Source organism: Oreochromis niloticus, linkage group LG20, assembly GCF_001858045.2.
Source record: "Oreochromis niloticus isolate F11D_XX linkage group LG20, O_niloticus_UMD_NMBU, whole genome shotgun sequence".
In the NCBI taxonomy this organism is placed as follows: Eukaryota; Metazoa; Chordata; class Actinopteri; order Cichliformes; family Cichlidae; genus Oreochromis; species Oreochromis niloticus.
Window position 1 is genome coordinate 23006075 of NC_031984.2, and position 118273 is coordinate 23124347.

General features: G+C 40.2%; 2 protein-coding genes and 1 long non-coding RNA gene across 5 annotated transcripts; 1 reads left to right on the plus strand and 2 right to left on the minus strand.

The window, feature by feature from the left end:
• Positions 1–5582: 5582 nt before the first annotated feature.
• LOC112843291 (uncharacterized) lies at positions 5583–26409 on the minus strand. The gene is made up of 2 exons (XR_003215537.1): positions 26017–26409; positions 5583–5770 (listed from the first exon to the last, which is right to left on the minus strand). It is a non-coding gene; the product is annotated as an uncharacterized LOC112843291 (long non-coding RNA).
• On the plus strand, positions 24339–105420 carry LOC100697510 (TOX high mobility group box family member 2). 3 transcript variants are annotated; one of them, XM_005478254.4, is made up of 9 exons: positions 24339–25014; positions 54224–54316; positions 64997–65056; positions 81662–81925; positions 97696–97926; positions 100180–100260; positions 102068–102466; positions 103166–103305; positions 104218–105420. In XM_005478254.4, exons 1-9 carry the CDS (start codon positions 24910–24912, stop codon positions 104261–104263), a joined length of 1419 nt encoding a protein of 472 aa, XP_005478311.1. In that variant the 5' UTR covers positions 24339–24909; the 3' UTR covers positions 104264–105420. The 3 variants fall into 3 exon arrangements, with proteins under 3 accessions (XP_005478311.1, XP_003444844.2, XP_005478312.1); XM_003444796.5 differs by having other exon boundaries at positions 24341–25014; positions 104221–105420; XM_005478255.4 differs by lacking the exon at positions 54224–54316 and having other exon boundaries at positions 24343–25014.
• Positions 105421–108420: 3000 nt separating this feature from the next.
• Positions 108421–117691, minus strand: LOC100699653 (large neutral amino acids transporter small subunit 1). Its single transcript, XM_013271170.3, has 11 exons — positions 117320–117691; positions 116297–116830; positions 116050–116175; positions 114510–114615; positions 114380–114424; positions 113849–113972; positions 113635–113738; positions 113420–113516; positions 112080–112229; positions 110830–111004; positions 108421–110586 (listed from the first exon to the last, which is right to left on the minus strand). Exons 1-11 carry the CDS (start codon positions 117381–117383, stop codon positions 110510–110512), a joined length of 1602 nt encoding a protein of 533 aa, XP_013126624.1. The 5' UTR covers positions 117384–117691; the 3' UTR covers positions 108421–110509.
• Positions 117692–118273: the final 582 nt, after the last annotated feature.

Genomic DNA, 118273 nt, shown 5'->3' on the forward strand with positions numbered 1-118273 from the left:
TATGATTGCATTGTGACAAACAATGGAAACAGCTTAGTCCACAATAACAAGTAAATAACAAGTTAGTGTATCGCCCTTTTCCTGCAACACCATGCTCTGAAAACAAAAGTAAGCGTAAGTAAGAGCGTTTTAAAGGGTGTGAGTTATTTGATGAATTTTAAAGAGAATACATGGGGGTTTTTTTTAGGTAGACCCAAAAATAATAGTTATAAATATTAGTTATATAACCACCTTTTCCCCCCATGTTTTTCCTTTTATTTCTTGGAAAATGTGACCAGTTTTCACATTAAATATACAGTATAGCCTGTTTAATCACAGCTAAATGCATTAGTCACTGTGCTGGCCCGAGGCATTTGGGGTGCATTCACAGCGCATCATTTGCTGTGATATCAAAAGCTACAATATCCCTTTAAGCTAGTTTAACTGTCTGTTCTTCTTGTTGCTGTTAAATGCATATTTAACAGACTTTCTAGTTTCTTCTGCACAGTTATTCATATCAAGCTTTTCCAGAGATAAGCGAGTCTTACAGACACACACACACACACACCACCCAACACAGCCATCCCCCAGACAAGAGTTAAAAAGTAGAACAAAAGGAAGAAGCTCCAATCTTGTCAAAACTATACCCATCCTGTATATTGCAAACCTTGGTGTGACTTCAGCTCACCACATGAGTCATCTGGGATTGTGAGTCATATTTTACCTGAGTACAAGAAGAGCCTTACCGCACTCCTACAGACAGGAAAACTTTTCACAGTTACCACTGCAGCATGCCTGTGACTGTTGACGCACTAAAACTGGGGCAATAGCTTCTTTTTTTTAATGTGGTGCAGCCTAAAATTTCAACAGAAGTGATTAGATCCGGTTTAAACTGATGTTGGAAGGTAAACATCCCCCTCAGCTGTGAAAACAACCATGACTGACGTGTAGCAGTTGACCTTTCAAAATGTATTTCAAAATGTTTTCATTGTTTTTGAAATCCCAGATGTGCATAATCCCAAAAGTTGATAGGCTTTTTAGATCATTACAGGCATATATAGAAACAGCGTCAATGACCTACATTAAATTATTGTTGCATACAAATTCATAAAACCAAAATAGTTGCATGTGAAATCTCAAACAGTCAAATGTAAACATGCAGGAACAAAAAGCCCTCCACTCGCGCTTCATCAGCCAAACTTCATCTGAAGTTGCAACCTCTCTTTGAAATGGATGCATCTGTGCCATTATATGGATATAATTGTGGCCACTTTCATCCTGAGCGCAATTAGTATCTCTTCTGTGAAGTTATCAGTCAGATAAAGCACAAGAGCAGACAGAACCTTTATCACTTTAATCATTCCTCTGTTTTTTTTCCCCCAGCGCTGGAGTGGACTGAGTTTCCTGCAGCTGAATGTCAACAACTCAACATGTCCTTCAGTCCTATTTTACATCATTAGTGCTCTTCTTTCAGATGATGCTGTGACACCATCAACCTGTGCCGTATATTAGTGTATTTAGAAAGAGTGTGCACTGTGTCTGTTGTATTTCTGGAAACAGCGGCCACGTTGTCTGAGCACCATGAAAACACACAGTATATGAAGCAAACTAAGTTAATCTCAGCACAGTTACCAGAATCAGACTTAGTGATGCAGGGAATTATAGGATAATATACCACACTGTGCAAAAGTCTTGAGCAAAGGAAAACTGGAAATAGGTGCAGCAATTTTTTGAAACATGTGCAAACATAAATGGAATTACATAAATAAATAAATACATGGAAACATTTTAATAAGCTTAGAAGTCAGTATGTGGCAAAACCACCTTCATTCTTCAACACAGCCTGAACTGTCTTAGGTAAACTTTCTTGTAATTTCTTCAGGAATAGTTCTTCAGGCTTCCTGAAAGACATTCAAAGCTCTTCTTTGGATATTTACTGCCTTTTGTTCTGTTCTCTGTCAAGATGATTTCTGTCATGAGTCCAATCTATGACTGATAGAGACAGTCTACCATTATGTTTGGGGGTTTCTTTTTTTTCAATCCAGATATATGGTAGTGTGTTTGGGAACAGTGACATGCTGAAAAATTAAGCCATTGTCAATCAGATGCGTTCCAGGTGGTACTGCATGGTGGATCAAAATCTAACTTTACTTTTCTGCATTTGCAATCTCTTTATTTTTGACAAGATCCTCAACACCACTGGCTGAAATGCAACTACAAACCATGACAGAGCTTCTGCCATGTTTTACAATGATGATGGTTGTAGACACTCACTGTTGTATTTCTCTCCTGACCTCCTCCATATACATACTAATTTGGATTTATCACCGTAAGACCTGTTGCTACTGATTGTCTTGCATAATTTATCATCCAGTACCACAACCGTTTCTCATTGTTTCCTTCCTTAAGAATGGCTTCTTGACAGCCTGCAACATGTTCTATTGTCTTCCATTTGTCCAGTTTCCTCGTATTTTTTAAGGATACACTTGCTGAGATATGCCAGGTTTTCATCTAAGTTCTCTTTGGGATTCATCCTGTTGTTCCAAAAATACTATTGATGCTTGTCAAACGGTGTAATCTTTGGCACTTTCTGTGGGGGAACAAATAATGTGTTTTACAAATGGCTGGTAGTAACAGCCTAAAAAAGTTCAAGTTGATTTTATGCTAATTTGTCTATTATGTGTTGACACAACACAGGTTTATCCCTTAAGTTAGGTGCTTTTTCATACTTGAGTGATTCATTCAAAAAACATTCCTCTTGATATGGTCACGTTAAGGACTGGACAGAAAAAGAGTGAAAAAGCATGTCCAAAGGAACACTTTAACAAATATCAAGAAAGGCGTATTTATTGATTTATTGATTAACTAATAGAAAAGATGTGCAGATAATACTGTCATGCTTAAGTAAAAATCACAGATAATCGTATTCCTGCCTCTTAAGTATTCACTCTCTCATTTTGCAATCTTTGCCCTCCTACAATCACACATAAAGAAACTTTTTGCTTATGCTGGAGCTACACTGAAGCTGAGTGAATTAAAGCTACAGTTTGACTCCCCACCCCCGTATACCTCCTAATAAAACTGATTTGCTTTGGCATGTATAGTTTTGAAAAATAAATCAGTCGACTCGTTCCACTTCATGCGCTCGCGACATCATTTGTTTCCCCTCTTAACTCAATTATTGTCACTTAGTTCATCTGTGGGCCAACAATGACCTGTAGCTACATCATGCAAGGCCCTTCCCACTCTCTGCAGCACGACACAAACGAGTAGGTAACAGTTAATGCCTTGAGCCTGTAAGTTTGTCAGAGTTAAATGCAGCTGGGAGTATTACTCGCCTTATTTTTCTGTCACCCAATCCTCTTTTGCCCGCCTTGAAAATAAGCTTTAAGGTAATTGTGTCATTGTGTCATAAAGCACGGGAAAAATGGTAATCCATTAAATTGTATTCTGTGTTCTTTGCTCCTGTTGTAGTGCAGAGCGACACCACCGGATTTTGGAAAGGTGAATTATGAATAATTACCTTTGATCTGCAAAGCCTGACGAGTAATAACGTTTAATACTATAGCCGATCAATGAAACTAAGTCTTTGGCCTTTTCTTCTTTTTGTCGCAAAGATCAGTTTTGCAGAAGGTGCCAGTATGTTTATTATCACATTTACAAAGTGAAGTTGTATTTTACATCAGCTGTACTGCCAGGGTCTTTACTTTGGTTTACTTCAGTTTAACCTTTTAACCTTTGCTGCCTGACACTTACATCAGTAGCTGAAATGTTGAGTTGTTACTAGTTTGGATGCCAAACACTGAATGCTATGGCTGGTAAATAATTTAGCCTTAAACATGAGAAGGACCAGATGTTACTGAACGCACACATTTGAAAAGGTCTTTGTTGTGTCAATTAGTTGATTAAGTATCATCTACTCCCCTGCAGTAGGGTAACTTGATCTGTTTTTAAACGGATTCATATTACAGGGGCAGCAGAGAGCAAGAGAACGGCAGCATTTTCAATTACATGTCACCTTATTTGACTGACGGTGAGCCACCATTTGATCAGGCTTTTACTTTAATTGCTTGCATTTCGTTGAGCAGAAGCATTTACGGTAGAATTTAATCAGCGAGGATTCAGCTACATGCTCAGAGAAAAGTTGAAAATGGCACGCAGCTAAGATCGGGCCCTTTTACCTTTTGTGCTAGGGTGCAACACAGCTAGAAGCAGGCAGGGTGGGTGGGGGGGTAATTACGGTCATGTAGATGTCTTCAGGCTTGGGCTTTTATCAATGTTACACAGAGGTGTAATATGTTTGCCTACTAAGTCAGCTGATCGAATGAGCGAATCAAGGCAATGTCCCTGCTCGGCCAAGATTCAATTGTGGCTGGGTCCTTTGAGGCATGTCATCCACAGTCTCTCACCGGCTTTGCCTGTTTCTCCCCGCTCTGTATCTGTCCATGGATGATCTGATATCGTCGTGTTGGTGTTTGTCCCAGATCATCATGAAAATGTTGTTCCAGGTTCAACATTGCAAGTGACCAATCACATTGTTGTGACGTTATTCTTTGGCGCGCCAAGCCATTCGTGCATTTATGAAACCCCCAGTGGCCCACCCTGGCAAGACTGTCTCATGCTGGTAATAATTTTAATAAACATGAATGAAACAGAAGACACCCTGCAATTAGTTCAAGCATTAACTTATTATTTATAAAAGATAATTATAAATTCAAAATGTTATTTGTTTTTCATATGTACTCATTTTCAGTGATGTCAACTTTAATAGCAGGAAATTAACTAGGCATATAATTCTTTTCTTTCTCTCATTTTTGCCATATTTTTAAGTAACCTATATTTGACAAAAGCATCATAAACCTGGAAATTCTGTTTTTGATGTGCCACCCCAATATTTTCAGGGGTGGCCCCCATATGGCCACCCCTATGAAAAAATTCTGGAGGCGCCCCTGTTTTGTGCATGTAGCAGAAACATAGTGCAAGGAATCATTTTTTGAAATTAGAAGGAGAAAGTAATTAGTCATTTTGCCATACTTTTGTAAGAGACAGAAAACATGCGAAATGTCATGACTTTTGATGGTGGATACGTAAAAATATTATTCATTTTTTGAAACAACAGTAATCATACAACAGGGCCTGTGAAATTTTAGATCTCCTCATTGTTAGTTTTTGGTTTATTTTATTAATTTAACATAAAAAAAATTCGGTTTACATGCCAAAGACATCCATCGGCGATAAAGTGTGTGAAATCAATATTCTTCAGCACCAAAATACTGAATTGCCTTTGTTAATATTATTTAATGACAACAAAAATTTAACTGCTGGAAATGATCAACATGGTTCATACCAATCGTGTTTAAAGCATTCAAAGAAAACTCAAAGTCCTCTCAGAGAACTGAAACCCTTTTTTTGTTTGTTTTTTAAATGTTTCTTCCCACACAAAATCCAGACTTCCCACACAAAATCTCTTGGATGCCGACAGTAGATGTGATCATATGCGGAAAAGAAGACAACGCTGGTAGAGAACAAGGACACACGAGTGAGCTGTATGCAGAGTGTGAGTGAGAAACAGCGATGGAAAAGAAGGCCTGATCCAAGCCTTATGATGACTGCTTACGCCCAGCAGGAAGTCTTTATCCTCCTAAATATTTAGTAAGCACCTGATTCTCAGCTGACAGTCCAGACCTAGCCATATTAGGTCAGGGGCATCACAAGACTTGATCCTCCACCAGCTGCCAGAAGGACACACTTCAACAGCTCCTCTCTTTTTCTGTCAGCTACTCAGGTACACCTGCAGGGAGGAGATTTTATTTTTTATTAAACTTTTTTTTTTCTGCACAGAACCAGATTATCTCTGAAATTGATGGAAGATATGTCACCTGTAGATTTGCAACAAAAAAAAAAAAAAGAAAAAAGAAAGAAATCCTTGGTTTGCTGATCAAACAAATTTTAATCCAAAGCACTACAGATAATAACTCTGCCTAAGTTCTATCAGTAAAGCAGGAAAAAGACATTTCAGCCTAACAGTGGACACACGGTGGTTAAAAAGGGACGCGTTATACCGCAGATGTTAATTGGATTTTTAAAGGTCAGGTCTCCAAAGTTGCATTAAAAACACTTACTTCAAGTGGTAATCAGGTTTTGAGATTTATGACTGAGATTCAAGCAACATGTGGTGCAGTTTTGATCTGAGCCTCTTTCTTCCAAAGAAGTAGTCCCTGCTGAGAGCACTCAGTGAATTATTCAGTGTTGCTGGGACAGGTCCTTTACTGTTGAATTTTTACAATGCAGTGTTTTAAAGACACCACAAACATCAATTCAATTAGTTCACGCCTACACTGGAAACTGGCACTCTTTCCTGAATGTAGCCGATCAGGCTGAGCAACTGCAGATGTGCGCTGTGACAGAGCGGCGTCTCTTCCCAAGAGTGGGAAATCAGAGGACCAAAAAACAACAGAGACAGAGAGAGAAAGAAGTAAACTAATGGAAAACAAAAAGGTGACCATACAAACATTGTTTAACGATGGAGTGAGCTAGGCAGTCAGCCAGAAATCCTGCATGATAGCTAGATTCATTATATCTGGCAACACAGCAAAGCTTAACATCATGAAACACTGGGCCCTGAGTTTCAGCCATCAAGAATGTTACCAAGCATGCAGTCAAAGTGAGCTCATGAAATGGCAACTAAAGGTTATTAACAAACTGCCTGAGGTGCCGCCGACCTTGTGGTAGAAACTATTCAGCTTTGGAGCACACTTCTCACTTTTTATCACTTTTACCAGCAGGGTAGCCAGTTTGGTATGAATTGAGTGATTTTATTTGTGATCTAATAAGGCACAACCACACATAACTTTCTACCATTTACTGGGGTTAGAGTCTTGTGTCTGAAAATGTTATATTATATTACAGACACTGTAATAAAACTGCTTAGGTTTAGGCAAGGATCGGTTAAAATGAAGTATTTTACAACATTAAATGCATGTTAAGAATCTCTATTTTCTAGGAGTGAAAATCACATTTTACATACAGTCATTCACACAACCACTATAGGCCATTTAATTTTGAAATATCATCCTTTATTTACCCAGGTAAAAAAAAGTCTGATTGATATTAAAAATCTCCTTTTCAAGAGAGATCAGGTGAAAAAAAAAAAAGGGCAGCAGAAATTATTAATACAACAATAGGTTTTAATAAGCTGCTTGGTCAAGCGACCTGTGGGATTTTTTTTCTACTTCTTTTGAGGACCTTCATTTTCAAAGGGCTCAAAGTAGGGCAGATGAGTCGAGAACTGAGGAGGAGAGCAATTCCAATTTTAACCCAATTCAAATGGAACATTTTTATTTTTTTATATATAATATTTATTTTTGGCAGAAATATTTTTGAACTATTCAAACAGGATAATTGTATTTAAAAGAAACAGACTGCAAACAAAACATAGGGAAGTCTGGTTAAGTGGTCTTCCATTAAATACTATAAGCAGTTTTCCAGTGCAGGTGTTACCAAACTAAAGGGGAACTTATTTTTAACATTATTTCATATCTAGGGAATAATATTTAGTCAAATAAAAATGAAAACTGAATTAAACTGAGCTGAATTGACTTGGCTAATGACAATAATAATAATAATGATACACTCGCACTGACACCATAATGCAGTAAATGAATGCCTTTTTAGTTGTTTTTCTTCTTCACTTTCACATATTTCATGATGTAACTACATTTAAAGTACTACAGAATAGCAGAATCACTATACAGTGATGCCATTGTTAAGGTGTCCTGGGTATAGTAAGAGTACTGTGTGATTCCCACCGCTACAAACAGAATCACACTATAATTGTAGACTACTGGTGAGACTGCACTGACATCACAGGGTGTTGTTGTTTATGTGGTGTGACCTTGGTAAGCGCTATAGCTTTGCTCAGTTATTTTTAATATTGCTTCAAAAATGCGTGAGAGCTATTGATTATAATAGGAAAGGTGCCCACAGAGACTAGTTATAAATATGGCCCAGAATGTTGTGCTACACCCCTGCTCAGCCTCACCGAGCCATTGATGCACTGTTTAGACCAGTGACAGCCCTCTCATTTATTAGGCACCTGTGTTGTCATGTTGTTGCGTTCCAGCTCTACTAAAACATACTAAGATCTTACCAGTGTGGTGTAATTCCATCAACCAGTCAAATACATGCAAGCACAAAATTCTGGTAGATTACTTTTCAATTTCAAAACAATCTTTCTGCTGTGTTTTGCAGTCACTGTAACATGATACTCACCAGTGGCAAATTTCAGGAGCTGTAAAATACCATCTACAAACCTTTGTCTTATATAGAAATGTTTCGGTCCTCATACTGGTGAACATATTTATGATATCTCTCACCTGGCTTGGATTCATCAGCACAGAAATCTGCTGCAAATGGTTGATTTCACTGTCAGGATCATGTTGTAAACTTATTACAGTTATTCAATCTTGGACACTAGACCCTCAAATCTATCCAGTTATCACCAAAAATGAACAGGAATTGATGGTAAAACTGCAGGAGACCAGTAAAGACAAACCCTTCCTTCTGCCTACCTTCACTCACATTGTCTCTAAGGAAGAAACTGGTGGGGGGGGGCAATGCATGGTTTCATTCATCCTATATGCATAATGCCTTGCGTGGGTGTTCACCTAACAGATGGACACCCTGATCTAAATTATAATCAGGTTATCCAGTGAGAAGATGAACTGCTCATCACTGATGGACATGCAATTTGCATAAAAGTGCACACTACCTTAAACACCCCCATCGCCTTTGACATACGCCTTCACCTCGTGTTTCTTAGGAAAGCGTATCGCCAAAATCACACAAGACAAGACAACAGGCAGGTGAAAAAGAGAGAGACGCAGAGAGAGGAAGAGAGAGAAAATAATTCACAAGTGTTGTAAGGAAGCAGTTCGCTTCTCTTGTGCCATTTGCTTTTTCATAAATACCACAGCTCTGAGTGCTGTTAATGCTTTGTGAATCACTTTGTTCTTGTTTGCCAGACAGTGTTCAGAAACAGCCTCTGGGGCTTGTCTACAGTCAAACAGGCTTTTCTTTCGCTTTCTCTGTTTTCTGTCATTTTTAAGTGATTGTAGACAAGGGTGAGGAATGTCAGCAACAAGCACCCGCACAGAAGTGTGTGTGTGTGTGTGTGTGTCATGTGTTGATGCTGGTCTGTTCTGGCACATGTAAGAGCTGTCACTTTCCTTTTCAATCACAACATCTTAAAAGTTTCCAAACTTGCAGGAAGAGGTAAAAAAAAATCTCATCTCTGACCAGAGTTTTCAGAAATCTTTGCAAAATGTTACTTCAAATCTGAACAAAAAGAAATTACAAAGTTGATGCTGGAATCTGTTAATATTCATTAAAAACATGCATCACAAAATAAAAAATGACAAAGAAAAAAAAGCTTTTTTTTTGTTTTATTTTCTTAGTTTCCTGTGCTTGCTCTTTTGTATCATAATGGCTGCATTTTCACAATGTTCCCCACCATCTGTGGGAATGTGATACCTTTCTATAGCTGAGTGAAAGAAGGGTGGGGGGAGGAAGTGGTGTTCTCTAATCCCAGAATCCCTCACATCGAATCATGCAAATTTGGTGCACTTTGAAGCGAATCCAGCTCCTACCATATGCAGAGTGAAAACAACAATCTATTATGCATGCATTGCACCAAGCTTATGGTAATGTTATTTCACTGCTATTCCTATAAAGTCAAATTTGCAGATGCACCACATATCTAAAGTTTCTTTTAAAATAATATTTGTCTCATTGCGGTGTGTATTTGTGAATAACAAGTGTTTGGAGGTAGCTGCTGAGATCTGCTCGCATCTTGCTATAGAAGTGATGCTTGGAAATTCGATGGGTGATATTTTCTTCTCCTAGTCTGTGTTTGAGAGGTTGTGTGTGTATGTGTGGGGGATTTTTTTTCCCCTCTGTTCACACAGGAGTACATTCTAGATTCAAGTTATGCTCTTCAGATACAATAGCACAATTAAAAACTTCTTGCAACACAATGCCATTTGTTTTTCAAGGTTGCTGTCTCTTCTGAGCTCCAAGGAGCTTAGCATTCATTACATCCTTGTCATGTGATCATCAGACCAAGTTATCCAATCAGACAAAAAATGAAGTTAGAAATCTGCATCGACCACATATACAATTTTAATGACAAGGTATGTATTTAAGCTCCCAGGCTGTTCATCGCAACATGCTACTCTCGGCAGTCTTACATTTTTATTCCGCAAGCCAAAAAACTGTCAGAGTGCTTTGTTGCTCTCTGTCTACGGTTGGATTGAGAACACAACATCAGTGATATTTCCATTTGTTCAATGGATAATTAGGGCCCACGACATGCCAAGAATCATTTTCCATCTTGGCTCATCCTAATTTGGGGGAGGAATCATGCAAAGTGTAATTGGCAAGACGAGATGTGACTGGTGTCTCCCATGCGGATCCATGCTTTGTTACAACATGCAGTTCCTAATGAAGAGACCAGCAACTTTCTTAATTATGTTGTGTTGAAGGAAATCATATGCATGAGCTTTCATGTGGAACTAAAACTTGTGTTGTTACCTGGCAATCAATTTATATAGATAGATAGATAGATAGATAGATAGATAGATAGATAGATAGATAGATAGATAGATAGATAGACCCATCTATCTGGTTTTAGGTCACATTTCATCTTTTTTTCTCTCTCTCTGAGCTTATCTAACTTTACTAAAAGCAACATCAGCAGGTTTGAGACTGCCTGGGTCAGTGTGGGTGGTTGCTTAAGAAAGGATTGCATACCACTGAAAGGACACACACACATATAGGCAGACAAGCACACTTTGCGGTGTACCTGTGGCAGTACTGTTATGAAAAATGACAGGGTGTCAAACAGTTTCTTGTTGATTATGAAACCTTTTCACAAACTGAAACAATGGCATCCTGCAGTTCTGCATGTGCCCAAACTTTGTACATACACAGTGAGTGCTGAATGTCAGTGAATGTCTCTACACAAGCACTGCATATTGATTTGGTTTGAAATGTTTTCATTTTTCTTCCAGTGTTGGGGTTACTTTAAAAAAAAATCAGTTTTTTTCTGACTGAAAAATATCTTCATATTTCAAACTGTCTGACAGTTCTAGTGTGATTCAGCTCTTTATTCAAGTTTAGAATAAAAGATATTGTTAAACCACTAAATCTTAAAAGTTTCTTTTATGTCTCCATCATTTATGCAAATCAGCCTGACTTATTTGGCATGCTAATTAAAATTTGTTGGCATAAACAGTATCGTAATTTGGTGTTACGGTACTTTTTTATCTTTATAATTTTTTTTTTTTTCAAGCTCTCTGGCTTTGAGCAAAGTATAGCTGCACAGCACTGGTTTGAAATGACTAGGCCACCAACGGGTCAAAGTGATTTACATGTTAGAGGTTACATAGAGCTCTGGTGTGTAGAAAGCATATAAGAAAACACTAGAAAACAACAGCCACACTCGCACATCCATTATGCACTCAAAGCCCTATGGCGTAAGTGTACACCTTATAAATCCACAGGATTTGGGGAATAAAATTGTTAACCTACTGTTGAGAGTGAGTGTAGCTCTGCAGGGGCAGCTGCATATCATGCAGGATGAGAGGAGGGACGTGGGGTGGCTTTATCACTCAAACTGGCCTCATGGAGCCCGGTACTCTCTGCCAGCCAGACTCCAAGTTATTCTATGCCAGTGGAGCATTGATTTTCCACACTGTTAGCTCACATTATTCCCCCTTTCCTCAGAGGAAAATTGCTGGGAAGAAAAAAAAAAGGACTCCCTGTGATCGATTGGTCCACTGCGCTACTGTATTCAGGTTACAAACTGAGGGAGATGAGGGAGGGGGGAGAGCAGGGTGGAAGGGATGAAGGGAGGATGAAGATGGTGTAAGGAGGGCAGTTTGCATATTAGTCTTACTGATGTAAATATGGGCTATAAAACTAGGACTGGGGAAAACCTGAAATACTGCAGTGTATAAGATTTATAAGAAGGCATTTATTATTTTGTATTTTTATAAATAATATTATATATTATTACTGAATAAAAACCATAAATTCTGCACATTTGTATGTAAAAATCAATGCGTTATTAAGTCTTTTGCCAGAAACCTTACAATGGCCGTTTTAATACACACAGTCAGTTTCAACCTTGGAGCCTCCTTTTACTGGTTCCTTTTAAATGGCCTTAAATTAAAAAAAGAAAAGAAAAAAGTTTCAGCTTGAATTTATCTAATAAATTGATGTAGCTCTTGATACTCAGAGATCTTAAAATATCTGTTGCTGTAATCTTCAATGAAAAGACTTCATTTTTGGCCACAGACATGTTACATGAATTATCCAAAAATACCAGATATCCAACAAGCAACGGAACTGAAGAAAAACATGGCAACAAAGCCCATCGGCTATACAGGGATGGTATTAAAATAGCTCATGCCATCAACAGCCAGTCACTCAGGCATTTATTAATAATAAATAATGCTCTGTCTTCCACTTAGCCATTGCCTCCACTGGTTTTAAATGGTATACATTTTCATTAATGTCAGTGGGTTCTTCTTTATTGTGCCATCTTGCATGTTAGGTGAGCCATTCTCCCAGCCTTTTAAGAACATTATGTTAGCAGCAATGCACATGAACTCATTTTCTCATGATGGATGGGAAGGATGAGGAGAGGTAGAATGGCCCATACAGCAGCTCAGGCTTGAGCGTCACAACAGGAGCTTCGTGTGGTTTTTAGCATTAAACATAGTGTTGTGTTTGACAGTCAGCCAAACACAACACTTTGGTTGAGACTGAATCTCAGTGAAAATTATTTAGTTGTTTATTTATTGGACTGATGTGAGGGATGCAGTCTAATTTGCAGAGGTCTCAGCTTAAAAATATCAAACTTTCCAAAGCAGTGCACTACAGTGTGAGTAGATTCAAATATGCATATTAATCTATTAATAATTATTCCACAATGTTACCGCTGTGTTGGCAAGAGTCTCAGACATAGATATCTCATAAACAAATTAAAACTAAATAAACTATTTTTTTGTTTAGACAGCATTATAGGTAAATTAGAGAGTACAGAAAATGACTGTAAATGAATGTTATTACAAAGATAGGCACAATGTCCACATGGGGTCATGAGTAGGCTAGCTTTGCTACCACAAGGGAAACTATATGTGAAGTGTGCATTTTAATACTACAGAAAATGTATTTTATCTTATTTTTAAAAAAAAAAAAAATTCTAGCTTTGCGAGAGTGTGTGGTTTTGACCACATAAAATCAGGCCACAGTGTTGTACTCAAGGTCTTGCTTGGATTACAACCATGCAAAATCAAGAACTGAATAACAAATCCAAAAAGAAGTGCAAAAAACTGCAGTTCCTTCAGTGGCCACTTGAGGCAAACTGCACAGACAGAATAAAAGATGGACTTCTGTGACGTTGCCCACTGGTTTCTGAAGTCCCGCTTGAAGCCTTTGGATGAGCATTTCCACGGTTGATGTCTTGGTTGCAAAAAACAGATGTGACGAGCTGTGCTGGGTTGAACACAAGTATCTTGCCAGGTCTCTCTTGGAAATGAGATTTTAAATCTCAATGAGATTTTTACCTGAATAAATAAAGGACTAATAAAAAAAAAAAAAATCTCATTACTGTAATCACATTACATTTTTGAGTAATACACTAAACCAAATTCAGTAATAACATTCCAGTTACAAATTCCCGTTACTTGCATTACAAACGTTCTTCAGTTGTCTGTACGCTAGGCACACAGAAAGAAAAACCTTATAACTGTTTTTTGAGTAACAACTGTAACAATTGATTAAACCATCGCAAAACCAAATTTTACAAAATAGACTTAATTTACTAGTTAATACGAATATAATATTTGAGCCCAAATACTCATCACAAAACTGTTTGCAGTTTATAGTTTTCTGGGGAGCAAAACTCTTTGTGCAGCAAAAGCTATCGCCATCTGGTGGCCTTCAGAGATGATGCAGATTTTAGGCAGTAATGCTCAGCTTTACTTTAAAGTATTTTAGTTTTATGTTACTTTAATCACTAAAGAGCAGGTATCTCTGTATGTGTGCAGTGCATCCATACGTTCTATGTATATGCTTGCTAATCTTATCTTATCAACCTTAGCTAACAGCTTAGCGGTCCCCACTCCAAATGTCCAAATGTGGTCACTACTGCTGCCATTGACCATAAAGCTAAACTTGAAATCTCAAAAAGAGACTCAAACTAACAGGGAGGTCATTGTGTCTACATCTATCTTTTACATTCAGCCTATGGTTAAGACTTACATAAACATTTGATGTTGTTTGATTGAGATTTCCTGTTGCAATGAATAAATCAAGTCACACATTTTCTGTCAGTGATGAGGTAGCACCTTAATACTTGACTGAGCAGCATGTCATAAAGATTACACTTTAAATCTTAAACATTGCTTTTATCGAGGCAGAAAGTACACATAGTTTTCTAAAAGCCAAGGAAATTTGTAAAATTGTGTCCAAGAGTATTGCTGAAGATCACCAGAAGATATTAATATTTTAGTTTTGAATGTTAAAGTCAATCAACGTGACAGGAGTAACTCTAAAATATGTAATGTACCTTTAAGCTATAAGATTGTTACGCACATAAAGTTAAATAAAACTTTATAGAAACATTTTTCTCATGAATAGTTAATTTAAATAAGTTATCTTTAGGGTTCCTCGAAACATTGCCAGCTTTATCTCTGTAAGTAACCTCGTTAAGACCAAGATTGTCAGTGTATGCAAATAATTCATTAAAGTTCACGCTGTTCCAGTTATTATCTCCAGACACAACAAAAGCTAAATTTAATCTCAACTTGATCTAAAAGGCCAATAATCATTGTTTTCATATTTATCTAAATGGGGTAGTCCCTTCTTTTGGGGGCCAGGATGGGTGATAAGCATTGTCACTTTAATTACATCAAAGTAAATATTTCATATTGGCCAAATCAGATCTTGTGGCTGAAACATTCTTGTAAATGGAATTTTATCTGTAGCTCGGGACCATTAGTGGCACTGAGTTCTGAGGCAGCCTAGAGGATGGTAATTAAGTCCACTCAGCCGTGACTAAACATTTTTGACATTTTTCCTAGTCTGGAATGAACTGTCAGTGTGCAGAGAGAGTAACCATCTTGTCACTTTGTGTTTGTATAAGAATAGCAGAAAGCTGGGTGCTGCGCTGCGAGTCCAGAGTTTCATATCCGACATTTTTCATTATCTGAAAAAAAGAGGGAATGAAATGCAGAAAAAGGGGGAAAAAAAACTGCAGTGCCTTAAACATGGGTTTTTCTGTCTTTTTCCCTCTGTGTGTGCGTGTATGTGCACGCGTGCACGTGTGTATACGTGCGTGCGTGTGTCTGTGTGCGAGACCGAGATAGAGCGAGAAGAAGAGACAGACTGTAACCCATTTCTAATTCTAACTTGCTTCATTTCAAAACAGTGCTGAGGGAGGAGCAGCCTAAAATACTGTATGTGTAAAAATTCTGAAAAATGTTTTGAGCTCAGTCAATGCAAAGAAAAGTAGGGCACATTTGACTTTGCTTTGCATCATGGTTTGCTGATGGATCAAAGCTGTCAGTATAGCCCAGTTTCTCATGGGTGCTTTTGTTAGATTTCTTCTGTATTCATTTGGACCTTCAAGGTGTGAGTTAGCCTGTGTGCATGTGTCCGTGTGTGTGTTTATGCGTGAGTACGTTCATTAACTGAAACTAAGGTCGATTTCAACAAAGTTACTGCATATTGTGGCACATTTTGCATCTCATTTCAGAAAGGTACCAGGGTACTAATATGTTTCTCCTCTTGTGCTTGCAGATATAATGAGTTACAGTGGTATCGAAGACAAAATCCAGAGATAACAAGGTGACTTTGAACTTGCCTCTGAAGATATTCCACTGGCATCCTTAAGAAGAAGAAGAAAACAAGCAATGCCTTAATAGCCAATACAAGCATTCCATCAACTTTGGTATGCTTGAGTAAATTGAATACCCCTGCTTTGCCTTTTGTTCTAGAAAATGCATCAAATTGATTGAAAGAAGCAATTACGGTTCCAGGGAGCAGTATTGATTTTATGAAAGTGTGCAATTACTTTAATTGGAATAACCGTGTCTCGATTAGATGTTTGTAGTAGACTATGTTCAAAAAAATGTCTGCATTGCATATAGTTATTTTGATTTTGAGCAAATTCCATTTCCAGTGCAATCCAGCCTTTGTGCCTGATTAGCCTGGTTATTTTGACATATAAGCATTTTTCTTGGGATTCAAAAGATATTCAGTCAACATGAGTTCAGTGGTAATGAAAGTCGGTGGGAACATAAGTGAAAATTCTTATCATTGTCATATAAGTACAATACTGGATATGATTTTTGCATCACAGCAGAAGCACACTGTGCTGTGAAAGTCTCGTATGAGCAAATGAGAGCTGTGTTTTATCCCTCGGTGTGTTGGTTGCCAGGTACGATTGCAATGCATCTTCTCTTCCAGCAATGCTAAGTTAGAAGCAGTAAAAAAGGGGGGAAATGAACAGTGAAGTCAAGCCTTAAATCTGGCTGCATACCATGTGACCTGACATGGAGCAACCAAATGAAAGAGAGAGACTGAGAGAAAGAGGGAAAAAAAAGTGAAAGAGAGAGAGAGAGAGAGAGGAGGGAGAGAGCAGAACCCCCATAAAACCATCACTGCTTTCAGTTCAAATAGGTCCTATCATCTCCATGACAACAGTCGTAATGGTAACATGGAAATATATTAATGTAAAACCATGGCAACGTTCTCCAATTGAATTAAGCAGCACCTGTGCACATTACAGAAGAAGATAAAAGACAAAAGGAGCCAGTTCCTGCTTGCCAAGCAGCTGTGGCTTTCAGACCTTAAAAACCCATCTACATTTCCTGAACACATTTGTTTTCCAATGTTTCTCTGCAGCAAATTACCGTAGCGTTGAGCAGTTTTTAAGGCTTTTCTGCCCTATTTGTGCAAACAGATGAGAAACTGGATAATTGTGTTTCTTTTTTTTTTCCTTTTTTTAAACCATAGAGAATAAGCCCAGCTCCTCTGCCAGAGTGCTGTAGCAGGATTAAGAGTATATGTTGTTTTGTTTTTTGTGGGGGGGTTTTCACCATTAAATCACATAATGGTGGGGCAATCATTCGGATAGGTATAAGGGCACGGTGTTTGTGCACAAAGAGACATGTTAGACGCACAAACTCGGTACACTGTGCTCCCTTTCATTCAAAACACAGAGTGTGAGAGAGTGAAAGTGCTTGTGTTCTGCCTTCTTTTCTGTGAGCTGAGCTAAAAAGAAAAAACATTATCTACATCACCATGCCATCAAATCTGATGGATTTTATCCCATCCCACCCCTCCACCCTGCTCCCCCTCCCTCTTTCTTCTCCCTCCTCCTAGCCTCTCTGTTCACTGGTAATGGCAATGTAGCATTCTCTCACCCTTGAAAATATGAGTCTCTGTGTTTGTTTGTGTCTGTAAAAAAAAAGGGGGGGAATAAAGAAGGGGTGAGGCTGGTGAGGATACACAGCCTAAGTGAAATTACTCTTAAAAGGATATTGTTGTTCCCTGAGTGTTGAACAGTGTGTTCAACGGCCATATTTTATTCATGCGAGCAGTCAAGTCCAACAGAGAGACCCATACAGTACACGTACTTTGACTCAACTCTGTCTGTCTTTGGAAGAAAATCTTCATCCTGTTGCGAGGTAGCGTCGATAAAACTCTAATCTACAATCTCTCAAGGGATCCACCGACAAACTATGTTCTCCATTCTGCTTTCCAGTGTGCAACAATGCCACTCCTACCAGGCTGACAGAGCTCCATTCTGTCATTACTAAGTGTGTTTAGACATGATAAGGCACTCAGGCCTCCCTACAGGCACCTTCGCTACAATAGGTCAAAATTACATAACAGATTCTTTCAAATCACCCAGGTGTTTAATGCTGTCAAAAAGGAATGGTGGGGTTTAATAGCACATCAACACTCAGCGAGAATATAGTCCTGATTGGCTTGCTAGCCAACACAAAGCACACCATTGTGTGTCCACTGCAATAAAACCTTGGTTTGACTTAAAGCATTGTACAGTGATGCATAATTGCAATGAGGCAATGAGCAGTAACCTTTTCAGGAATTTAACCATTTTACCACTTTTTTTCTGCATATTTTGTAATCACAGTCATTTCTCTCTACATGAATCTTCTTGCAGAGTCGCACTATAATATTATTGTCCCTTTAAAAAGGCTGACGTGAGAAGGCTTTGGGAACATAGCCTTGAACTGTGAGCTAAACTGACTAACTGTTTTGTGTGTTGGGTAGAATAATAATTTGAGCTTCTTTCATTCAAGTTCCTGGCAAAATTTAGCTGTGGATTTAAAATTTTCCTTTGGACAAAATGTTTTGTCTATAAAAACAAACAAGGCCACATTTAGAGTAGTCAGTGTTTCATAGTGAAGAAATATGTTACCTACAAAATACAGGATTGCTATGAACTGCTATAGTACAAATAGCTTTGTAGTTAAATTGCTTTACGGACACTTGTATGATCATTTTAATCACTAGGAACATTTTAACTCCTGCTAACAAAAACATATCCTGCTTGATGCTAAAGCAGTCCTCCCACTCTAGTGTTTTAAGTCTGCAAAGTTACAAAGACATACTGGATGTACTAGTTTTTCCCAATCTAAAAGCTAAAACATACAAGAAGAGCTTGTATGATGTAGGCTAAATAAGTGAAATACTTTCCAATTATCCAGCGAATAACAGAATCTCTTTTTGATTATTTGTAATATTTCCTGATCATCCAGTAAACAGTACCTTAAAACCAATATACTCTAATTGAAATTGTCACTTCTACCACTGTTTTTATTAAAAAGCACTTGAGTTTGGAAAATGTTTTATACATAAAAAAAATACTTACTTGCTTACAAAAAAATAAGTACACGAAATAAAATAAAAATCTGAAACTATTTCGACGTGTCCTATAAATTTGTGGTGTTTTTCTTATTTCAAAGCTTACAGGACCTGGATAAGGCCAGTGCAGGCATCATACTTCAACCCAGATAAAGATCAAGTATGCTTCATTTAATCAGTGGCTGGAACATGGAAACAAAAGAACTCCTTCACTACCGTGCACGATAGAGATTACCTAGAATCTGCATTAAAAATTCATATAGTTATTTATTGCTTTACTTACTTACTTCTATAGAAATTTATGGTTGTTCCATATTATACATATACAGATCTAAATAAATTAAGAATACCAGTATCTGTTATATGATATGAAATGATACAAATATAACATGTTAACACACTCTTTGTAAATTCAAAAAAAATGCATTGACAGAAAAATACAATGTGTTTATCAGTTATTATTTCTGCATGAAAAGATGCATGAATCCAAATTAGCCTATTTTTTCTTTCTCTTATTTTCTCCCACTTGATAAAAACCATATGTAATTTGAGCACTCAAAAAGCATCCTAATTGCTCATCTGAAAGGGACCATGATTGGATGCTTGAATTTCTTTATATAGAAATGACTCATAATATCTCCGCCTGAATGACAAACAATTTTCACTGTCAAATGATGCCGTGTGCCACGTTGATTAGAAGTAAGAATAGGTCCTGTTTTCCTACGTGTGCACAAAACATGCACTCGCTCATAGGTATCAGATAAGATATGTCCATAAAAATAAAAATCTTGATCGAATGTCGCCAACTTGTTGTGATCGCGCATACTAAACACATGCAATCAAAATAACACACTTTTTTGTTTTTATTCAGACACTGTTGGCCATTTTTAATGATGTGAAAACACAGTGAAGTAAGCTCCTGCAGACTTACAGTATGTTCTTACCCAGAATGAGAGCTGCAATGCTATAGGCAATTAGAAGACTCTTAAATTTCCTTGAAATTAAGTGCTAAATGAAACGTGGTCAGACTGACAAGTCTGTTCTCTTTCTCACTGAGCTTCTCTGTCTTCCTGCAGCCATTCATGCAGAGGGGAAAAAGGTATACATGTCTCTTTTACCAAATCAAGAGTCAATGCATGTAAGCCCTGTGGTGATTTTCCTTAATTATGCTTCAGGCTGATTTGCAAGGTGGATGACACAATGAGGACATGATGTCAGTCAAGTAATATCTCAGCATTTTCCTCGCTGCTAGTTCAGATTTACAGGCACTGTGTCTGTTATTGAGGGAGCATTTTCCTTGTATGAAGTAAGTCAGGAAAAACCACACATGGACTTAATCTTTTAGTGGTTCGGATTTTAAAGGCTTAAAGTCCAGCAACAGACTGTGGGAGCTGACCTCTGGGGAAACTAGGTCATGACCTCCTTGTCTGCAGAGCTGCACTGAGGACAATATACCACCACCTCTAATCTCTTCTGTTTCATAATGCATGGTTAAAGTTATATTCACGACAGATGGAAAATTACCCATCATTCTTTTGTAAATGAATTATTAACATATTACTTTATCTAATGTTTGTACACTTAGATCAGGTTGTTGACACACTCGAGACACACTGCTGGTTCCCATGCCCTACTATAATAACCCAGGTCGGTGCAACCTGACAAAGGGGTCAAAGGTCAGCACTCCTGGACAAACTGTTTCCCCTTAGGTTTTCCTTAGGTGACTGAGAGTTGCAAATAATAGTTAAACTCACGGCACCAGGGAAAGTAATTGTTTATATTCCTACTCCTTTCTTTTGAAAGAAGAGTAATGACATAGGTCCATTAACAATTTATGAAATGATTCTCAGTAAACTAACAACCTTTCGAATGTATCCCTCAGCCCTGCGATGAATTTAACTGGACGTGCCCTGAAGGCATTCATGAATTTGCTGTTATTTATTATGGAGTGATGGCAAGGCAGGTATGGGAGTAGGTAATGTGTTGTTTGGAAGAAGCTGTATATACTGTAAGGTTTATTTAATGCTCATAAATGGCAGACTAATCCTTCCTGGTTAATGTGGAGGAAGTTGTGTTAATATTGTTTGTGTCAGTAACATAGATACATATCTTAACAAAGCTGCCATTAGGTACGTAGTTTTCATGAACAGAACTAACTAGTACAAGTGAAACATGCACTACTCTGGGTTTGTCATATATACACAAGTTCATATGAAACCAAAATCAGAACAATCTTTCCTACACAAAATGGCATGTAGGTCATTCCTTGTTATTTCAGTTTCCTTATATCTAAATGATTTTTAAAAAAACAAAAACAAAAAAACAAAACAAAATCCAACAACCTCAAATTAACTTTTTTAAAAGAAAAAAAAAAGAAATTAGAAATCATGCTCTCATGTGGTATAATTCATTCAGCTGCATGCAAATGAATGTTTATTTCTAATCTTATTACTTAAAAGAATTATAATAATTTAAATTCCCCTGAAAAATACATGTAGTCACACGGCCGAAGTGCTAATGTGCTGCTTTATTTAAAATGAGGTGAAGGGCTACCTGCTAAGAATCGTGTGAGTTTACATCATGTAAAAAATTTTTAGATTCAATGCAAAATAATCACTGGAAAAAATTTTTTTAAACACACTTCTTTCAGATCACCTACATTTACCCCCACACGGCTTTCTGCTTGACAAAAACATTGTGCAATTTCCTTCTTTTGTGCGTCGTTTTATGTAGCAGTTATGAAGCAAGTCAATGTAAAAAATAAACAAATGATAATAAAAAATGAGATAATTCAATAATACTAAAGGGCTAGTTAAGAATCAGAATGTAATAAGTAACAACAGATAGATTATTTGTTTTGCTAACACAATGAGGCTGAAGAGGTGAAAAACACACACTCTATAACCATTCCCATAACTTTTCTGTGCCTTTTATTCCAGCTTTACCTCTGACTTACTTCCTAACTACTATACTGCCTGCTTCTTTATATATTATTTTCTTGTTAGTGCATATCTCAACTATTTATCGTTTTCTTTGCCAAGTTTTGTTGCACTCTGCAGTGTGCTAAGAGTTTTGTAACTGAAATTCATCAGCAGCTGTGTATGCATGATTGTTGACAGAGAAGCTAGATTGCCAAATTCCAGATAAATTGCATATTGCTCGAATCTGTGACTTTATTTATGAATGCTAGTTTAATTAGTAGAGGCTATCACTGACACGTGTAGCTTCACTTCACTGTATGTTTTACACTAATTTTGAAACTCCTTTAACAATGTATGAATCCGCTTAGATGTTTAAAATGGATATGATACATTCGAAACTGTGAAAAGTCTGATGCAGAAGGGGGGAGGGAGGGTATTCAGCAACTGCTCAAAGTGAAAGCGAAGAGAAGAATTTCAAATTTGAAGTTATCTTGTCCCAAGTTGAAATCTTGTCACAGTCTCCTTGAGAATAAACTGATATTGAGCATAGCTACATATACTGGCCTAGCCACTATAAATATTACACAGGTTCACTTTCCCCTGCCCATGCTGGGTCTGAACAGTTCTTTCAGTAAAGAAGAAGCTCAGAAAGGTGTAACGCAGCTAAAGAGTGGCTTTGCAAAGACACTGTTCTTTTTCATAATGGCAACTTTGTAAGTCATATTTTAATGACTTCAAGTGTTGGAGGCTTGCCTGAATATTTTCTACAGTAACTTGGAAACAGGTTTTCAGCATCCACATTTTTTGGCTATTTAGCTGTCCAAGGTCACTGAAATATCACACGCTGAATCTGTTTTGAGATGATTTTCAGTTTAAATTAGCACGGTCCTCAGCAGTTCTTTTGTTGTTCCACGCTTTACCCAAATCAGGCATCATTTCTGCAGAACGAACCGAAAGCCAAATTATCTTATCTACCTTTCATCTTCCAAATTTTTTCATCTGCATCACATTTTATTTGAGATTAAAGTAGGGCTGTGTCTTTGTGCAGCACTAATTGCCATAGAGCTTCGGTAATTAAAGGACAATAAAGCCTTAGTAGTAATTAGTTTCTCTTGTTTGGTTGCTAGCCCATCAATTGTGCTTCAATAATACTGATCATTAGCATGCGCCTGGGCAGTGAGGGATGCTGGGAAAGGAGCCCTGCACACACAGCACTCCACATTCCATTCCCATGAAGCCATGGCACAGAGCCATGTGGTTAACCCTTTGTGTGCCGGGCCGTGGCAGGACGTGCCTACCAGTGTAGGGCCCTCACTGTTAAATAAAGAGGTTGCACTGCAGCATAATAGACCTGCTGAAATAATGACCGGCTTTTTGAATTTCAGAAGGTTGGGAACATAAGAACTGCAGTAGTGGGCAGATGCTGCTGTCACGGTTTGTGTGAAAACAATTACACCCTTCCTCTGCGTTACATGCGCCCTTATTCACATGCAGGTTCACCTAATGAAAGCCTGTCTGCAGCACTATAAAGACTGATAAAGAGTCCAGATTATCACTGTTTTAATGCAGATGCATCCCAAAATGGATCAAATTAGGTATCTTTAAAGTGAACAGCATAGCAGAAGGACTGAAGAACATTTCTGTGCAGGCACGGTGTATGGATTGTGCTGTAAACTGTGGCATAGTAATAACGCCAGGCAGCAGAAAATGTGCTCTGTTCTGTACTTTGCCTTGACATGATTGAAAGACAATGGTCCCATGGATAGGCCATTTCAACATCAAATGTGCATGCACATCACAGGGCAAGGGTGTGCTATCCATCACATTCAGTGAGCTGTCAGATACAGCTCTCACAAGCCTAGCTAGTCTCCATACACATTTGCAACTGTGTGGCAATACAAGATTAAACCTCCTTGTACTTATTCCACTCTCAGCACACCATATCTTATACACTTACAAGGCAGCATCTTTGTATTGCCTTGGTGTCTACTTTTTAATGTTTCTGGGTATATTTTTGCAAAACACTATATAGACCCTACATAGATAAACCTTTTAATCCCTGTTTCAACACCGAAAACTCTATAAAACTTTAATAAAAAACGAATACAGTAAATCAGAAGATGGGCATACATGTACATTCGTACTGCTTTGGACGGTGATGGGTCTTTATATAGGCTATAATCGAGTGATCGCGACTTAAATGCACGCAGCATATATATATATATATATATATATATATATATATATATATATATATATATATATATATGAAGTTGCTCAAGGAGCTTTACAATGTCTAAAGCAGATGAAAAATGAAAATACACAAAAAACATGATCGAACTACAGAAAGACTGTGCAATCTCCTCCCATCCGCCTTGGCACAATAACCCAAATGGAAGCCTTTATGAAGCTCTGATGGAAGCAGAGTGCGCTTTATAATGCACGTTCGTGCACACTACTACATTTCCAGCTAATCAGAAGCGCGCAGTTGCAGAAAGGAGAGCGGTTGCCAAGGCAGCCACCAATCTCCCCTCCCCCTTCTCCCTCCGTTCCTCTTTCCCGTTTATTATCGGCAGAGGTCGCATGGCAGAGGGAAGTCCAACCACTTCTGTACTGGAACCAATGCAAGAATATGCACCTCCATAACAAAGCCTGTATGGAGTCCTGAGAGCGGCGGGACAGGACAGGCTGCAGTTTTGCGGGCTGCTGTTCAGCTTTTAGAAATACCCAGTAAGACAGGATCTAAGTTGGATGTTTGCATTGTTTTGCCAGCACGTGCGTTATCAGTGAATTTGTACTCTCGCTTTTGAGTGAGTGACTGAGTGAGTGAGTGTTTCGCATCCCGGCGCGGGGCTCTGAGGAGGACTGCGCATCACTTAGAGTTGGTGCCGAAGTTCGGCCGCGAACGGATGTGAGGGAAGAGTGCGCCGAGTAAAACTCCCTCACTTCTTTTCGTCTCTCCCGCTTTGCCGCTGTGTTTGCCAGGACAATAGTACGTCAAAGACGCTGAAAGTGATTTCATGCCTTCAGTCTCGCACAGTCTGAGATGGACGTGAGATTTTATCCTGCGCCCCCGGCAAATGTGGGTTCATGCTCCCTACCGACTGATCCAAGTTGCCTGAGCTCGTTGGACTATTATCACACGAACAAGGTAAATAACTATTTGTGTAGTCTCGTGCACTGAAACGATGTCTCACCTGTCTGTCTGCACGTTCACGCAATAAAAACGCGTGTTTTGGAGGCGTTTTATACAGAGGCGCCCACTTGCTCCGAACGCACCTGGGTCAGGGTGCACTGGTTTTAATCTAGTAACTGTCACCATTTATATTACTTACTTTAGAGTTAAACCTGTAATCTTTTCTGTTTCCCTGGGGTTTTTTTTTTTTAAATGTGCAGCACAACTTTTCTTTTTTCTTTTGCAAGCATGCTTATTATGTTGTTTTCTCGGTGAAACTGCAGTTGAATTTTGCGCAAAGCTAACATTAAGTGTCCCACCCGATGTGGAATACCAGGGACTGTATAGAATCCATACTGCCCCGCTCTGCTCTGTGAATCCAACATTATCTTCCCTCTCAATGATTTCTTATGGCTTACATGGTTTTCCGCTGGGAGTTCAGCGATTAAATGGATCCGTGCCAGTAATGTACTGTTAATTACTTTGCAACGAGAAACCACAGTCTGGCTTGTACAAGTATCCCTCTTCTCTCCTTCAGTTTTGACACCCGCGCCTTTAGCCTTGTGAACTGCACTGACCCGACTGAAGGAGCAGGTGGCATTTAAAACAACATTATGAATATTTTGCTGTTTGACATTTTCCAAAACTACGAAGCAGATAAATAAATCAGCCCATGAAAGAAAGACTGAGCAGTGTAAAAACAACAACAAAAAAAGACTAAACAAAAAAACAAATCCAGAAGCTAGAAAAACACTAGAACTCCAAATGTATTCAACTGAAAAGCTGCCATGAGATAAAAACACCACAAAGGAAGAAGAGATTACAGGTGACGTACTAATAAGTACCGCAAAGTGAACATATGGCCTGTTGAAATACTAGCAAACAATTTTTAAACTGCCTAATTTACAGCTTTCGCTAATGTTAACAGCATCTCAGCCATCTGCAATCACTGAATAAGAGTTTGTTGTTTTCACTCACCGTGCTTGGAATATTACAAATCACCAGGCTCAGGATGCTGACCTGCTGCTGTATACTTCTTATAAGGCAACGGTGCTTTGGAGCTCTTTGGCTTTCTCAAATAAAACACGGCTTTCAGGTATGACAATGAGGGAAATCGTGCAAAAGACAGTTGGGGATGTTTTACTTTCACTGTGTGGGCAATGGAAAATCTTTGTAACTGACAGGGACATTCCAGTAATCAAGTGTAGGTACATAGATATAAAAACCAAACAAAAAAAAGCACCATAGTAATCCTTGTTAAGGTTTGATCACACAAAGCTCAAGTGTCGAAGACAGGTAAAACAAACTGGACTTGGTTTTCTTAAGCGCCTCCCATTTGATCACAAACAAGGTCCATATAAAGCTTTTATCGATACACCTGTGACACACAAACGGGCCCATATAACTGTCTCCTCTGCACAGGCTATCTTTTTTTGTAGGTCAAATGAATTGGGATCATCCACCATGCGGATAATCCTAAGAATATGCTGATATCCAGGCGCTGCATGAATCCCGGAAACAAAGCCAGTAGATATTAAACGATATAAAGAGCTTTCGCAGAGGAGAAACCAACTACTGTCACTTAGACATAAAGTGTGGCGGCCCTCGAAAATACAAGTGTTCATTTGAATTATTGAAATCCCCCTCACTGCCTTTACTTGGGTTTCTTTCCACCAGGGGAGGAATAATTTGTTATCATCACATGTGTAACACTAACTACCTTCACTAGCAATGCAAATGAGGCAGGCCCCAGCAGGGATCATTTGGTGTCCTGTTGACACAGTGCATAAGGTCAAGTTCCTTTCCTCAAGCACTTGTCAAAGCGACTGCGGCATAAAAAAGACATCGGATTTGTTGTGTAGGTACTTTATCTACAGATCACATCTGCCTGCTGCTAAGCATCTCTGACAAAAATTGGTTGGCCAGTTTCAAATCCCATCCCGTGTCTCTTTCTTAAGCTACGCACAGAGCCAAAAAAAAGGCTAATCATAGCATTGAGGTCAATTGTTTTGAAGGGCTTACTTTGCATATTCACGCGGGTATTTTGGTTTGTAGTTGAATTTGTTGGTGGATTTGTTGGCTTTCAGTTTAGCTCAAATATATTCAGTTGGGATTATTATTATTGGAAAAGATTCAAAATAATTTGAATAAAAAGAAACACCAGATGCGATTTAGCATTATTCTTCTACGGCTGCTTTTTTTTCCCTTTTTTTTTAAAGCAATTTACAGTCTGAGAAAACATTTCTCCTTTTATCGCTGTGAAATTAATGGTGTTAATCTGAGTCACACACGAGTTTAATTGGATAAAATGAGCATGTGTTTGTATTTTAGCTTTAGTCTGTTTATTTGCAAACCTCTTTTTTGTGTGCTGCTGTTGCTGCTGACTCAATTTGGATACTGTGTGCGGACACAAGCTGAGTTTGAGTAATTAGCAACTTTCTGTGACTTCCAGGGCACACGTGCTCCTGTCATGCTTTCGACCTTTGTGACGTTGCTCATTTGGAGCCGTCGTTGGTTTCATTCATGTTTCTGTGCATGTTCTAGGTCGGGTGTTTCTTAGTCTTTCGGTAACATCTTTGAATATGACAGTGCATAAATCACTTCTGTTAAATTGGTAGTGTTGTCCATAACCAACTAAAGCATTTTGCAGGTAGGAAGTGTGAAAGTTTTCCAAGGTTTTGGAGCGGTGGGTTGTCTTTAGTTATCCATTAAATACCATGAATCATCTGCTAACCAAATCAGTTTGTGGTAAGGCTGTGTTTACTGATCCATTGTTCAGTGGGAAAAAAAAGAGGGTATAAAAGCAAAAAAAAAAAAAAAGCGCAGAGAAGGTACTTTAAGTGCAGATTGAGGTGATTCACAAAGGTCTATAAATAACCTTGAAGATATCTAGCTCAGTACTTTCAATACTCCCTTTATTTCACTGTGAGAGTCTGTGTTATTACTGGGGTGAACTCCCACAGCCAGGGAGAAATCACACAAAATAATACCATTACAAAAGCTTTGTGCTCTGATGGTGATATGAAACTGTACCGTGTTTTTAATGCTGTCAGCTTCCTGACAGACTGCATGGCACAGACATTACTCATATATGCTGTGCAAATGCTGCACAAATTTGCAGTGTAGTAAGCACCGAAAGTAAACAGATACATCTTGTCGTATACAACATGTCCAACTGTAATTGTACTGCGGCTATTCGTTTGTCCAGCACTTTTGGTTTGCTCTGTGAAATGGGAACACAGTGTCTGCTCCTTTATTTGAATACCTTAATCAAACATTGCTGACTGCTGCTGCTTCTGCTGCTGCCGCTGCTGCTGCTGTAGCTGGAGTGAGGTGCTGCCTACAATATAGCAATAGAGTGCAGAGATAGTAAGGCCTGTGTTTATACACTCAGGCCCCACCCAGCTCATATATCCTCCCAACAACTGATATCTGGTTAGATAGAGCAGAACTGAAGAGCAGGCTTTGTTAGTTGGTGGTCTCCCCTGCCTCAGATAAGCTGGGGAATGATGCGCTCCATTTGAATGCCTTATCTCAGTTTTATTTTTTATTATAGGACTACCTTGTCTGTGCTGTGCAAAGGTTTGATTACTTTGCATTAACATAGTCAGCGAGCTTCCATCAACTGATCATCCTCAATTGAAACAAGCTCTTGAATAAACAGTGTTCCTGAATTTACGGTTCATTTTGCCTCAATCTACCGGGGGCTATTTTTAATAACTTAAGTACTTAAAGATGGCTGACAAATTAGCCAGTGCCTGTAATGCTGGCTGTAGTGCCTGCTCATGTTGAGCAGTGTTTTCACTGTTGTAATAAACTCTGTGGTATGTGACAGAGAGGCAGAAAGGGAGAATCAAAGGATGAGCGTGAGTCAAATGGGTTGAAGTAATCAGTGGCCCAGTGTGGGGACACTGTGAGTGTGTGTGTGTGTGTGTGTGTGTGCCCGTGCATGCTAACTCGGGGCCATTCAAGCGTTTTGCTGACTACGGAATCACAATCACAATTGCTTTCATAGCCCTGTGCAGAGGAAGGCCATGCATACCACAGTAAGGGCCGGTGACACACAGTGAACAGGGGCAGAGCAAAAACAGCTCTAAATCATATTCTCCTTGCCCCGACACACAGAGGAGGTTTTAATAGGGATTCCAACCATCTGAAATCATTTCAATAAAACTGGAATTGGCTCTGACAGTGGCTGAGTCACAGGGCCCAGTGTATGGCACAGATATTTCTTGCCATATGATCTTTTTGTTTCATAAGAGACTTTGCTGGACAAGTCTTCTTCCCGAATAAACGCAAGATGCCTGCATCGGTTGTTTTATGCTTTTTTTTGCCAGCTGTGTTTTGGATGGATTTTGACAGATTAAGGAAATGAGACACACGATGATACACGGCTTTAAATTGCCTCGTGTTTCTTGGTTTGGCCCTTAAAATGTAGTCGTTGTGTTTGATCTAGGTTATGAGAGTCACAGTATGATTGTGTGAGTGGTGAGGGTGGAGGTGGGGGGGTTCCCTGTGCTAGTTATTGGCAATGGCAGCACTAAGCTACTTTCTCGTTGGTGGGCACCAGTGCATCCCCCTCAGCGTCTGTTACAATAATTAAGACCAGCCGCCCCGCTGCAGTGTGCTTACATTTGTCTGCCCGGGCCTTCCCATGGGGCAATGCGATGGCATTCTTATTCTTATTCTTATGGCAGAAGAAGGAGAAAGAAAAAGAAACAGAGCCAGCACCTGCTGCAGAGTAGGCCCCTGGGTGTTTAGTTAAATGTTGATTATGTTTGTTAATGGCTGAAAACACATTTAGAAGATGTGTAGGGTGGGGGAGTGCTCTATTTGTCTGTCTATCTGTATTGGTGACAGAGTTCATTGTGGGTTTATATTTAATAAACTTGCAGCTGTTTCAGCTGGAAAAGCTACACTGAAAAAAATGTAAAGGAGTGCAAAAATGTGCCTTGAAATGATTAAAGAGTTACGTATTTAATCAGTTAAGTCGTGCATCCAGAAAAAAATCCCTCTGTTCTCTGGTTGTGTGAAAATGTACTTGTCTTCCTGCTTTTACATCACTGTAAATGTGATGTTGTGTAAATGTGGCTTTTTGACTTTGGCTGACTGTGGAGTGGGTCTCGCACTAATCACAGGGTTGGCAGTTCAATTTCCCGCTCCTCCTGTCTTTATATCTAAGTGTTTTTGGGGCAAGGCATTTAAATCTTTGTTGTTCCCCGTGTTCTCGCCAATACGTAATTGGCTGAATTAGTGAAGTAATAGCTTGATTAACCACAATTTAAAGCTTGTGTGTATTTACTTAATCATTGCATCTAAGTGCATATGTAAACACTCTACATATGTACTGTGTGTATGTAATGTACAGATCTACAGTCTTGGATCCGTTTACTGTTAATATGCACGGTCATATAAACAAAATGTACATTATGTGATTTATATATGTACTGTGCTGTATGTGCTGCATGTATGTGCTCTGCGTATGTATGCATAGAGGAGGCTGAAAGCTGGACAAACACTCTCAGTTGTCTCAGCTTCCTGAGGTATGTCCTGTGCAAACAGCATAGGCCATGATATAAGTGCCTTGCCAGGGGTTTAAGGCTCTTTCCCTCCCTTGTTTTGACTCAGTATCCTTTACAAATATTACCAGCCTGGTGTCAGTACCATGATTTTATTGTGGTCTGAAGGGAGAGTGTCCAAACTCAGATTACCTCAGATTATTGTACATGCAGACTGAAATGATCAGAAACTCTCTAAAGTAAAGCTTGAATTTTGAGATATTTCGACCTCAATGCGGGGCTCATCTGTGTGGATTTATCTCACTCATGGGAGGAAAAATCATCTGTAAGAATGTTTGTTCTTCCAGGGTTGCCATTCACTAGCAGATCTTTGGCTTACATAATTTGAGCGACTGTTGTCTTTCCTGAATTCACTGGCGTCCAGTCATTTGGACTGTTAGAGGTTTCCACTTGAGGAAGACAGGGTTGACAAACCCATGTGATCATGTCTTTACTTTCTTTCCTCTTTTCCCCTGACTGTGACTACTTCTTCTTGTCCCTTGTCTGTCAGAAGCATGTGTTTATTATGTGTGACATATTTAGCAGGCAGATATAATTGCCTGTGCAAGGCTGTAATCGTCTGCGTCCAATTCAGTAAGCAGACTGCGGGAGCCCACAGAGCCACCGAGGTAATCAAACTGTGGCTCATTCTTCCTCTTCGAGAGCTAATGATGAGCTCCACGATCGTTTACAATGGACAGAAAACGAAGCTCAACAGAAAGTACAGAGGTAATAGTTTTTTTAGTGGCTTTTTTTCAGCTCTTTTCGTTTAGGTAATGGGATTTTCCTAAAACAGAGAAAAAGGGAAAAGTTGCTATAGAGTGATGGAAAAAGAAATGGCTAGAGATAGATGTTTAAGAAATAAGAGAGTAGGCAGATCAGAGGAAGCTTGTGGATTGTGAAAAGGGAGGGAAGGCTAAAGAAAGAGGCCCTGTCTTTGTGTTGTCGACCTATTTAGTCTCATGCTGGCCGTGAGCCATGCTGATGAGTGATGTCGCTAAGAAAAACAAACAGAGGATAGAAAAGTAGGATTTTGGAAATTATGACATATGGTCAGTGGTGTTACTGCTATTGGGGACTGTCTGCATGTTCGCTAGGCTTCAGCAACCTCATAGCAGCTCAGCAAACATGTTAACACACAGGAAAGGGAAACTTGAGCGGATCTTTTTATAGAATTGTTAATAACACAGTAGACAGTAGTGAAAAACCATAGCCTAAAGCAGCACTTACTGGCACAACCCACGTGAACCAAGCAAGAATATGTGTATGCACATGCCTGCATGCTTTTATGTACATTGCTGGTGGAAGATGTAGTCAGGGTTTTTCACATATAAGTAAAGAATTCAACATTTTGCCCAAAAGTAGCAGGGGTGGTGTACCTGCTACTTAAACTACATAAACTTAAGCTCATTTTGCACTGAATGCTAGCCAGTCAATGTTATCTTACCTTATTATCAGATCATTACTAGTGAAATACAAGCAGGGTCAGCACAGTGGTGCAGTGGTAAGCACTGTGGCCTCACAGCATGAAGGTGCTGGGTTTGAATACACTGTCCTGCTGCGGTCTTTCTGTTTCGAGTTTGCATATGCTCTCTGTACGTGCACGGGTTCTCTCCAGGTGTTTCGGCTTCCTCCCCCAGTCCAAAGACATGCATGTTGGTGTAAATGTGAGTGTGCTAGCCGTGCGATAGACTGGTGACCCATCCAGGGTGAACCCCGCCTCTCCTTCTATGGCAGCTGGGATAGGGATTTAAGTGTTGTTGGCTCAGGGGTGCTAATTTTAACCACTTTATATATTCGTGGGTAGTTTGATGCCTAAGAGTATATAATTTTTTTTAACTCATAAAGCTACTTCCTTTAAAGTTAAAAAGAAAAAGCCAGTTCACTTATTCAAAACCAAGTGAAAAGGCCTACAAGGGATGGTGTAATAGTTTTACACTAATGATGGGGAAGCAGGGCCGTTAATGTGGATTTTTATAGATGATTTAAATTGTGGGTCAATCTAAATGTTAATAAAAACCTCTTTGCCACATGCTTTTCTTAATGAAATGCCTTTCCTCATTATTTTGTTTAGTAATTTTGTGAGTATTGTATTTTAGTGTCTTGCGTCTAACACAATAAATAAGTGTTTTTCTTTGGGTAAAGGACCTTTTAGCTCTAATTGATTTCTTTTTTTAAACCCTGAGATATCACGTGCCTTGGTTGGGCTTTTGCACTTTAATATATTTGTTGCTGCACTTAAAAAGCAACAAGTGCAGTGTGGTTACGAACTTTGCAAAGCGAGTGTCACAACGAGAAACAAGTGTTTGTGGCAGCGGGGCAGGAAAAGCAAGTGAAACTGAGAGATGGTCATGTTTTATTAAGCCTGATAATGCAGCCTAATCTGTGGCTTGGGTTACACATTGCTTTGTGGGTAATTAGAGATCATGTCGTATGCCTGGCCTGCTGAATAATTGCACTCCGCCCTAATCCCCTCCTATCCGCCTTTCACCCGGCACCTCGCTGTTTCTCTCCCTTCATTCTCTCCCTCACGCTCCTAGAATCCTTCATGCTTCCATAAGAGCTGCCGTCTTGTCAAGGAAATGCACAAATAAGCAAACATAGCAGCCGTATTTCAGGTAGCTAGTCATCCGAAAGTTACCTTGCTGTAAGAGACTTGAAAATGTGCTTATGTGCTTAGAATTCAATAGGAGGAAGTCAACAGTAGAGCACTTTGTGGTTTGCTTTGTGGAACTTGTTAGATGAATGACTAATGCCTCCTGGCAAGTGCCCCAGGTTTACTATTACCAAAACAATGGCACTTGATACAGAGCACCATAGCCCTGGTTTTCATGCAGACAGGAGCTGCTGTTTTCTTTTGAATCCTAAATGCTGAATGCCCATTCATGCAACATCCCTTGAACATGGAGACGCACACCAAGGAAATTCTCAACGGGCACGGTGGCTTGTTGGAAAAAAATCCCACAAATTTCTTTTCACTTGTTGTGCCCAGTTTTCTCATTGTTAAAAACTCACAAGTGTTTTTTCCCCTACTATCTAGATCTATTTATTGTCATTTGTAGAACTGAAACAGGGTTTTGATAAGCGCACAGTTAAATAATTGCTGGTCTTACACAGAGCTTGACAGAGCCGTCATTAAACGCTGTACATATTTCAGGTAGAAAGTCGCGGATTCTGTTGTTGGTGTAGATCAAAAGCATCTACTGCCCCCACCGTAGACTCAAGAAACCGTACAGGGGTAAAGACAGGAAGAACAGCAGCTTTAAACTATAAACTCTGAGATGAATTCATGCAGTGTTTCCCCTGCAATTTTTTTTCACGCCTTGTGGTTTGAGCTCAAAATCCCCATTACATTTAAGAATATATGAAAGTAACAAAATAAAACCCACTGTATAGAAACTAAATGCATTTATCGCCTCTGTATCTCAGGCACTTCGCAAAACCTCATCCTACAGTATGCGCTCAATGAATGACTAAAGAAAGTGTGCTAAAAACTTGTCAAATCTTTTCCCTGTGACTAGAAATGACAGTATAATCACCCCCAAATTAGTTACAGTACTTTAGTAATGTGTGGTTACCCACATGTGTTACACTCGAGTTATTAATATGCACAGCCACAATAAGAGGGCTCACTAATAATCATTTATCCAGGTCAGGCCAGTCCATTCACACACACACAGACGCTGGGGTGTCAAATACTGCTGTTTTGTCACAGCTTTCTGCATCTCACAGATATACACAAGGTATTCTTTGTGTTAGTGCTCTGACGCACCGGGTTACTTGCAACTTTTCAGGACCCTTGGCATCACATTCAAGGCACTATTTAGGCTTAAGCTTAAATTTTCAAACACCAGGGTTAACGTTGCATATTTTAACTGAAACCACAGTCTCTTTGCAAAGCCCAAACAAGTACTTTTAGTGCCTAAACCCTACCCGGGAGTGAAAGCAAAAGAAAAAAATCTAGTGAAAACAAAGTGAAAGAACGCGTAAACGCAAATCGGAGAAACTGAGAAACCAACACTTTACAACAGGACCGTAATCTCCCTGCAGTCCAGTGTGTCAAGACACGTTAAAGGACACCTTATTCAATTCAATTTATATTGTGCCAAAGCACGATAAAACCGTACCAATTAGATGACCCCCTTAGAGCAAGCATTTGGTGACACTGGGAATGAAAACCTCCCTTTTAACAGGAAGAAACCTCCGGCATTCAAGGGAAAGGAGACGGGACAAAAGACAAAGTCTGGAAGAGAGAAAGAGATTTACGATAACTAATGATTAAATGCAAAGTGATTTATAAACATAAAGTGAGTGAAAAGAGGTGAATGAAGAAGAAATGCTATTTAACTGTGAAAGTGAATAAGCATGAGATACATTGAATCTAGACTTTTGAAGCCAGGGGTCAAACCAAAGCACGTTTGGGTCTGAAAGAACTTTGACCTTGACTTGAGACTCAGTGACAGGATCATTTAGATATTCCCTGACTATACAAACACATCCATTTTAAATCGTTTTAATTTTCTAACCTGTGCTATGGGCGAAGTTAGAGATTGTACTGGTTTTCAGTCTTGCTGGAGTTTTAACAGCAATACACCCCGTGCTAGTGATAATTCTTTAATATTTTTAGTATCCTCCCATGAGCCTCAAAGCATCAGATTATTCTTCTGTTTGTCAGTATTATTTATTTAAAGGCTAACATGGTGTTTGATGCCTAAAGTGTGGGATCGTGATGCCAGTCTCACAGAATCATTTGATACATTTTGGATGAAACTGTTCACAAATGCTTCCAACATGGGCAATGATTAGGAATTGATAGGTTCCAAAATTAAGACACTTAAGGCCAAGTTGATACCAGGACCACACACAGATACATGCACGGGGTCAGATAGACTCGTACTTGCTCACTTTTCTTCTGAAGCCCCACCATTTACACACATGTGCCCACGTGCATGCTCGTGGGCACACACACGCACGTTTCCCACATAGCTTCAAGGCATTTCATTTCCTCTCCTCCTGAGACAACATCACAATATAATGGGACATGGTGTCACATGACAAGAGCAAGTACATGTAGCGATCAAATCGCTCTTTCAGTCTCACTCTAGCTTGAAGGGCAGAACGGTCAGTCGTTACATAAACTAGGGTTGGTTCAATTACAGAAAAATGTGCTTTGTGTCCTTGTCATAAGGAGAGTGATGAAGCACATAAAAAAAAACCCAGTTTATTGTTGATGTTCCTTCATGGTTTCGGAAAAATACCTCACTTTCTATATTCACATCGACAGAATCGTACAGTATGGAGACACATGTACTTCATTTAGGTTTGCCTGCACTACTGAAGTGTCTGCATGGAAACACACCTGCACTGCTACCTTAAAGAGTGACCAGCTGATATTCAGAGTATAAGGAATATGTGCACAAATGGTAATTCCCGTCAGTGAGTAAAGCTTTCCATCCAGAGGAAAGGACAAACTAATACTCAAGAGTGAAATACCAAATGTCCTATATAAGGAAATGAGTGCCTAGAGAAATATAAACTCACCGACATTTGACCTTTTCCCTCCCTTATGAGGCATCCCAAGAAATAATCAAAGACTATCGGGGTTGTGCATTTTCTATGTAGATTGTAATTTTTCAGTGCTTAACTCACATCATGTTAAAGTAAGTAAAGTAAGTCTCAAATTGTAGCAAAACAAAAAAGTGTCTTTATTCCATTAAGCTCACAATGATCTCTTCTGTCTCTGGGATGATTTTCCTTTCTTTTTTTTCTCTCAGGTGTATAGCAGAAGTTAATTCTTCACATATTGAACCTTGTTGTGGCTGACAGTTGCTCCAGGTATTCACTGTGTGCTGCCATCTCACAGTTTTCAGACACACCGGTAATTAAGTCATCTTGAAGCCTTGAGAGTGCGACTATGGCGTACTGAGCTGAGACCAATCTGCCACTAATTGTCCCGAGTTTTAATTTCTAATGGAATAAAGGCCAGAGGGAATGACGCTTAACGAGACGCAGTTAATGTGTGCGCGCGCGCGCGTGTGTGTGAGACTGTGCGCTCTGTTTACTGTAACTGCTATTGCTCTAGTAAATAGAGGAACAAGAGTGAGAAAAGCAAGATGTTTCCTTTTGATTTTGTTGTCTCATTTTGCCGTTTATTCTACATAGCCCTCAGGATATCACTGTCAGTTCTGTGCTTTACTTTTGTATGTGAGGAATGCTAAATGTGACATTATTGAGTGTACTTTCACAACAGAGGCTAAGATAGCCGCACAAATTGAGGAGCGCCCTTCTTAGCAGCTGTAACAGTGGAGACCCCTCTAAAAGTGAGAAATGCTTTCTTGCCTTGGCATTCAAGTTATTGCTCAGAAAGCATGGGTGTGCATTGGAACTGGAAAGGTTGTTTACATAGCCTTGGGAGTGTTTGTGTCATGATTTAGATTCCAGGCATTTCAACATCCAAATAAATCAGTTTAGCCTTCTGAGGACAAGTAAACCTCCAAAAGAAGAAATGGGCCAGCTGTGTTTAAAACCTATTAGGTGGGTTTATCTCTAAAGCAATCTTCTTTTCAGTTACAGGTGGAGGAAGTACCAGAGCACTTGGCGATAAAGATATTCTATCTTTTATTTACAACTTAAGATTGCGCTTACCACATTTGTATGTTTGTTCTATTTTAAATATGCTTCATATGGACGTTTATCCATTATATCCATGATTCTGATGACAGCACATGCCTCCAAATACAAAAACAGCCGTCATGTCCTGTAAGATTTTACACAAGTGAAAAGTCTGTCACCAACAACATCCAAAAATATACATCAGATCTGGCCCGAGGATGCATGCCTACATGATTATTTCATTTTCGAACACTTTGGTGACTTCACAGTAATTTTTCTACCTTATCGCTTTTTAGTGGGGTTTGCTTTTGCAGCTGACTCAAGGCCCTTCCTCTTATTGTTTCAATATGTCTGAGCATTGTTTGAATGAGGTCAAGCATTACCGATCTGGCCTGGGGCCAGCTTGACTTCAGCTGATTTAATTGAATCTACGACATGAGTCAAACTCAAACAAGCAGAGACTGCTTTGCCATGACAGCCTCATTACTCCACATTAAGAAGTCATTTCACAATGCATTGTGACTTTGGGCTTGACAAATGGTGAAAAGGGATGAAATCAAATAAGTGAGTACATTTTGGAGGACTACTCTTGAAATGCTCTGGCTGGAAATACGCCAGTACTGTACATATATTAGGAGAGAGCGCCCCCCATAAAAGTCTCTCTGCTGTTTTGTATAAGTTAATGTGAATGCCTTCTGGGTTAAAGTGTTCCCATGTTTGCCATCTGCAGTAATGGAATGACATTCAATGCCATTTTCCCTCTTAAATGGAATTTTTGTCAAAGCGTTATGAATTCAACCTGCCTTGTCACTCAAGCCGCAGACATTGCTGAGAGGGGAGAAAATATGCGAATGAAACCTTTCACTGCAGATTTTACTGTTAGCTGTGAGCAGACCAAATAATGACGCCTTTATCACGTCTACGGCACAACAAACAAAGAAAGCTTTCTTGTGACATACCAGAAGATATGATATCAGGCAGTATAATGACATACATTATGTATATAACGCATACACAACATTCATAGCATCTCTGCAGTGTGCAACTTACATTTCTGCATTTCATCAGCTCGAACCTCGACTAAATTTCTCAATTAAGCATGCATTCTTTGAGAGCAATTGGCAGCTTGGCTAAAGCTTGTAGGGGGGGAAAAAAGAAAAAAAAAGAAAAACGTAGAGCAAGCTCAACATGCCAGGGCCTCCCTTCACAATAGGGAAGGAAATGTTGAGACTGCAAGGGCTGTGGAGTGGAGATATGGCAGTGTTTGCTTAGGGCTAGGTATCGGGCACAAAAACAAACATGGCTGCCCTTAATGAGTCTGTTTGCCTGCCAAAGGTAAAGACAGCTGTTGTCTCTTGCCACAATGGAACAGACCACAGTCCCACGGAGCACAGAGGAACACGCCGCGTCCCCATAGTAACACTTACCTTATGTTTACTCAAAAGTCAACTTATGAAGTCGTCTTTACAGATAAATAGTGAGTAAAATGTAAATGATGAGCCCATACGGCACTTTCATGAGGTCTGGCTGTGAAATGCAATGGTCTATTAAGTCATTAGGGCGGTAAAAGTGAATTTGCTTGTGGGAGTGTGAAACGGCTGTGCAGAGAGTTTAGGCTCGTTATAGCTCACAGTAGTAACGAGTGAGAGTTGGGAAAGTGTGACTTTCATTGTTTAATAAAGCAGAGCACATGTTATTGGACTGTTGAAAAGAGCCATGCGTTTTTTTTTGCATCTGTCTTTCAGGACTAGAGAAAATCTCTCAAAAATCTCTTCTGGTGTCAAGTGGCTTCTCAAAAAGACGCTAATGCAGGGATATAGGCAAAGTGGGGCATACTGAAACCTCAAAAAGCACTTTTCTCCCCTGTGAAAAAAATTAATACATTCTCGCTGTACCTGTCTAACTAAATCAGCACCGACAGCTTGCTGTACTCCAGGGCTAATTTTAGAATTAAGAACATGAGTGAGATGACTGCACAAGCATTTTGTTAAGAAAAGAGAAGCCACTGTGAACATTGAAGTTCCAACCGTCAGTTGCATCACAGCTTCTGTTGAACCAAAGCCCTTCCAGCCCCCCACCACCACCACTTTCCTGGCATTGTTTGCTGTGCATTTTTTAGTCACTGATTGGACAGCAGCTTTTTCCATTGTTACACTGGCCCCCTGACAAAACCAATGACAATATCACAGATAAATAAAAATGTTCAATACTATATGGGTAAGTATGATAAATTGACTTTTTTTTAAGCTCAGCCAAGCTTGTTAGTCAACCTCAGGTACACATCACATTACAAGAACACAGGAAATAACTGAGAGGTAGCTTACCTAAAAACAGTCCCGCAAAGGGGTAGTAACATTATAAAGAATAATGAGTTGTAGCATTAAGATTTATGTATGTAAATGTAAATATTACACCTGAGTTCCAAAATATAACAAACGCATATGTATTTCCAAAATTTCAAGCTTTAAAAAAACATTATGAATAGGCTTTTGTCATTTAAGCAGGTTTAGATGAATTTCCATCTTAAGCAAGAGTTAACCTTGATGACTGGAAATCATATCCATGGTTTACATGTTCGCCATTTCCCAGAATGGTAGATTGCAGTTAATTACTCTACAATTATATTGTGGCCACCAGATAACTGTCAATGACAGCTGAAAAGCACATTTCCTGTTTGACTGTTTCAAAGAAATGCAGCATAACTTAACCAAGGAAGTATTGTGACTAGGCTGAAAATGTACCTGACCACAAGTGGGTTGCTACAAGTCCTGAGTAGTGACTATAAGTGACTGGCACTTTCTGTCCTACATATTTGCATGAATGCCCCACATTATTTGTGGCCTTTAAAGTTCTTTGCTTTGCAAGGCAATGCTAATGTATAGAACATGTACTTTCAGGAGAGCGTGGTGCTAGACATGTTATTGAACAGCTATAGTACCGTATCCGGTATTTGGTCATGAGGGCAAAATGAATTCACAGTTCTAAGACGGTTGAGAAAATTTGAGAGCTTTTCTTCTACCAGCAACAAGTGCCAGAAATTACACTTAATTTTTATTTGGTTCTCCTTTTAAGGGGACTAAGGAACCACTCAGAACTAAATGAATAATGAATGAAGTTCAAGAGTAAAAGAAATCCCACTGCTCTGCCTTACAGCTGCTATCAGTCTGTCAGCGGTGAATAATTAAGACATAAATTTTGCCTTTGCTTATTTTTCTGGAGCTCGTTTCAAGGTTTAGATCCGGGATATTTGGCTTTCTGGTTCCCTCCGTGGCTATAGTCTCCCCCTGTTTGTTTGCAGTGGTGTTGTTCAATTAAACTGCAGGGTGTTTTTTTAAGAGATTTGGTTTTCAAGTGACTCCCCAGAGAGACAGCAAAGGAAATGGCTGAACACATCAGACACATTCGTCTTCTCTGCTTAGTTACTTTCTAGGGGGAAGATGGTGATACCTATTTCCTCTGTCTAATGTGTTTGCTTTACACCATATGCCAAGTGTCAACATCTAGCTTCTTGACAGTCATTTTTCATTTACAGCAACTAGCCAGGTTGAATAACCTAAGGCATTGCGCTGTTTTTGTGTTTCACTTTTATCAGCCACTTGTTTTTAAGGTAGCAAACTTCTAACATGGTTAAGGTTAAATGTGCTCTAGTCAGAGATTATTACTTAATAGCCTTGGCTGGTTGTTGATTGAGAATAAAAAGCCAATTATCATAATAGGATATGGGACATAATGACAGAATTAAATGAGTGTGACAGACACACAATAGGCCTGCTCTGTCATCGCCTTAGCCCAGCACGCTTATTAGAATTAATCTGGCCTGATTAAAAATGCAAATGGCTCAAAGTCATTGATGGAGTTTACATGTTGTTTATAACATTTAAATGATTTAATTACATGGAAAATGAAATGGTGGGATGTGCGATTGATTTTCGTTCTTTCCTTCTTTCTTTTTTGGTTGAATATTCTCTCATGCCAGGAAGAGAAGGTAATGAGATTAGTGCTCTCTGTTTCTCTGTTTCTGTCTCCATCTCTGCCTTTCAGAAACTGCTGGTTTGGTTCATCGAACCAAGAAAAGCTGCTTTATTGTTATCACCGAAAACATTTTATCTTTGTCTTAGAAGCACCTACTGTGTTGTGTGGGCAGAGACCTTCAAAAATTTAAAGTGTTTCCTCCTACAATGCATCATTTTAAAAGACCACTATATGATTTATAGCCAAGAAGTGACACGCATTCTTTTGTTTCCTGATGCTATTTTTTTAATAAACAGCAGTGTAGATTAGCCACCTGAGATCTTCAAAGACAGATTTTAATAGTCTAAGATGTAATGACATGCTGTACAGCCTGTGGCGACTTGTTAATGTACGTGGCATGCTTTGACATTTAAGTTTTGATTCCAGGAAGGTGTTTCCCCCAAATAATTATTCGTAACATAACATGTAAAGACAGGAAACATACTAATTTATCCCAAAACCTTAGGATAAACACCTCTGTTTCTGTACAGTACTATGGTATGTATTGATTCTACAGTTATTCAAATTAATAGATTTTTTATCTCATGAACAATTTTGAGTGTGATAGAAAATTAACTGAACATGATCGGGCAATATTGAAGATTTGACAAGAAAACACAAAGAAAAGGCAAATCGGTGGCTGAGCCAATCATAACCTTTCCCTGCAAGTTTTCTTGACTAGTCTGGAGCAGAAGGTGAACAGCTCGTCCCTCGAAGTGGATCATCAGCCGCTGTTTGGAAATACTTTAGATTCGTCGCAAGTGATGTCAGCCGAGAGCAAATGACATGCAGAGTCCACAGGTCTTTGTGTGAACTGCAAAGCAACACATCTAACTCATTCAACTACCTGAAGTTACACCACAAACTGTATAATGAATGCGTGCAAGGCCAAGAAAAACAATGCGGTGGTTGCCAAGGTGAATCATCAAACGTGAGCTGAGATGTTCATAAAAGCCTGTACAGCGTGTCAGCGTATCGATCCATTTCAGAAATACCAAATGACCACTAACCAATCGCATGTGGCCAGAAATAAATGCTCAGAGAGCAACAAAGGCTTTGAGAAAATGGTCAACTGAATGGATAAAAGATATTTTATCCACTCATGCAGTTATTTTGTTAAAGTGGCTTTAGAAGTTTTGCTCACGTCCATCATGCAGGTACACATGAAGGTGAATAAAGAGGTTCACTTAGGCCTGACAAACACCTTATTTGTCTTTAAAGATTAATTTATTAATTTAGTACAAGTAAAGGTGAAGCCAGTTCCCTGTTGATTTCTTGTTATGTTTTGGTGCAATTTTTTTTTTCTTCCAAGATGCATCGAATTTTGTTGCATAAGGATTTAAAAAGCAACGTGGCGTTTACATGACACAATAAAAACACTTTTGTCAGTAGAAATCAGTGAATAACAAATAATCGTGATCTCGATATTGATAATCTTGCAGTCCGGCTGTCAGGGTGTACATGATGGAGTGTAAGCAGCAAGCCTGACATCTACCTTCTTGCCAGTAAAGGTTTCAGAAGACACTATTTTCAGACTGTGTGCAGTTTGCACACTACCGGTACAGGTTAATAGTTTAGCTTACTTGAAATATGCTTGGTGTTTTTGCACCTTTCACTTGTGGTTTAAAAAAAAAACAAAAAAACCTTGCTAGCATGGGTTGGACGTATTGTAGGGGAAGGAAATTGACTTTTTCTTTGCTGGTTTGGTTTTTGTTTTCTTTTTCAGACAGGTTACCTGAAACCAGGGTTTTTGTTGTTAATGTTGCGTTTTTTGTGTGTTTTTCAAAAAATATATACATACACTTATCAGCCACAACATTAAAACCACCAACGAGTGAAGTGAATACATTTTTTTGGTTGTGAAACACTGCGCCCTGGCATTCATGTGGATACTACTTTTGATCGGTACCACCCACCTAAAGTCAGGATTTAACAGCACTGTTTAATCCTGACTTTAGACTTGGTTTAATCCCAGCCAAGGTGTTGCCCCGGTATTCAGATCTGTCTTCCAATGGATCAAGCCTCCACAGAATGCACCAGAAAAAAGAGTTGCATCCAACCTCCAACCACCATGCCCATAGGGGTTAGAGTTGCTTTGTGAGAGGGGATCCTCTGAAAGCAACTCTTCTTTTTTTTCTGTTTGGATGCAAATCACCTAAACCACTAAAAAGGCACATGGTTTTAATGTTGTGGCTGATTTGTGTACACGCCTTTACCGAGGGTGTTATTAGGGTATTTATAGTCATATCAATTCACAGCTGTTATGGAAAAGTTTTATTTGATTCAGTGTGTTTTTCTTCCAATAATAAAATTTCTGTGAGTGGGAAAGAAGGTTTTTTTTTTTTTGAAATGTTATTCATATGAGGGGGCCACATGTTCAGTTTTGATGTTGATGGGTAGAGTTGTTTCCACAGCTCTGTTTCCCCACCGACCTTGCCAAATGTCATCAGCAATGCCGTTATTGAATGCCTAATGTAGATGTCAACATTAAGCTGCAAGCAGATGTGAAATTGTGAATTGTAGCTAATTTTTTTTCGTTTAAAGACTTTCTGTAAGAAGACATACAGACCTAAAACTTCGTGTTGACAGAACAGGATCAATTCCAACTGTGTGTCCGAACATCAGCTCAGCGTGTTGAAATGGAAAGTATGCTATCGATCTGTGTGCATTAGAGCTCTACTGTAACACGAGCAGTGAGTGGCAGAACAAAAGAGGCACTGTGTGTGTCACACAAGAGGAGATGTGAAGTACAAAGAAGGCCGCTAACTTCAGGCTGTCTGTTGGCATTTCATTGTTTACCATCTTGAGTCTGACCGGTATATAACATATATTTGTATTTCGTGGAGGAATTTTAGTCGCTCACGTGCATCTGGATCTGATTTTGAATGGTCTGAAATTTAATTGCCTCGCGGAGAGAAAAGTTATTGAGGTGGGTGGTATCAAAATGCTTCAAAAAGTATGACATGATATGGGCTGACTTAAGAAAATACAGAAGAAAGCCAAAAAAAGACTGCTGCGATAAAGGTCAGGCAGCGCAGTTTACATCCTGAAAATCACATTGCTTAATAACAAACACCTCCTACACTTTCACAGTTCAAAAAAGCTGCTCACCTTAATTCATTGCAACTTAAATGTTATTCACAGCATCAGTTATATTCTTTCAAAATGTTATCCCAAGGCGCATTTGTTGTTGGTGTCAAACTCATCATTGCAGCCTGCTTGTCTAACAGCACACTGAAACCACATGCCCATATGGATAAGATCTACAGAAAACACAGATAGCCTATATTAAAAGAATGGGCCTTTCATTTCAGAATGCCCATCGTGATACACTGTAAATTTTCCAGCTTAGTCTTGCTGTAACTGATGCTCCTGTGATCTGAGCTGTCACAAAGTTTACGTTTGACTTTTTGCTAGAGCTGGGCGATAGAACGATAACGATATGTATTGCGAAATAACTTTTTCTCGATAGAAAAATTAAACTATTGCGATAGGCCTCATCTCTCTTGTCCTCTTAAAAGAAAAAAAAGAACAGCCAATCCAAATTAAGTTGCGCAGAGCCGAACCAATCACAGCCGCAGCGTCACGTCACGTGACTTGTTACGTACAGCAAGTGCCAAGGCGCACATGTGTATTTGTTTGGGAAGCAGCCAGCCGGGCTGCCCAGGTAATGGAGGAAATGAGTGTGCCGACTAGAGAAAAATCAATGAAGGTTACCGAAGAAAAAACAGATGATGGTTCCAATGCCGGAGAGCTTGTCGAACGGAATGGCCATACAATTTCCGTAGTGTGAAGGTATTTCGGCTATTTCAAGTCTGACAAAAAACAGAGTAGCGCGCACTGTAAATTGTGCCGAAAGCAGGAAATACAATAAACCGGTGCATGCTCAATCTCTGACTGAAAGCGCTAATTCGTCATTCGGCTTTTGTCAGACTAAAGTAACTGTTAAAACTGTTTGAAAAGCTAAGCTATACAACAAGGAGAGATTGAGAATTTCCTTTTAGTTCTCAGTTTATTTGATATTGACAAAAGTTAATCAATTTTGTCTGTTCTTCTGTAAAATGACCTAAGATTTATTTTTAGAATTAATATTTTGTTTCTAAGTGGAATTGACAATTTAGTGGTCTGTTTTGTTTGTTCTGTTTGAAACTTAAACGCTTTAGCGGCTGCCTTTTGTGTAGTTTGCAATATTTGCCTTTATTTATCTGAAACTGAAGTCTCATGTTCCTTAAGTACATCTACCCTGTTGAACTTATTATGGGAAATAAATATTTAAATCAAAACAAGCTGCTGATTATTTCACATTTTACTTGTGAGCAACGGCACATTTAAATCTGACAAATGTAGTTATTTGGCTTATATCGTGATATATATCGTTATCGCCTGCAATGAAAAAAACATATCGTGATATGAAAAAATCTTATATCGCCCAGCTCTAGTTTTTGGTGATCTCCTTTAACATAATGCAGACACACAAAACAGCTTCATTGACCTGGTTTCAATTAGTTAAAAAACAATTTAAAAAACAAACACCCAGTTTCTCATAGTCACTTGCTTCCAAAAACAATGGATCAACCCTGAAAGGCTGTTGATGTAGTACTTTTCTCCTTGTGAGAGTAACACTGACCGTTGACTAACCACTGCTCATTCGGATAAGACCATATCAACCAAATATCTGACCGGTCGACTCTTGAGACTGCAATTTCCAACAGTTTAGACAGTTTGTACACTGTAAATGTCTACAAATCACTGGATATTGTGTATTTTGGGACATGGCTGTAATCTCCATGAGCTGGTCTCAGTCATAACTGGATTGTCTTATAAGGCTGGGAGCCATACATCCTGTGTTGATATTTGTCCTCTTGCAACTCTCCTAGGACCAGAACACAATTATTCCTTTGTGCCATGCAGTACAGTATATCACATGCTGCACATTTCTGCTAGAGGAAGCACACAGTGTTGTGTTGTTGCATATGGCAATATGATAAATAGGCCCATGCTTTAGACTATGAGGATAGAAGGCCCTCATAGTCTGAGCACAAATGATTGGATTATATTGTAAACAAAGTGGGCTATACATTGTGTGATGTAAATATTTTAATCCTAATCCTGTGACCGAAGGATTTAGGTTCTCGAGCACTTCCACGTCTGAGATCACGATCTTTAGCTGGAAAAGGGGAGTGCTCAATCCGGGTGAGGGAGGGAGGAGTTGCTTCTGCAAGTGGGGGAGTTTAAGTGTCTTGAGTGAGAGGAGTGGACAAATGGATTGGCGGTCTGTTGTGGTAAATAGAGAGCTGAGTGTGAAGGCAAAGTTATTGATTTACTAGTCAATCTACAGCCGTAAGATCGCCTATGTCCACGAGCTCTGGGTACAGACTAAAAAATGAGATTTCGGATACAAGCGTTAAAAATGAGGTTCCTCCAAAGGATGGCTGGGCACTCCCTTAGAGACATTCGGGTGGGTCTCATAGCAGAAACACTACACCTTCACACTAAAAGTAGCCAGCTGAGGTAGTTCATTTTTCTGACTAGGGTGCCTGCTGGATGCCTCCTAGGTGAGGGGTTTTAAAGGATTTCCTACTGGGAGTAGGCCTAGGGCAGACCCAGGACACACTGGAGAGATTATATCTCTTGGCTGATTTGGCCTCGGTGTACCCCCAGATGATGGAGGAGGGCGAGGTAGGTCTGAACATCTTTGCCTAGACTGCTGCCCCCATGACCCAAACTCAGATAAACGATAGAAAAATGAATGTATGGCAAACAAATAGAGGATAAAGACCAATATTCCTGCTTTAACTGAACAGTCTAGCACAGCACAGAGGTGATTTTTCAAAATGAATAAACTATAGGGTGTGAAAGGCAAAAAAGGCAGCAGTGCATTGGATGTGAAGACAAAGATCTGTGACCACATCTAAGAAGACAGAGAAACAGTCAGTGTCAGGGCCTTTTCAGTAACTGCACTGTTCAACTGTACCTACACACGATGACAGGAAACGTGGCGGTGACAAGGAAAACCCTGAGATGCCACATGGAGGGGTAAAAATAGGCCACTTGGCACGAGAGACGGTAAAAGAGGGGGAGGAGAAGAATCAGAAAGAGAGGAAAATTGGTGCACATTCTTCTTGTAGGGACTTTCTTCTGCAAGCCCGAGATAAGAAACTTCACTGTTGGCAAGTTGTTAGATCAATCTCATTTTTCGCTTGTTCCTTTTCAGAGAGAGAGAGAGAGAGAGAGGCAGAAAGAAAAAAAATGATTTTGTTTCCTCTAGTTAAACAACAAAGGAACATTGAGCAGTGCTCTGTTCTGACTTTACAGTCTACACCTCCTACACCTTCACAGTTCGAAAAGCTGCCCACTTAAACACATTACAGCCTCAAATATGTCATACATCTCACTTCTTAACAGTGTCAGTAATAGTCCTGCTAAATATTGACACAGGGAAAACCCACATTTCATGTTGGGTTCAACACTGCTTTTCGCTCTCAGGTTGATGACAGGGTTAGTCTGCAGTGATTCAGTTGTCACAAACATAGTTGCACGCTGTCGTAGAGCTTGACACTGGAAGAAAATAGCTTTGCTTCGTGAATTTAAAGATCCTTTAAGGGTAAAGTGACTATAAAGTGTACGATTTTACAACAGTTTTTAATAAGGTCACCCAACAGCCACTTTTACTGTCTTGAATCGGCCCATTCAGAACTCTGTTCTATTATACGGTGCCGGCGACTTACAGATACACACAAGGTTGTCCTTTGGCTTCGGAGCAACGAACCCCTCAGGTTATGCTGGTACTGAGATCAGGCCATGCTTGTAAAAGAGCCCTTGGCATAACATTTGCATGGTCATTTTTCAATGCAGAGGGTTGAAATTGCGAAAGGGGATAATTCAGCTAAAACCCTGTCCTCCTAAACCTAACCTGCCCAAACCTAGCCGAGTAGTTTTTAGTGTTTAGTTAGAAATAGATGCACAGAGGGAAAATGAAGCAAATCATTGAGTAAAAATGAAGTGAGCCTTTTGGGTGACTCTGACATCCTAGTGCAGATTTTATCACTCTTTAAAAGAGGACCCTTATCTCCCAGTGTCTAATATTTCCACTCCAAGGACACCTTGTGTTTATCTGTTCAGCATCTAACAGAGCAGCAGTATTTGACGCCATGGGATAAGAACCAATGATTTTATAAAATCAACTTAGCAACAGCACAGCAGTCCTTTAAAATTTGTTACATTAAATAGTAGATCGGAGATGACATTTGCTTCAGATGAACAACAGCTTAACTACTCGTAGGGGTAAATTTCCATAGGTATACGTGCAGACTGAGGGACAGACACGAAAACTGGAAAAAATGTATTCAAATTGAGACATCTGCTCACAGTTCATCTGCAACCTTTGACCAGCAGACGTTGCCAAGTGCAGGTGTGTCTACATTTCTACGAGTGGTCGTAGTGTGTACATGTGTCAGCCGAGCCTGTTCTTACTAGGCCACTGTGTCTGATGGAAGTCGTAGGACCCGGTCATTCAGAGTCCGCTCTTGGCCTCGAGGAATGAAAAAGGATATGTCCTCGTGGCTGCTCCTCCTCTGCATATCTGCTCATTCATCTGGACTGTTCATTAAAGGGTAATTACCTGTAATTAGTGAATTATGTCGCTTTAATGAAGATGTTGAAAGCTGCTGGAGCCAGAAGGGTTGGCCTTAATTCTGAGTGATGTTCAAGATTAGCAGCAGACAGGAATTCAATAGAGGCACGGAGATTAATGAAATGCTAGCATGTTCTTGCCTGTGCCATAGGTGGCTTGTATTATGTTTATATTTCACATTAATTTTCAATTCCAGTGGCATCCACACCTGGCTCTAGAGGGCAAGTACATGTTGCAGACTAATAGGAACAACGATGATGAAGCTGTGTATCTAAGTACGTCTGTGTGTGGTGTCTATGAGAGCAACTGTAATGCTTTGCTCTAATGTGTACTGTGCTGAGTGTATGTGTGTGTGTGTCTGCGCGTGTGTGTTCCCTGGCGGCGTGGTGAGTGTTTAATCTGGCCCGGTGGCGTGCCGTTGGCCCGGCTAATCACAGTGTGTCTGTAGGAGTGCGCTGAGCCAGGGGAGCACGCCGTCGCTAACAGCGCCTGACAGACTCATTAGAGAGACCTGGCACTGAGCTCGCAAGGCGCACGCACTCACACACACACACACACACACACATTGAAACACTTTGAAACACACACAGTGGGAAAGGCACTCAGGCTCAACTGCACACACATCAGGCTAAATTCACACACTTACACACTTCTTTTTCTTCCTTTCTTTTTTTTGATGTTCTTACGCTCTCATTCATATAATTATCCATAGACAAGTGTGTGCTGTCTTTCTTTTACACACACACGCACATTCTCAGTGCTCCACGTGTGAGACAAGGCAGGCAGTGACCCCTCGCAGTTGCAGCCCAAACACAAGCAAGAGCTGAGAGGGCATCTGGGAAAAGAGGAGGGAGGGGGAAATGGAGGGTGGGAAAAAAGCGAGAGGAGGCGGAGTAGCCGAGTGAAGAGCAGATAAGGGAAGGGTTGGATGCAGCAGCGTTTTCTGTCATTCATGAGGTTTAGAAAGGCAAGTAACATTTTCAGAGGCTAATTATCTGCAATCAGATTACGTGCATCAAGTGAAAAGAATTTAGCGCTGTGTGAATATAGGCCACATTTATAGCTACTGTAGATCTCAGAAGGGTTAGATGTCTCGCCTCTCTTCTCTTCAGAGTGGGAAAGTTAAAGTAAAAAATATTAATTTTAAGACAGTGGGCAGAATGACATTTGGGGAAGTTTGACAAACTGCTTTGAAAAAAAATTTACTCAAGACTTCCTTCCCTTGCGCGCACAGCGAGGTTAATTGTAGCTCAGCTGCAGCGGAGCCAAGTGGAAACATTAGGTTGAATAACAGGTGAATGCAAAACAGGTCAATACGTGGTCGAGTGTGGGCCTGCCAGCTGTTCCCTCCCTCCGCTGTGCCACCGCACATAGCGACACACATGCATTAACATGTTCATGGTTTGCGCGTAAGAAACGATAGGGAGAAAAGATAAAAATGTAAACAAGCAAAAAAAAAGCAATCGATGTTTCTGTATTTATCTTTCAAATGAAATCAAGTGAAGCAATTGCAGTAAAGTAATAATACAAATACAAAGTCGCTGCATTAAAAAGTCACAAATCTGCAATTTTTCTTATTAACAAATAACAAAAACAGACTAAACCCAACGAGAATTCATTCTTCCAGGTCTTTGCTCAAAGTGAAATGCAACTACATCATCTCTGAGACTTGAAGTCCAAGCTACTGTGCGTGTGTGTGTGTGTGTGTGTGTGTGTGTGCCGTAATTTTCCACTGGTGGACCATTAGATAAATGCCGCTTTATTCCAGTGTTCGCTCTCTTCCTCTCCACTAAGTTCAGAAACCAAAAGTTGTTCCACATTGAATAAAACCCTGCAATACGACCCCGACTTCCCCTTCAGTAAAAACAGGGATATAAAGCATAATGTCAACACATTAATGAACTGTGAAAAATGTGCTTATATTTGGAGAAATGCTAAATCATACTTTTGACACCTGATAACTCTCTGAGAGGAATGTCCTTCACGAAAGCAGACCTTAGTGTGTAACAAAAAGCAAAACTCCTGCCTTCTGTCTGTCTCTCTCTCCTGCTTTCTGTATGTGTCAGTTCCTCTCACTTTCTCAGTAGCTGTTATCCTTCACTTTCATACACTGACATCCTTGTCTGGATTTTTAATCTGGCCTAGTAACAGACACGAGTTTTGCTGACAGTCTTGTTTCACCTAAAAGCCAAATAAAACTGTCTTTAATTTTCTCTACCACTCTACCGTATAACGGAGAAAATCTTCTCTCTCTCTCACACGCGCATGCACACACACACACACACACACACACACACACGCAGAGTCTTCCTCAAGCACAAGGCTATGACATTGAGGGAATGTGATGTGATGTATTGTAGTGAATAATGTATTCTGCAAGGATTGTACAGAGCGCGTGGAGCAGATGGCAGCAGGTTGATCTCGATGTGTGTGTGTGTGTGTGAGTGTGTTTAATGATGGCTGTGTGTACATGTGTGATGTGTGTGTGTGCTCAAACAGAATGGGGGAGGAGGAAAAGGGAGGCAGGGAGGGAGAGTGGGGGTTGTTGCATATGTGTGTCTATGTGAGCCTCCTTTGTGAGATAAAACATGCAAATGGTGGATTATTTTAATGCAGTTTTTTTTCTAGAGCCCTGAGCCTTAATCCCTAAAGCAGTTGAAATGAAAATTGTATATGTTTTCTTTCAAACTCTCTCGCTCCCTGCTTTTTTTTTTTTGGTGTTTTTTTTGTTTTTGGACATTTTTTAATTCCCTGATAGGAATTTACAACTACCAGCTGTCTAGGAACGGGATCCTTTGCGCATTAATTTCTCTGGTGTAGTTACAGCCAGAGACTTACAGCTGGATAGCATGGAATTGACTAAAGCTAGTCAGGCCTGACCTGATCTGTTACATAGTGGAAATAACATGGGTGTGATTTTTCTCCGATCGTGCGGTGATAAAAATGTTGAATGCAATAATAGAGCGTAACACGGTTTGTCACTCCACATGAACTGATGTAAACCATTTATAAACACTAACACTCACATATACGTACGCCATTGCAACTGGTGTTTTAGATGGTGTCTGCTAGCCTGCTTTTCTGATATGTCGCTGCTAACAGCTAACATGCTTTTTTTAGCATCACCCACACCACAGATGCAAAAACAGAGAAAAGGCCACGAACCTGGTTGTTGCAATTTCTGTGAAAATGTTTTTATCAATTAATCATTGCTATCCGGGGGAAGAGTTTTGCTGAAATATCAAGGCTGAATCAGAGCGTACGAGACAGCAAGCAGAAAACAGCTTGACATTCTTGGCTCTTTAATTGCGGGGACAGTGAGCATAATTGAGTAAATGTATTTAAGTATTTGAGTGAGCTGATTCAGGCTCTCTGGGATGGTTGATATTGTACTTAGGAAGAATGTTGCCCAAGGCAATTCATTAGTGGTAAATAATTGAGAGGCTCGGATAGTGCTAAGGTGAAATGCCTGTTATTATTTCATGGAGTTTGTGTTCTTAGGGCTCTTCAGTTTAAGACTATTAAAAATGCACAAGCCTTCCCACAAATTACTCACTCGAAAGATTCACAATGGGTGCTAATGACTAACCATCCATCTTCCATTGTTTTCAAGCTCTGCGGAGCTGTGTCGCCGCATCATTATCAATTCTATTTCTGCTTTTGCTAAAGTTCTTTTATTTCTTAGACGCTGTTTTCTTACTCTTGTGCTTTTCACTCATTTAGTTTCAGGTAATTAAGGCACATCAACTGCAGCAGGATACATGCAGAGACATTTTGTCTCTATCCCTAAATGGTAGCATCCTATAACCAATCAATAGATGGATGAAACTGAGCCATATGAATAGGCTATACTCAGTTTAGACAACTGCAGATTTGAAAAATGAAAAAAATGGCACAATTTCAGTGTTTTAGTGCACCTGCACCTATCTTTAGATGTGGTCGTGTGAATTTCACTCGTGCTCGTATGAACTTGGTGTTCAAGTTGTTCTCTACTGAAAGTTTTTCTGAAACGTTCCTTTGAAGCCGGCTGTTTTTTGGGGTTGTTTTTTTTTACCCCTCTGTGTTATTTGTGTCTGTGCATACTTGAGCACCCATGGACTCTTATCTGGTAAAAATTGTCACCTTTGCGTGTTGGTTTTCTGGTGATGCAACTTAAAGGCCACTGAGGTTTTATTTAACATATTATACACCCACACGTCACCACGTGACAACCAAGAAATGGTTGAGAATCTGAAGGCCTAATCAGTTATTCACAGAACTCTATACTCTTTGCAGTAAGAGAATGATATGTATAGCCTTTGGTTTGTGGTCTGGACACGAAATACAATTGTCCCTTAATAAATCGGCTGTTTTATCTATTTGTATTTTATAGTGTTTAGCAAGTTGGTAAAACTAGTGGTTGAATGTTTCTTTTAGCTATACGAGCAGCGTAACTTTTTATGGGTTATGAATGAAGAAATAAATGCTCTTGACACGCTGGTAGATACTTTCACAGCCAGGAGAGGATGAATCCTCATAATACCAGATATATGTGAGTCCCAGTGCTGCTAAATTTCTCCACTTCTTTTTTTTAAATTTCGCATTATTTTGCAAGTCACAGTGGACCTGTTGCTTCACTTGCTGCCTCCATTCTGCTGTTAGCGTACCTTCACCTATAGTACAGTAGAAGAACAAGTATCATCAAATTCAGGAATTTTAACAGCGACTTTCTGCCAGATATTTTTAAGCCTCTGATTTCTGATGCATAACGAGTCTTGCATCTTCCCAGTTCTTGATTGCATTAGCTGAGGCCATATTTCTAATGTAAATTACATTAGCTCACGTTCACAGTTGTTCATAACCCAGCTACAGCTGTGAGCTGTGTGCACTGTATGTGAAGAGAGTGTAAACTGCGCTCTTGCCACATGATGTTCCTTTGGTGCACCAAACCTTGTCTTGCTGCCAGCTTTCACTCCTCACTGTCTTGCCGGGGTTTTTGTGTACATGCTTGTCAGCGTGTGAAAGAGAGCAGGGAGGCTGGCATGGGGAGGAGGCGTGTTCGAGGTGGAGGGTATGTCAGCTCATTAACCTCCATTCTTCCCGTAGCACAGCGCTGCATGTCACTGTGTAATTCTCATGTCGTTACTCCTCCCCCTCCACGCGTGCGCGGCGTACGAGAGGAAGAGCAGGGCAATCGGAGAAAGGGAGAAGGAGAGAAAGGTTCACGACAGAGGGCGGGAGGGCTTGACATGTTCCCTTTACAAATGCCCTGCTTGTACCTTGCAATCTAAAGCCCTGCCGTCTCCTTTCCTTCTCTGCTTTTGTCTTCTCTTTCTTTTCTTTTTTCCTGTTTGCTGTCTCTCTCTTTCTCTCTCGCTCTCTCTAACCACAGGCCCGGTACAGTGTGGGTGAGCGAGGCGTTAGGCTCCACACTGCCCCCTCTCCGGCCATCAATCCATCTAGGAAAAGACTACCCACTGCCGTGGTGAGATAGCCAAGCCCCCTTATTTTTTTCACTAGCCGGTTGATTTGGAAAAGTGTACCTCAAGGTACTATCCTGGGCCCTGGTCAATTCTGGAGGCTTCATGCTGAGATGAAATTGCTCTCCGTATTTATGTCGAGCTCCCTATAAGAACCTTCACATAAATGTTTTATACACAAATGTGTGAACACATCATCTATATCATTTATAGTGTCTCTATTCAAAGGCAACCGTTTTACTGGAATTTACAAATCATGTCAGGAGTTTCTTAATTACGGTATGTGTGAAAACATGAAGAAGGTGCGAAATACGCCTCTGTAGTTGTTATGATCAGGTCACATGGTGATGTGCTATGTTATGATCAGGTTGCATCCAGGGAGACAAATTAACTCTGAATAAAGTACCTTTGACATGTTTAGAGTTTAACTTTACTTTTTATTTAAAGATCTCATGAGGCTCTTTATAACAAAAACTGTCTTTTAGACAGAATATACCAAAGTTCTTTTGAACAGACCTTGTTTTTTTTAATGCATAGCTTCATTTCATATGAAATGTTATCTGTTTACTTAACTCTGAGCTAATAATTGATTGACCTGTTAGATATTGTTGCTGATAATCAATATTACTTCCCTATCTAGTCAAGTCAACGTGTTGTGTGTTAACCCATCTATGTTGCGTTGCTAGTGCTATTCTAATAGGTTGTTTGAAAGCGAAAACAACACGACCTTGTTATCAGGTGTTCTGTGTTTATTTGTTTTTTCTGCTAAATGCTTAAATCTGTGGCAACCACCATGAAAATAGATCGGTGCCTTTCCTACGCTTGTAATGATTTATTTTAGTCACTGACTGAACAGTCAAACTTTAGACTTTTTTTTTTCTCCCTTTGCTCTTTATACTTCATTCTGTGCAGAGGCAAGAGAACAGTAGATCGCAATGAGATAACCAATTATATGCTAGAGGAAACCAGACTTTTTTTTTCCTGCAGCAGTTATCTGATGTTGTGGTGAGCAGAAGCAAAGGGCTGGGGTAATGTGACATTCACTCTGTCCTTTATCTTCTCTCATCACTGTTTACCCCAGTCAGTTAAAAGTGGCTTGTGCTCTGCATCCTCTCCTGCTGCCAGAGAAACCTCACTGACAAAGACTCACCTAGTGACATGCACATACTGTACGGACACGCATACTGTGCACACACACATGCACAAACGTGCAAATACACATTCACACCACCACAGACAGCGAATGTCAGGTAGTCTGGTGGGATAACTACTTTCCTCTTGTTGTTAAGTATAGCAGTACAGTACTACAGCACCTGCTAGCTGCTAGTTGCATGTGATGCTGTTGTGCTTGATGCTAGGAAGGTGTTTCCCAGGACTGGTTAGCCGACAGGCCGTTGAAGGCTACCACAGCAAGATGAGGGAGGCCGTGTGGGTGGCACCTTGGTCTGACATTTGAATTCTTCTGTTATACCTCTGCACATGCGCTTGCACGTGGCTCGTTTCATGACTGTGACCTCTTTTGCACTCTGATACATATACTGAACAGACAGACAGATACTAATCAAGGTTCATACAAGGGGTGGAAATCCTTGAAAAGGATAGATGTTTAACGTGTTGTTTTAAGGTTATTTTTCTCAAAACTGGTTGGAACCGCAGTTGAACTGCTTGCATAAGAAATGTATGAATACTGACCGCGTACTTTTCTAGGTAGAGAAATCATATAAATAACTCGTGAGAGCCTAAATAATTTTGTCTTTCAGCTAAAATGAAGTCTGCTGGAGTTGGAACTGCCACTCCGAGTCTGAGCATGTTGTTGCAGTTTGATCTGCCAGTCTTTTTCATGTTTACCCTCTGATGGAGCATTTAGTGGGACATGACAACGTGCTGGAAGTCTTCTGTTTTAATGAGCCTTAGGTCAAAAAACAACTACTAAACATCGTGGTTGAAATAAGGACCACATTTTTGAGTAGCTCCTGTAAAGTCTGCTAAAAAAATGTTTCTTTTGTTTGTTTGTTTTTTACAGGAGAGACCGTTAGCTTCTTCAGCAACTGAAAAGGATAGCAAACATTAGTTAGCCAGGTAGTTGACTTGCTAACTGCTTGACTTGTTGTACACTCGCCGTCCCCCGACTGATAATACAGCTGTGGTTTACATACACTCATCATCAGGACAAACGTCCTGGTAATTTTTGGCTTTTAATGAGTTCTTGATTATTTCTAACTGTTCCTTTGATTGTACAGTACAGAATAATTGTGGACAGTATACATCTTTATTGACTATAAATTTGATTTTTTTCTAAACCACAGAGGGTTAATGTATACATATAGCCCCCATACTATATGGTTAAATCTTCCCAAGGCTCCAACCTCAACCCTGTTGAAGATTTGTAGACTGGGTCAGTGATAGGAAACCAACTAATTTAAATGAACTCTGCCAAGAAGAGCGGTCGAATTTCCAGTCAGAATTATGACAGAAGCTTGTTGATGTATACCAAAAGCATACGGTCGAGGTACAACTTGCTAAGAGACATTTGAGCAAATATTAGTAGGGGTGTATGTATGTATGTGAGCCTGCATGTATACTTTTGATCTTGTAAAATTAAGAGAAAATCCAAAAGGAATTTTTATGTCATGCATGTCATTAAAGACATGTACTGTACAATCATACCGTTCTAGAAAAAGAATAGTTCAAAGACATCATTCAAAGCCCAAACTTGCCATGACACTCATGCTCACAATGAGTGTATGCAAACCACAACTGTGCACAAACAAACCATACGTTGACATATCTTTAACACAGTACAAACATGCTTCCTCGAACAAGGTGGTCCTTTGACCTAATGCTTGTGGGTTTGTTTATACAGAAAATAAGTTGGCTTTTGAGCTACAAACTTGCACCAAAGGACATAGTAAACAATAATACTCATGTAGACTGGGAAGTGAAATGATGCTGAGTGGGTGCTAAGACCCAGAAAATGCCTGGACAGTTGATTAAAAGAAGGATGGAGCCATGCTTTCATGATCACACCAAATTCTGTTCAGTTTCCCGTTCTTAGGTGACCATGTGGTCGTCTGCTGCTGTAGGCCATCTGCTTCAAAGTTCAGTAGGTTTCTGAAATACTCAGACCATGGCATGTTCAAAGTCACTTAAATCACCTTTCATCCCAATTCTGATGCTCAGTTTGAACTTCAACTGGTCATTTTGACCACATCTACCTGACTAAATGCTTTGAGTTGCTGCCGTGTGATCGGCTGATAGGATATTTGTGTTAATGAGCAGTTGAACAGGTGTGGTGGGTGAGTGTATGTAGCAACATTATCTCTATTTTGTTCTTCCTTGACTCCTGGAGGAAAGATTTTCTCTGAAAGAAAACACCACAGATGAGAGGCGTGAGAGAGAATGAGCAGAAAACCAAAACAATAAGTTGAAAGAAAAAAAAAAACGCTTTTTCTGAGAACTGACGCGTTCTCAGATAAGCGTGAACTAAAATGAAATTTTCCACTTAAAAGCAGTGACACACTCATGATGGATACCTTTTGGCCAGGACGGATCAGCTGCATAGGTGTAGATCTCGCTAATTCCGTGACACAGAAACTCTGCGGCTGGTGCACAGAAAGAGAGAGACACAGAGGCTGGGGTGTTAGCACGAACGTATGGTAACATAGGATATACCGAAGAGAACGCTGAATCATGGTTAACCTCATTTCCCATACAGTAAGGATGAGTTAGCTTTCTCTAACAGTGAGCATAAGCTGAATAGCTGAATGTACAATGGTAATTAGAAAGACAAATAGGTTACGTCTAACCTTAAAAAAAACTACTTTATAGTTTTGCTAACCCTGTGAAACATTAAAAAAAGCATTTGCAATTACCCTAATGAGATAACCAGATAAATTAAGCTTCCTGTATGTATAAAATGAGTAAAACATCTTAAAAATAGGAAATTCCCCAGTGCTCATTATAGGCTTTTTTAAGATACAACAGTGGAAATGCAAGCATGAGGTACTGTAAGCTTCTATTTGGTTTTGGTTTTATGTTTGGTTTTGCCTTGTGTACCTGCATTTGGAACAAAAAAAATGATCTTATCTGACTTTCAAAAACAGAAAACAGGAAAAAAAAAGAAGCAAAACATAAAATTTCATTACATTCTCGAAATCTGTCAACCTGATATTTCCATTAAAAGGTGTGAACTACGTTATCATCGCCGTTGAGATTTTTATCGTGCCGTAAACTCACCAAGTCACAGCGAACCCAAGTTCAGGGTGGAAACAAAACCTTATTTAGCATCAACCGACCTGTCTCCCCACCCACCCCCTCCCCACACCCCACCCCACCCTCCCCACACCCCTTCCTCCCCGCGCAGTCTCAATCTCCCTTCCCACCTCTCACCACCTTTGCTGCTAACTGTTATTTCTGTTTTGTGGTTGCTCCAGTATAACTGCAGAGTAGATGAATGGGAGCTTTGTGTGTGTCTGTGTGCGCGTGTGTGTGTTTGTACGTGTGCGAGTGCTTAAGTTGCTTCTGGTGGGAAGAGTTCATTGTTTTTCACTAGCACATGTTGTTTGACTAGTTATGAGTTGATGGATTGCTTAATCAGTAACAATAAAGCCAAATATTTCTTAAACGGCAGCCGTGGGAGAGGTAAGCAAATATGTCTTGTGATGCTCCTGAAACTCTCCTTTGAGGAATGCAACACTAGAACAATTCGTGCTCTCCAGTCCTATAAACAAATACTATGTAAGATGGCACCAAGCCAGATATAACTCCAACAAAAATTCCATCAAAATCAGCTGAGATATACAAGAAGCTGCTCCGTGTGTTGTGTCAATATCTGACCGTGCTCTGTGTGGTCCACTGACCGGAGCACAGTGTGTTCAGATAAACATAGCCTGAGCTTTGCATATGAAAATGAACCATGCAGGTGATAAAGGTGAGGGTACATAAGATGCGCGGCGTTGTGGATGTGACCCTAGTGCTGCTGCAGCTCACTCTGCACATGCACGTGTGGGTGTAGTGTGTTTAGTGTGTGTGTCTGTGTGCGCAGGATCAAACTCTCACACCCAGGAAGAGGCCCTGTTTCCCTTATCTAACGACAACAGAGCATGTGTCGCCATGGCCACAGGCTGTGCTTTTTATGGGCTTTGTGTGTATGTGTGTGTGTGTGTGTGTGCCATGTTCATTGTTTGCCTATGTTCATTGTTTGCTTGGGGCGTGGCGCAACACCAGAATTGTTACTATAGTGTCTTTTCTCTTCGCTGTTTCTCTCTCCTCCTCCTATGTAACTCTGAAAATCTACAGCACTTTATTTCTTTCTTTCTGTCTTTCTTTCCTCTGCATCTGTTTCCCTCTGCTTTTTTAGTCTTTCTGTCTGTCATCCTTTGTGGCTTTGAACCAGCACTGACAAGTCGGGCAACATCAAATCCAGAGCCACATTGTCTCAGGTTCAGGTTCCTACGGCTTAATTGAACAGAGGACTGGTGAGAGAGAGGGAGAGGGAGAGAGAGAGAGGAAGAGAGAGAGAGAGAGGGGGGAGAGAGAGAGAGGGGGGGGGAGAGGGATGTAAAAAAGAAATAAAGAGAAGAGGGGGAAGATGAGGAAGAAGGGTGCTCAAACAGGCATACATATTGCATGAGCCCTCACCACCACCACCACCACCACCACCACACCCCTTTCTTCACAGAATAGCTGTGTACTGTTCTGGGCTTATTAATTCCGCTCGGTGAGAGAATTATTTTTAGAGACTTGGTGTACTGGCAAAGGCTTTTAAAGTCACAAATATTACATATTCTGCTTATAGATTCTCTTTTATTAACTGGAAAAGTAAAAAAAAAAGAAAAGTTGTTTCGGGTTCTTTAACATGATAATGTATGGAGGGGGTTCTAATACTTATTTTTTGAATGCTTTTACATACATTACAAAGGTCTGTAGGGTGTTGATTGCATAAAAGTGCAAAGTTGCAGCAGATATCTGATTGTATCTGCGGCCACTGGCATTGTGCTGTGATATTTAATAAGGCGGTAAACCCCAGTGGGGGTAATGTTCTATGATAATGCAGTTCTGCTGTCATAATGAAAGAAATAATAGGGAAATCTCTCATGTTTGTCTATACTGTATAATTGGTTTGTCGTTATCTATACATATACATGTTTTAGCAACATTAAAACTTTAGACATAGATCGTTCTAATGTTGTAAACCTATAAGTTTATAAAGTTTTGAGCAGTTTATTCTGTACCCATGGTTAGTAATGTATAATTTGATATAATGCATTGCATATGAAAGCCTAGTATGTCAGCTGAATGAGACATTTTCCCTTCAAGGTGTAGCTGGAAAAAGAGACAAGTAGCATCAAATTCCTCAAACTAATCATATCCCAGTATTTATTTATTTATTTATATTCTTGTGGCTGACCGGTGACACATGACCTATATATGTTGCTCATTTCTACTGTGTGGGCTAAATGTTTACTTGTAAATAAAAGTTAAACACGAGATGTCACAGACACTGTGACAGGGGTTTCCTACTCTTTTCGACACTTTGCTCACTGCCTCACACCATTTTCTGGAAGTGTCATTAACTTTCAGTGGGAAGCCAGTTCAGATAATGCCATATGCTATTTAGCATATCCATGACATCACTGCACTGTATTTGCATTCTAGCTAGTTCAGCCAGCTGTTTGCGTCTCTCCTACTCTCTGTGCTGACATATACTGTATTTTCATACAGGCAAATTTCCAATAAAGCTCTTCTCATTTACATATTTCTGCTTATGAGACAATGGAACAAGTGTGAAATAATGACAGGAATGTGACCAATTAAGACTCCCTCGTTAACAGGCAGCTAATTCCAAGATGCACTTCTGCACTGCTGAAATCCTGAGTTTTATAACCTTGACATCCTCTGACAAAAATTACCATATACTTATGTTACAGATAATGCCAATTTGGATATATTTACATGCAAAGTGATCACTTGAAAGAAAGTAAAATGGCTCAGCTGCGGTGCGGACAGCTGAATGTGCTACTGCCACTCAGCGAGCGCAAAGAGTTGTGCCTGCGGCAGAAAAGCAAGAGCCCGTGCTCATGGGGCAGCCCTGCAGCCCAGTAGTAAAATAAATGTACTTATGTACTTTTCACAATTCCTGCAGCCCTTAGAGACAGGCTTGTAATAAAATGCTTTATGAACAAAACCTGAATTAAACACGGCCGCTAATATTAGCAGGCATGTGTTTGTGTACTTGAGATAATTACGTCCAGTTGTGTAAATTCGGCCAAATTGTCATGATGCTTTGTAGCTTTCGACATTTTTCATTACTACAAGGTGATTTGTCTCTCTAATCACCGCGCAGTTTGGGCGTTACACAGACACCCAGAGCAGTTGAACTCCACCCCACCCTCTTCACAAACAGATGTTTCCTAGAAGGCTCGTGTTGTCCGTCAATCAAACGCGATCCTCAGCGCACTCTGTAATGCTGCCTCCAATCCCGTCATCAGCTGTCTCAAAAATATACTCCCAAGATGAAAAGATCCCAGCATTGTATTGCCCCATTACCACTGTGTAAATATTACATGTTTTCCCTGGATATGCTAGTTAGCATTACTTCCACCTTGTGGCTTCATTATTTTTGAAACGCTCGATGATTGCACGGCATGACCTAGTTCTGGGACTCTGTCTCTGTCACTGTCTTTACTTTTTCACTTCTCTACCTAATTTACTCATTCTATGTGTCTCTCTTTTTTTTATGCCCTCTCTACAGCTCCACCTCATTTTCTTTTCACACTGAATCTGTCTACCTCCTTTTTTTTGTCATTTATTCATTGTCTTTCTCCATTTACTGCCTCAGCATTGCCTTCATCCTTTTAGGCTGCCTCTGTTCTGCCTCTGTGTTACTCATCCTCCTTCTCTCCCATGTATGCATTCTTTATTTCTCAATTTGTCTCTCTTCCACAGCCTATTATTATTTTTCTCTGTTCTCACCCCCTCTCCTTCCCCCCTCTCTCTTGCTCTCTCTACCCCTCCCTTCTTCTCCATGTTTTTATTCCTCTCTACCAGCACCACGTGTGCCACGGAGGGAAACATCGCGAGCAGTGGTCCCTGCTGAACAATTACCATGCAAAGCAATCCAAATAGAGATGTTTGCCGAAAACAACATGTGTGTAATTACTGCTTAATGAGGCCCTTGTCTCAGGCAGAATGCCCAATTAGACTGCCGATGAGAAAGTGATGCCAAGGCCCGGTGAAGAAAGAGAGAAAAGATGGGGCAAAGAGGAGTAGGCAGGGAGACAGAGAAGTGGAAGTAAGGAGGTTGCAACATGGAGAAAAGGGTGTCGAGGATGAGAAACACGGGGGAAAAAAGGGAGTGAGGGGAACATGAGAAACTGTGAAAAAAGAAAGGAGGTGGAAAGAAAGATGGAGAGACTGAGGGGAAAGGGGAAAGATGAAGAGAAAGGAGAATGAGAGAATTTCTGCGGTGTATATGTGGAGTAATGGCAGAGTTGATAGCATTGAGCCGAGGATAAATTGGCATATTAAGTGGGAGAGTGAGGAACTGCTAAGGAGAGCTATCAAAAGGAGCAAGAGGAAAGAGCTTTACATTGCAGTCTGTGGGCAGCCATGTTGAAGCACAAAATGGTTGACCTTTCTGGGCAGTTTGAGCCTTTTTTTGGTGAATATTGCATTACAGATGTAATTGGTGAAAATAAACATTATCTCACTTCATTTGTTCCTTCAGAGCGGGGCAGAAACAAACGCCGTCGAGGATTCGCTCTCGAAGAATTCACGTGGCAGAATTAGCTGTAATGAGAGCCGTGGCGGCGTTGGCGGGGTTGAAAATGCCATTGTTCGGCGACTACAGTCGCTTTTCACCCGAGAGAATCTTATTCTGAAGAAGCTCTCGGAATGGCTTTATGTCACCAGTGATATCAAAGTGGATTTCAATGGAATGAAATTGCTCAGTTAGGCGATGACAAGAGGCTTTCATGTGCGGAGTGAAGAGTTTATTGCAGCTATGTCACCAAGGTCAACATTAGTTTGGCCCTCTCAGCGAGCTGCAGTCACTTCCCGCCGCAGTTGGGTCAGATGATCGACACCGGCATGCTTGATTAAGCAAATTAGCAGCTTTGGCGTGTGGCATTGAACAATTATCAGTTTAATGTGAAGATGAGATGTCAGGTTTTTTTTCCAGCTGCTGCTGCAGTGACGTTGGATTAATCATGTCAGGTGTGAACGAGGCTTAAATGCACCTCTTGTGTCAGTTTCATATTTTCGTATGAATTGAATCATTAGAATAACCAAGTGAATCCTCACCAGGGTTTCCACAGTATGCATCGTTAGCCAAGCATTGCCCCGAGGCAGGAACTCATTCCCCCGTCCTTTCTCCTACAATAATGTACAGTAATTTCTCTTTCTCACCACTCACACGCTCATTTGCTTCGACTTTTTCCTGTCTACCAGCGCAGATATTAGATTTCCCCCTCAGGAATTCTGCCCATTTCCGTCCATTAGTCTACTTATTTGGTCACTGTTTTTGAGCAGGTATATGTTATGATCCATTTGCGTCCACTCATATCCAGTGCGTGTCTATTTTTCAAGGCTTTGGTCGCTTTCTTTGCCGACACAAAGCAGACCACCCGAAATGAAAAGGGCCTCCCATATCTTCACATCTGAGGAATTTGACATGGAGTGCTGTGTAGTTTGATCGTGTTTTTTCTCCTGTCTGTTCCCGAGTCGACTGCGCAGTCATATCGCCAAGAACGACCTCCATCAACAAACAAAATAGAGGGAGCTTTATTTGACACATTGAGTTTCTACGTGTATGTGTGTTCACGTGCAACATTACCCGCTCCAGTCAAGGTTTTTTCTATTTGCCGCAAGTGCGTGGTGACAAACCTTGATGCCTTTGGAAGCCAAGAGCATTTACCAACGCTGCTCATCTTAACGTGGTCACAGCTTCTCAGTCACCTTGGCACCACACAGGTTCCGTTACCGAGTCGTTTGTGGCGGCTGAATCTCATTTCCGCTTGAGCTAAAAACAGAATCCGTCTGTGGTTTTTTTCTTTATTCGTAGCGCACTCGCAGTTGATCTCGATGGGGAATTCTTAAGGGATTTAGCTCAGTAACATGCTAGACATGAAGGCTAGCATGTTGCATGAAACAACTGGTGACCCAGTGTTGCTTCCCAGCACCCCCGTGGGTCAAAAGTAATTTGTCGTTATGCAAGTCCTAACCCCATGACAAGCAATGTTTTGGCACCTGCAGCAAGCGATCCTTCATTGCCTGATTAGCTCAAATCTAAAGACGAAGCATGCCCTCATTGTGCTACACACACACACGCACCGACACACATGTGCAACCCTCTAAGCCAGGCGCACTTTACTACTGTAAGCACTCACAGATTCACCCGCACTCATTCTTTCTCGCACACACACAGCACAGCCCAGAGGGAAAAGCCCATCTCTCGTCACTTTGCTCATGTAGCCTAATTACCGGCCCGCTGACGAAACAGTAATTACCCATGCTGCCATGCCACCACGAGGTTTAACCAAAGTGACAAAGTCATTAGTCTCACACTTCAGGCCACCCGTAAAGAGCTTTTCCTCTTTAGTACCTCTTTCACAGACCCACCACCCTTCTTTTTAAAAAAAAGCCTCTTCTTACATACAATGTTTATTTCTTTTTTCTGTTCACAGTTTGATGGTGACAACATGTACATGAATGACAATAACCAAGAGTTTCGGTCACCAAACCAGGTAAGATCGCCCACGTCTTTTCCTGTAAGCCCTGCAGACTTAAATAAATAAATGTCTGAGTAAGCTGATGTCACCCTTTAACAAGAAGAGTTTATGGATTGTTATGTTTGGGTGTAGACTGGAAAATGTGAAATGTACACATTTTCCAGTGAAGAAAAGTGGAAAATGGACAAACAAACCATGTGGTTAGCATGAGAGGAAAACACAAGTCAAAAGTGATGTGTCGCCTTTTTACCGCCACTGATGTGGGCACATTTCCAAGTTATGCTTTTGTCTCTGTGGAAATTCTGAACATTAATAAAAAAATGACTATGTCCACCAGTTTCTTTCTCATAGGCCTGCATCAGAAATGTTTTCATCATTTGATGTGACAGTCAGTGTGTTTCACAAGGTTTCAGATCAGATTTAAATGTTAAATATATGATCGGAAGGTTTGATTCTAGTTAAAAGTTAAAATTTTTATATCTATTTAACATCAGATGGATTAATCCATCTGTCCTCACAGTTTCAGCCCACTGAACCAGACAATTATGGCTAAACCAGCAGTAATAGTTTACAGTTGCAAGCTAGTTGGATCTCTGGTCCCACTCTGGAGCGTCATGGTCCCAGTCGCACATAGACTCAGTGAATAAGACAGGATCGGTGCTGAGTGCTCCCAGCTGGTAGATGGGAACACATGGCTTGGACATATGGCAGAAGTCAGAGCTCCAGGATTTGTTGATCCAGCAGCAAGGTCTTCATGTCCTGACAAAACACGATGAGGTGGAAGCTCCACGTCAATTAGCGCTTTTCCAAATAAGTCAGGCCAAGGACAGCAGGAGCCATACACACCTTCAATCACACACAGACACGCACAGGCACACACTGTTTCATATAAACATACTCATTTACTGTAAAAGGAAGTGACACGTTTTCTGACACAAAGTAATTCACAAGTTATAAGCTCACGTGCAAGAAGCTGTGTAGTTTCAGCCGTGTGAAAATCGTGCACTTTCTAATATGGGCATAGCGCCGGTAACTGTGAAAGCACACTGACATAATGCGCTGCCCCCATAAGGATCAGCGTAACAGTCATTTTCTATTCCTGTATGATGCAGAGAGGCATTTTCCCAGATTTTTAAAAAGAGGAAGGCACAATGAGGTCTAATAATTGAAAATCTGAAAATTCCATCAGAAATAAAAACCAGCTTGTCTGCAATTATTTCAGGGGAGACCCGCCCATTTTTGCCAAGCTCATGATGCAGCATGCCCATGGACATGATTTATGATTTCTCTGTTCAGACTTTGAGATGTAACCTACATCCTCCTCCCAAAAACAAAGTTGATAAAAAAAACCATAATTCAATAAGGAGAGATCATTAGAAGATATACAACTATCAAATTTGGCGATTAGTCTCTGATGGCCCATCACAGCAGAATGGAATCCAGCAATAGAAACTTGGACAGGACCCCACCAGAGTCTAGCTGATGATGGTGTTGAAGATACAAATGGAGCACTGACTGATTTGCTTGAGGTGGAGGAGTGGGTGCACAAAAGAGTCCACATGGGATAATAAAAGATGAGCAGTGCGATTTATAGTACGCAGAGTGGAGGCAGATTGATTTGGAGAAGGCGGGCGAAAAGATGATTGGACTAGAGCAGTGATGTCAGCATTGAGTTTTACAACACGGGAAAGGGGAAGCGATGTGAAGAACAGACTAGCAGCCAAACACCTGGGAAAACGGACAGATGAGTGAATGCAGATCTTTCTTTGCCTAAATGTTCAAGATAGATATAAAAACTTTTTCCTGGGTATTCCAGATCATCTAAGATTGGTGCTTTAATCTGTTTTTCAAAGTTTGCTTTTAATTTTTTTCTAATCTTGTTTTGTAAATTGTGTAACTGACCCTTTAAAAGTTAATCTAATTATACACCAACCCCTCTCAAAACATGCCTCTACTCTGACAGCGCTTTGAAGAAGTAAAGATCCGGCAAAATGCCCTCACTTTCTAAAAATGTGCTTAGTCTCACGATGTAACATTTAAATTGGGCCTTTTGATGAACAAGAACATATGTACGTGCTCTTAAACACACCCACATATATACCCATAAACCCGTACACACATGTTCCCATAAAAACCCCTCACACATGCATTCACACGCCATCATCCTATAGCCCTAAGATTGTCTTTCCTTTGATGTTGGGATTGAGTAACTATAGTGAGAGGTCGAGCAGGAGCTTTAACAGCTTATTGTCTACTTACAGCACACATCGGAGACCACGACGTCCATCGCTGTTAGCTGCATTTCCAAATCTGCCCTAATTATGTCACTTATATGCATTTGCTTGTGCTAATTGGGATAAATGTCCAGCTTTGTAGTTTCCCAGCTGCAGCGGTCATATGTCAATCACCAACACCCACTCCAGGTCTGCAGTGTTGTGTCAACAAATACCTTCTTAGTGGATAAGGCAATTTGGGCTTTTCAAAACATGTCAGTTGCAGCTCTGTCGGTGCTGTCAAATAGACTCTTACACACCAGTTCTGAATAGCACTCTGAACACAGAGTTCACTGTTTGGTGCCTGATCCTTTAATAGAGAACATTAAACGTGAGATTTCAAAGAGGATGTGCACCTTTTGCTCAGGAGCTAATGGTTGCAAAGGGTTTTTTAGCACATTTAATATACTATATTATGCTAAAAAAACAATAAAGGTGTGACCATTGTGTGAATTTTCTCTCTCCCTTGCACTCTCTCTTTTTTTTAAACAACCATCCACTACTTAACTCCCGTATTAGTGTTAAATATTTGCTGCTTTTGTCACCTAATAGCTAATATCTTTAGGTCTTGGATTGATGATCAAGTAATACAAGCACTAAAAACATGATACATTGAGCTTTTTTAGGGGCTATTTTCTTACTAATAACAAAAATAATGATAAAAATGAACCCCTGCTGAGAACTACCTGACTGGCATTTTTCAATAGGGAAGTTTTCTTTAGTCTAACTACATAAAAGCTTCCCTTAACAATTTTGCGAGGGCTGTCCAAATCATTATATTTTAGCTGAGTTGTGTAGTATTTTATTCGTACACTGACATTTCAGAAGAGGTTAACCCATGTATTTCTTCAAAGCCATAACATGCAGGGAATGCGTCTGCATTTTCTTTTTGCAAAATTCGTTCTAACCGCTCGCTGTGTATACAAGTCAATCATTTCCCAATTGACGCTTATGCATTAGCTGTGCGGCGGTTTGTTACATGTGGTTTTCTTTTGAAGTGAAATCAGGCAAATTAAAGATTCAAGTATATATATGATAAATATATATGATTTTCTGCGTCGGGTTGTAGCGGTGATTACTGTGTAATAAAGAAACCCAGAATAAATATATTCAGTATATTCGTAAACAATAATCACCAATCATAAGGAGTATATAACTTTTTAAAATGCTTTCCCTACTTTCTAAGATTTAAGCAATCCCCATTTGTGAGTGTAAAAAAATATGGGCTTCCTGTTACTTCTTTTCTGTTTATTCTGTGTGAATAGCACAGTAGAGACTGATATTCTTTGGTCTTGTGGACAATGCTCAGAAATACTCTACCCTAACAATTGGTAAAGCTTTTTGTGAAAGAAGCCCATAAGCTTTAATGCCGGTTTTAACACTGCAGTAAGATACCCAGCCAAGCCTTTACATGATGTGCGCCTGTGAAAAAGGTGCATGTAGCCAGAACAGAGACTCCTTTGTTTGCATGTCTGGGGTCTTCCACTGCGTACACACTGAGGTAAAAGTCCAACACGGCCAGAAGATTGCATTACATATAACATCTCTGTGCTTTTTTAAAAGTGAAAACCACAAATCAGAAACAGTTATGATGGGGCAGCTCACTGTATGCCTGGACACAGTCCACTCAAGCAAGATGTTTTCAAGGCTTTAAATACTGTATGCGCTCTGTACAAAATATGCATGCATACTGCACACATGGGCAGTTTGATGACATTAATATTTTCCATGTGGTTTTTCCTGTTGCGATTTCAGCTTATAAGCAAAAGTGTGGGTGGGTTATTATGTTTACTGGCTTTGCTTGTATCTGCCCACACACACAAAGCTAAGTCGATAGTTTGTAGAAATAAAGATTATGAAATATCTCAATTATACCAATTAACTAAAACATGTTTGTATAAGCAATAAGGAGTTTTAAATCACTTTCCTGGCTCCAGACCTCCAGCGTGCCATATGTCACATTTCTTCTTCTTTTTTTCTTTTAGTTAAACATACGGACATCTAGTGTGCGCTTATTGACTGCTAACTCCCCAGCTATAAAAACAATGAGCCAATCAGCCAATTTTCTGACTGGGGTTAAAAAAAAAAAGAAAAAGTTAATATTGTTTACAGAAATTCCTAAATCAGCACTTTTTTTCCTTCCCAGAAATGTGAAAGTGTTGTTTTGAACAATAATTACTGCAACTTCTGTGTTAACTGAAAGTGACAAAAATATGACAATCTCTGCTGGAGGCAAAATAAACCCCAACTCAGAAAGAAAAACTGTCGAATTTCAGTCTTAATAATATAATGAAAATGGCAGCGTGCTAATATCAGCCGTGTATATGTAAAATAATGCTGGTTGCACTGTATATTTTTGCAGCACTGTAACAGCGGCATGGGAACGATCACAGCCAAACCAAAATGGCTTCCTTCACCCACGCCAACACAAATTCTAATTTTGTATAAAGAGAAGTGCTCTTGATTTGGATTCATATCAGCCCGATCAGTCTGCAGGATTTCACTGACTTTTACGTTCATGTATATTTCTCTAGATTTTTTGCACACCTCCCCTCGCCCTAAAGTGTAATAAGAGTCTGTGTGAAGAAGTCCATGTGTGTATACGTGCATGCTGAAGATGAAGCCAAAATCTAAAGATAAGGAAGGAAAATTTATTTAGAGAAATATTAGAGAAGGAAAAAATGAGCCAGTGGCATGGGGTTGAATGCCCCCCCATACTTGTTGCATTGTATCCCATTGCAAAAGACAAAGCTTTGGGGCCACTAGTCCTTGGAGAAGCAGCAAGTTTCAGCCTGTTTATGCCACTGCGTTTTTGGCTTCAAGGTGTCTCGCTGAGCTGCGCGTCTCTATTGATTTAGCTGACTTTAAGAGAACAGTGGCTGATGGTCGAGATCAGAATAGAAATCTAACTTGTTGGATGCAGACTCGCTCTTTTTCTCTTCATCCTTCTTTTTCAGGCTATAGTTCAGTCTGTTTATTTTTGTATATTTCTTAAGTCTGCCACTCCACCCAGCGCCTTTCTCCCGAAACTGTATTGCTTTCACACATGTGGACTTGACTAAGCTTCATATGCACAAACTGGTATGTCCACAGTCGCTTTGGATTCACTTCAGTTCAGCTCCGTGAAGATTTGTTGGCTTCATGGTTTGGTCAATAAGGATTTTGTTAAAGCACTTTGGCAGAGTTATTATACATCGCATTTCAAACCACTTTTCTTTTTTAGAGAAATGAATTTTCTTTAAAAAATAAAAGTGCTTTGTCTACCTTAAAACTTAAGTTAAATTCTACATTTGTTTATTACTTGTAATGCAAAAGTCAATCAAATGAGTAAATTTAACTAAGCACAGAACATAAGTTTAGTGCATGAATAACTTTAACAGTTATGTGAAAAAGAACGTTTTGACAGGACTCTATGCAATCCTGTTGATGACTAAGTACACCCTTACTGCTTTCATCTAAAGTGAGAAAGTAAGTAGCAGCCAGATGTTGAAATCAAATTCACTTGATTAATTGATAATCAGCAAGCAATGCTGCAGTTATCATGTTAAACGATAAAATTCAATACATTTGGAAAAAAACAGAACAGGTATGGCTTGTTTGGAAGGTTTGCCAGGAGAAAGCGTCTTGTCTGTAAAAAAAAAAAAATCACAGCATGGCTTAGATTTGAATCTGAACAAATCACGAGACTTATGGAACAACACCCTTTTGGCAGAAGAGACCAAAGTGAAGGTGTTTGACCAGAGTTCACAGCTCCCCGTTTGGGAAAGACACCGTATTAGCACAAATACCTCACGCAAACTGTCAAGCATGGTGGTGGAGGGGTGATGATTTGGGCTTGCATTGCAGTCATTGGACTGGGGCATTTTACAGTTAATGTGTCAACCATGAATTGCTCTGTATACCAAATTATTCTCAAGTCAAATGTGAGGCCATCTGTCTGACACCTGAGGCTTTGCTGAAACTGGGTCATGCAATAGGACAATGATAGCAAGCGCAGCAGCAAATCTGCAACAGAATGACTGAATAGATAAAGAAAGCTGTGCATAAACTAACACCTGTAAACCTCAATACAACTAAGATACGGTGTAAAGAGCAGTGGGCCAAAATTCCTCCACAAAGGTGTGACTGTGATAAAGTCTTACAGAAAACAATTAGTTCAAGTTATTGCTGCTAAACGCGTTTCTACAACCCACTGAATCGTGGGGTGTACCTAGTTTTTTACAGGACTACTTATAGTCCCGTTTAAAACCTTCTCTTTCATATTAATGTATATGAGGTTTGGTGTCTGATATGTGGATTTTATTCTTGCGGATACATTTTAGCCTTACTCATAAAATGCACACTTGCAGTTTTTGCTGTATTGCCAGCAGCTACATTCACATCAGGATCAGCGCTGACCAATAAAAGAAGTATTTGAAGTACCGTAAAAGGACAGAGTGTGGGGAACGGTTAAAGTGGACATTTCTTCATTTTGATCAGGGAGAAGATGGAAATTATCTGACATAAATGTATAAATGATGAATAGCAAAACCTCATCAAGTAACAAAGGAAGGCTTTCTGAGTGAAATTAGTCCAAATGCATTGCTTGCTAGGAAGTATGCATATCGCTTCTCTGAGAGAGCTTAAAGGATTAACATTTTAGCAAATGTGCTCATTCACTTTCTTGGCTAGAGTCAGATGGGAAGACTGATACCGTTATAACTTCTGCTGAGTAAATGTGAAGCCAGACACTAAGTCTAGCTTTTTCAAATGAAATCAAAAGTAGTCTGGCACATAACCCCCATTAACAACATTTTTTTAAAATAACCGTAATTATCACGTTAAATAAATGAACTATATCTTAACAATTAGTTAATTGAGCTTTGAGTCTGAGGTGCTGCCAGATTTTATTTCCAGTATTCTCCCAGATTAAAAAAGGGGATAGCTCTCTTAAAAACATCTAACATGATGATATTTTGTCAATCGGTCAGTCGAGCTCCAGATGTTGTTTGCTCTGTATAGAACCAGTGCTCCCTCGCTCTATTTTCTCTACCTCTATATCTCTCTCTCTCTCTCTCCTCCTTTCTCTCTGAGTCAGAGATACCTCAGTACACCCTGGCACCGAACACCCAATGTGGGCGATGCTGATGTGAAAAGGCACCGTTACTTAATAGTGACTCACAGTGCACCATTATACCCCCACCACCATGACTGCAAACTCTTCTCACTTCGCAACGCTCACTCTCCCCCACCAAGCTTCCCCCCTATACTTCAGTCTTTCTATCGTCCATCCTTGTGTTCTTCCCCAGCAAGATGAAAAACAGGGGGACATTTGAGACAAAGGATGAAAAAATAAAAATTGAGGGTCTGGAAACGCCAACACGCATCTCACTTCTTCTTTAAAAGCTGCACAGAGCCGCTGGCAAGGTCGGCAGAACGAAGTAGAGATACATATTGTGCGGCGTGTATTTAAATTTCAAGAGAGCGTGCAATTTCAGTATCCTGAATTCAGGCGGAAAACAGCTATGAACCAGCGCTGAGGCGTCGATATCTGAAAACAATGCTGGAGAAACATCAGAGGAACATCCTCACAACATCCACACCCATGCTAGGAGGGATTGTAAGATACAGTTGGAACCAGGAATTGTTAGTTCTTTATGTAGGTCAGTACATGTCAGCCAATAAGTCCAATTACCATTGCTCTCTGAAATAGAATGGGCAGTGACCTCTACTCTGCTGTCATAGGACTGAAATGGATGGAAGGATGCCTCGGATATAAGTGATATATATTTTCATTCAGAATAATAATAAAAAAAGATAAACAGAGTCTAGAGTAGATGACAGGATGACAAATGGTTCCAGAAAAGGAGTCCAAAGTGATGTGAGAAAGTCAACATTTTCATTGTTGGAATATGAAGAGTTTAATCTATCATCTTTTGATATCGGAGGCTTTAAAGCACATCTAAACGATCCACTGTCACACTCTTTTTAGTGTACTCCCTCAAATAGTACAGTACATACCCCGCAGAAAGGCAGCACTCCCCGAAAACAGCAACTTATCAGCAGCAAGAGTGCACTCAATGATTCATACACTCTTTTAAGAGAACTTGAAACCTTGGCTCTATTTTGGTCCCGGCCTCTCTCCCTCTCTCTCTCTGTATATGCAGCACAACGGAGCACAGGGATTTAGTGGGACTAAGTAGTTTGATATTTCTATTGGTTTTCTGCATGTATTTCCACTCTCTCTTCCCTTTTCTCCTAGTGATCTTTCTCATCATATGGAGACCAAGGTCATGGCTGATTGAAATATAATAGAAGTGTAGACATCTGGCCTAATACTGTGGGAAGTTAAATCTATTTTAATGGCCCCTGCCGCAGTGGATTCTCTCTGATGCACTCTTGCGCTTCACTGACAGTAAATCACAATGTTCTCTTATTGCCCTGACTGGAATGAGGGCATAGAGAAAGAACAATGAGGGATCCACATCATTTGTTTTCACCCCTCCCTTGCTTTTTCCTCTCCTCTGTGCTCCTCCTCTTCTCCCCTCTCCACTCCGTTTGCGACTCATAAAGCAAGGGGCTTAAAGAGAGTGACATCATGAAAATAAAAATAAAGGGGATTATGGGCAAGCTATTGTGCCATATGTGATTACTGGGGCTTCCATGTTCCCTAGGGGAAGATGAGTGACTACGAGACAACATATTTTATTTATTTATACAATTCGCTCTAATGAATAAGAATAGGAAATGTGGCTGAGACCACTGTATTGTGCCCTTTGTCAGGAAAAAAAAATGAAGAAAAAGAACTGCAGCCCTGGTCCAAACATTAAAGAATTTTCTGCTTCTCTCTGTTGCAGTACAAAGATCACCCTTCATCTTTAACTGAGTTGTTTTTTCCCTTAAATCGAACTGACATAAATGTGCAGCGCATGGCCCTTTTTCACACCTTTTCAAAATACTTCCTTTGCGGCCGTGTTTTTAGAGTTCACGTACAATCTAGTACAGGTCCACCCACATCTGCAATGGAGAGTCAGGTCCTTTTTACCCACCTAAATGAGATCCATTTTGATGTGACATTTGAGAGAATTACCAGTGCATAGGGGAGCAGGGAGGAGGTTAGCTCACTCTTTAGCGATTGGTTGAAGCTTACCACAGCCCACCTGTCCTTTAGTGACGGACGCTGCCTATGACCCTGAGCTACTATTGGACGCGGTGAAATAGCCCCCCACACACACACTTCACTTATCCCAGTTCTTTCTTTCTGTCAGTCAACCTGGTGGGTCTGCTATTCCATTCTCCTTCTATTGTACTTCACTGTCTGCTTTTCTTGATACATCACCCAAATGGAGTTCCTTGGCGTTTAAAAGCCAGGTCAGATAGCCTCTGTAGACCCCGCAGACTGCCGCTGTAATGTTCACTTGTGTGGCACGCTTTAGCTCAAACACACATTGATGATGAGTTTGATTTCTGCCCTTTCTCAGTGCTGCAAGTTTCATCTTTGAAGGTGAATTTTAAAGATTTAGCATTGCCACCCGTCTATCTCGACCACACAGGGTGGACGTGAAAGCCGTTATATATGCATGGCCAGCTGTTGTTTGTCACCAAAACCGTGCTGCTCTGTCATTTTTAACAAAGAAGCATATGGCTGAATGACTTTCCATAGGACGCTTTATACTCATTCAAAGTTATCGAGTTTTGTAATGTATGTATGTACTGTTAAAAATAAAAATAAAGGAACACATGCACAATTTTTAACTTTTACTTTTGGTGTAATTTTGAATCCAAGTCTCAAAGTGTTGATGATTAAGGTTTCCACTGACCATTGTCAGTTAAGATCTTAAACTTGGATATTTCATTCATTCAATTGCCGAAAGTGGATAATATTAAAAGAAAGACATCTAAAATGCTAATAGCAAAGTCCATCCAAGACAAGCCGCTCTTGTCTTTGGACAGTTCACCTCTTGTCAGCCATGACAGGCTCTCTGCATACTGTGCAACATTTTCATTTTCCAGTTTTTGATCAACATGTTATTGTTCCCGCAAGAGCTGTCTTCCACTAAACACCTACAAATGATTCCATCGCCGAGCTAATGACTTCATCTCCTCTTCTCAGCCATTTGGGTAAAGAAAACTTTTAGTTAAGCCAACTAACACATTTATGTTTAACGATAAGTTAATTACTGAAGATTGCTTGACAAACTGGAACTGTGTTTGGCTGCGTAATTTTTAACCTGCAAGTTTACACATAAAAGTGAAATTTTCAGTGTTGAGATTGTGTGCCAGTCTACTGAGAATTTAACAGCATCTGCTGTGTGCATAAACTAAGCAAACTCAAAAACATTGCATAAGGTAGTGACTGTTATGCTGAAAAAAAATAATTCATTACTGTTCAGCTAACTCTAAAGGGGGGAAGTGCGATATCTTGAAACAGTCTGCAGCACAAGCAAGAATCAAATTAAATTAAAAAAAACACTTTGACCTTGAGAGCTATTGTAGGGAGGGATCTGTTAGATTATAGCTTTCCATTGAGCCCCTTCAGCACTGTTGTTTCAGTATAAAAACTACCAAATGCTAACTAAAAGAGAAGTTAGCCGAATTCTCAGAGCATGCGTAGACTCACAAAAAAACCCTTTAGACGTATTCCTTTTGTACTGTCAGCCTGATCTCCCTGTTGGAGCTCAGTCTGGGGGGAGTTATTTTTTTTTCTCCTTATCTTTCCTCATGTTGTGCTTTTCCATGTTATACCCCTCTGACCTGTCTTCCCCATGTGATGTTTGTGTAATGTATGTATGGTCGGATGGGTAAGATGGCGCCGCCATTGCGTGCAATAGGTCGGCAGCCTTAACATGAAATTTCCCCTTGTGGGATTAATAAAGGTATATCAAATCAAATCAAATCAAATCTCCATCAGAACTTCATACAAATTTGAGTTGTGCAGCTTGCAGCTATGGGAAGGTGTTGTTGTCTGTGACAACTTGCAGTTATGAAGGCTATCTCTGAAGATATTACATGCATGGTTTGTTGTCTTCGCAGTGGTGCAGCTCCTGGGATGAGCTAATAGAGGGTATCAGCCGCACTTTAGAGTGAAAAGATTCATCTTAACCTGACCATCATTCACGGATTAGAACCTGAGGTCCAAAATGCCGTAGAGCAGGTTACAAAGACAAGCCATTTTCATATATTCATTACCTCTCCAAATCCAAAAGTCTGCTCCTGATCTCAGTAAATGTAATAAAGCACATTGTTTTCTAACGCTGATATGTATGAATCTACTATAGCGGAATATTTATTTAATATTTGCAACTGGCAACATTTTTTTCCTATTAAAAATAGAACTGGATCATATTATCTTGTATTAAATATTGAATTTAAGCAGCAAGTGTCCAGAAAAAGATAAGTAGAAGAAAGATTTAATACTGGCATGCTAAACTGGTTGTATTGTTATGTTTAATTGGATCACATATGTCTAAAGAAGAAAATGTAACACTGTACAAATTAATTTCATTTTTTAAAAACTACATTACAACGTTTTATAAATGCTGTGGATAAATATTTAAGATCTGAACTCCTAAATACTTTGTTAATGTTACACTGGCAGCAATAATAAACACTCTAACAGGCTTCAGAATATAGAGAATCATTCTGGTTCCTGAATTATTTTAGTAACGGGAAAAAACCCCCCATTTTTTTTCATAAATCGCACCCTGTTTATGAGTGTGTGCTGGACGACTGCTGTATTCCTAGTGAGTTTCTGTGGGTGTACCCATAACCATAGCAAACCTTTTCAAAGTCAGACCATAAAACCTACCATCAGTTAGGCTTGAAGTTTTTTGCATTTTGTATTCTGGATAAGTTTCCTCCCAGATGAATGTAGAGGCCAGATTTATAACTAGTCCGGTACCCGTTACATCAACAGATAGGTTTAACCTCCAACATTAGCGGTCTGGTGGTTTGTGTGAACAGAGTGGCCACGGATAGAGTCAAATGGCTGGCTTGAATTATTGTTTCATTCTGCCTCTGTTCACTACATATATTATAAGAGTCTGGACCGACATGAATGGAAACTGCAACTTAACTGGTTGGAGAAGGCATACAACCACAAGGCAGTAATTCTAGTTGTTTTCCAAAAAAAACAAGGAGTGGTTTAAGCATGATGATAGGTACTTCAGAGCCACAAGTCGCATCTGTGAACTTAGTTATAGAATGTGAAAAATAGGTGTTTTGATGTCAAGTCACAAGTGATGTACAAAAGAGATTTGGTACCATCATGTTTAACTCAAAGAATAAAGTTAGATTAGAAAAGAACCAATAGAATCCAAAGTAATGTCCTTGTCTTCAAAAATGACGGATTTGCTGAAATTTCACCTCTACAGAGGAGGGTGAAGGTTAGAGAGAGAGATGGCTGAATCAACATTTGGTGTTTCTTTTTGACCCGTCTCTCTTTTATCCACTCCTCTCCTTGTCCTGAAAGACAGTATATTTATGAATTATTTATCCATGTTGGAAAATGTTAAACTTGTGATGTCCTTGTCCTGTGTCTTATCTCCAAGGGCATCATAAGAAGCTGTAAAGAAAAAAAACATTTAAAAAGCAATGGAAGGCACAGTCATAAAATAGCCCTGACAGAATTCAAATCTTGGTACAGGCGTACAGTATAAATGACAACAGCAATGTTTCTTCTTACGAAGAAGAAATGTTCCAAATGCAAGATCGTACAGTAGCAGCATTAACTATTCAGCATCATTCGGGCTATTCAGTATTAGTATGATGTCTGGCACATTACTCATCCTGATATGGACAATCATACAGTAGATATTTTTGTTACTGATGAGGTAAAGTAAATTGAATTTCTTTCTAAAACTTAATTAATTGGGGATAGTTTAACCTCTATGCCTCTTATGTACCTTTTGGGGGGGTGCTTGAGGATGACAGCTACTCATTAATACCAAACAAGCCTCAAATTCCATCCTTACATGAAGACACTTTAATGATACATTGGTAGGGCTGGACAATAACAACAGTAAACAGGTTAATGACACTTTGTTTGGTTTTTGCACTTTTTGCATTACTTTGGTGTTCATCCACCTATTTTCTTCTGCTTACCCAGCTCAGGGTCGGAGGTGGGGCTGGTGCCAGTCTCAACTCTCATACACCCTGGACAGTCTGTCACAGGGTTTAGACACAAAGGTAGAAGGTCATTCATGCTGGCATTAATATCCATGGACAATTTAGAATCACTGATCAACCAAACCCATGTTTTTGGACTGTGCATGAAAGCCAGAGTACCTGGAGAGAATCCAAGCTTAGTGGAAACTTGCAAACTCCAAACAGAAAGGCCTCCTGGATTTGAACCCAGGACTTTCTTTCTGTGAGACAACAACGGTAATGACCACAACACCATGCTGCTCTTTCTTAGATGTCACATCATGTCAGAACCTGTTCTCTAGTGACCTCTCCAGCCTTAGTTTTGTGCTTGGATGCTCAGACCATTGCCATTGTGCTGTATATGTACCGATAAGTCAAAAGATTATTATCCTATATGGAGTACAAAATGGAGGCTAACTGATTTATTTGTGTGCTGCTATTAGCTATTTTGCAGATTATTGTATTTATAACAGCTGTTAAATTAAAAATTAAACATTATAATGAAGACACAGGAGAAACACCCTTCAACCATGTTATGGTTGGACAAACCATTGCATGTTGTTAAATGTAGAGGTACTCATATAGTGTCTTTCTACTGGAAGTGTCAGTGTTCCAGTCACATATTCATCCACACAGCACTTTTATCTATGCCTAATATCTTTCTAACATTTTCACACACTCCGATGGATACATAAAGAGAAACTTGGGATTCGGTATCTTGCTCAAGGATACTTCGGCCTGCGAACCAGAGGAGTTGAGAAATCGATCCACCAATCTTCCAACTTGTAGACTACTGTATATACAGCTGCCCCAAGTAGAGTTGGCCAGAGCATAAACAAGTAAATAAATAACTATGCGTAATAAATATTAGGTAAATCTGTTTGTGTTTCGTGTATCAGAAAGAAAAAAATATCGGCTGATGTATCAGAATATCGACTTTTTAAATCACCAAATATCGGTATCAGTATTAAAACTTCCATATGCATTAGGCTCTGGTGGAAGGTGCTAGAGTCATTTTAGAAGTGGGGGCTACACTGGCAGTCTGACCCTGGGAGTTGAATTCGCACTGCTCAGCTTCATGAATGTTGAAAACCAGAAAACCAACAAGAACGCTCTCGGTCATGCCCTTGGCCTGATAGACCACCAAAGGGTTCGGCTCGTCCACTAAAAACTGCTGTTTGATCTCTTGATGCAGTCCTGTTGTTCTCAAAGTTCTTCTTGAACGCTGCACTTCAAAAGCCAAAAAAAGAAAAGTTTATGCTCCACACTCTCCAGTTTTTAATTAGTCAAGAACTATTTTTTAAGAAAGATCCTGGAATTTCAGTGAAATAAAGGTTAGCGCAATAACAGAAACAGCTGTGACTCACTGGGGTCTCATGAATCGGGCTTGTTTGCACATATCCTCACAACGTTGGGTCCTGAGCAGGCTGGATCAACACTTTGGGGATTGTTGTGCAGGGAGGGCTTTTACCCTGGGGTGCTGAGCTTAGGTGTGTGTTTTTTTTAATCTTAGAGGTGGGTGATATATGTCACAGTAACATCCACATGAATGCCAAGACCCAAGGTTTCTTAGCAGAGCATTGCATTGAAACAAGACGGTCAGTTTTATTCACTTTACCTGTCTGTAGCTTTAATGCTGTCGCTGATCAGTGTGTAGTCAAGTGAGTTTTGTTTGTATTGTTAGTAAATTAAATCTGCAGCATTTGTCTGTTAACCGTAATAAAAAATGACAACAATAATAAATGTTAGACAAGGAACAGACATTTGCACAACTTTTATCATGGGAAAAGAAATTGTCAGCGATAATATTTCTAAGCAAGCACCAAACAATGCGAGCGAGTGTTGTGAGAAAGAGAAAATAGCACATCATCCCCTGATGGTAAACATACTCCCTTTTATTATTATTATTTTCTCCCTAATGATAGTTCACATTATGAGACTTTTATCCTATCTTCAAGCACCAGTTCTGCTAGTGGGGACATTGTAGCTGTTCCTCAACATTTCTTGCCATTTGTTTGCTAAAAGTATTTGTTTGCAAGATGAATTGCTGCACTGGCAGGCGAGATGACAGCCTACACGAAGATGATATTGAATTGATTTCTGAAATGTTGCAGAACGGACTAGTTGATGTGTACCACGAGACATGAATAATAAAAATTCTATTAAAAAGCTCTTGAATGGCTGACAGTGGAATATTATTTGTGATGATTAATTTTCTTCAGTCATTATAAAGGGGAGTTGGCATCAGATTGCCTCTGACAAAATTGCTTTTCACTCCCTGGTGAATACCCTCTGTATGCTTTTTGAGAGCACAAAACCATATTTCTCAGCGCAATATTATGTCAAGATAGGCCCTGGAAAAGACATTTCTCATGTATCACCTTATTAGTGCCGTAAAATCTGTGCTGTTTTAACTGCTGGGGTCATTTGGTATATTCTGCATACATTTCACAATGACTCTGAGGTTTGACTAGTCCAGTTTTTTTCCTTCCATTTCTAAAAATATGATTGGCATTATAATTACAAGCTTATAAAATAGCCTCTAAGTGACTGTCTGTCAGTGGCGTTTTTCAACGTAATGAATTTGATTAACTGTATCTTAAAGGCGTGCAGGCTGACAGTTTGTTTCTTCAAAGCTGTCAGGATTTCTGAATTATTCTGTGCAACATCTGTTGTCTAACTCTAATTAATTTGCGGCGTACATTTGCGTTGAATGATTTCTTTAACTTTTGCAAGTGCGACAAAAATTTGCATTTCTAATTAATTTTATTTTCAGCAAAACACACTGAATCGACTGCCGCAGTTCAGCGGTGTCTGGAAGTGTCTGCACAAACAACATGGAAACAACAGAAATCAGCAGGTGCATTTAAAAGCTAATTATGAAGCTTTTTATTTACTCAGGAGCGTCTTTTGTTAGCTGTTTCCTTCCCCGGATGATTACTCAAGTTTGTTTTGCCATTCAAATGCTTTCTAATAGCACTGAAAGGGTTTTATTGATATTGTAACTAACTATGACACTGCTTTGACATGCAGGTACGTAAGCGCTCCGGGGCGGAAGGATCGCCAATAGACAAGACCTGTCCTTGCATTTTTCTTTGTGTTTGGGGGGGGGAAACTAAAGTCTTATTGCGACTTTGTTCCCAAAATAAGTAAACGATCCCGTCTTGCCCTTTCCTCTTCATGCTCTTCTAAAAAACAGATTGCTTTTCTTCTGCTTTTTCAGAGCTACTCCAGTCAGGGCAGAGGCGGCAGTGGTGGCGGAGGAGGAGGAGCTGGGGACGAAGACTACGAGATCCCCCCCATCACACCGCCGAACCACGCCGACCCTTCTTTGCTCCACCTCATGGAGCACGAGTCAGGTTACCCCTTTCACTCCCTGCCACACAATGGCTTGCTCAACACCTACTCCTACCCCGAGCTGCCCGCGCTCATGATGTCCAACATGCTGGGTCAGGAAACTCACCTCCTCTCTGGGCCTATGCACTCGGTGAGTACATTTTTTTTTTTGTCCACCTTTTTAGCCGTGGCCCTTTCTGCTCATGCAAGTCAAGCGCTGTGCCAGGCTATTAGTCCTTGTGGTCGGAGGATTGGAAGATATCCAGCAAGTCAGCATGGAGAGCATTTCGTTTTACATGTTCTAGTCCTTTTAAGATCTTATGTGCTGCATCGAACAATATAAACTTATATAAACTGTAAGGCCACAAAATAACCAACTCTTCTGCGTGCTGCTCATGTTTTTTCGTAATGGGAAAGCATTCTTCTATTAGAGTCATAATTAACTTGGTTCGAGGCCAAGGAAGCGAGCAAGGCCAAAGTCTAAGCATAAATACAGAGAGCTGCTGCTTCCTTAACACCGAGACCACTGCAGCAGAACTTCTTTAATATCTGCACAGCTGCGCAAGTCAAAGATTTCATTGACTCGAAAACGAGCCAAGAAGGGATGGAGAAACTCATTGTTGCACGTTTTCTTTCGTTACAATCAGCAAATCCAAAAAGGAGAGGGGTAAGGATGAGTGGGTGGGGGAGGAGGGGAGGAGGGAGGGGATCCCTTGTCAGCTACTTTTTTATTTCAAAAGGACGCCGAGGACCTCCATTCTTCCCCTCAGTTAAAGGGACTTTCTCCAGTGTTAAACATGCTTCAGACTGAACATGTAAACACCCCCGGCGAACACATTCAAATGCTTTAATCATAGGATCGAATCAAATGAATTATAGATGGCCCGCGTGGTGAATTATTCAGCGTTATATACTTTCATCTGACATAAATATTACTTTTTTTTTTCTCCGTGGCCTCCGTCATGAATATTTATGCTTTAATGTGAGCATCCGTGGCATTTATCCCCCGTTAATCAGGTCTTATGTGATTTTCAGAATCAAACCGCATAAGATGCAGACTCTTATTTTTTTCCGTGGGTGGTAGCTAAGGCCTCCATTAAAGCCAGTCTTCAGGATTAGGTCACAATCCACTGGCTACTTTGCTGAATGTGCTCGGGTGCAGGAGGACGATGCCGCCGGCTCGAACGTCTGTCTGCTTTTTAGCGCGAGTGAACGCTCGAAACAAAGTGTTGATTAAGCTTTTAACGTGAGAACGCATACCCTGCGTCTAATGCGTGTGCACAGCACGTTTAAAGTTTATGTTACGTCCGTGCACATGTATGTTCAATAAAGCCTCCACCCCCCCCTTTTTTTTTTTTTTTGGCCGGCAACAATTTCGAAGCAAACAAAGAGGGAGTACCTGCCTCTTAAACAGCTTTTGTTTCACCTTTGCAATTATTTATTTTCAAATAGCCCTTCAGGGTAATGTTCCATTTTCTTATTTCACACCCCCTTTTCTCATAAATGAACCGTCATTGTAATAAATCACCCCACAAACAGAGACTTGCACACACTGTGAAAGGTCCAGAGATTTATGTAACACATTCATGTTTCCCACTTCCACATTTTAGTACTACTCTAGCAGAGGCTGGCTAATAATAGCTGCTATTAATATTTCTTGTTGCCTAGCAACCCCAGCAAGTAATAGCTTACTCTGGAAAAATAGATGACCGATAAGGAAGAAGGAGGAGGGGTGGTGGTGGTGGTGGTGGGGTTGGAATGGGAAGGGGGGGGGGGGGGGGGGGGGATTCAATTCATTTATTATCTCCTGGGACAAGAGGAGCTTATTTCTGAGGCTGAGGAATAGGAAAGTAGGCTCTATATGAGAAATATTTTAACGCAATTGGAGATGACGTTATTTTCATTTTGCTTCCATTAGGGATGTTTCATTTGATGTTTCCCCAGCAAAGTCAATTAACCTTAATTTCATACTGATAAAGGTATAATAAGGAAGATTGAATTTATGTCTGCTGCATGCTTAAAGAATAATAAGGGTGGATAGAAATAAGCTCTCAGTGTAACCAGGGGCAGCAATGAAGAGACAAGCCTTTACCTTTGTTGTATTGTATTGACAAAAGCCTTACAATAAACTCACAAAATTGAAGGAGATAACTGGGAAAACGCTAATCATTCAACAGCCTTCTTTCACCACCGCCGCCGAAGCAAATAAAAAGTCGACAGCATTACCTTAAGGATACGCTTCTCTTCAGTAACAGCTATCCTTCACTGCACATTTAAAACCTCCTACAAGTACAAGCTCAGCTGGAGCAACAGATACGCTTCATCTCGAGGGATGTTGTTGCTGTTTTTTGTACAACATTTAGCCTAAGGCTAAAGCTCTATAAACTTCTCGCTGCTTTGGGATTCTCTTTTTCAGCTCACATCGATCCTACAGCAAACAGAGTTAAATCATTACAGGATTGAGAGCAGTGGATTGACCATCACCGCGCTGCATGGGCACATACAGTAATTTTGCATCAGTTTGTCCTTGTAGCTGTAGTCTGTATTAATAATCTTGAGCTTTCTGACCGCGCGGAAGTCATTTCTCTTCCAAAGCCCTGTTTTTTTTTTTCCTTTAGTCAGACAAATTTCTTTTTTCCATCTAATTGTGATTCCACAGGCAGCTGAACTATTACAGTAGCTGGTGAATCAAAGAGATGTGTAGTGGATGGGGGGAACAAAAAAAATCTGTCAAATAGATGCATTGAATGTTTCAGATTTCAGAGCTTGTGCATGTGACACACTGATGTATGTTTTTGTTTTGTTTTGGGGTTTTTTTTTCCATTTTTATTTTCATCTGTCAAATCCAGCACTTAGTTGAAATCCAGAAGTTGATCCTTTCTGCTGCGGTTGCGTGTTGTTCATCATAGCAGTTCTCAACTGCCAGTTTTGACCCATTTCTTAGACTTAAAATTACACCTTTTACAGGAACTCCAACAAGAAGCAGCATCAACACTGCTGTTATAAAAGACAGAGCTGTCTATCAGCGAAGCTCCTACATTCTCAAAACTCCTCCTCACACCGCTGACCTAGTCTGTCAGCTTCTCTGAACCGAGCCAAGTCTTGGATGACTGGATACTGTGAAATGTAACATGCTGTCGTGCGAATGCTCATTGCTGAGGGAGAATCCCTGTCTCATCCTCAGCTGCCAGCATTTCTGCCATCCCGGCACTTGGTGAAGAGGTGGCACCCAGGGGTCTCGTGTTCAACAAGCGCCCTGATCATTCAGGTCTGGCTGATGGCACAGTGGTGCAGGGGGAGAAGGAGGGGCTGGGGAGGCGGGGGGGTTGCAGGCAAGGTCAGTCTCTTTAAAAAATAAAAATAAAAAAATAAAAGCAAGAGGGACCCTCGCTGGGAGGCGGTAATGAGAGGTCGAGGAGGAGTTTGCACAGCGGCCCCAACGTGGAGCCTTGAGGGGGGGCCACTGTGTTTAAATATTCAAACAGAGCATGAGGCCCTGTCTCATTACCAGTGTAATGAGGCCAGTTACAGAGCAGGAAAACCCCTGCCACCCAAAAAAACCCCCCAAAAAACAGTGGCCAATTTCACAAGTTTCTTACACACATCCAGCCACATGACTCCAGCCAGGAATTGTGTAGAGCTTTGATAAATATGTGGTTCTAGTTTAATATCTCTGGCACAGCGATGTGTGACTAACAGGCCAGTTTTAACCCTCTGCTGACAGGTTGATGTTGATATCACGGACAAGTTGTCAGTCGGAGTTGTTCTGGTTGGTTGGTTGCTTGGTTTTTGGTGACTTGTGCATAGAAAACTACAGCAAGTTCAGCATTCACGTTCATATGCACCAATCTTGAAGGAACATAAGCACTAATTTAAAGTTGCATTGCATCCAATAAAAGGTCTTACTTGAATGCAGTTGAAGGTATCTTCACATGATAAGTAGATCGTGTTTGCACCCTGCTACTATTTGTGCAGCATGTGGGTGCTCAGTATATAGGTGTGTGTTGACCATGTGCGTGTATATATAGATATATGTGCGTGTGTCTTTGTTTGCCTTTGTTTCCAGAAACATTAAAAAAGTAAGCTAAGGTTAGGTTGGCTTGGCTTAATTTGATTTTGTTTAATCTGGAGAAAGAAATTTACTTGCACCGCTTGGCATTTGCGACAAGGATGGCTGCGGAAAAGGCCACGACTGTTTTAAGGCAGTGACATAAAAACCGTATTGACAGCTGTGGTTATCGAGAGCGCGTGGATGTAAGATGAACCGATCGAGATATCGAAGACATCAAAGTGAGTTAATCTACTGTGCACACGGTCATGTTTGAGACATTTGAGATATTCAGAGATGGTGAGTTTACAGAATGTGTTCATAGCAGAATCTGTTTGTTGAGTACTTAGGGTGAAGTGCAAGGTGTCAGTCTTTCCTTTGTCTGTTATTTAAGTAGATTTATCTAAAATATTTTCTCAGTATTTGGAGTTGGGTTTGACATGACATGCTCAGTGAAGCTGGATTTTTTTTTCCTTTTAAATCGAAACAGCCATCTTTTTTTTTTCCACCGTAGGTTTTTTAAGACATATCTCATATGACCCGCTTGCTCTGCTGCCTTTCACTGGAATAGATATGACATCTTGGTGACGTTCCCAGATAAATCACTTTTGGAACAGTAGAAATATTTTCTGTTGCGGCTTTCTATTTCACCAAAAAAAAAAAAAAAAATGAGAGAGGAAAAAAGAGAGAAAAAAAGACAGATGCCCTTCAGTGCTACACGCCACAACAGGGGTGAACAATGTGTCTTGTAGCTGTCAAAAGAAATGACGGCAAGATAATTGGTGGGGCATTCCCGTTTCGTTTAAACCGAGACAAGTAGGCTTCAAAATAGAATCGGGCTTTTTAAAAAAGTAAAGCTTTGTTTTGCGCTGCTCATTATGCAGGGTTCAAAATGGAGTAATGAAGACGGGCATTAACGGATTGAGCTTTAAAAACAAATGCACATTCATCGGGGCTCATGAATATTCATGCCGCTAATTCAAATAACCTTAGGCAACTGTTACAACTAATGAATATTTAAAACAGCTTGGTCACAGAGATTTGAACACTGCATTATATCTGACTTTCTAGGATCATCGTGTACAAGAGTAAACAATTAGTAATGGCTAAAACAGATTTCGGCGGTGATGAAAATACGTCTGGGAAACAGTGTCCCGTGTTGTCACATTAGTTACAGGCCGTTGGCACTCCGAAGGCGAGCGCGATGCCATGCGACGGTGTGAAAAATTGTAAATAATCATAATAATTGCTGAAATGATTCGTTGATTAATCGGGGAGCGTAATCAACAAATTATTAAGTGGAGCAATTATGAAATCGTAATCAGTTATCACGCAAAAATGCTGCAAATGTGAGATTGTGTTGATTTTCACCTGTTGTGCTTGGGAATCGAATAGGTTCGATGTATTAATCGGTCAACGATCCAGTCTAAAGAGAAAAAAAAGTGATATATTTATTTAAATGTGTATCATAAAGAGAGAAAAGTCTGTGTTTTGGGGGGTTTAATCATCATAAAATAAATAAAAATGATCATAAACCTTTTGAGCTTGCTCAGTCAGGAAGGTAGAGTTAGCAGAGCGCGGGGAAAAAAGCTGCACCTGGCACAGTGGGGCCCTCGGGCGACCCGAGGGTTGACTAAACATGTTTATGTTTACCGCCTGGCGCCCTTACATGTTGCAAGTCAGAGAATCCCATGCTGGCCACTTAAAAGAGGGCCTTCCTATGAGGGGATCAGTGTGGTGACTCGTCCTCTCCGCCACCACCGCGACGCTAATTAGGCCCACCGCAAAGCCAGCCTGTGGGGATAATGTCCCATTATTAGAGTCATTTGTTTCAATTAACCGCTCTGTGATTCTACAATAGCACTGCGCAGCCCAGCGCAAAGAAGCCATTACTCTCGCCCAGGGAACCAATGAGGTCTGGGACGAGAGTGTTTGTAAGAAGGTTACGGATACCTGCCGCTGCCAGCAGTCGCGCTGTCGTGCGCCGCATTTAGCCCGGTCTCTGATGAGTTGTTTGAGCCCTGGGAGAGTGGAAAAAACTCCTTATTCATATCTTTTTCTAGAGCTTTTAAACACTGTTACTGACTATGCTGCTTCTGAAAACGTGTGATTTTTGCTTCTGTGCATTTGACTGAGAACTGATTGAAGATTTGTTGAAGGATTGTTGACTTAAGCATAAACCGCTGAAAACTATAGGCTGTTCACGTACCCCCTTTACAAGCTGAGAGCTTTGTGGTTGACTGAATTACTATTCTGCTACTGTATACTTATGGTCCTCAAGTCATTTTTAGACTGCAATCAAGTTACTTTCAGAACACGAGGCTCTCTTTTTCTTTCCATTTCATGCATTACTCTTGTTAGTCTTGTTACTTTTGTAAATTCAAAGACTGCGTTTGTGCATTTTAATTCCACCAGTGGACAAAGAAGGCAGATTGCTTTGATAATTCCCCACTGCTCTAAATGGGAATTGTGAAATGACAATTAGTCTGGTGCCTTTGCGGCCACCAAAAAGCAAACCCTTGATAAAAGCTGTTTGTGCACTTGTACGGTGCCTGTTGTTGGTCACAGCTGGAGGCCACCACTTACAGGGTGCAAAGAGAGATTATGAGAGAGATTATGACTGTGATTTCTGGCTGGTGTAAGAGGCACAACTTTGAGAAAGTCTGTTTGTATAAATGGCTTTGATAACCATCCAAGTGATTCTTCAAGCAGCTAAACCAGGTGAATTATGTCTACAAGAATTAACTCATTCCTTGTAACATCACTCTTTTCTTGTCATTTGCATAAGATATTTTCTTTTAATCAGCCAGACGCTTTTCTGAAACAAACACCTAGGTGTTTTTGTGCATTTAACAGCACAAGTACAAAGACACTTATCAACGCCAAATGCTTCCAAATGCAATGTTTTAGAGCACTTTTCGGTCCTTTCAGCTCTAGATAATGGAAACTTCGATTGATACCAAGAGGTTGCTGCCCTGTGATGCCTCTGTTGCCAGGCTCTCTCATTGGCTTTCTCCCCCCGCTGCGCAGATGTTTACAAAGAGACATCACCAGCTCACATTAAAGGGTTCAAGTTGTCCCCTCAGGCTGTTGCTATGGAAATAACCCTGCTACGGTCGCTCATTCATGTTTGATTAATTGTTTTTTCCTTTCTGTGCTGTTGCCTCTACAAAGACCTCATCATGGGAACATATCATCTCGAAAACAAACAATAGGAAAAGATGAATATGTTCAAATCTGCTCTATTTGGACTTGCAGATACACTCTCTTCCTGCTTTGACATTTTGTGGATGTGGTGATAAAAGTCGAGCAGCTGCATTAGCATTGTATTAACACTGATAAAGCCTCGCTTGTGAAGCCACGCAATCATACAGATATATTTTTTATTTCGTTCCCCAGACTTACCTGGACAGAAGATAAGCTTTTTTTTCTTTTGCCTTTTTCTCCTCTTAAATTGCACTGTGTAGCGCTGAGCTACAGCAACCCACTGGGGCCAATTAGGATGCCAGCAGAGCCAGGAAGTGCATAGCAGATGCTTTTGCCACTATTTATTAAAATCCAATCTGCGGGGGCCCCTCCAACAGCTCGTTAAACTACCGTTAATCTAATTAGCTCTCACTTGCCACTGTTTTCACCACATTACCAAATACAAGGGCCTCGACTTTGCAATTTAGGCTGATTAAGTAGGTCCAGTGCTGTTAGGCAGAGCTTGTAGGGAGGAGCTCCTCAGAGCTGTCAGTCATTCTCCCGAGTCAGATAAATCATGCAGCTTAGTTCAGCAATGGCTTTGGATTTAAAGTATCAACAATAGGAATGTTAGTTGAAATCAAATCCACATTGCAGCCCAAAACTGTAGAAATACTCCATCATAATGACCCTGTGTATTTGTAATGGCATGGTACCAAAACTGGATACAAATTCCATAATGGCTTCTTTATGTATATATAGATATATGTATATATCTATATATCAGGTCTATACGATTCTGCTAACATCCTTTCATGTCTTCTAGATCAAGATCACGAATGTGCACTTCCGGTTCATTATTGTTTAGGCCAGGCTGTATTTTTTATTTGATGAGTGCTTCTCTCTGGACGAGTGCCTGGTTCCACTCAGAGATCTTTGCAGCGGCTTTGACATGCAGTCCTGCTCATTGCTTACAGATGGGCAGTCTGACATGGAGCTGTAATTGCTTCCAGATGAGGAGGGCACTGCATATATTTTAAGACATATTTTAACCTATCAAGTCTTCATCCTGAGCTGGATGTGAATACAGAGAAACCAGGCTAACACGGCGTTTGGTAGCATAAGATAAGAGGAATTTGTGTTCACCTGTATCCAAAGTTGACTATGACATGTTGCGTATCATTCAACCTGTGTGGAAAAAAAAAAAATGTTTAGCGATCATCTGGAATTTTGGATGCCAGTCCTGGTATTTACAGTCACTTTTAATTTAAAGAGGACTGAAGCGTTCAGATGTGTTTACATTCTCATGTTGCCTGCCAGCATTTTCTGAGGCAACAGGCCTGACTGCATCACGTACAGGTGCACTTTCAAATGCTAGCTGAAAATGATATCTAAATAATGACTAAGAGCATGTTATAAACTTTAAAAAAAACAGCAAAATTACAGAAACTTAACAAAGACTTGCTTATGTTTTACGTACGTTTTACACAATTGCTGTTACAGATGTTTGGCACAATAGATTTTTGTACTTCTACAGCACCTATAAGAGCTCATTTTTGTCTTATTGCCCTGAGTTCCAGCTTGTGGTGAAGATTACAGGAAAAGAAATTATATATAGCATCTTGAAATCGCATTATTCTCACTGCTGGTGCTTTAACTGTGACTATTTATCTATTTATTAACCCAGAAAGGCTTAAGTGTCTGCAACAACCACACTAAGCTGTGCTGCTCTTCACTGAGCTGCTGTGAAGAGGTCCGCGTTTGTTTTGCTGAAAGATGTATTCCACTGTAGTGCAATCTAAATATATTATTGAATTTCCTTCATTGTTTATTAAATTTAAGGCGGTGGTTATTAACAGTGGATCCTACGAGCACTTGTGTGTAATAGTGGTCGGTCATGGTAATGAACTCAATGAGAATTATCTACACATTCTACTCCCATCAGGTCTGTGAATCATATTTCAGGTGTTTTCCAAAACAAACAATCAAAAAAAACAAAAACACACATTTCCTACACAAAACCAAAAGCCAGACATTCAAGGTTAGCCAATAAAGAGCCAGATAGCAGTTGGTGAGGAGCCAAACTGAGAGGAAAACAAGGAAATGTTGGATTCAGATTCATCAGGTGGACATTAGAGCAACACCAGTAATGAAAAATGTTGCTGCGCCACATTTCCTGTAAGTGTGAAAGAGGAAAGCGTTTTTGCTTCAGACTCGCTGTGTTTACAGCTTGTGTCCGCTGCCCCCATGTGATCAAAAAAAAGAAAAAAAAAATAGTTAGTGCAGGTTGGGTTTAATCTGCTATTACTCTGCAATCACCACTTTGAACAACAGTCACAGACAGGTTACGCAAATTGCATCTGCAATCGCTTCATCATTTGCTCCTTCCCTGTGTATCAAAAACGCAGCAGTTGATTGTGAAATGAAAAGTGAATTGGGGATTGCAGCCATTTATATGTCATCATTCTGCATCATCACTGAGAAGTGTGGAGCGTAAGTGTTGGAGAACCTTTAAAATGCGACAGAAAGTAGTGCGCACATCAGGGATGTCGCATTTCTTTCCATTGTGGGAATTTGCGATGCAGATAGGTGAAGAAACAGTTTACATTCAGATTTCCAGTAAATAGCCACATCCGCAGATTCACTTCATCCGGCACTTCTTGCCTCTTTCAAAGTGTACTTTATTCTGGAGATAACATTAAGGTGCTAATCTGTATCGGGAAAACAGTGTTAGATGATTTGTTATTGAGACGTCGGCTTGTTAAATCTGCTTTTACAGTCCTCGGCCAAAGCTTATTTCACTACCAGGTTTCGATTGATGTTCTTAAACTGCAGATTTAAAAACCCTCCCATAGTCTGTTGCTCATTCTCCGGGCCACTGCACACTCACTGCAAAAAAAAGCATGTAAAAATAAGGTTTTATCTTCTTCTTCTTTTTTTTGAGCTACTGTGTAGATCAAACTGTGTAACACACTCAAAACCAAGTGTGTGTGTGCATCTATGAAACAAGGTGTGTAGATTTTGGAAGTGGATGGCATTCATTTTGATTTAGCGTTGTGCCCAGTATTTGCTTTTGTGTAACAGTCATCATTGTAAGGAGAAAGGATATGCATCACCTTAGAGTAGTTCCTGTTTGTTTTTATGGCCTTTCAAAGCTGATACATTATGCAGCACTCTCCACTTTGCTGTTCACTGTATATGATAATGACTATGATAAGAAGACTGTGATTGGAGAAAGACTTTTATACACTCTCATGCTATTATCGGATTTTATTGTCTAATTTTCATGTGTCTTAAGCTTTGTCAGTCACCGCGCGTGCACACAATCCTCGTTGCGAGTCCTCTTCTTTCTGTATCTTTCCACTCCTGTTTTCTTTAGATCGACTCTTCTTTTTTTTGCATCTCACTTTCTTCACTCTTCCCCAAATCCACCTCCACCCCCTCTCTCTCTCTCTCTCTGTCTCTCTCTCTCTCTTTGCTGTTTTGATAGTGACGCAGTTACCAGGCTGTCAATTCTAATCTTGTCTTGCCAGTGCAGTGCTGTCCATTCAGAATTACAGCTACCCCTCCTTTTCTTATCTCTCTCTCTTCACCTACCACCCCTTCCATCTCTCTCTCTCTCTCTCTCTCCATCACTATCTCGCTCGCTCTCAGACAACAGAAATGCTGATGGGATGAGCAAGCTAAGGCTGACTCTATAGTTCAATCTTTTCCTGGTAAACTAGAAAGCTGTGTTGGAAATAAATTTAGACTCTGCTGCTGTGTACAGGACACGATGGTCTTTACCTACGACATCCGTGTGCTGTTTCTGGTCGACCTCCTAATTGCAGTCTTTAAAAGCTTTTTTTTTTTTTGTTAGCATCAGTGTACGTCTGCTCTGTGAATGTGCATTGTGTCCTCTTGCATGGAGAAAATTGGCAGGCAATTACTTAACTTTAGAAAATGTTATTAAATGCACTCATCAGCCAATCTGTTAGGTACACGCTGCAGGTTGAACTTCCCTTTGCCTTCAGAGCTACCTTTATTCCTTATCCCAAGGATGCTCTGTTGGATTGAAATCTGGTGACTGTGGTGGCCTCTTGAAGGCAGTGAATTCACTCTCATGTTCAACAAACCAGTTTTGTGACATTGTCCATTATCCTGCTGGAAGCAGCCATCAGATGGGTACACTGTGGTCATAAAGGGAAGAACATAGTCAGCAACAATACTTGACAGTGACATTTAGGTGATGCTCATTTGATTTTAAGAGGCCCAGAGCATGCTGAGACAATATCCCCAACACCACCACCACCACCATACTGAACTGTTGATACAAGGCAGAAATCAAGACTCGTCAGACCAAGCGATGTCTTCCAATCTGCTGTCCAGGTTTGGTCTCGTCTGCTTCAAGATTCACTGTGTTGTGCTTTCAGAGATTTTGCATACCTTGGTTGCAAAGAGTGGTTGTTTTGAATTACTGTTGTTTTCCTATCAGCTTGAAGCAGTCTGGCCGTTCTCCTCTGACCTCTGACATCAACGAGGCATTTTCGCCCACCGGATATTTTTTTGGACTATTTACCGTGAACGTTAGAGATGGTTGTGTGGGAAAATCCCAGTAGATCAACAGTTTCTGAAATACTTAAATAAACCTGTCTGGCCTGGCCTGTCTGTAATGTGAATGCCTGATTTTATATGTAAATGCCAAAGACATCATGGTAAATTGTTACAGGTGGATTTGCTTTGGTACTTTTTTCCACAGTTTGTTATTTACTTTTGAAATTTATCCTTTTTTTTACTGACTTTAATTTAGGTACTAATCTCATCAGGCTACATGATCCTTGACAGTTTTATTCCTGGTACATTTTTATGTAAAACATGTGAGTGATTTACTTTTTGCAGTGAATTTAACTGTTGTGGCTGCACTGAATCCATCCAGCACTGTAAATGTGAATACTTATTAAACAAGGAGGCCTGTGTTTAAACTAAAGTTACAGCTCCAGATTATGAGGGGTTGAGTTTTCCCTCGAATTTCCCGTTGTGTTTCAAAATGATAAAAAATTAAAATAATGGCTAAATAAACTGGTAAATAACATGGTATCATATGTTAAGCTAGCTTTAGCACAATAACAGTGATGCAAGACAAGAAACAAATATCAGTCAGGTTCAAATCTGTCTGTTGTGAGCATATAATAAAAAGAGTTTCAAGTTTTGACATTTTGCATGGAGACAAGTCCATCTCGCAAGAGCGCAAGATACCAGTCTTTGCAGTAACAGTATCAGAAAATAGACCAGAATGCACTGGAGCCACGAGATGTTGCATTATGAATAAGGGATGTGACTGTCTCTTTTTCTCAACTGACAACAACAGCTGTCATAATCATTACTGTTCACTGCACCTGCACGAGAGAACGCGGCAAAATAAGCTTGATATTGTGTAGTTGGCTGTGTGGTGGGTAAGTGTTTATCCAGCGTCAATAGTTTGTAAGGCCAGTAAGTGATGAATATGGCTGTGATCACTTTTTTCACTTTCTCATTTGAAAGATATTTAGTTTTACAGAAGGCTGTGTCGGTTAATGCTCTACCAGAGAATGGTCTTCTTAAATATAAAGTCAAAGCTGTGGAGTTTTCTCTTAATAGGTGTTCAGAAGTGTGAGAAACCAGGCAGAGCGCATTAAAACAAAAAGATTATTTAGCAGGCAAAATCACAGGCCAGTGGGCCTAGTTTAATATTCTAATACAAAGTGTTTCTCTGTGGTACTTTGTTAAGGAAGAAAAAAGATCCAATGTTAAATTGCCTTTTTTGCAGAGAAGTTTACATTAAGTTGGGTTTTTTTTAATACATATATATTTATATATAAAGGTAATCTCATAAATGAAGGAAACCACTTTCACAATTAGATTTAGATGAAACATGCTGAAGAAAGATGAGAACAAATTAATCATCTGAGGGGGGGATTTTTTTTCCTGCTTATTTTTCTGGGAGAAAATTATTAATACTGTGCAGAGTGAGCAGTTTCCACTTACTGTTGTCTCTTTAGAAGTATGTGAGCCATCTTTATTAATCTTTCAGAGTCACTGTCAGCTTTTTACTGTATATACTTGAGCTGAGAACATGAATCTCCGATTATAAGACGTGGAAATAAAGAAAGAAATGAAAGAATACGCCCTTTATTCTCCTGGTTGATTGCATTCTGCTGTGGGCTGTTGTGTGTCATCATTCTTTCCTCTGTATGAATACATGTGAATTTTCCTGGCGATTATTTAGCCTTCTTCTTCTTTTTTTTCTGTTTTGTCATTCCATTAGCTCTACCTTCAGTTTATTCTATTTTCACTTCAAAGGTTTGGGTGGAACAGATGTCGTTTCAAATGCCTGTCTTCTGCCTCATTGCCTAAAAGTGAGGGATGATTATTTTTTAATGAAACCGCACACACTCGCACGAAAAAAAAAAAAGAATATTACCTGTAAGCTGTGAAATAGACAAGCAATACTTTCACATCATCCTGAATGGGGAACATTCATTCATTTCACACCACAAAGGCCATTTTGAAGTTTTCCTTAGCTGCCAAATGTGCTCCTGGACCTTGAATTTTGATTAGTTAATTTCATGCTGTGTGGAATACAGTGTGTTGTTTGGCAAATGCCTCGCTAAAAACAATGCAGTTTTCAAAGGCAGTCGTTTCTTGTTTTCCAATCGACGGCGAAAGGGGAAAACACGGCCTTTGCTTAATCTAGTGATAAGTATGCATTGGATGGAAATGAACGTCTTTAAATGTCCTAAAGTTGCTGTTTGATACTCACGCAGGGACAAATCTTTTTTCACGGTTTGCACCCCCACTGAGCTTTACCACTGAAACCCCTGGATGAGTAGATTATGAAAGCAAACATTCAAAGGTGGTTAGAATTTTTTTTAAAAAGCAACATGATGAAACAGGAACTTGGCCTTGGAGATGATGTGCGTTCGCCAAAATAGAGAAGAATTCGCTGTCACTTCCCTCAGAGCTCTTAACAACGTTTGAGTAACTCGCCGTAACCCCACAACCGCAGAGAGTGCACATAAACATCCTTCATTTGACTTAATACCAATGTATATCATCATATATTCCGCATGTCATTATTTCTATGATATGGATGGAAATTAGATTGTTTTTTTCTGCCTTTATAGCAACCAGGAAATCAGGTTAACTGATGTTCCACTGCTACTAATGGCAACATCAAGCCATCACTTTTTCTTCACCGTCTCTCTCTCCCTCTCCCTCCTGGCTCCCTCTCCCTTCTCCGTTCATCTCCGTAAAGAAGGCAATTTCCATATAGAATCACATCCAGCATCAGGTGACCTGGATTTGACTCCCAGTCAAAGCCCTGCATGGAAAATGAGAATGTATTCATGTGTATTGGATCAAGTACATCACACAGATGTGAACAGTTTTGCCTCCTGAAAATGTCGAGAGATTGCAGTGTATTATTGTTGACAAACTGAGTGTGTGGAAAATTCCCTCTCTGCTGGTTTCCTGAAAACATGCCATTATTTCTGGTATACTTGAAAGAAGCATTTTTTAAAAAGGAGGAAAAAAGGAAAATATTAAATATCTATTAATTCTGCAGCCATTAATTTAAGCAACTAGTGACATTTTGCAAACTTACTGGGAAATGTCCCTATAACCCAAACCTGCTTAAATAAAACTCCCAAACCTGGAACTAAGATTACTGTATTTATCACATAGCTGCATTTAAATCTAAAAGCCTAAAGGCACCAAAAAACAAGGCAAGAGGTCAAGTTCAGTGACTCTAGTGGAGGTGAAGTTGTCTGCCTTCCTCCACCTGTCAGTCAAAGTGGACACACCCTGAACTTTACACCTTAACGTTTACAAGGTTGAGTGGAACTGTAAATCCTCCCACTCAGCTAATTAGCTATAGAGACTAAAACCATCTTTTTACAGCTGTTTACCCCTCAGAGGTAAAAAGCTGATGTGGTGTTGTCGTCACACTATTAGGTAGGCTGGCATCCGGGTTGCCAGACAGGCCAAAGGCTCGACTTAATAGTTCAAGAAGGAAGTCACATGGGATTTTCACATTTATATCAATAGGTATCACTGGCAGTATTTTATTTATGCTGAAAAGTAAATAACACAGGAATCTAACCAGCCATTTTCTTTCATGTATCCAATTTGGGGTCATTTTAGCTGTCATAGGGTGAAAAGGAGGGTACACCCTGAGCAGGTCACCAGTCAGGTGCAGGGTTAACACAAAGAGACGCTCATATTCACAGCTATGGCCAATCTAGAATTGTTCATTAGCCTAACCCACGTCTACCTGGAGAGAAGACATGCAAACCCCACACAGAAAGGCCCCAGCTGGTCGGTGCATCCAAATCCAGGACCATGCTGTGAGGCAACAGTGCTGCTAACCACCTGACTGTGCTGCCCACAAGAATCTGTGTAGATCAGTTTGGGCACTAAAAGTACCGCTGTTTTTGGCACATGTTTTGGTTGCTACTGAAATTCAGTGTAACTTTCTCTAAAACTGTACAAAATTGTATGTTGTGCATAACCTACATATACTGTACATGATGCCCTGGAAAAACTCGAGTATCTTGTCCAACCAATGCATCAGGCACATAAAACGTCTTTCTGCGGTAGCTGATATTATGAAGTGATTTATGACGGTTTCCTTGTCTCTCTTTCTCCCCATCCATTTCTTCTGTCTTCAGATAAGCAGTGAGAAGCGACCCTCAGCAGAAATGATGAAGCCCAAACCCAAACCTCAAAAGAAGAAGAAGAAGAAGGACCCCAACGAGCCACAGAAACCCGTGTCCGCATACGCGCTCTTCTTCAGAGATACCCAAGCAGCCATCAAGGGCCAAAACCCGAATGCTACCTTCGGGGACGTGTCCAAGATCGTGGCCTCCATGTGGGACAGCCTAGGCGAAGAACAGAAGCAGGTAAAAAACTATTTTGTGTAGGTGCGGAAGGTTTAAAACAACATGCTGTGCAAAAGTCTAGGCACCAAAATGAGCTTTCCAGATGGGAGCACGCACAGTGTGCAATGACGCAAACACGCGTACACATTTTGATTGCGGTCGCTCCAGTAGATGGCGCGTGTGCTGCGGCAGAGGCGGGCAGCCTTTCGTTGGCATTATCTGCCGTGTAATTACCAGAACATTGCTGTGAGATACAGCTCACCTTAATGAGCTAGTTCTTCTCTTTCCAAAGATAATCCATCCGTTTATCCCCACTCCCCTGACTCTCATTAAAATGATTTTCTTTCTAAATTTAATTCTACCAAAGGGAAGGAAACGGAGGGAGGGGGAGTGTTCTCTGCAACAATAGCCATAAAACAGTCTGAGACTAACAAAGTAGGACATTTTATAGGCAGGAAATGGTCAGTATGGGAAAAATATAAACATGCCTGGGGAGATTTAAAGAGTCTAGGACTGATAATGTTATGCAGGAGGTAAATACACACATACTCACGCGCTCGCGCACCCCTGCAAAAGCAAGCAATCACATGTGAATGCAGCTCTGCTGTTAACTATCTAAGGCATCTATCTTAGCAGTGTAGTGTCCATAGAAAGTGAAAACAGCTTTTCCAGAAATAAAACAGAAAAAGTGAAAATCGTCTTTGCCAGAAAAAAAAAAAAAACTCCCACAAAGCGCTAGGCCAAGGTAGTGTCCCGTTTCCTCTGTCCCACCAGCCTCCACAATATGTATCTTCATTGGCCCTCTGACAAGCTGGAATGTGTGAAGTTCTCATTTCCACTCTCTTTATTTATATCTCTCGCCTTCTATTTTGATCCTGCCTAGAATACAGAATTAGTGAGCTCCCTCCACTATCGACTCATCCTTGGATTGAGCTGAAGGGCATCTTGGCTATCCAGGAGGAGCAATCTATTGTTTTTTTTTCTCTATTCGACATGATCTCTAGTTTCAGTTCAGCAGTAATAGGTGGGAAATAATACTGATGACAGATATAGACGGCCATCACTTTAGTCTTTGTGGGTTTTCACCTGCAAGAGAAAGCGCAGTTGTTAGCTGTTAATTAATTAGGCTGTTTCATGGGATGAACAAAGTGTAATTTTAAGAGAGGATGTAAAAGAGTTCAGACAGGGCTCTGCGAAGCTCCTGTATAGCTTCTAGACTAGCTTAGTGCTTTACCGGTGCACATCAATCACATAAAAAGATTTCAAGTTCCTGCATTGTGGCTTGTTTTCAGAAAACTTTTAAGATTATTTAAGTTTCAGGTCCTTTGCTAAATGAATAGACGTGCTTGTGGAAAAACATTTAGAAAACTATCATTTTGATATCAGCAAATGTGTTCATACCGGCTCCAGTACTGCAACAACAGTACAGTATATAAACGCATTTTTTTCCTACTAAGAAGGATTTTTCTCTATCTTTTCTTTTTGTTTTGCATAATAGACATAATTTTGCCTCATTTTGCCTCATAGCCCTTATAGTTAATAGCACCATTTTCCATCATGCTGTTGCATCCTACACAGACACTCATCATTACATATATATATATATATATATATATATATATATATACCTATATATGCTGGCAGAAAATACCTGTGCAACAGCACACACGCGGAAGTCCATGTGCGCTCACAAACTCACATTCTTCATGCAAACACACTTCAGTCCGTCGGAAAACACAGCAGCAGGGAGTTGCATGACATCAGAGGCTTGTACATCCCTCTGACAATATGAAAGGCAGTTTCAAACAAAACTCACATCGTAATGTGCCAAATGACAACAACCATTCTGGTTTATCACTAATGTACTGATAGTGTTATTGTGGAGCTAAAGGGACAGAGAGAGAGAAGTTCCAGTTCATTTCTCTAGGTGGATTGGAATGGAAATGATGTGTCGCTACAATAGAGAGAGACACATTGAGATGAGGGAGTATTAGCGCCGTGATGAGGAAATAGAGGTGTTCTGTACCATTGGCTCTGATGGAAAGGGAAACATTAAGCATCTTTTTATGTGTATGTGTGTGTATGTTTGTGTGTGCGTGCATGTTCATGTGCGCAGGATGTGTTTAAGAGAGTGTTAGAGTAGCCTTAAAAAAAAAGTCGTGTGTGTGTGTGTTTATTGACAGATGTGCGTGTCTGTGTGTGTCTGCACGTTTATGAGCGAGTCAAACTCTGCTCTCACCTGAAGCCTCTTGTTTTGATTTTATTTCTTCACAGGGGTACAAGAGGAAAACCGAGGCGGCTAAGAAAGAGTACCTGAAAGCCTTGGCTGCGTACCGAGCCAGTCTGGTTTCCAAGGTAACGCTTATGACACACAGGCCCTGGCTAAGACTGATGATGGATTGGATGTAAAATAGTTGCTAATGGGCTGGGAGGACCTTCTTTCGCATGAGCTAGTGGTGGTGGAGAAGAGTGTGGTTGGGGGGGGGCATCTGATGCTAAAAGTGCAGGCCATATTTGGAACAATACTTGATTTCCATAGGGTGCACAGTGGGGGTAGGGGTTTGTAGTTGGTATGGTGATATAGGGTGAAGGGTTGGGGGAGGGGTCGGCCAGTCAAAGCAGACACCCATAATGGCCATAATGTGTATGCGGCTTAGAGAGGACAATATAATTACACTCTTATGTGCTATGTGGGCTATCAGATACTCTGCACTGTATGTATCTTTGGAAATAAGCAATCATTAATTTACCTCTGTCCTGCATTAGCTCCTCCTCTCGTCATCTAGAGCTGGAAGCACATCCAAATCAACAGAGGCAATCGTGGGCTTTGCTGCTATTCCCACCTCTGACACTTTCCCGCTAATTCAGATCTATGACATCCTTTTTGCCCCGTGAATGATGCCGGTTTGTATAAACCAGCAATGCAGCACAGGGAATAAAGAAAGGCAAGGAGGAGGGCTGCGAATTGCATTGTTTAGTGCCGTCTTGTATTAACAACACACAATGTAGTGTGGTGAAGATTCCTTTTGTCATTCCATTTGTTCTGCAGGCAAACAGTCTCATTTCTCTGCCCGGGGTCCTGCATATATGTATGTGTGTGTGCGCACGTGTGTGTGTGGGTGTGTATGTGTGGGTGTGTGTCCCTCTCCTTTTCCCATCTATCTGTCAAGGTGTGTATTGATCATTACCTCGGCCCCTTGCTCTATTCATACAAATGGGCTCCATTACCTTCTAATCAACACTGATGGCTGGAGATGAGCAATCTGACAGCTCATCACAGGAGCCTGGAGAGGGTGGGGTGAAGATAGAGGTGGGGTGTTTTACGGGTGTTGCACCTGCTCAGAGTGGTACTGTCCAGCCTGAGAAAGGTCAAATTCGGAGGGTTTTTTTGGTGAAGTTTAAGGTTTTTTTGTTTTTAATCTGTACAATCTTTGCCCATCTGTCAGCTCCTCTACATGAGTGTAGAGGTGACAACTGTCACATGCTTAAAAGAAAAATCCAGCAGGGGTTTATTCTCATATTTTGCGCAGTATGAATATTGATATAGATTATATTTTACGCACAGCCTGCAGCCTTGTAGAGATTTAGTAAACAAAGCCTCAGTCAATAAAGAAAGTAATTTGTGCAAGGGTGCAAGCTTTCCCAAAAAAATTCAGCAGTAAATGTAACGCTTTAGGAGATAGCCTGTTTAGGTTAATTAGATGAAAAAGCCTTTATTACATACCTACATGCTTAATAAGAAAGCTAGCTCAGCTTTGCATAAATACTGTATCAGGGGAAACAGCTGCATGGATCTGTTGATTTTTCTCATCGAAATCTTAGAAAGAAAGCAAAGAAGCAAAGATCTCAAACTATTGCTTTAAAAAATAATTCTCTGTGAGTCCAACAAAAATGTATGATGGAAAATAGCAGGATATCCCTGTGGCTGTGATAGGAAACAGATACGACCTGGTTTGCTTGCTGGCACTTTCCTGTAGCATAACAATGCATGCAGTTTAAAAAAAATAAAACCCATTCAACAATACAGAGCATGACGAAAAAAAGAAGTTTCTCTTTAAAAGGAATGAGGGAGACGTGTTAGTATCAGATGAATATTGGCTGATGGGTGCAGTGTCATTAATGGGGCCTTTCTTGTCTTAATATCATGTATTTTCATCCACAGACATACAATGACCCTGAACCAAAAAGTGCCCAGCAGACCAGCCAGTCCTCCCACATGATGCCCCCCAAGCAGCCCCTGTACAGCGTGCCCCCTCAGCCCTCCTCACCGTACCTGGGCCCGCCGGGCTCCTTTCCCCTGTCAGACCTCCAGAGCTACGGCGGGCCACCCCGCCACACACTGGCGCAGACCCTCGGCCAGTCCCAGATGCTCCCACCCAGCATGAGTGCCTCTCCCCCAGCACCCTTCCAAATCAGCCCACCTCTGCATCCGCACGCTCAGCTCTCCCTGCATCAGAGCTCCCTGCTCAACCAGCCAATCCGAATGCAGCAGTCGCAACCAATCATCTCGCACCAAATGGGGCTCCAGGCATCTCTGCATTCCCCTCCTCTCAGCCAACAGGTTGGTCTAGCTGTTATTAAAATCCACCATGCATGCTTCTTCTGCAGATGATCAACAACACACATGCTAACAGACATCATGAGCTACTTTCAGCTACTCAATTGTTTACACCGGGTCGCCACTCAAGTAGCTCTGCATGTGTTTCATTTGGCAGATATTTTCCACCAGATGCCCTTTCCATATATAACCCCACAGAGATTTGTGTCTCCTCTAGACTCACTTCACATACAAATATACAAATATCATCACCTTTATTTACTTCCTAATTATCTTCCATAGATATTCAGCGTCTAATGCTTTTCCTGTTGTGATTTAATATAAAATCAACAACAGTTACTCATCGGTTACTGCTGTTTTCTAAAGAGGAAAAACTTCCAGTAAAGCCTCGCTCTCTAATAAAGAGTTCTCAATTCCTCTTTTAACGCATAAAAGACCCATTTAGTGGCAATCAAACTGTTTTCTCCTTTCCCTCTGAGTCCATAATGTTTCCATTCCAGCAGCAGGGTGTCTTGCCAAACTAAGAAGGGTGATTTCGTCAATGCAATGGGGCCAAATGTGAATGCGTAGCAACTCATATAGACCAGTGGCAACATTTAGCCTTATACAGTATCATGGCTCAGCAAACTCTGATGGCTGGCCATCATAAAGCTGAAGTCGTGTAACATCCTGTGCTCATCTCGCCTCTCCTGCTATCTGCAGGGTTTCTCCCATATTCAAGCTGATTACCAGAACAGTGTTGGGGGCTCACAGTCTCCCGGGGCCCCCAATCCAGTGCACGGCCAGAACCCCGACTGGGATAGCGAGTACTGCAACAGGGACTGCGGACCCAACCATTGCAGGTGAGCTCTTCGCACCGCTTACAATATTATGCTGTTAGCGATATTAGTTCTTTCCTTACGGGGATTACAGAGTCAGACACACACACACAAAAAGCTCTGTCCCTCTGTGAGTGCAATCCAAGACATTTGATTGTTGAGAATACTAAGCAGCTGTCTGACAGTTACTCATTTTCCAAATGAGTTACTCTAAACCACTTCACTTTCACACTCAGAGACTCAGACAGTATTAATCATAAACTGCAATTTCCCTGCTAAAGCAAAGCATCTCCTTGAAATTGAAATGAGTAATGCAGCAGTAGAACAATGCTATTACCAAGCTTGGAAAAAAGTGTGACATCCAATTAAGTTTCCCCGTGTTTCGCTCGGCACACGTTGCCTTATTGAATCAAGATATCCGAGCGGGCACGAGAAGAATGTTTTGTCTCACACCTGAAACGCTGCGTCGCTACTTTGAGAGGCAGCTGAGCTGGAAGTCGGCGCCTCCTGTATTTAGAGCTGATTCATCTGGGTGTCAAACGGGATCACGCCTAGGTCAAATCATGTTTGACAGTCTTTGAAGTAATATTGGGTGTTTGCTTAAACCTTTACTCTCAGTGTCAAGTCATTGTAGTTTGTAGTTTTGGAGGGAGCTAAGTTGTCTCCAGTATGTCAGTAGAGATAACTGGAGAACAGACTTTGTGTTTGACATTTCAAGTAACAAGTGATCTTCAAATTTTGGCTTCACGCTTATTGATGTGCGCGCTTCATCGTCAGCTTTTATGTTTGTTCTGAAGCCGCGCTCTAATGCCAGTCCCTCCGTGACAAACGTTTAACAATCCTGCAGCGTTTTCCCAGTGAAATATAGGATAAACACCCCCGTATTCACACGTATAGCCAGCCATACATTAACGCTGTTTTTCTTTCTTTCCTCAGCAGCAGCGGCATGGGAGCTCGAGACAAGCCTCTCTACCTCACTTGAAGTTGAAAGACCTCCAAATGTCAGACTCCAGGGAGCTTTCTAACATAACAACAACATCATCGATGTATCTGCTTCTACACCATTTATTTTTTCTCTTTCTCTCTCTCGTTTTTTTTTTTTTTTCTTTTCTGATGGATTTCGAAAATCCCAAAGACTGCTACAGTAACTTCACCTATTTGCCAAGCACTTAGATCGGCCAGAAGCCCGAGGCACTTCTCTTGCTTTTTTTTTTTCCTTATCAGTGAACTTTCCATTTTTTGAGGGGGCAGCGAGTTTTAAGCTCATGCCAACATACTGGAAATGAAGACCAAAAAAAAAAAAGAAAAGAAAAAGAAAGAAAAAAACATCTTCTCATTTTGTCTAGATTTTTTTTTTTAAAGATGATTCCACTCCTTTTTGCTCCATTACTCTGTTTGCCATGGACTGCCCTTGTTTTGGGGAGTTAAAATGCTCAAAGCATACTCCAAGTAGGGTCTTGGATAGAAAAGCTAATGCAGGAAAATAGAATATAGTCACCTCATCGGGGTGGATGTTCTTCGGGACAGACTGAAACACCCGAAGTGAGTGAAAGCAAAGCGACATTTAAAATGAAGGTATAGTCACAAACGCATTTGTAAATCATCCTTGCCCTCAGTAGAGGACTTCATCCTTTCCTTTATTTATCACAGCGTGATTGTAAATATCACCAAAATGGATTCCTCTTATGTGTGTATTTAGCTGCAGTCCCTTGCCTTTTTCTTTTTTCTTTTTTTTTTTCAAATTGTTCTTTTTCTGTGCAGGCGGATTCAGTGAGGGAATACACACACTAAAACTCGTGTTGAAACTGTGTTCACCAGTCTCATATCTCTCCAAAATAAAGAGGGAAATGCAAAGACTGCAAAATGCTCAATTTCCTCCACAGCTGGCAGAGCTCCGGTAGAGAGCGTCGCACTCTCTTCACATGGCCTCAGGACGCTGCAGAACTGTAGAGGTCAAAGATTGAAACCTCTCCTTTTAGCTCCTCTTACTTACTAGGTCAGTAAAGACCACACCCTCCTCCCCTACACCTGTGACCCCGCCCAGCCACCCCTTAGTCCCAGCACCACTTGTACAGGTGAATAACAAAAAAAAAAAAAAAAAAGTTGCTAAATGTGAAATGTTACTAAAGGTTAAAAAAAGAAAAAAAAACATAACAGTGGGTTTTAAAGTTTTTGACTAGTTTTATTAGGTGTTTTAGAATTGTGTTGAACTCATCTTTATCTTTTTTTCTGTAAAGAAAAATAATTCTTTAAGATTTTCTTTTTTTTCACTGTAGCAGGATTTTGTTTCAGAGGATCGCTCGTCAGGACAGATATTTTAATTTTGTGTATAAACCTGCCAAACATACTTTTAAAGTTTTAAAGCCAGTGATGAGAGAACCCATTATGTTTTTGTTGAATATCATATGGTCATTCTATTTAATTTGGTTGCAGGTTCCACATCTATTTATAAATGAAATGAAGTAACATTTTGGCTTATTTTCATCAGGGTGCATTATTATCATTATTATTATTATTAATATTATTATTATTATTATTATTATTAATGATCAAACTACATGATTATTAGAATAATATTTTTTCAAAAACTGCTGTTGGTGCTAATGTACCAGCATTAGATTCTTTTTTCTTTTCTTTTTTTGTGTCACAATTACTTCTTTTCGTTTTCTTTTGTCTGTAATAAAATGTTTAAAGTGAAAAACAAAAGAAAAAAAAGTGTGCGTCTCTGCTTATTTTTGACTCCATGGCTGTCACTCACATTATTAAGTCTTAACAGATTCATTAGTGTTTTTGATGAGCTCTGCCTGATCGCTGCAGCAGCCTGTAAACGCAACTTTGCATTCCCCCTGCATGTGTCTGGGGTTAATTAGGAGAATTACCTTTGATGTAGCAGGAGTTGATGTAGCTGCTGTCACGTGGCTCATTAGGTGAAAAGTTAAGGCTTGATAGTGTAACTTCATTTAACGTGCTTTTAACCTTTTCACTGTTTCTATTTTTTTATTCCCCACCCCAGAAAATCCAGACTAGATCAATATAAAACACCAAGCAACATTTTTTTTTCTGCCCCCTGGCCATGTTTTTTTTGCTAAAAGGTGCCATGATGAAACTCAGAGTTGATGCAGCAGTACACGGCCTTTCAGAGAACTACCTGAGAAGAAGAAGAAGAACAAAATCTGCCTTTTAGTTATGAATTTCACAGTTGGATTAAAGGTAAAATAGAAATGGAATCTATCAGCCTTTCGCATCAGCGCTTTCTCTACCCTTTCTACTCCCCCTCTCCCTCTCTCTTTTGCCCTCTTGCTCTCTGTTTCCATTATGGTGTTGGCGCAGTGCCCCCTAGAGCCGATTCACAAAACTATAACCTCCCAGTTTGTTAGTTCCCCTAAAGCGGGTGTGTGTATCATAACGCCCGGGGGCCAGAATGGGCCTGTCAGAGACTCCAATCGAGTCTCTGACAGAAAAAAATGTTTACAAGCTTATAGTTTCATAAGTTTTATGGCTTTTTCTGCTGGTAAAGCGCTCCCCCATGACAAGTCAGAGTAAACAAGTAATAGATATACAATGAAATAACAGAGTTCCTGTTTTTTTCACAAGCTGCTATAGAAATGTTTGGTTTTTACGGTAGGTTTACTGGAAAAATCATATTTAAAAAAAAGTAATTCCGTCAATTAATACAAATGTTCTGTTTTATAACTATATGACAGTTTGTGCAATAAGCTAACAGAAGTAGTTTTACACATTTATTTCTTGCAGTTTAGGTCCAGACCAACAGTTCTTTCTCATGCAGACAAACTGAGATGTACTGCTGAAACCGAGTTTCGTGTTCTTATATTAAAATGTCTCTGGGATTAAATGTGCAGTTAAGCTTCTTTAGGCTAACAGAAAGGAGAGTTTCTGTGGTTAAGTGGTCTGCCCCACTTATGATCAAAATGGGTTGTACCAAAATATAAAATGAGTTTGACATCCTTGCCCTAAACCCTCAAAATAGAAAGATACTTTAATTATAGTAAATCAGATTGCTAAAAGTGGGACGCTGATATGTTTTAACAGTGATAAAGGATATCAAAGGCTTCACTATCATTCCCTCTTCAGCTGTGCCCTTGAGCACAGCTGAACCCTCACCCATGGCTCATCTTCATCTGCAGCATGTTAGTCTTAGGAAAAATACTCTGCTTAAATACAGGTAAACTAGCATTTGTTAGATTAATTAAGTTAATAATTTGTGAACGGAAAATGTAGAGATTAGTAATATTAATAATAAGGTTTGCACAGTTTCAAAGGCAGATGTTCTAAGTTTAATATGTTTTGTTGTTTTATTGTGTGGGTGATTACCGTAGTTTGGCAGTTTCCTTTCAGTGATTCGCCATCATCTTTCTATTGATGGGCCTCTATCGCCACCTGCTGGTGAAATCTAGTGTTGGCTACGCAGCCCTAATTTTGATGCCAAAAGCAGTTGAAAGTTTTTTGTTTTTAGAAACTGTAAAACGGTCTGAGACCCTTTCTGTAATCTAAACTAATTGTATAATTTTACATATATATATTTTTTTTTTTATAAAAAACTTTTTAAAAAAATCCACTAATACCTCGACTTCACCACATCTTCTGAAAATGCTTTGAACCCTTTCCCCACAACCTCCATCTTCGCTTAATATATCAAAATACTCTGTATTTGCAGACGTGACTTGCGCATTCATCGGCTCCTTGCCTGTCCAATCCCCCATCACTAATATTGTGTCCAGCAGCTCTGATAAGAGCTTCATCAGCAGCCATCGGGCCCTCTCATTTCCTTTTCAGACGGATATGAAGTCCCCTGACAGCACAGCGGGTCGGCGGCGTCATTGTCTGAGAGCAACAAACAGGACAGGACAAACAAGAAGCAATGTGCATGTGACACAGAGCACTACCAAACATTTGATGGCTGAGATGATAACGCTATTTTGAGAAACATCCTCATTTGGACGTTAGGGTGATGTCGTGTTCAGAGAATCTTTGTTTTATCTGAAGCCGGTGCCTGAAGAGGGGCTTCGGCCGGCCTTTTGTCGACCAGCTGCTGCATTTCTACAGGAGCAAGCAATCAGATTTTAATCCTCTGACTCCTTTTGTTGGCCGTCTGCTTTACAAAAGCGCAAACAATCAAACTTTGAACAAAATAGTTTTATTTTTTACACGTACAGTACCTACTATGGTCACTCACAGACAACAGTTACAATAGGTACTCTCGATTATAGAATCAAAAATATGAGCCTCAATTACATTTGCGTTATTGATTTTTACATATAGTAATACTTTACACACACAAACGCACACACACCGATGTGCATAAAATAAAATATATGAGACCGTTTATCATTGTAACTGGAATCAGTTTGTTTTCAGACACACGTGTGTTCAGGGCTTTAATTTAAGTAGATTCATTAAGTAAGGGGCGCGTCCTTCGAGGACTGTGTTGTTCATTGATGTGCTTTCAGAGAGCTCACTTTTAAAGATGATCACAGTGCCAACTTTGCAAGCATTTGCATTCAGCTCTTTTTAAATCTGTATGCAGTCTGCATTAATAAAGAATCCGTATTAAATACTTTAAGTGGGAGAAATATTGTTGCATGCTGATTGCAAATGTACTTACATGTTTGTATTTAAACTTCACATTTCCATTAACTTATACAAATAAGATTAAAGAGGGTTCCTTTAAAAAAAGAAAGTGAAGAGCTGTTTGTGTCTCACCACGGAAAGTCTGATGTTACCAGTGAGAATGTCAAAGGTCATTTTTCTCACAGACTTTCTTTTGTTCTTGTCTGAAAGCTTCTGCAGCATTAATGTTAAAGGAATAGCAACCAGTGTGAATTAGTATGTTTTTTCAGCACTTTCCCTTCACTGGAAAGGGGCCTGTGAAACCTGGACTGCCAGCACAATGAGTAGGCTGACAGTACGTCTGTACATCTGTGGTTGATTTGTAAGGAGACTGTCTCTCCATTGTATGCAAAAATAAGAGACCTTTTTCCCACTCCACATGATTCCAATCCCCCTTAACTTTCCTCAGAAGCTGCTCCCTTCCCTTCCCAGGCCTTCACTGGACCAGCAAAATAAGCTGGGAAAATCTCAAACCTCTCTCCAGGCACATTTCCTACAAAAATTACAAGCAAAGCCAGCGTCTCTAACGTTGCAACATTCATTTTGGTCATACAGTGACAAAAAAAATAGAATATCAGCTCTGGCACGGCTGGCACAGACATCAAATACGTTGAGTACAAACACTAAGGCTAACTACGAACACTACTACGGTATCTGAGCATATCTACGCCGTCTCACAACAATGGAGCACAAACGGAGATGCTGGTATCGTTTTCATCAAGTATCGTCACACGTGGCGCCGATGAGGTTTAATATCAGAATGAAATGATACAAGAAACAGACCGGCTTCACAGTGCAGCTCGAGCAGACATCACAGACACTCTTTCATCTCGCTTTAGCTTGTGCTTTACGACAGCGCTACAAGTTCATCTTACCAATAAATAAAAAACAATATCAAGTAAAATGTGAGAATGAATTACTATTTAACACAAACATTAGTACAATATGAGAAAATGTAGTAAGTGCTTTGTTAGGTAACCTCTTCCAAATCTGACCTCAGTTATAAACTCAAAGTGACGTGATTACAGCAACTATAGCAAAATCCTTTATTTTAACACAATATCAACTATAAATATAAACTGTAAACTATAATATACTATGTTTAGTTTGGTTGTTAGTGGTATTAAACATATATTTTCCCACCTAAGCTATTCATTTGCACACTTCAGGAGAAAAATAAACCCTTATGTCATAGGCCACTGCAGCTCCTGATTGTGTACTTGCAGTACACAAGTAATTATATGCCTGCAGCAGTTATACACTTACAGATGGCGTTCCATTAACTAACATGGAACATCAGAGCATGTTTAATCATTTAAGGAAATACACTGAAATACTAAAATCAATTCATAATGAGGAGCGTAAAATGCCCGGTGATCTTCTTTGCAGAAAAGTTGCAGTATTCATAAAATATTCATTACACAAATCCTTCATTTGTCAGGCCACTCTTGCAAATATTGAATATGTTCACAGTTACCTGCCTGGTCAGATAAAGTTAAAACAAAAAAAGTCCAATCACATGTGGATGAATGTAAACATTACAGGAATGTCCAGACAAAAATATTGACCCAGTCTTTCATCTTGCTCAGTCTGTCCAGCATTATTCAGCCGCCTCATGTTGCTCCTTCTCTTCAGGAACAGACATGAAGATCTTCTGACAGAACATGGTGAAGATTTCTGAGGAGAAACAACTCGTCACGTTAGCCACGTCTGTTTTCTCTTTGCTAGGCTACTACAGGTCAAATGTTGGATTTTTTTTAAACACTGCGTCTGCCTTTTGCCTGAGTCCTCCGGACCAACTATGTAAACAAAGGAAATGTATCGGTGCCCACAGCAGAACTTGAGCAGATAATCTCACAGGAATTTCACAACAAACCACCTTTGCCTCGCTCTAAAAAAACAAAAAAATCTCCAACTCACCCAGCATCTTCTTGACCACATGGGGTTTTTTCCACTTGTAGCCCAGTAGGTACGCTGGGACGCCTGTGAGAATAATGCCGCTGCCTAGCAGACACTCGAAGGGAGCTGCCCAAAAGGACACGACGATCATGAAGACGCAGCTCAACACAAAAGTAATGGGGATGAAGAGAGAAATCTGCAGAGAGAAAATATAAAATACATAAGAGATGAAGATGTGTTTCGATTTATATTAGACATGAGCAGATAAGATACAGCTTATAATTGTTGAGTGAAGATGTGTCACACACTGAAAAGAAGAAAATATCATATTTGGACTTAATGCAACTATAGCTAACAATAAGACTAATGTATGGTGATTTTGATGACAATACTTCCCAAGTTCAGATTTTAGATCCTGTAACTTCTTCACTAATATCTGTTTTCTGCCACTTTGTTTCCATTAAACAACAAGAGGAGACAAATAATTACTAAAGTTTTTATGTTAAGACATTTTCAGTACCGATTACTTTACAGATCAGACAATAATGCAAAAAAAAATCAATCAAATCAATACAAATTCAAACTATAAGACCGTTTATGTAAAGTTGAAAAATGCCTGACTTCATCTAAAGATCTGATTTTGAAACAATGATATGTGCTACAGTTGATACTAAATACATTTGTACTCTTACTTAAGTATTTTTCTCATATTGGTTTGATCACAATGAAGTAATTATTGGCTAAACTGTTATGTTAAGAGCTCCCTACTGTTATTAGATTCAGTTATCAGTTTAACTTCTTGAGCTGATGGGTTTTTTTGTTTTTCTGGGTTGAAACTGACATTTTTTACAAATGGTTTACATATAAATAGCTCTGTCTCTCTTCTCTTTTAATATGTTTATAGATGATTTTATAAAATAAATGAGCTGAAAGCAGTGTGGGCCAAAGAGAAGATGAAAGATTCTGGTCAGCCAAGGTAATTTTCCCATGATGAAATAGAAACAAAGGATCATGTATTCCTCCAAATACCCCTCCCTCCTGTCTGGGGAAAAACAGTATGTTTCCAGTTCCACCTAATAACAAGAGTAGCGATACAATGGTGCTTTCACTAAAAAAATAGCAGATGCTTTATGAAACTAGAAGACATGTTGATGTTTTGCCAGACAAAGAAGGTAGGGCCAGGGTCACCTTTCAGTGAGACTCATATCCATCAAAATGGATCTTCTCTGCAACACGCACTGAGCAGCTACTTTAACCCCTAAGACGTTCACCTTAATGGGCCTTCTGAGGTCGGGTTTGGTAAAGCGCAGCCAGATCATGCCAGCGATGGCCATCCCAACACACATCCAGGTGAAGAAGCTGAAGAGATTGATGACAGAGAAGATGTCCTGGGAGATGGCATACATCATCGATAGGAAACACTAATACAATGAAAAAAGGAGTTAAGATTGCATTAGTTTGCTGCAAACATTAGATTATAGATAGTAGATAGTAGATGGATAATAGATTATAAACACACACAAGGGTTCTGAATCCTATTTAGTGATTTTCTTGAATAGAGCAGTTATTTAAGGTAGGTAGGTGTCACGGTACTGGGTCTGTGACCCAAGGTTTGGCTGAATCTAAACAGAAACTGTAGCCCTGGACACTTCCCAATTCACCCTGCTGTTTCTATCAGCACTCACATCATTAATAAACACCAGTGACCTCGTTCTCCTAGCAGCAATACATGCCAATACCATAACAGTGCCTCCACCTCCATGTTTGACAGATGATGTGGTATTCCTCAGATCATGAGCTGTTTCTCTTTTTCTCCATACTTTTCTCTTCCCTTCACTCTGGTAGAAGTTTATCTTGGTTTCATTTGTCCCAAAAAAAATTGTTTTCAGAACTGTGCAGGCTCTTTTAGATGTTTTCTGGTAATAATCTAATCTGACCTCCCTGTTCTTGAGTGTAACCAGTGGTTTGCACCTTTCTCCTTTCTTGAAGCCGTCTTGATTGTAGACCCTAACAATAATGCATCTACCACTTTGAGACTATTCTTGACTTGGTCAGATGTTGTGAAGTTGTTTTGATATTTAAAATGACAATAAAGAGCTAAATAAGAGCTCTAAAATAAAAATGCAACACTTGGAATCAACCGCAGATACTACATCTGCTTAATTTGTCATGAAGTAACATTCAAACTGCTTGTCAGCCAATTACTTTTGAGCCTCTGAAAATGAGGCACTGTATATAAAAACTGTTGTAATGTCTAACTCGCTGAGTCAAAGCTGCAAGTCTGCACTTCAATCACATCTTGACTGTTTGATTTAAAATCTACTGTGGTGGTGCACAGAGGCAAGATCATAAAGAATGTACAAAAATCCAACAAATTATGGACCTAACTGTAACTCTTCACTGAAATAATTTTCTCTAACAAAAATAACTCTACAAATGCTTCACAAATGTTTTGTATTGTCAAAACAGATTTATATGCACTTATGTATGATACCTCAAAAATGGGGACACTTGGCAGATTTTAGCAATGATCATACATGATTTAACATACTAACCTAATCTTATTGGTAGCCAGCTGGTAAAATGTCACTGAAAGTATGAGGTTTCTTACTGTGAATATGAGGGATGGCACTGGTGTGAACAGGTCTGTGTGGACCAATCCCAGAGCAGCAGGGAGTTGACCCTCTCGAGCTCCAGCATAGAACAAACTAGAAGAGAAATTTCTTAAATCATTATTTATTCAAAAAAATACAAAGACTTTAAACTATTAATACTTAATGTATAAAATGCTGTCTTATGTTTCATTGTACACATGCAAACACACACCGCGCTGAAGTAAAGAGTGATCCATTGACTGCACCAAAGCAGGACAGTCCCACAAAGACGGGAATGAGCCAGGACATCACACCAAGATGGTACTCTCCAAAACTCTGCAGAACAGAAAAAAAGCAGATGAGCAGAATTTGTGACCACAAACAACCAATATGCATGTCCCGGTTAAGATGAAACACATTATATTAAACGAAAGCAGTACACTCACCACAGCAACAGCCTCGGACTCAATCATGACTTGAGGAGAGATGGTGGTGAAGTAGGCCAGGTTCGTTAGGACGTACACCACCGTGACTATAGGCATGGATATGATGATGGACAAGGGCAGGTTCCTATGGGGTGAAAGGTCAAAGGTCATTTGAGGAAAAAAACAACACCATGTAACACTGTATGTTCTGGTAATATCAGACTGTGTTATGAGATGTGACTGAATTCATGCAGGCTATGCAGTGAGGAACACGACTGCATAATATCACACCTGCTGAGTGTGATCAGTCCAACTGGATTTTATAATGCATCACTGTCACATGCTTTTATAATTTTTGTAAAATGTAATATTTTACTTCATATTTAGTTCATAGTTCAGATTACGTCAGTATCGTTGGATACTTTATCTCTGTGGACTTATCTGATGATAGACAAGCTCAGTCATGGATGAGAGCAGCCATGCTGTTGGCAGATATTTACAAGACAGTCTGTGCCATCATCACCAAAACAACCTTCATTACATTTAAGTCACCTCTCTGGGTTGATCATCTCCTCCGTTACATAATTTAGGTAATTCCTGGGGGGGGTGAAAAACAAGGAGGTCACAAATTTTTCAAGCAATAAAACAGAAGCTATGAATAATTCAATTTTAAGTCCCTCACCAGCCTCCAAAAGCAAAGAGACCGCTGTACAGAGCCAGGACAATATTCCCAACTCCCAGTTTGCTCCCTTCAAACGCCTTTTCTGGGGTCAGATATGGCACATCACCTGCTCACATACAGAAAGAAGAAGAAAACAGCTGAAAGGGAAGCAATTCTCCCACTGCCAGGTGTAGCGCCTGGAGGAGTTATGTGCTCATTTTGTCTCTTGTACCAGGCCGGCCTGTTGATGCCTGCCCTCTGACATGCTTGGCATTTTCAAACAGCAAGCCAGCTGAGCATCTCCTCTTGGGTACAAAAACATGATCGGTTGACATTTAAATATGAGAAGAAAATTTTTCTCATAAGTAAACGTCAATCCATTTATACAATACACTGCAGTCAATAAATCCAATGTGTGTGTGTGTGTGTGCGCGTGTGTGTGTGTGTAAATGAGACAGCGAGAGAGAGCCTGAAGTCTTGGTGTCTCTCTCTCCCTCTACCTGTCGCTTTCAGATGGTAATGACCCTCCTTATTATTTTCCAACTCTGTCCTTCCCTCTTGCTGGTCTGCTGAAAGAGTGTGACAACAGCCGGCAAGCTTCACTGCCTAGTTTCCATGGTAACAGAGTGTGGCGCACAAAGGTGGTAGGCGTGGCCTTGTGTAAGGAGGGCAGCAGCAGATGCAGCGTGGAGCAAGTGTGGCCACGCTGTCTTCCCGCGCTCTTGTATTGTGAATGGCACAGCTCGGACGGATTAACTTGAGTTGCTTTTACAGTCCTAGACGGCACACGTGAATCCACACACTTAGACACACGCTATCATATAGAAAAATGTTATTACAATGCTATTATTTCAGGCAGCAAATTACTGTCTGTATAGTCTGTACATTTTCATTTCATTACAGTCTCATTTGTACGATCAAAACCATCCTGGCACGTTCTGATGCCCATGTTCATGTCTGCTCAGACTCAATCTCATGGCTCTAGACAGACAAGCTCTGTGTTCAGACTCAGCAAGTGTGCTAACAAGCTGAAAGCAAAGCAGCCTGCTTCATTAGGCTCATTAGCGCTCATTAACAACTTGTTTACCATTGGAGATAAAAGAAGTAAACCTCACATAGATGTCGTGTAAAGACGAGAATCATAACGGAATAATAATTGATGCAACTATATAGTTTGCAAAAAGCCACATAGTACAATGGCATTTACTTTACAGGCATGCTGTTAGTTTCATAATTACTCCAATTAAAAATATTGAAAACAAGGGAGCTGTGTTTCCAACACAATGACGGCAGCTGCATGCTGACGAACAGATTTGAAATGAGAGGTTCAAAGTGAGGACACTTTTGAGGATTTTTTACTGATTATTAAAGTAGGTTAAATATTGTTGAGGATTTAGATTTTATTGCACTCACAAAACCTGTTTCTCCAGCTTTGACCTGAAGCTTATTTTACTCGTCTGTTAAAAATTAACATGTCTTGTGATAAAGGCATAAGATTTGCTCTCAACAGCATGCAGTCATGCAGCTGACTTGGTTTGTTCTGGGGTATTTTGCCACTCACCTGTGGAAATCTGAATGAAGCCAAAGAGGATGATGATGATCAAGGCTATCAATTTGGAAGCGGTGAACAAGTCCTGGACCTTGGTTGCTGCTTTCACACTGATACAGTTTACAAATGTCAGGGAGGCTACAAGCAGCGGGGAGACACAAAACACACTACAATCAAGAATCTGGTGAATGACCAGCTGCAATGAGGTGTCCAAAATGTGTATTTGAGCTAAGAAAGCCTGCCAACATCATGTACTCACTAAGACACAGGCAGGCAATGAGCTTGGCTGCGCTGTCGGGCACAACGCAGTTGGGGTAGAGAGGTTTCAGAAGGTAGGTCGCAAACACCAGCGACACCACATACTGCGACGACGGCCGGATGATGAGCATCTCCACCCACAGCTTCAGAAAGGCAGCCAGTTCACCGTATACCTCAAGGATGTAAGTGTAGTCTCCTCCTGACTTGGCAATAGTTGTGCCCAGCTCTGCGTAGCACAGAGCACCCATGGTGGATATCACTCCACAGGCGGACCAAACGATCAGAGAGAGCCCGGCAGAGCCGGTCTCTTTGACAACACCTGTGGGAGTGACGAAAATGCCCGAGCCGATGATGGTGCCGATAATCATTCCGACACCGTTGAAGAGGGTGATGCTACGTTTGAGTTCAATCTTCTCCCCCTTGCCTGGCAGGCTGTTGGTGGAACCTGTGGCAGCAGGCGGAGAACCCACGGGGTCAGATGGAGATGCTGGCTGCTCCACAATGAGACCATCTTGCTCAGGGTCTGCTCCAGTCGCTGGTGGTGAGAGGACAGCAGAAGGGGAGACAGTCAGATTACAGAGTCTGACTCATTTTCAGACAAATGAAAAGAATTTACAAGCTTTCTCACTGAGTTGTTTTAGGTGCTAGTTACTTTGAAAAATTATGATTAATAAAAACAAACAAAAATTGTGTTACTAAAGGAAGAATTCATATAATTTTTTTAAAAAATAGACATTTTTGTAAATCAGCTCCTATGCGATTTTCATTCTGAACCTGCTGTCCCTATTAAACTCTTTCCATCAGTGTAAACACACACTCCATCTGATAGTTGTGTTTTCATACGACGTTCCTAATATGTGCCATTTGTCCACACCTGTCACCTGCTACCATGAACGCACCTCCTCAGCATCAACTCTACAATTCTACTCTTGCATCAGGCAATGTTGCATCAGAGCGCATGGTGGAATAATGCAGCGCTGCACCATGTGGTACTTAGAGGAGCGTGAGCATGCACTGTACCTACCCCCCATCTTCTCCTTAGCGACGCTCTCTCGGCTGCCTCTAGATTTCAGTTCCGGCTCAGCCATCTTCCCTCTCAGTCTGAGTCCCCTTGTCTTGTCTGCTTCCTCCTGCAGCCCTTTTTCTTCCTTTCTTTATGTCGTCTTCCTCTTTCTGTGGATTTACACTCTGTCTGTCTCTCTCTCGCGCGCACACACACACACCAGCAGGTCTCTCTACTTCCTGATTCGTCCTCTCTCACTCACATGTGCCCACACTGCTTCCGTCACTCAGACTACAATTCATCTGTGCCTGATCCTCTCTGTCTCTCTCTCTCCGTCCCTCCCTCCCATCCTGTATCCAGCACACAGCAGGAAGGAGCTGAACCTTTGTGATGCTGCTGCTGCGTGAGCCTACGCCCATTCCAGGGAATGATGGGATACCTAAGAGGGGGGAGTAGGTTGTGAGAAGGCACCATTTGGCAGGAATACCATGTGACGCTGTAATCTTTTTGTGTACTGCCTAATCCTGCAGTATACAGTATGCCTATGTGTGTCACTGGGTGCTTTCATGTCAGAGGCTATTAGAATAAATGCTGTAGAGCTGGTTTCCCCCCCTACTGGGGACAAAATGGAAAAAAACAAACTGTCTTTATTCTGCCTAAAAGGTGAGATCACAGAGAAAATGGAGATCCATTGGCCATGTTGAGTGCAGACAGTGCATAATAACAATGACGAAGCTCATTTATGTTCCTGTATTCTTTTATGGGTTACAAGGTGTTTAAACTGGACCCACCTAAAATTACAATATTATAAATACTCATAAATGCTAGACCAGGAGTGACTTTTACAATCAATTGGGAAAAGGATTTGGCCTGAAGTTATTGCTGCTTGTAGGGAATGCATGTTTTATCAGAAAGAAGAAGAAATTGGGATTCTAAATTACATGTAAATAAAATTTAAGTGCAATGATTTGCATA

What these genes read in the sequence shown, in the direction of transcription:
- LOC100697510 (XM_005478254.4), top strand. Translation starts at nt 24,910, where the DNA reads ATGGACGTGAGATTTTATCCTGCGCCCCCGGCAAATGTGGGTTCATGC. An exon ending in AGTTTCGGTCACCAAACCAG is followed by an intron (nt 65,057 to 81,661) that starts GTAAGATCGCCC and finishes CTGCTTTTTCAG; the next exon opens with AGCTACTCCAGTCAGGGCAG. An exon ending in TCTCTGGGCCTATGCACTCG is followed by an intron (nt 81,926 to 97,695) that starts GTGAGTACATTT and finishes TTCTGTCTTCAG; the next exon opens with ATAAGCAGTGAGAAGCGACC.
- LOC100699653 (XM_013271170.3), bottom strand. Translation starts at nt 117,383, where the DNA reads ATGGCTGAGCCGGAACTGAAATCTAGAGGCAGCCGAGAGAGCGTCGCT. An exon ending in CATTGCCTGCCTGTGTCTTA is followed by an intron (nt 116,176 to 116,296) that starts GTGAGTACATGA and finishes CGCTGCTTGTAG; the next exon opens with CCTCCCTGACATTTGTAAAC. An exon ending in TGCCATCCCTCATATTCACA is followed by an intron (nt 112,230 to 113,419) that starts GTAAGAAACCTC and finishes TCATTGTATTAG; the next exon opens with TGTTTCCTATCGATGATGTA.